Source organism: Populus alba, chromosome 13 (genome assembly GCF_005239225.2).
Source record: "Populus alba chromosome 13, ASM523922v2, whole genome shotgun sequence".
In the NCBI taxonomy this organism is placed as follows: domain Eukaryota; kingdom Viridiplantae; phylum Streptophyta; class Magnoliopsida; order Malpighiales; family Salicaceae; genus Populus; species Populus alba.
Genome location: NC_133296.1, coordinates 14,341,415 through 14,485,593, shown reverse-complemented (window position 1 = coordinate 14,485,593; position 144,179 = coordinate 14,341,415). Strand labels below are relative to the sequence as shown.

General features: G+C 33.9%; 10 protein-coding genes, 2 long non-coding RNA genes, 1 other non-coding gene and 1 pseudogene across 17 annotated transcripts; 4 read left to right on the top strand and 10 right to left on the bottom strand.

The window, feature by feature from the left end:
• Positions 1-9,483: 9,483 nt before the first annotated feature.
• On the top strand, positions 9,484-11,056 carry LOC118042965 (protein ACCELERATED CELL DEATH 6). 2 transcript variants are annotated; one of them, XR_012167648.1, is made up of 3 exons: positions 9,484-10,161; positions 10,266-10,819; positions 10,921-11,056. XR_012167648.1 is itself a non-coding variant. In XM_073403901.1 (2 exons), exons 1-2 carry the CDS (start codon positions 9,516-9,518, stop codon positions 10,727-10,729), a joined length of 1,110 nt encoding a protein of 369 aa, XP_073260002.1. In that variant the 5' UTR covers positions 9,484-9,515; the 3' UTR covers positions 10,730-10,983. The 2 variants fall into 2 exon arrangements, 1 of the variants encoding a protein (XP_073260002.1); XM_073403901.1 differs by having other exon boundaries at positions 10,266-10,983.
• Positions 11,057-11,219: 163 nt separating this feature from the next.
• On the top strand, positions 11,220-15,459 carry LOC118042963 (uncharacterized). Its single transcript, XM_035050737.2, has 6 exons — positions 11,220-11,896; positions 12,001-12,554; positions 12,656-12,715; positions 14,047-14,133; positions 14,329-14,379; positions 14,627-15,459. The coding sequence occupies exons 1-6, from the start codon at positions 11,251-11,253 to the stop codon at positions 15,341-15,343; spliced, it is 2,115 nt and encodes a 704-aa protein (XP_034906628.1). The 5' UTR covers positions 11,220-11,250; the 3' UTR covers positions 15,344-15,459.
• An 8,048-nt stretch (positions 15,460-23,507) lies between these two features.
• On the bottom strand, positions 23,508-26,345 carry LOC118042962 (expansin-B3). Its single transcript, XM_035050736.2, has 4 exons — positions 25,984-26,345; positions 25,097-25,403; positions 24,804-24,933; positions 23,508-24,090 (listed from the first exon to the last, which is right to left on the bottom strand). Exons 1-4 carry the CDS (start codon positions 26,135-26,137, stop codon positions 23,893-23,895), a joined length of 789 nt encoding a protein of 262 aa, XP_034906627.1. The 5' UTR covers positions 26,138-26,345; the 3' UTR covers positions 23,508-23,892.
• A 4,154-nt stretch (positions 26,346-30,499) lies between these two features.
• On the bottom strand, positions 30,500-34,341 carry LOC118042966 (tetraspanin-19). Its single transcript, XM_035050739.2, has 6 exons — positions 34,086-34,341; positions 32,899-32,998; positions 32,492-32,572; positions 32,262-32,366; positions 31,582-31,770; positions 30,500-30,696 (listed from the first exon to the last, which is right to left on the bottom strand). The coding sequence occupies exons 1-6, from the start codon at positions 34,253-34,255 to the stop codon at positions 30,676-30,678; spliced, it is 666 nt and encodes a 221-aa protein (XP_034906630.1). The 5' UTR covers positions 34,256-34,341; the 3' UTR covers positions 30,500-30,675.
• Positions 34,342-34,456: 115 nt separating this feature from the next.
• On the top strand, positions 34,457-34,529 carry TRNAV-UAC (transfer RNA valine (anticodon UAC)). Its single transcript has one exon. It is a non-coding gene; the product is annotated as a tRNA-Val (tRNA).
• Positions 34,530-35,568: 1,039 nt separating this feature from the next.
• On the bottom strand, positions 35,569-36,584 carry LOC118042968 (uncharacterized). Its single transcript, XM_035050742.2, has 2 exons — positions 36,190-36,584; positions 35,569-35,936 (listed from the first exon to the last, which is right to left on the bottom strand). Exons 1-2 carry the CDS (start codon positions 36,431-36,433, stop codon positions 35,707-35,709), a joined length of 474 nt encoding a protein of 157 aa, XP_034906633.1. The 5' UTR covers positions 36,434-36,584; the 3' UTR covers positions 35,569-35,706.
• Positions 36,585-52,503: 15,919 nt separating this feature from the next.
• On the bottom strand, positions 52,504-90,483 carry LOC118042955 (protein ACCELERATED CELL DEATH 6). 2 transcript variants are annotated; one of them, XM_073403887.1, is made up of 6 exons: positions 89,760-90,483; positions 89,102-89,655; positions 88,941-89,000; positions 88,523-88,609; positions 88,277-88,327; positions 52,504-52,716 (listed from the first exon to the last, which is right to left on the bottom strand). In XM_073403887.1, the coding sequence occupies exons 1-6, from the start codon at positions 90,397-90,399 to the stop codon at positions 52,669-52,671; spliced, it is 1,440 nt and encodes a 479-aa protein (XP_073259988.1). In that variant the 5' UTR covers positions 90,400-90,483; the 3' UTR covers positions 52,504-52,668. The 2 variants fall into 2 exon arrangements, with proteins under 2 accessions (XP_073259988.1, XP_034906621.1); XM_035050730.2 differs by lacking the exon at positions 52,504-52,716 and adding an exon at positions 87,167-88,035 and having other exon boundaries at positions 89,760-90,482.
• Positions 53,013-54,443, bottom strand: LOC140954424 (uncharacterized). Of its 2 annotated transcripts, XM_073403890.1 has the most exons (4): positions 54,209-54,443; positions 54,048-54,107; positions 53,658-53,737; positions 53,013-53,462 (listed from the first exon to the last, which is right to left on the bottom strand). In XM_073403890.1, exons 1-4 carry the CDS (start codon positions 54,395-54,397, stop codon positions 53,429-53,431), a joined length of 363 nt encoding a protein of 120 aa, XP_073259991.1. In that variant the 5' UTR covers positions 54,398-54,443; the 3' UTR covers positions 53,013-53,428. The 2 variants fall into 2 exon arrangements, with proteins under 2 accessions (XP_073259991.1, XP_073259990.1); XM_073403889.1 differs by having other exon boundaries at positions 53,013-53,737.
• Positions 74,041-78,565, top strand: LOC140954445 (uncharacterized). The gene is made up of 2 exons (XR_012167701.1): positions 74,041-75,027; positions 75,389-78,565. It is a non-coding gene; the product is annotated as an uncharacterized lncRNA (long non-coding RNA).
• Positions 75,470-76,335, bottom strand: LOC118042957 (uncharacterized; annotated as a pseudogene).
• Positions 78,605-83,027, bottom strand: LOC118042958 (protein ACCELERATED CELL DEATH 6). The gene is made up of 5 exons (XM_035050733.2): positions 82,367-83,027; positions 81,708-82,261; positions 81,572-81,625; positions 79,787-79,867; positions 78,605-79,413 (listed from the first exon to the last, which is right to left on the bottom strand). Exons 1-5 carry the CDS (start codon positions 83,007-83,009, stop codon positions 78,733-78,735), a joined length of 2,013 nt encoding a protein of 670 aa, XP_034906624.1. The 5' UTR covers positions 83,010-83,027; the 3' UTR covers positions 78,605-78,732.
• Positions 90,484-92,737: 2,254 nt separating the features above from the next.
• On the bottom strand, positions 92,738-95,644 carry LOC118042956 (protein ACCELERATED CELL DEATH 6). The gene is made up of 5 exons (XM_035050731.2): positions 94,885-95,644; positions 94,227-94,780; positions 94,067-94,126; positions 93,872-93,952; positions 92,738-93,631 (listed from the first exon to the last, which is right to left on the bottom strand). The coding sequence occupies exons 1-5, from the start codon at positions 95,507-95,509 to the stop codon at positions 92,930-92,932; spliced, it is 2,022 nt and encodes a 673-aa protein (XP_034906622.1). The 5' UTR covers positions 95,510-95,644; the 3' UTR covers positions 92,738-92,929.
• A 12,282-nt stretch (positions 95,645-107,926) lies between these two features.
• Positions 107,927-111,096, bottom strand: LOC118042967 (uncharacterized). Its single transcript, XM_035050740.2, has 5 exons — positions 110,367-111,096; positions 109,709-110,262; positions 109,543-109,602; positions 108,849-108,929; positions 107,927-108,604 (listed from the first exon to the last, which is right to left on the bottom strand). Exons 1-5 carry the CDS (start codon positions 111,013-111,015, stop codon positions 107,942-107,944), a joined length of 2,007 nt encoding a protein of 668 aa, XP_034906631.1. The 5' UTR covers positions 111,016-111,096; the 3' UTR covers positions 107,927-107,941.
• Positions 111,097-113,528: 2,432 nt separating this feature from the next.
• LOC118042969 (uncharacterized) lies at positions 113,529-117,109 on the bottom strand. 2 transcript variants are annotated; one of them, XR_004686550.2, is made up of 5 exons: positions 116,871-117,109; positions 116,318-116,538; positions 115,907-116,027; positions 114,530-114,585; positions 113,529-113,728 (listed from the first exon to the last, which is right to left on the bottom strand). It is a non-coding gene; the product is annotated as an uncharacterized lncRNA (long non-coding RNA). The 2 variants fall into 2 exon arrangements; XR_004686549.2 differs by having other exon boundaries at positions 115,907-116,015.
• Between the last annotated feature and the right edge of the window lie 27,070 nt (positions 117,110-144,179).

The window sequence follows — 144,179 nt, the reverse complement described above, 5'->3', positions numbered from 1 at the left end:
GGAGTCTTGTCCCCTACATGTGCTGGAGAATGCCTATAAAGGAGGCTTATATTTGAGAGCAAGATTGAGAGGGTGAGAACGTGAGGCTTGTAGAGAGTGGAAGAGAAAGAGAAGAGAAAGGGCTGCTGCCCATGGCAGCAGCCCTGCAGCTGCAAGAGCAGCAGAGATGTGAGTTGAGTGGATGATCCTCCTCCATGTATTTATTGTATTCTTTCTCTACTCTAATAAAATGGACTCTCTCCCGTGGATGTAGGCGGTTTTGCCGAACCACGTAAAATATTGTGTCTCAGTGTGCTTCCCTTCGTTGAGCAATTATCAGTTCATCACCGGTCACCGGATTCCGCGCAACTAGACTCCTGTTGTTGTTGTTGGATTGAGTAAAAAAATCAAATTAAGATATGAATGTTAATTAAAGATATCAACAGCTTGGTTGTGTTGGGTATGCAACCAAAGTCCCACATTGGCTAGAAATGGGGAGGATCAAGGGTATATAAAGATGGACAAATATCTCCATTGGTATGAGGCCTTTTGGGGTATAGCCCAAGAGCAAATCCATGAGGGCTTAGGCTCAAAGTGGACAATATCATACCAATGTGGAGATAAGTGGTGTCCGTAGTCCCTACAAGTTGTATCAGAGCCTTGCCCCGGAGTTAGCCATGATGGATGAATCCTCGGAATGCCGAACAAAAGGTGGTGGGGCCCCCCAAGCAAATCACGATGTAATCCGTGGATCAGCTCTATTGGATAGGCGGTGTGCTTCACGGACGTGTCCTGGCTCCAACACGGTGAAGAGGAGTTGACCTAGAAAGAGCAAACTCTCAAATCAGGTAGTGCTCTCCGGATGCTTCATGGATGTGTCCTGACCCCAACACGGTGAAGTGGAGAATGAAGAATCATGGTTGATAGAGAGTGGACGGATGAATGATTGTTTGAGGGGAGGCTCGGTGGTCCTTTATTTGAGGGGAGGATTGTTGGGTATGCAACCAAAATCCCACAAAATCCCACATTGTTGGGGAGGATCAAGGGTATATAAAGATGGACAAAATGTCAATTTGTGTTGGACTGTATATATTGAGAAAGCTTGGCCAATACAATAGTGACTGTTATTTCCTGACAGAAGTATAGATGAATTGTATGATTCGTTGTTATATCATTCATTGGCATAATGTGAAGGTGCATAATGATTTGAAGTAAGGAGGCGATAGAAAATGATATCACATTGATGGTGATTTGATTGTTTTTGGTTGAAAAATGAGCTTATATATTTTATATATCTTAAGATATTTAAGAAGGGTATAGTAATTATTTTTTAAAATATTTTTGTTTCAAATATTTTTTTTAAAAAACATTTATTTTTAATATTAACAATGTGGAGATAAGTGGACAATATCATACCAATATGGAGATAAGTGGTGTCCGTAGTCCCTACAAGTTGTATCAGAGCCTTGCCCCGGAGTTAGCCATGATGGATGAATCCTCGGAATGCCGAACAAAAGGTGGTGGGCCCCCCCAAGCAAATCACGATGTAATCCGTGGATCAGCTCTATTGGATAGGCGGTGTGCTTCACGGACGTGTCCTGGCTCCAACACGGTGAAGAGGAGTTGACCTAGAAAGAGCAAACTCTCAAATTAGGTAGTGCTCTCCGGATGCTTCATGGATGTGTCCTGACCCCAACACGGTGAAGTGGAGAATGAAGAATCATGGTTGATAGAGAGTGGACGGATGAATGATTGTTTGAGGGGAGGCTCGGTGGTCCTTTATTTGAGGGGAGGATTGTTGGGTATGCAACCAAAATCCCACAAAATCCCACATTGTTGGGGAGGATCAAGGGTATATAAAGATGGACAAAATGTCAATTTGTGTTGGACTGTATATATTGAGAAAGCTTGGCCAATACAATAGTGACTGTTAATTCCTGACAGAAGTATAGATGAATTGTATGATTCGTTGTTATATGATTCATTGGCATAATGTGAAGGTGCATAATGATTTGAAGTAAGGAGGCGATAGAAAATGATATCACATTGATGGTGATTTGATTGTTTTTGGTTGAAAAATGAGCTTATATATTTTATATATCTTAAGATATTTAAGAAGGGTATAGTAATTATTTTTTAAAATATTTTTGTTTCAAATATTTTTTTTAAAAACATTTATTTTTAATATTAACATATTAAAATCATATAAAAAACACATATTATTTTCATTCTTGGCATGGATTTTGTTACAAAATTTATGAGACACCAAATTCTTTGCCTAAACACCACGTTCATCAAACCCTTTTGATGCAATGTTTTTTTTTTTATGGAAGATCCAGCAAATCTCTTTGAAAACTAGAATGAAATGCTCACTTTTATATATATATATATATATATATATATATATATATATTCAAAAATATTCAAAATTCAAAATTATTTTTAGAGCACGAAAAGATAAACCTTCAAACTATAAAAGATCAAATTATTAGAAAAATAGCTAGATTAAAAGATTTGACAAGATGAGATGAAGGAAGAAAAAAAAAAGGTTATTGGTGCTTCAATTAATGACTTTCAATATTGTTATCCTCTAATTAGTATTAATAATACTTATTTTTATGGTAAGTGCTACGCTAAGATGTTGGTTGTAGTTGCTTATGATACGAATAATAGAATTTATCCATTATATTTTTTTGATATAGAATAAAAGACAAACAAACCTAGTTTCATTTTCCGAGATATTCATGTAACCGATGCAATATGCCTCTGATATCTGAGAAAGAATTGATTGGTATAACAATATGATTTTATATTTATTGAATACCAAAATAGTTTTATTGTGGATGATGACTACTAATTAGTTTTTAATATATGTATATAGATTAATTACTTGGTACGGCAAGCTTAGAAAGCAACAATAATTATCTGTAAAGATGTCGATAAGATGGGATATAATGTGGCCAACATCACCCTCAATTTATGTTGTGACGAACTTCAAGAAGTTAGGGAGGTTCAATGTCTTGAAGCAACATTAATGGAAGATGACATTGCTTATCGTTAAAGTGTTAAGGATGTTGGCTCGTCCATGATCATTCCAAGTCCATCAGTGTACTAGGATGATATTGGTTCTCCTCAAACCTACATGGATATTTCATACCCGGCCTTGAATTGAATGAGCTGGGAGATTATTAGATATAATTATATGTTGTAATAATTATGAATAGATGTATTGTTAGTTTAATTTTTAATAAAATGTTATATTATCTTAATCATTAGTGTATATTTATTATTTATGATTTAATATATTACATGCTGCTTCTATAAATTGCATTTTAATAAAAAAAAAAATTGGTTACTTTTTTATTGTACAAATTATTGTTTTTTTTTTTTTTTGAAAATTAAGAGCAAAATAGATTACTCCTAGATGTCTCTATTAAATGAGTCATAGATGACATATGGAAAAATGATCTTCCCAAGCAATGTTTTGAAACCCGGCCCGGCGGGTCGACCCGGGATCCGGCTAACCTGGGACTGGAACTGGGCCAAGTTGAAGAAAAAAAAGAAGAAAGGAAAAAACCTGATGTGACCCGGCGGGGTTGACCTAGCAAGATCCGGCCGCAAACCCATTGACTTTTGTTTTTTTTTTTTACCAACACGACGTCGTTTTAATTATTTTTTTTAAATGACCCAGCCGACCCAGTAACCCGATCAAAACTCAAAACCCGGGTCTTGAACCGGGCCGGGTCTTAAAACTATGTTCCCAAGCTAAGATATCTCAAGTTGCAACACCGCTTTTGTTGCCTCGTGCTCCTTCTGAGGACTACATCGTAGGTGGAGAGAAGATACCACGGGGCATGATTGTGATGGTCAGTGTATGTGCTTTATATAGGGTTCCAAAGTTGTGGGAAGAGGATGAGAGCTTCGAGCTACAAAGATCTAAAAATATACCAACTAGTGATGTTTGAATCTCTACTATTGATATCGAATATCCAATTTGCATTGATATTAATATTGATGCATATTGCGACTCGGTGAGCTAATTAAGATTACTAGGGATAAAATAAAATAAAATAAAAAAACAAAAGTTGTCATCTGATAATCAGTGGCCATAACTAATTTTTGAAGGTTCTAAATAATATATATATATAAAATTTTATTATTATATAAATAAATAAAAGTATCAACGAGATCAAATATCTACGTCCCATCCCTCCTCTAATTTGAATCAATAAGGTTCCAGGTTCAAGGCATTTGCTTTAGATTTGTGATAATGTAAAAAGTTTTTTTAAAAAATTATTCTAATATATTTTGTATAATGTTAAAAAATTAAAAAAATTATTTTAATATATTTTTAAATAAAAAATCACTTTAAAAAACAACAACTATTTTACTTTGAATTACCCCATTAATAATCTCTTTGACTATCAATCTTGGTAAAAAGGCAAAAGAGAATTTTGAGGTGTATAACTGAACTCATCAGGTCTTGATTTTGTTTTTTAAATTTCATCAGTTCGAGAATCACTAGAAATTTATATAATCGTTAACTTCAAAGTCTTAAAAAATTAGTCGAAACGCGCTTAAACTGACCCGAATATCTATTATTAAAAAAAAAAAAAAAAAAAGCAAAGGAGTAGACTATTCTCTTGATTACGAGTGTTCGGTTAAGTTAGTATATTTTTTAAAAAAATATCGCTTAAGTTGTGCACAAGTTCTACACTTAAAAAATTGGCAAGTTCTGCACAATCAATCAAAATAAGGTCTACACTTCCAAGATTAGCTCTTGGAAAGCGAAACTTGACAACTATTCTCTTGTCCCGACTTTGGAAATGAAAGATCGGAGTCTGGACGAAGTACCTTCCTAGCATCTAAGAGAACATCCATCTCCATCAATATGGACCGAATCAACACAGACCGAGTCCAGAAAAGACTTAAGACTAGCAAGTTGCATAGACTAATACTTTTTTTTCTGTTTTTTCTTTTTCTTTTTCCAAACGAAAGCGATTTCATCCAATAAGACTTCGCTGGCATTGTCTGAAAATTCAGCATCAGTGGCTTCGACCTGGTCAGACAATAGCTAAAACTATAAAAGACAAAAAAACAATTTTTACATACTCTATTAACTCTACAGAGAAAAAACAAAAAAAAGACGCCCTTACAAGTCATAAAATCAGTTTCTCACATATTGTTAGGAGTGCTCGACACGTTTGTTTAGATAATTTACAAGTTATAGTTTGTTATTAGGACACTATCGTTAAGTGTTATATATTTGTTTTTTTAAATTATTTTCTATTTAAAAATATATTAAAATAATTTATTTTAAATTACTTTAAACATAACACATTAAAATAATTTAAAAATATTAAATAAAAAATTAATTTAATGAAAAGAGGATGAGAGCTTCGAGCTAGAGAGATCTAAAAATATATCAACTAGTTAATTTCGAATCTTTGCTATTGATATCAAATATCCAATTTGCATTGATATTAATATTGATGTCTAGTGTGACACAGTGAGCTAATTAAGATTATTAAGGATAAAATTAAAAAAAAAAGTTGTCGTCTGATAATCAGTAACCATAACTAATTTTTGAAGGTTCTAAATAATATATATAACAATTTTTATTATTATATAATTAAATAAATAAATAAATAAAAGTATCTATGAGATCAAATATTTTCATCCCATCCCTCCTCTAATTTGAATAAATAAAATTCACAGGTTCAAGATCAAATATATTCACAATATTGTTGTTCTAATTTGAATCAATAAGGTTCACAGGTTCAAGGCATTTGTATTAGATTTGTGATAATGTCAAAAAAAAAAAAAAGGAAAAAAAAAGTAAGATTCACGTTACTTAAGATTCCATTGACATGCAGTTTGGTCTATTTAAATTAGAAGTCCAGCTGTCTGATATGTATAGCTGATTCAACAAACACTATATTTAATTTCTTTTGCCATGTCTAGCGTAGCAAATATGGATTCTTTGCATGGATTTTGTTAGAAACTTTATGAAGCACCAAATTCTTTGCCTAAACACCACGGTCATCAAACCCTTTTGATGCAATGTTTTTTTTATAAAATATTTTTTCAAGTTTATCTAATATATATAAAATATTTAATATAAAATATTTAATCACTTACAATTGTCATAACCCAATTTTTGACCTTTTTATTTTTATTATTTAAAAAAAAAGATGATGAAAAATAAAAATAAAATAAATGAAGGATTAATTAAAATTTGGGTTAAGGGCAACATGATTGGAAGTTTAAAGATTTAATTAAACTCTTGACTAGTTTAATTAATTAAATCAAGGGTTTAATTGGAGAAATTGATTTAATTAAAATTTAGATTATTTTAATTAATGAAATCAAGAGTTTAATTGAAGAATTAATGAATTTGAGGAATTAATTAAACTTTGATTTAATCAAAAACCCAAAGCAAATTATAATTCACTTGGTACAGTGGCAAACGAATTATAATTCACTTGACACAGTGGCAAGTGAATTATATCACTTGCTACAGTGCAAGCGAATTATAATTCACTTGCTACAGTGGCAAGTGAATTATAACACTGGCTACTGTGGCAAGTGAAGGCGTGCGCTACGCACGCCGAAAGGAAAGTGTTTTCCTTTTCTAACAGAAGGAAAACACTTTCCTTCGAGCACGTTATTAATTCTAGGTGGATGGAATTCAGTTTTCTTTCATTATTTTCCTTTATCGTTGTCAAACATAGGAAAAGCAGGAAAGTGAATTCCAGGAATTCACTTTCCTGCAATCAAACACGGCCTTTATGAAGCACCAAATTCTTTGCCTAAACACCACGGTCATCAAACCCTTTTGATGCAATGTTTTTTTTATGAAAGATCTAGCAAATCTCTTTTTAAAACTATATATATTCAAAAAAATATTCAAAATTATTTTTAGAACACGAGAAGATAAACCTTCAAGTTGTAAAAGATCAAAATATTAGAAAAATAACTAGATTGAAAGATTTGATAAAATGAGATGAAGGACAAAAGAAGAAGAAGAGGTTATTGGTGCTTCAATTGATGACTTTCAATACTGTTATCCTCTAATTAGTATTAATAATACTTATTTTTATGGTAAGTGCAAAGTTAAGAAGTTGGTTGCAGTTGTTTATGATATAAATAATGAAATTTATCCATTATATATATGTTTTTGATATAGAATAAGAGACAAACAAACCTAGTTGCATTTCTCGAGATATTCATGTAACTCGATGCAATATGTCTCTAATATCTAAGAAAGAATTGATTGGTATGCAATATGATTTTATATTTATTAAATACCAAAATAGTTTTATTGTGGATGATGACTAATAATTAGTTTTTAATATATGTATATAGATTAATTACTTGGTACGAAAAGCTTAGAAAGCAGTAATAATTATCTGTAAAGGTGTCATAAGATGAGATATAATGTGGCCAACATCCCCCTTAATTTATGTTGTGACGAACTTCAAGAGGTTGGGGAGGTTTAACGTCTTGAAACAACATTAGCGGAAGATGAAATTGCTTATCGTGAAAGTGTTAAGGATGTTGGCCTATCCATGATCATTCCAAAACACTTTAAAAAATAACAATTATTTTACTTTAAATTACCCCATTAATAATCTATTTGACCATCGATCTTGGTAAAAAGGCAAAAGAGAATTCTGAAGAGTGTAACTGAACCCATTAGGTCTTGATTTTGTTTTCTAGATGTCACTAGTTTGAGGATCATTAAAGGTTTATATGATTGTTAACTTTAAAGTCTTAAAAAATTAGTCGAGATGCGATTAAATTGACCCGAATATCTATTATTAAAAAAAAATAAAGGCAAAGGAGAAGACTATTCTCTTGATTACGAGTGTTCGGGTAAGTTAGTAAATTTTAAAAACATATCGCATATGTTCTGCACAATCAATCAAAATAAGTTGTACTTTAAAAATTGGCAAAAGCGAGAGGGGATTAGATTTTTCTGTTTTCTTTTTCCAAACGGAAGCGATTTCATCCAATAATAATTCGCTGAATTGTCTGAAAATTCAGCATCAGTGGCTTCTTCGACGACCTGGTCAGACAATAGCTAAAAATATAAAAGGCAGACTCGTATATAGGTAATTTAATTTACCCAAAACAGCTTTGGTAAAAGAAACACTAAACATTACCAGTAGATGTTTAATTGAGAAAAATTAGAGGTTACGGTTTATATTATCAATAACCCATTGAAATGCTTAAGAATAAATACTAATAATTAGCAATTTAATTACAGCTTCTCATCATCCTGATGGCATCCCAGTACAGATCCCTCTACTTCTCAAAATCCTTTTGTATGTTGTCACCTTTAAAAAGTTAATTTAATAAACACCTAGGTTATTTTCCTCTTTTCATTTTTATCTTCATTCACTGAGGTTACTATAAAAAATAAAAAAAATATATTATTTTAATATATTTTTAAATAAAAAATATTTAAAAAATAATTTTTACATAATATTAACACTACAGAGAAAAACAAAAAAGAAGACGCCCTTACATGTCACAAAATCAGTTTCTGACATATTGCTAGGAGTGCTCGACACGTTTGTTTAGATAGTTTACAAATTTATAGTTTGTCATTAGAAAACTATCGTTTGACTTGATTTTTAAATCTTATTTGAAAGTGTTATATATTTGTTTTTAAAATTATTTTCTATTTAAAAATATATTAAAATAATTTATTTTAGATTTCTTTAAACATAACACATTAAAAAAATTTTAAAATATTAAATAAAAAAATATTTTTTTAAAAAAATATTTTTAAAATATAAAAGCAAATATTTTTTTTTTTATAATCGTGGGTGTCCGGACCAGCTTACACAAACCTCGACTAATCCTTCAAAACCCTGAAGTTAACGATCATGCTAGCCGGAAACACTAATTAATCTTAATTTAATACCAATGAAATAGAAAATAATTGTCTTTTCTATATACTTTCTCTAGTTCTGTTAGTATCATGTGCCTTACATAATATATCGGATCATATAGATATCCTTACAACACAACTTAAGTTATTGAAAGGATCTCAGAGACCCATCAAAACATGAAAGTCAAGATCTTTCAAAAATTGAATTCTTATTTAAAGAGTACATAACCGCATGAATAAGCTTATACTAACATGTTGATTTGGGATTATTGATATAATTTACAATCCCAACCATAATGCATGGAAGCTTAGAAAGTATAAAGCTGGTGGTTATTGAGATTTATAACTCTTAAATTAATAATTTTTAAATAATAAATTTAGGATTTGACGTTAAATTTTTAAAATTAAATAATATAAGATTTAAAATAGTAAAATCAGTGGATTTACTTGTTGCCTATGACATGTACCAATCACAAATTGCCGTCAGATTTGACTCAAAGTAAGGTACTGAATTTCTGGATTTACTAGGTGCCTCGGGCATGTGCCAATCACAAATGGTATTTGGAGAAGTTTATATATATATATATATAATTTTTGTATAGCTGATTCAACAAACACAATATTTTCTTTTGCCATGTCTAGCGTAGGCTACGAAGCAATAAACATTGATGAAAACTCGATTCCGAGAGATCACATGGCAAATGCAATGATAGATAGTCAGTTGCATGAGTGTGTGAGGCAGGACAATACTGCGGCCTTTAAAAGCCGTGTCGAGCAACATTTAACAGAGAAGCTAGTCACACCCTGCGGTAATACACTGCTTCACGTAGCTGTAAGCTATGGAAGTGACAATATTACATCTTATCTGGCTGGAACGTTTCCTTCTCTAATCACCATTCAAAACAGCCAGAAGGACACAATCCTTCATCTTGCTGCCAGAGAAGGAAAGGCCAGTCATCCAATTAAATCTCTTGTGGAATCGAATCCGAGCTTGATGGGGAAGACAAATACAAAGGGAAACACTCCTTTGCATGATGCAGTGGTCAAGGGCAACAAAGACCTTGCCATTTTCCTAGTTTCCAGAGATCCAAAAGCGGCCTATTACAACAACAATAATGGCAAGTCTCCTTTACATCTGGCTGTTGAGAACGGCAATAAGAAAGAGATACTTGATGATCTCTTGAAAACGAAAGCTTCGTTCCCTATAAAAAGTGAAGATGGTGATGCCCTACCAAAAGGAAAGTCACCTGTTCATGCTGCCATCAAGCAACGTAACAGAGGTGATCACAATTTCATTACTCACTAGAAAATGAATTACATACAAACAATTGTTGCAAAGCTATCATCTTTATATTCGTTTGAAACATTTTCTTTTGATTTTCAGATATTTTGGAGAAAATTGAAAAGGAAAAGCCAGAGCTATTACGTCTCACCGAGGAAGGGTTGGGAAATTCACTGCATTATGCATCTTCCATAGGTTTTCTGGAAGGAGTTCGATTCCTATTAAAGAAGTTTCACGATGGTGCTTATGAAACAAACCGTCAAGGCGACTATCCTATCCATGTAGCATGCAAAAGTGACTCTGTTGATGTAGTGAAGGAATTTCTTGATATATTCCCATATCCTAAAGAATTCCTCAATGAAAAGGGGCAGAATATTCTTCATGTAGCGGCTGAAAATGGACAGGGCAATGTGGTAAGGTACATACTCGAAAACGATCAGAAGATCGTAGAACCACTGCTAAATGAGATGGATGAGGATGGGAATACACCTTTGCATTTGGCAGCACGACATGGTCAATCCACGGCTGCATTTGTTCTTGTGCGTGACAAACGCGTTGAAAATTGAATTGTTAACAACGAAAATTTTACACCATATGATGTTGCGAAACAACAATCTAAAATGGCTGTAGACCAATATAACAAAACAGATGAAATGGTATGCTATTTGATCATCATTTATCGAGGCTACAAAAGTACATATTTTAAGAGTATTATTTATTTAATATTTTGGTTTCTGGGCTTCCTCTTTGTTGCCAGCTTGCTAAGGAACGAGAGCAGTTTGATTCAAAGAACAGTATTCCTGCGGACGAGATCCAGGTATGAGAGTTCTGTTGAAAAACAATGTTGTTACACTTTAAACCGTTTGGTAACGTGGCTGCGGGTGAGGTTCACCCGCAGCCATACATAATTTTATTTGGTAACGTAAAAGATTCTGCTTTTTATTGGTAAGGCCCACGAAAAGTTGAAATAAAACCGAGGTTCAGGAGAAGCAACATTTTGCTGCTTCTCCTGATGGAAGAAAGTTGGAACAGTGGAGCATGGCTTCCTCTTTATCGAGGCTACAAAAGTACAATATTTTCTTTTGCCATGTCTAGCGTAGGCTACGAAGCAATAAACATTGATGAAAACTCGATTCCGAGAGATCACATGGCAAATGCAATGATAGATAGTCAGTTGCATGAGTGTGTGAGGCAGGACAATACTGCGGCCTTTAAAAGCCTTGTCGAGCAACATTTAACAGAGAAGCTAGTGACACCCTGCGGTAATACACTTCTTCACGTAGCTGTAAGCTGTGGAAGTGACAATATTACATCTTATCTGGCTCCAACGTTTCCTTCTCTAATCACCATTCAAAACAGCCAGAAGGACACAATCCTTCATCTTGCTGCCAGAGAAGGAAAGGCCAGTGATGCAATTAAATCTCTTGCGGAATCGAATCCGAGCTTGATGAGGAAGACAAATACAAAGGGAAACACTCCTTTGCATGATGCAGTGATCACCGATAACAAAGAAGTTGCCATTTTCCTAGCTTCCAGAGATCCAGAAGTGGCCTATTACAGCAACAAGAATGGCAGGTCCCCTTTATACCTGGCTGTTGAGAATGGCAATAAGAACGGGATACTTGATGATCTCTTGGATTTGGGAGCTTCGATTCCTATAACAAGAGAAGATGGTGATGCCCTACCAAAACGAAAATCCCCTGTTCATGCTGCCCTCGAGCAACGTAACATAGGTGATCACAATGTCTATACTCACTAGAAAATGATTTACATACAAACAATTGTTGCAAACCTATCATCTTTATATTCATTTGAAACATTTTCTTTTGATTTTCAGATCTATTGGAGAAAATTGCAAAAGCAAAGCCAGAGCTATTATGTCTCACTGACGAAGAGTTGGGAAATTCACTGCATTATGCATCATCCATATGTTTTCTGGAAGGAGTTCGATTCCTATTAAAGAAGTTTCTCAATGGTGCTTATAAAACAAACAGAGAAGGCAACTATCCAATCCATGTTGCATGCAAAAATGAATCTGTTGATATAGTGAAGGAATTTCTTGATATTTTCCCATATCCTAAAGAATTCCTCAATGAAAAAGGGCAGAATATTCTTCATGTAGCGGTTGAAAATGGACAGGGCAATGTGGTAAGGTACATACTCGAAAACGATCAGAAGATAGTAGAACCACTGCTAAATGAGATGGATGAGGATGGGAATACACCTTTGCATTTGGCAGCACGACATGGTCAATCCATGGCTGCATTTGTTCTTGTGCGTGACAAACGCGTTGAAAATTCAATTGTTAACAACGAAAATTGTACACCATATGATGTTGCGAAACAACAATCTCAAAAGGCTGTAGACCAATATGACAAAACAGATGAAATGGTATGCTATTTGATCATCATTTATCGAGGCTACAAAAGTACATATTTTAAGAGTATTATTTATTTAATATTTTGGTTTCTGGGCTTCCTCTTTGTTGCCAGCTTGCTAAGGAACGAGAGCAGTTTGATTCAAAGAACAGTATTCCTGCGGACGAGATCCAGGTATGAGAGTTCTGTTGAAAAACAATGTTGTTACACTTTAAACCGTTTGGTAACGTGGCTGCGGGTGAGGTTCACCCGCAGCCATACATAATTTTATTTGGTAACGTAAAAGATTCTGCTTTTTATTGGTAAGGCCCACGAAAAGTTGAAATAAAACCGAGGTTCAGGAGAAGCAACATTTTGCTGCTTCTCCTGATGGAAGAAAGTTGGAACAGTGGAGCATGGCTCCACTGTAATAGTTTTTTTTTTTAATTTTAAAAAACCAGAAAAAGTTGAGTTTAGGTTTTTTTTTTTTTCTGAAAAACCAGAAAAAATTAAATGATTTCACTCGTATTATTCATATGAACGTGAACAATATTTTTTTTTGTTTTTTTTTAAATCATGAAAACTGTAGTTTTTGTCGAATGAATTTTGTACATAATAAAATTGTAAATTTTTGTTTTTTAAAAAATGAGTTTTAGTTGAAAAACTAGTATTTAATATTATTTATAACACTACATAAATTAGAAGGATATAGCATGATGACGTAGCATTTGTGAAATTTGATCACAATTCCAATTATGTTCTTGCCGTGTCTGACCCAATTAAAAAAAATTCAATTTTTAATTGTGTTTTATTCAAAAAATTAGAAAGAGATCACTTGATGACGTAACAAAAAATTTAGTTTTTGTTGTTGCGTGTTTAAGAAACCATGAAAAATATAGTTATTGTTGGATAGATTTCGTATGTGATGACATTGCATGTAGTTTAATAAAATAATAAAAAAATATTTGATATCAATATTATTTATTTCATGTTGTAATAATAGTAGTTAAATCTACAATATTTAAATTAAAACTATTTTTTAAATTATTTTATAACCTCAATTTAAAAAGTATTTTTTTAACAAAACACATTAAACTACTTTTTGTTCAACCTCAATTTCAACCACAGTTTTAACCAAATATATATTTTTTCAAACCAACCTCACTAAAAATACTTTTTATAAAACAACTTTTTTAAAATCATAACCACAACAGCAACTGCAATACCAAACACACCCGACATGGATTCCATTTCACTAAAGGATATCATATTTTACATAATAAAGGATGATGTCATGAAAAAATGGAAACAGAGTATATAACTTAACACTCTTAAAAGCTGACTGAAATTCAGGACTAAAGATATAATATAAAATCGTATCCTTAAACCTCAATTAGCTGTTAAAGCTTTTGAGTTGAGTGGTTCTTTGATATACTCAATCATCCTTTGTCAGAAGAGCTCATGTCATGTAATTTGTACAATTATCTGCTCTGCGTTGCTTCATGATTTCTGTCTTCATTCCTCAGATCGAAGTTAATTCAGAAGATGTGAAGGATGGAAAGAAGAATTCTACAACAGAAAAGTCCACCGCTTCGACTGGTTCTCAAGGAAAGGTACAAGTTTACATTGACTACACAAAATCGAGGTTAATTATCTCTTCTAAGCTCAAAGAACTACTTTCCAAACATGGGCTGATCATCAGTTTCAGTGGCTTATATTGTTGGCTAGCCATAGCACAAAAGGAAAGAAGGAAAGAAAGAAAAAAGAGGTAGCTCTATTCATTAACTTAAAATTATGTTTTTTTACAGGACAAAGCAGTTGATTCAAAGCACTACAAGCTGCTTGATTATTATGGAACGGTAATATTACACATCTTCTTTCCTATATTTTTTCTAGTCATCCCTATTCTTTTGAACATCTACTTGAAGGCCGATTAATATATATTCTATACAATTATTTTCAAAATTCAGAAATTATTCCAGAATCGTGCTTGTTCTTAAAAAAAAAAAAAAAAAAAAAAAGGATTTCAAGGCCAACGCTTTTGCATGCGATTGAGGGAGTGCCAGAAACTCATTATTATGAAGTTTGTTTCCCCTTGCTATGCAGATGACAACATTATCTATCTTATACTTCCATGCCCGCCCTGAGAAATCCCTATATGAGCGTTTCACTAGGACTCAAGGCAAGCAGCCAAGGAAACAGGAAACAAGGATCAGGATACAGAATCTTCTTGTTGTAGCGGTGCTTGTTGCTGGTGTAACCTTTGCGGGTGCTATACAGATGCCACAACAAAAGGATAAAAATAACAGCACTGCATTTTACACCAGTACTACTGCCTCCCGGGACAGCACTGAATTTAACAGCATTACTAACAGCACTGCCTTTGACAGCACTGTTTCATCTCTTTTGGATGGTTATTTGTGTCTTGATGTGTGGGCTTTAAATACCTCTGTGGTGGCAGCTATAATCCTTCTTTGGACAAACTTGAATGATGTCAAGTTTGCACCATTAGCACTTTGGTTTTCATCGTTAATGGTGGGTGGGTCTATTTACATGATGTGCGTGTCATTCTTTTTTGCTGTAACCATAACTTTATGGGGTGGATCCACTTATGGGCCGTTCGCAATCATCCTTATAGTGGTGGGGATCGCGTTTTTCGTTGCCCAAACATTGCTTTATATTCAATGGATTCTTCCACCATCCGTCAACCAAATTATGGAAGGATTGGTCTCAATTTATGTCTACTACATCTCGTTTTTCGTGCTTGTCTACATTTGGAGGTGGCTGACTGATAAACTTCCTGATCTCTGTAGAAAGAGATAGTAACTATCCAGGTTGATCTTCATCAAGAGAAGTCAGGATTCTGAGGGATTGCCCTCTTTTAAAAGGTTATTTTTGGGATGAATAAACATCTTGGAATATTGTGTGTGCCTAGCTATTGAAATAATAATTTGAACTTGTAATAACTTCTGAGTTTCCGGTTGAAATAATGAATTGAATTTGTTCTATCAATATGTTCTCTCATAGATAAATATATTTTAGGAGAAAAAGGTCAAGTTGAGTTCATTTTCTTTGATCAATAAGTTTATATTCTAATGGAATGGACATGATGTAGTGCTCGATAAAAATAACAATAATTTAAATCTTAATTATTTTTTGTTCCTAAACTAATATAAATCATGGAATTCAGAATCAATATTGAGATTTAGTGTATGACTAGCCTATGAATCCAAATCACTTTCTTTTAATTAGATTCTTCAACTTGTATTGTATACTACCATTTATATAGTTCATCATTCTTTGACTTGCATTTAGGCCAGAATAGTAACATCAATGTTTCAAAAGAAACTAGCAACAGCTTCACTATATTGGTGAAGACGATCAAATACTATATCAATCAAAATTTTAAATCTATTTACATGATCTGCTTGTCATTCTTTTTTGCTGTAACCATAGCATTATGGGGTGGATCCCATTATGGGGTGTTCGCAATCATCATTGTAGTGGTGGGGATCGTGTTTTTCGTTGCTCAAACATTGCTTTATGTTCTATGGATTCTTCAACCATCCGTCAACCAAATTATTGAAGGAAAGCTCTCGCATTATTTCTACTACATCTCGCTTGTCTGCTATTGGAGGTGCCTGACTTATTGTCTTCATAAACTTCGTGATCTCTGGACAAAGCGCAAGTAACTATCCAGGTTGATCTTCATCAACAGATGTCATGATTTTGTGCCTGACTTTTTTTTAAAAGGTTTGGGATGAAAAAGCATCTTGGAATATTGTGTGTGTCTAGATGTTGTAATAATAATTTGAACTTGTAATATCTTTTGAGTTTCCAGTTGAAATAATGAATTGAATGTGTTCTATCAATATGTTATCATAAATGAATAAATTTTAAGAGAAAATTGTCAATAAGTTGAGTTAAAGCAAATTTAAAATGACTCCATTAAGCAAATTTAATTAATTTATTTATTAATGATATGCTATATAAGTTCTTATATTAAAAGAAAAAAAAATGAAAAACAAATAGTCAAAGTGTAATGCGAAGATTGCGTTCATGTTTTGAATGGAATTATATATTAACTTATTAGTTAGCCAACCTTATACAATAGTGATTAAGATTATTAATATTTCCTTGATATATACATCCTATAATATGCCCCCTCAAGATGAGGGTGAAGAATCAATTCAAAGATTGAACCGAAAAGCAGTAAAAGAAGCAGTAGGAAGTGACTTAGTAAAAACATTTATAAGTTAATCTTGAGAAGAGATAAAATGAATCTTAATTTTCTTCTTGGCAACCCTATCACATACAAAATGATAATCAACCTCAACATGTTTAGTATGAGCATGAAAGATAGGATTCGTTGGCAAATAAGTAGACCGAGATTATCACGCCAAAGTGTAGAAGCAGAACTAGGAGTAATCTTCAGATCTGACAATAAATACAAAAGCCATATAACCTCAACAATGCCATTTGTTAAGGCTTTATAATTGGCCTCGCTAGAAGAACAAGCAATCATGTGTTGCTTACTTGATTTCTATGAAATCAGTATATGACAAAAAAAAAAACAAGGTAACAACCCATAGACTTGCGATCATCAATACTACCACCCCGGTTTGCATTTGTAAAATCATGTAAAGCAACAGAGTAACTATGAGTGTTATGTAAGCCATAAGAAACCATACTCTGAAGATAACGCAGAATGTGTTTAACGACAAGCCAATGAGAATCTGTAGGAGCATCCATAAACTAACAGACGTTGTTAATAGTAAAACAAATGTTTGGTCTCGTAAAAGTGAGATATTGAAGAGCACCAATGATTTGACAAAACCATATAGGATCAGAAAATAAGCAATCGAGCACCACTATAACTTTGGAGGTAGAAATAGAAGTATCAACAGGTTTGAATGATGTCATACCAGCTCAAGTAATTATGTCAAGAATATTCTTATCCTATCATAGAATAGACCTATACTAGTGGATTGAACCTTAATTCCCAAACAATAATGAATAGCTCATAAATCTCGAAGCTTAAACTCAAAACTCAATAACTATATCAGTTTTTGAAGCAGAACAAAGTTGCTACATATAAGCAAGATATCATTGACATAAACTAGAAGGTAAAAGAGATCAACATCATCAAACAAGATAAATAATGAAGTGTCAAACTTTAAAGCATGGAAGCCAAAAGAGAACAAATAATCACTCAGATGAGTTTACCATACTAGTTTATGTCGTGATCACTTAGATGAGTGTTTGTTTCCGATCTTAACCATTCATAATTTAAACAACATCTGGATGAACAACATATCTAAAATCCAGACCAATCCAACGGTGAAAAGATGATATAACGACCGATAAATGAGGCTATCATGAAGGGTGATTTTCAAGAAATGTTCCTTCGACAATAGCGCTCAAACGAAGTCTATTATTGACAATCCCTCCAGACAGAATGTATGTGACATTGAGCATAATAACATAACCAAAACGCAACCTAATCCAATGGTGGAAAGCCAAGATATGGCTGCCAAAGTTCCTGCCATGTTGTCATCCTAAAACCCATAGTTTCAAATCAACTTATTCCTTCTATTGTTTTCTGCAAATCAAGCCATTATCATGCAATTAATCTCGAAATTCACAAGAACAATTATTCCCCAAAAATATTTACATGAAACCTAGAATTTTAAACTTGGAGGTTTTCTTCTTCTCGTGCAAGAACAAGAGAGAAAAAGGAAATTACTAAAGGGTATGTTGCTTACCTTTGCAACCTTAACTTATTTCAATGAATTCTTGCAAAAATCTACAAAACTCATGTCCTCCTCTTTCAAGTTCCAGCTCCTATGCTTTGTTTTTCCCAAGCTTTATAACTCTTTAAGTATGGCACTTGATTTGTTTTCTTGGATATAATCCTCCCAAGAACACTCTCTTTTGATTTAATTTGAAGAAATGGAGAGGAGATGAAGAAAATGGGAGAAAAATAGTTTCCCTCCTATTTTCTCCTTTTGAAGAGAACATGAGATGTCTTTAAAGGAGGAGAGGGGGTATTTTTATATAAAGAACCAAGAGAAGTTTCACAAAGAGGCAGATAAACATTACTGAAAAGCCATTGCAGAGATCATTCCTCGAGAGGTGCCAAGTATTGATAAAAGAAGGGGTAGAAAAGATGATGAAAAGATAATGGGACAGATGCCAGGGATGTGAAAGGTGAGAAAGATGGAAAGAGTGAAAATGAAGGGAAAGATGCCAGGAATGGAAAACCTCCTACACAAATTGTTGCTGCTGCTGCCGACGAAAACAAGCCTGCTTCACCTTCTAAAGACATTGCCATGAGCAGTTCACTTGACTCGTCAAAATTAGATGCTCTTGTTGCTGCAGTTGTTGAAGGTCAGCAATATGAAAGAATTATCTTAACTTAATAATTTAAATTATTAGATAAAATTTTAAAATATAATTTATATTATTCTTTTACTTGAAATTGAACCAGCCACTCCTTCGTAATGGCACCCCATAATTCTTTCTATCAATTCTTATTTGCCTTTTAAGCTCTCATTATGTTGAATGCGAACAAGCTCAGCTCTCTACAGATGTTATCGAGCTTGTGGCATGGACTGTGGAGAGTTTCTTCCTACCTGTAGGATGTATCAGGCTTCATATGCAAACTGAGGTCAAAATACTTCTTATCCTTAAAAATAAATAAATATAATTTCATCATTTTGATGCTGGAGGCGTAAGTAATTTTTAATATATTTTTTTTATATGAATGTCATTTTGAACTTTAAATTTTTAATCCCTCTAAACTTGATTTCTTATGGGCCAAGCGTGAAAGCCCATGGACCATTATCTGATTAAAACAGGCCTTGACTACAGCATACAAAGTTTCGTCTAAGAATGAAAAAGCCCATGGATATTCATTGTAAGATTAAGATGGTCCTTGAATAAAATCCCATGGATCATTGTAAGATTAAAATGGGCCAAGTGAGACAACAGCATGCAAAGGAGGCTTTAGATATTTTAATTGGTCCCGCTACTGGTAAGACATATTTAATTAGGTCCTTCTATTAATATACTGTTGCATTGTGTCCACCAAGCATTGAAATTCGTTGCAGAGCTAGTTTTAAATACCATCACCAACCCGTGTTTCCAAAAAAATTTAATTTTCTTTTTAAATTTTTTTTTTTTATGTTTTGGATCGTTTTAATGCGTTGATCTCAAAAATAATTTTTTAAAAATAAAAAAATATATATTATTTTGATGCATTTCTAAATTTTTTTTTAATGTTGTAGTTTCTATTTTTGTAAAAATATATTAAAATAATATATTTTTAAAAAAAAATTTTAAATTTTAAAAAAACTTAGTTTGGAATCGATACCATACAGCGCTTAGGGCTTAAGCATACTATTATTACTTTATTAATTATTAAATAAACTAAAATATGTGGTGAATACTGTGCAGGCACAGTTTTCACCCCTCATATATTATTCATGGACTATATTGTTCACTATTTTTTTCAATGGTTTGCTCTAAATTTAAAGAAAAAAAAACTGAACTTTATTAAGTTTATAGTTCAAGTTCACCCTGTATATTTTACCATGAATGGTATTATTCTTTTATTTTTTCTTAAGGTTTGCTATAAATTTTAAAAAATATATATTAAATTTGGTTGATTTCATGTTTCAGGTTATAAAATTTTTTTAAGAGTTGAATAAAAATTTATAGGAAAAAAAATATTAAACCTGATTGAATTGAAAGTCTAAAACACATGTTTAATAAGTTAAGTTACAGAAATCAGGCAAATATTTTTTTGTATATTTTTATTGATATCTTTTTTTTTAATAATTTTTAAATTTATATTTCATTTAATATCTTTCATTTGCTGATCTAATATTTTTTTTGGATGAAGATTGTTTTTTATGATGTTGTGTGTTTTTAATTTTTGATTTTTTTAAAAGGTTAAATATAAATTTAAAAGAAAACTTTATTCAATATATATCTGAGGCTCCACGCACACACCCTCCATTAATCTCATTCTCAAGTTAAACAAAGCCTTGTGAAAATGATGACATATTTTCTTCTTTTCTGTTTGCTCCTTTCCCACACAGAAGCAAAATCTATACCTCATCCTCCTCCAGCTCCTTCTCCCCATCATTTTCCGCTTGACTTGTGGCCTGAGGACTCCCTCTCACCTCGACGTCCTTGTCCTCCTCTACCTCCCCATCATTTCTGGCTTGTCCACACATGGCCTAAGGGCTTTTGCTCAAATTCCTCAGTACATTGTCCACAACCTAATAACCTCCAAGACGAGCTAACAATTCATGGCTGGTGGCCTGTCGACGGACAAGATAGTACTTTGAATAACGATCGGCAAGTAGGGCCAATTAATTATCTGGTAATTACTCATTCTCATGTACTTTGTTGTTTTTAACATATAGTTTTTGTCTTATGATTTGTGTGTTTTAGTGTTGTAATTAAAATTCCAACACATCTTTAATTTCATTTTGTGCAGTTCAAGGATAAAGCGCTTTACAGTGATATGATAAAACATTGGCGCAACCTGAAAGCCCGCAGTAAGGACAGACTTCAGCAAATAGCTTTCTGGGAAAAGGAGTGGGCTCGTCATGGCATTTGTTCCTGCTTCGAACCCCGACTGTACTTTGAAACAGCTCTGGCATTGAAGAGAACCATTAACGTATCTGAAGCTTTGAGAGCTAATGGGATAAAACCTGGGATTGAATACCCAAGATGGCGTTTCGTGAACGCCTTGAGAAGAAAAATACCCCATTTATCCTTTGCTATGAGATGCGGCGACAAGAGTGGAACCAAAATTCTCATCGAAATCAGGGTTTGCACCAACGAAACCCATGCAATTTCATGTTCTCGACAGTTGAATGACAACTGTGGGTCTTGTTACGTAAAACTTGTATCCGAAATTGAACCGTTTTAATATTTGTACTTGGACAGCAGCATTGTCAGCTAAAAAAAAGGTACGAATGGGTGCTCTGGTTTATATTATATTAGATTTTGTGTTCGATCATTAAGCAAGGATTGTATCGCATTACTATAAAGAGACTTTCATTACTATCAAACATCCCTTAAATAATTATCTCCATCCATCTCTAAATAATTATATATATTATTTATATTTATATTATTTTTAAAAATATTTTTTAAATAAAAGCTTTTTAAATTTATAATTTATACATATTCACATTATCTTATACTTAATTTTTATCAAATAAATAAGGATGATGAGATTCAAACTCGTAATCATTTGGTCATTAAGATTCTGATATCATATCGAAGAATCATTTCAACCTAATAATTTAATCTATTAAATAAAATCTCAAAATATAATTTATATTATTCTCTAATAATTATCAAATTTCTTATATTTTAATCTCTCTTCCATATATTAATTTACTATAGGTAAAGTAAAGAAATGAAAGCTCCTTAATTAAACTTATCGATCAGGGCACCTGTCCTAAATCAGATTGTTTTTGCTACTCCTAATTATCACTTCTTCTTCTTCTTACCAGCCCCATAATGAAAACATTAGGATGTTTTTGCAAAAAAGATGCCATCCACTTCTTTTTCTAGAGGAAAAAAAGAAAAAGAAAAAAAGAGCCCCCGCACGCTGACCTGGCCTTGTAAACCTAAATGAGTGGCTTTTTAAAAAAAAAATAAAAAAATAAAAAAAAGCCAATCATGGTTGGCGGCGGCCTAGGCATCTGATGCATATATTTTTTGAACTTTAATTTCAATGCTTTTCTTTAATTTACTTTAATTAAAATAAATTAATTAAATACATGTGTGGGTTGTCCTATATACCCAATATGCCGTCTAATCAATTTGAATTACAATAATTTTATATAAAAAAATTATGATAGTTTTTTTATATATAAAATATCATTTATTTTTACTTAGTTTAAGAATAAAATTATAACATTTTTTTTTATAATATTAGCAAATGTTATTTTTATGAAATTCTACATAATTTCTTCTTTAATTATTCTTTTTAATTGCTTTATTTTGAATATATATTTTTATTATCATTTAGTTAAATAGATATTTGATTGTAAAAAAACAAAGTTATTAAACTCATCATGATCCATATTCAAGATCAATTTTAATTTGTATTTATCACTCAAAATTTTTATTGTATATTATTTTTAATTTATTTTATTAAATATATACATCAATATTATTATTAACATTTAATGTTTTTGAATGTCAAAAAAACATGTTGGAACCTCTGTATATAAATAAACTGACATGGCCTCCATTCCCTGCTCTGATTACACCATAAGCCTGACATGGAACGACTAATCATTCTTTAAACCAGGAATGGGCATTGATCAGCAACGGCACCACGCTTCAACGGTGATAAAAAAAAATCTCCAAGGATTCAGACTGTAAAAGCTTTGATGATTTAGTAACCAATCTCTCTTGATTCGTTGCCAAGTCTATATAATCTAGCCAGTAGGTAATAAGCAATAATTGAACTACATACAAAACAATGAACAAGGTCCCATAAGAAAAAAATGATCCTCAAATTATTAACAAATACACTAAAAAAACTCGGATGAGTAATATTCATATAAAAAACCTAATTTAGAGATCCTACCTTAAACTAGAAGAAGAAGAGATGGAAGGAATAGCTGAATAGAAGCAAAAGCATTCAACATATTTAAAGTATGGAAGTTATTGAAGTTTGAAGGAGAGACTTGAAAGGAAAAGAATAAGTAGCTGCGGTGAGGAAAAAGAAAAATATAAAAACATTTTAGAATTACTTATATTTAGCAAGTTATACTGGTTATGTTGGGTTAAATGGATTTTAAATATTTAAATTGATCTATGATATGTATTTATTAAATTATTTGATATACTATTATTTATAGTATCTATGATATATAATTAACTTTAATGAGTTGGTAGAGTTGAATAATTTAAATTTTACAGATACCCATTATTTTTTGACAGCCTTAGTATTTCTAGTACAAATTCATTAATAATCCAAAGGGCCTGAAAAATTACACAAAAGCATAGCAAACATATTACACGCTCTCTCCTTTGGAAAGGGCTATATTGATGATCTAAATTTAAAACACTTTCACACTACAAAAGTAGGAAAAAATATATTAAAAGACACAAATAAAAGTTGAAAGAAAGAAAGAAAGAAAGAGCACTGGTGGATGCCATTAATTGTGCAATCCAACGGCTGCTCTCTTCTAAAATAAAAATAAAAAAGGCCAGTCAACGACTACTTTTGCGTCAACTGAACAAGAGGAACTTCAGAAAAATGGGCTTGTTTCTCTCACGTGGATTCACACCAAGAAAAGCTTGAAGCTCGAAGCTCGAAGCTTTGCATTTTAATGGAAGAAATTGAGCCTAGAGGTGTAAGTAGCTTTTGGGACCCAATTTCTTGGAATCACATCTCTTGCAGACAGTGTTCTTCCTGTTGATAGTGTTGTTAACTTCACAGATAAGGGTCCTTTCAAGGGTCCCCTAATAACACACCAATTGGCACCCCACAGGTGATTCATCTCCAGCCACTCAGTGCCACCTGCCTGCCAATATATACAAATGTAAAAACAGTGAGAAAATCGTCGAATTTCTATTTCGCATATTGAGATCTATAGCTTTATTCCTTCACCATTTAGATCACTTTTTTGTCCATAGATTCTTTTTCAGATGCTTGAATTTTAAGAGTGGCCCATTTGTCACATGCAACGAGTCAAGAAAATAGTTGGATAGAAAGGATAAAAACAAAGCAGGAAACAAAGTGTGCTTTTGGGTCATTGAGCACAATGGCACCATTGGCAAGCATAAAATAAAGCAAATGTGTGTACATTTCCATCTTTCATTAACTACTTAAGAAAGTGCAAAGTTTATTATTTAATAAAGATGTGTTGATGTTGGACAAAGCCATTTGATTATTGGAAATCTCTTCTCTAGAAAATTAAAGGTCTAAGATCATGAAAAGGGCACTACTTTGATGTTCTAAAGTAGCACGTTTAGGCAGTTCTTTTTCGCTAAATGTGAGAGTGCACACTTTAGAAGATGTAAAGATGAGAGATTCTTTGCAGTTTGTGAGTCAAGGTGTAAATGTAATCTCACTTTGCATCACAAAGTTGGAGGGCATAACCAAGTTTTCCGGAGCCTAAGAGCATGGTGCTTTTTTTTTTTTTATTCTGCTTTGCAGCTTTACATCTGTATCTGGGGGTGTTAGAAGTCCAAAAAGTAATGCACAAAAATTGAAATTAAGGAAGGAGAAGGTTACTTCTCTGATATGCATGGATCCAACATCACCATCGCCGTCTTCAAATTCCACTAGAAGGGATAGCCAGTAATCTGTTGAACCTTCATTGACATGGAAGGCAATGTTCTTCCCAGGGTACTTGCATGGGGTCCTACAAAAATGGGTGATTTAGGTCATTTCGAGATTATTAAGGGCAGTGTCAAAATAAACAAGACAAAAACACAGACAGTTAAACAGTTCAACTTAAACTAGAAAGAGGGAACAGAAAGACCTTCTGTAAATAGCACACAGATAAAAACACGAGCCCTCCATACCTGCGATATATGACTGGGATTTCACCTCGGTTCCTGAGCTGACCATTCTCACCAGAAATAGCCATATGACCAAAGGCTGCACCGCTGAGGTCAAAGTGGGTGTGACCATTTGAACAATACCCACCTGGACACTCATCTGTAACAATTATGGTCACTGCCCTTTCTGAGCATATGCTCTTGTCTAGGCACCTAACTTTGTAGCATGCCCCGCATCCTTCTCCATTCTTGAAGAGTATTGGGCTCACTGCACCAACTCTGGCCCTCAATGGCTTCACATCCACTAATGACCCGTACCCACACGCCCCTCCTGCACATTGATATAACCTGCTGTCACATACCTTGGTGATGCAGATATTGGGCTCTGGGAATATCAGGGTGTGTTTTGTTTTTTACGTGAATGTACTGTTTTTTTAAAAAAAAATTGATTTTTTTTTTGTTTTAAATTAATCACCGCATTTAAGAATTTTAAAAACATAATGTCAAATTTGCTAAGCTTAGAATATGCCATATAGGTCCTGATTTTTTTTACTATAAATTGGGTAATGGGAACCAAACTAAACTCAAGATATCAACTTGGTTCTATGCGATTAATTGCAAGGAAAATAGTAGAAATTGAGCTTAGAAGAAGAGCATTTCTTCCAGAAAGCCAATTTATGGCTTAATTGTGAACAAAGGGAAGACGCCAAAAATAATGAACTTTTAGACCAATGTGCTCTTCGTTATAAAAGAAAACGTGTACGGTTAACAGGACTTCTTCCATTAACTACCTTATGAGTTTGACCGAGAAAACCGAGAAAAAGAGATCTAAAATTCTGACACTACAAAAAATATAGCGCGAAAGAAAATTAGAAGTGGTAAAACTCATAGTGGGTATAGTAAGCTCTTACCGTCACTACCATCACCGTCAGGACTGCCGTACCAGGTGGCAGTGGCCGGTTTCCAGTGTAAGTCAGCCACATTATGGTGAGTATGATATTGCTGTCCAAGAACTACTAAAAAACACTTCAAGAACACCACAACCAATAACCCCAAGAGCTGCATTGTGGGCCAAAAGGGTCTCTCTAAGAAATACACGGCGCCACCAATCACCACCGCAACACCACCCGCACACACCACCACCACCTCTACTTGACAATGTCACATTCACGGCGCAGAACGCAAGCAAAATAGTCAAAGAACAGTCTTCTTACAACCTTTGACGACAGTTTTCTGGAAACAAAAACACTAAACTTGCTTACGATGTAGTGAAGTGTTGTTGCTCAATGGAGTTATCTGTGTCAGGTTCTTATATAGAACAAATCTGAGGCTTCTTGTATTTTTTTTATAAACTTTTTTATGACAATGTGGTTTATAGGTTTTCGTGTTATTCACAGGTCTGCCCCTTGGATTTTGGGTCCCATCGGCGGTTAAGGTGTTAAATTCAGATTTCAGCCTAACCGAATGTGTCGGCTGGAGAGAGATTGAGAAGTTTGATAGGGGTGTTTTGGTCAATTAAGAAAATGAATAACAGTTGCTTTTTCTACTGTTAATTTTTTTTTATTGAGTTATTTCAAAAGGGTGCATTTTTTTAATTAAAAAAATGAAAGAAAGATTAAAGTTGAAAATATCCTAATTATTAACAAATATATATAAAAATATTAATTAAAACATGTTAAAAAATTAATGTTTATTGAGAAGAATACTTTGTCTAATTTTACGAGACATTGTTTCACAAAATTTTAAATTTAGAATGGATAATCTATTTTTAAACAAATTAATTCAAGAAACGTATCTAATAAAAAAATTAATATCTCATTATAATTCCAAAAAGAAAAGGACATTATAACCCCTTTTACTTACAGGAGGGATTTAAATAAACTCGAAATTCTTTGAAGGAGGGGGAGGAAGAGAGGAACCGGGCAGTTGACCACGTTATCATTTAATAAATTTTTGAAGGCTTGTTTAAAGAATTCTTTGAAGAATTGTTCAAATAATCTGAGCTCATATTTAGCTCACAATTAACTCGGAATATAATATAAGAGGAGGGTGAAGTATATTTGCTGTGCAATAAAACCCCGAAGCATGCAAGAATTAAAAGGAAAAAGGAAAGAATTTGTAAATATATAATTGTATTCCATTTGACTAGAATTTCCAAAGTTATTTCAAGCCAATAGAGTTAAATTTGTAAATGTATATACCCGAGTAAATAATATATATAAATATATATACATACATATAAAGACTATTTTAAATTTTCGTTAGTGATTAGTTTTTAAAATAGAAATTTTATTAAATAGTAAACAACATTAAGAAACATAAAAAAAAAAAAAAACCCTATAAAAGGAAGAACTAGAGCATGCATGACAGTTTTTTTAAATAATTTAAAATTTTATACTAGTGAAAAAAAAAAAGAAAAGAAGATGAGATTTAAATAGTAGCTAAAGGAAAGAGATTTTGTATGCTAGATTCAAGCTTAATTCAAATATATAACATTACTAGTATATATATATAAGATCAAAACGTGAAGGATTTGGCCTAGGTGCCAAATGCGTCTTCCGATCACTCTTTATTCTTCACAAATTACCTTGTAAACTAAGAGCATTTATGCAAATTAAGGTGACAAAATCACATGCAAAAAGCATACCATTAATTTCTCTATATTATAAATTTTTGTGTATGTTTAATATTGTGGTTTGCATTTAAAAATATATTAAAATAAATAATTTTAAATTTTTAATATTACATATTAAAACTATTAGAAAATATTAAAAAAATTATTTAATATTTTTTTTCAAATCAAATATATTTTTAAATGCAATAATTAAACTTTTCGTACGTAACCCATGTGGAGGCAAGATTTTGTCTAGCATTTGTACCTTATCTAATCAATAAATTGACCACCCAATTGGATTTTAGGATAGACCCAATAAAAGAGCTTTAATTATTTTTGTAATACTTCATGATGTAAGACATGACTCGAATTCGGGCAACTAAATTAAATTCTAATTTATATAGTTACAAACACGACCTGCAAAATCAAATTATTTATGTTTTTTCATATCAACTGAGATCAGTAATGATATTATCTCCACCAATATAATATTGTTGATAATTAATTCTAAGGGTTATAACTCAACTAGTTAGTTTTTAGATTTATTTTTCAAAAATTATTAGTTCAAGTCTCACGAATCTCAAAATTACTAAAAACTTATATAGATTAATTAATTTATAAAAAATTGAGATTTGCATAAATTAACCTGCATAATCATGTTAATTTTAAAAAGATATTGTTGCTAACTAGTGGATTGTGCAACAATAGTTAAGAAAATCAATAGAAATAAAGGGCTTGGCCTTGTGGGTGACGAGAGAGGCAGCTTCCATCAAAATTAAAAAATAAAAATAAAAATTGTTTCTCTTTTGTTCGTTCTTTTGAGTAATGGCATGGGAATCTGTGACATGATCCAATGCCCAAAAATTCTGGAAGATGAAGCTGGCTATGAGGGAAACTCCAAATTTTATAAAAAAAGAAAAAATGAAAAAAAGTTGGAAGAGTTTCTTCTCCACAGATTTCAAAGAGGGATTTATATAAAAAAATGTTGTTTGTCCACAAGCCTGAACACCACATGTGACAACTTGTTAGCAGGCTGATTAATTTATAATCTATTTTAACAACATTGCATAGAGTTTGATAATATTATGTAAGCAGTTTTAATTGAAGGAGACTAAAAGTATATACTACGTTAATTAGCAGATATTTTAATGTAGAATTTGGCAAAGAGTCTTAATTTGAAGAGAAAAAAACCCTAATAATTTCTCATCAGCGAGGATATGGTTGACAATAATTTAATTTATACAGCCACAATTCCTTCATCATTTTAATTATCTCTAAAAAACCCATGATTGTCATTAATTAGGGATTTATAAAACCATCATGCATATGATTAATTTATTTTATAGTTAATGAATGATGCATATGACTTAATCACTATAATTAAACAAAATGGGATGAAGGTGGAATGGCAAAGTATTTTAATTATGCATATTTTATAATTATTAGATAAATAATTTATCCTCCTATATTTGCATACAGGATATAGATGATGGCACATGCTTAAATTCTCATGATAATATATTTAAACAAAGATGATCCTGTCAAGAAGTTGGAAGTGGGCATCCAAACTCATGCATTAATATAAGGCCTTAAAAAAGTGCATCGAACAAATCAAGGGTTTCGTGCTCTTCGAAGACGATTTGATGAATAATCTTTTACTATAAAAACCTTTCTTTCACCCATTTTATCACTCTCTCTTGAAGATCCTACATACACAAAGCACATGGATTCCCTTATATAAAAAGGAGAAGGAAAAAAAATAATAATTCTGCACACCCCTTCTTTCTTTGTTGAATCCATATATATATATATATATATATATATATATATATATATATATATATACATGGATGAGGGAAAAAAAGAAGAAAAAACGTTCATGAATACAAGCTTAGCATTTGAAAAATTGTTCTTATAAGAGGTAACATGACAAATATATTTTTTTAATAGGTAATTAAGTTTTAAAAAATGATTGAATATTTAATTTATAGCGTGACCACATAATTGTGGCTCCCGAGCCATGTTACAAAGTTTTAAAAGAAAAATAAACAATGAATCCTATTTTATTTTGCATGATTTGTTGGAGCCGAGTATACAGTTTGTTCAAATAAAATATTACTTTTAATAATAATAATAAAATTTTGTTTTGCAATTCATTACTTCTAATAAAAACCTGAGGAACCCATTGACCTTGTTATATGCAAAAATTGTATCATAAATTGTCTAGAAAATAGTATACAGTAAAACACACTAACATCCTCGACAGCATGTTAAGATTATCTTGGCGGTTGAGAAAAATCTCTTGTGAATCCTTTCAGCTCATAGCACAAACGGTCACTGATTAATATATTGTGACCAATTAGCACATTGAATATTGATATAGCAGCGGTGTCCATGATACAAGTATCCAGGGAGGGCAAAAGGCTTGGGAAAGAAAAGCTTATTCCTACTTTCTTTATTTTGTTTTCTGCTTTTCACTCGTGTTTTGGTGAAGTTGTAAAGGCTTTTTATGGGTTGTATAAGCTCCATGCTTGGGTGTTCTTAGGTTAAAGTTGAAGTTTTTTTGATGAGTTGGTCGGCACATGACACTCTGACATGAACGCTCCATTATTAGTCTGTTCTTGGTCTTCATTTACAATTAATGTAAAGATTTGTGATCAAACAAGAACATGGCTCTCGGATGACTAAGATGTGATTAAAAATATCTTTGATGCCCTGTCACACCTGCAAGTTCGTAAGCAGTAGTGGGAAATAGTTTCCAACTGTTCCGGGAATTGTTTGACACCACCAGCAACATCATGCGGTGAATGCTATTAAACAAGAAGGAATTCATCAATTGAAAGTGAGTTTTTGTTACATTCAATGGTGTTAATGCTACAAGGTTGGGTACAAAAGTAGCCAAAATCCCATATGTACTGAACTGCTAAGAAGCCCTTTTCCATCTTGAAACCTTCAGCACTTGTACAAGCTCTGGCCTTGTGGAAAGCTATCACCTGTTTGCCTGATTCATCTGATCTCGGAGGGGGAAAGAACACAAACCATTAATAAAAAAAAAGGTAATACAGAGATTGCTGATAAAATTTCAGGCCATTCATTTTTTAGAACTTCTTCTTCATGCATGTGTCTAAACATTTAATAACAGAAAAAAAATGACTTGACACCAAAGGATAAGACATTAGAAAATAAAAAATATATATACAATACTGAATGGCGTTTCCAAGGAAGGAATTGTGTGTGTTTGTGTATTATTTCAAGATAATTATGCAGCCACCTGATCAATAATGAGCAGCCAGCAGCTGTGTTATGTTTAACTAACTGATGATTATCAAATTGTAAGCAGAAGTTTCACGGTCAGGAATCCACATGATTTTGAGGAGAAAATTAATATCTAGAAGTTGACCCAAAAAATAAGGGAAACAAGGAAAATAGTAGCTTAAATATTCTTCTTAACTAATATATATATTTTTTTATTATCAGGAAACAATTTGTGATTAAACTCATCAACTGGACCCAAAAAAAGAGAGGTAGAGATGAAAAGGGTCAGTAAGCAAATTTGAAGGAAACTTGATGGAGCAGATGAAGTTTATATATATAACAGAGGTCAGCCAGTACGCACGATCGGGGTTTTGTTTAACCACAAACACTGCTTGAATTACTAGTCACGAGACAGTAGAGTTTTGGCAGGATAACTATGACTTTATAGCCAATATATGCTAAAAATTAAATGAACTTTGCTGAGATGAGTTTCTTATTTCCAATGCAGACTAATGACCATCCTAGTTTCTTATTTGCAATTAAGTTGGAGGAACAAAAGGACCGTGAATGGGGAGAATGGTAAATAAAGGAGGTTGACAATAGTGAGAATATGAATGCTGGAATAATAAGTTATCCCTACCTTCTCAGAAACCCTTATACTCCATGCCTTATTTCTGGATCCCATGACAGGGTTACCAACAACATAGGAAGGTGGATGAACAACATCCTTCAGAAGTGGAGCCCTATCTGAAGCATAATCATCATCACTGTCATAAGATGGATGGGGCCCAATAGCCTTGAGTATCATTGCTACTGGAAAAGACAGTCCCTGCAAATTTGAAGGCATTGGTGATTCACAAATTGATTACGACAAAAAGACTTCCAAACAAAACTTCCATCTTAAGTCCTATGTGAATACAAGGAAAATTAATAAACCAAGACTTACAAACCCTAAAGTGTATCCACATGTTAAATTTTCATTTTTGACATGGAAAACAATATTGCTGCTTAATTTAAAAACTTGAGTCATCCATGGAATTGTTAAAACAGAGTACAGTGAGATACCAATCAAACACATGAACCAAGAGGAAACACATCACCATGCAATTTGATCAAGCCAATGGACTCTTGGAACAGCTAACAGTGGTTTTGTACACAGGGGACTTGATGGTTTATAATTAATTTATCTGCAACCTTACATGTAAATGGAATCATTTATAATACTCAAATGAGTTAATTATCACACCTCACTCCACCTTGTCAATGAGATGCAGGGAAAATGAGAGAGAGTGAGAGGGAGAGGGAGAGGGAGAGGGATACCTGAACAGACACAATTGATAAGCCTGTCCATTTGCAGAGCTCAAAGTTTGATCTAACGAAACCTTTGAACTGATCAAAACTCCCACTTGGGTCTTTTGGGAAGTCCTGGTGCCAAGTTAGATAAAATAGAATGGTAACCATATAAATTGTCAGTAAGGATTTGTAGTAACTTGTAATCTTAAAACCATAAGATGAGAATCAAATAATGAGTTTTTGGTCAAAGAACATGCCTCTTCCCAGTCACGGTTTAAAAATACATCAGCAGTAACTCCAGCTTCCAGCATGAGGAGTAAGAATATAAATAACATATACTGAATCCTGGTTAAGGTCAAAATTGGCCAAAAAAGTCATGCATTCTAAGAAACTAAAGCTCCATGGAACTAAAACTCATGTTTCTCTAGTAATGAAAAATCATAAAAACAGAACTGGTTTTTCTGAGTTCATAATATTATTCACCACAGGTAAAATTAAATCTAAGAGGGAGTTCAATTAATGTCAAACTGAAATTAAGATGCTGATCAAATGCTAAAATGTAATTTATGGGACTATAAACCAATATTTATTAGCATAATCAAATTAGGAGAATAATAAACCAGGGAATATAGATACTCATTTAATTGATTCGATAAGAGGATACTAGATAAAGGCAGCAACCATTTGCAGTTTCAGCAGCAATATGACCAAAGCATGTGATCACGGACAAAGTGACACCTAGGCCAAGAAATGTGTAAATGAACCTGCAATTTATGGATATATTGCTTTAAGGACATCAACAACCACACACCATTCATATACTGAGTATGAGTTAATAAGCTCTAATTAGCTGACCACGGACTATTACTTTAAAATCAAAAGCGAAAACAGCCCTTGTATCTCTCATTTTAACTATCATCACAAATTAATAATCCATTGCCAACCAAAATCAATTATTATATTCCATTCACAGAAACAGCTCCATCGAAAACACAATTTTGTCATTTTTAATAGTCATATAATACAAATCAGAGCATGTATTTAACTTTAGAATTACAAAATTTGTAAGAACTCTATAAAGCCATGAAAAGAAAGCTCTTCTTGATTGTCCATAACATAGTGGGAAAAGGAGTAGTGAAAAAAAAAATTGCAGTACCAATTTGGCAATTAAGAATTAAGAACCTCCACTATAATGAGTACTTAACTAAAGAGATGCAAGTTTACTGCTATAACAAGCAAAATAGGAAGACCAAAATCTTCCAAATTTCAATACCATCCTTTTCATTGGTTGTCCAGCAACTTAATGAAAATGTAAAAAGCAAATAGAAAAAGTACATGAATGACAATCCAAAAGGTTGTAAAGATATTTGACCCACTTGAAAAAGATCAGCACCCATCCTCCATTAACTAGAAGCAAACTTCCTTTTCAAATTTAATACACATATGCACTTCAAAACTCGGGAGAGAAAAGAAGCTGCAAATATTAACAGAATTCTGCCTTGATGATGTTCCACTCACAACTTACAAGCAAAACCGATGAGCGTCCCCCACCCCCCAGGCTCCTCTCTTTCCAAACAACAGAAATTCAGTCCTCAACTTTCTAAAGCTCCCCTTTTTGCAGCCTTCCCTCCACCCAAACAGTATCCAATTAACACAAAATCCACCAATCAAACATACAAGTAAGGCTAAAACATACAACAACAACACCCATCAAAACATCAAACAAAGCTATCCTAAAATTCAAATCCTTTTTTCCAATTCTAACACTGACCCATGAACCAAAAAAACAATAATAAAAAAAAACCCACACACCAATTTTTTTAAAAAAAGAAACATGAAAGAAAAACTTACCATGGAGTAACGTCATCATCATCTTCAAAAAATGGAAAACCACCCATTTCTCTTTCCCACACTCTAATAAGCCAAATTGAATACAACACCATTGCTATACCAACCATTCCTATCAAACAATTCACTAACTTCAATATTGACTGAATGCAACTCCTCATTACACTCACCATTTTTTAAATCTTGGGGGCTTCAAATACTTGTGAAATCAAATGATTTTCGTGTTTTTTTTTACTATTATTTGTGTGTGTCTTTAAGGTTTTAATTTCGATCGTTGTTGCTAAGGTTTCATTCCGTTTTTTAAGGAGTCGTTTGCTAAAAATCTCACAATGTATTAGGAATATATTATCACATCTTACTGTTGTGATCGCAAAGTTGCTGTGGTGTAGTGGTTATCACGTTAGTCTTACACACTAAAGGTCCCCAGTTCGATCCTGGGCAGCAGCATTTTATAAAGTTTTCCTCCTTTGTCTTAACATAATCTTATTTTTTGGGGCGGAGGCTTGAAACATTTAGGTAAAAAATACAAGTGGCAAGGTTAAATTAAGAAGCCATGACTTTTATTATTTTTGTCAAAATGAGGGGTTCTTAAGAGTTTGATTTGTATTGCAGAATTTAATCCGCAATTTCTTTCTTTCTTTCGTTCTTTCTTTTTCTTGTGTCTTTCACTTAATTTTGTTAAAATTAGAGGTTTGTAAGTGTTTGATTTGTGTTGCTGAATGTTATCCTCAATTTCTTATTACTTATTTTTTAAAAAAAAAATTATGCTTAACTTGTTTAAAACTAATCAGTATATGCTATCTTGATATGATATAGTTGATATTGACAGGTTCAAAGATAACATGTAAAAAACATAGTTTGACTTTAATTTTTTTTTAAAAAGATATTTGTTTTAATAACGAGACAATAATATATTGAATTAACTTAGATTTTATGATTTAACCTATTAAATCTACAACCTAAATTATGGATTCCATTGGGTTTAACAACTTTATTTTTTCTTTCATTTTATTTTTTACATAATGATATAATAAAACAAAATAAACATTCATAAAGTTAAATACCAACTAAATATCAAGATATTTATTTGAAATTATAATAATTTTATAAAAAAAATTAAAACAAATTATTAAGTTCTATTTAAAATTAATATAATATTAATGGATAAAATTGAATAAAAAAAGCTAAAAAAAATTTAATCAAAAGATATATATATATATCCCCTTCACTATTGATATTTACATGAAGAATATTTATATTTACATAAAGAAAGTTCTTTTGGTAGAGTTAGTAGAGTAGATAGTGAATACATTAATTCAAAAAATTAAAATGACACATTAAAATAAGCATAAACAGTAAAAAAATGGTTTCGGGGTTTAATCACAGAAAATTTCATTATTGAAAGGAGGGAGAAACCATTTGGGAAGCAGGTGCTCAGCCCATAGAATCACACAAAGAAGCACCCGAGACATCTAAGCATTCAAGCTAAAGCTAAATAAAAGAGCAGGAAAACTGAAACCCTATTATTCATTGGGCTACAACATGCTCGATTTCTCCTACTTTTACTGGAAGGAGAAATTACTGATATAGTGATATTGGTGTCAATTTCAAGCTGTATTACAAACTAGTCAGATTCAGAATCCAAGTACATTCTATAAGCATTTCTGTCTGAAGAGTAATAACCTTCTACCAAACTATCAACTTGAAAACCAAGTTTCTTGTATAGAGTCATAGCTGCAGTCCTCAGGGGATCAACGTGTAGTGATATACGTTGAACCTTTCTCTTTTTGCATTTCTCAATTGCTGCTTTAAGCAATGCCTCTCCATGGCCTTGCCTTCTATAATTCTCCTTCACTGTTTTATACTTGCCATTAACAACCATGTAAGAAATCAAGTCCTAGCCAATCAGATAACAAGAAAAAGAAATTATACTAAATGGATTTTAGTGGGTTTTGCCTAATCAATCACTCTATTCAGAGAAAAGAAAACCATGCCTCTTTGAGTACTTTCATCAAACAGGTTATGGGTTTGTTAAACAGCAAAAAGAGAAGTATACAATCAGAAAATAATGAAGAGAGAGGAAGAAATAAGTAATGGGTATTGAAACCTGCAAGTTTTGTGATAGAAGCACACAAAGAAGAGGGCCAGGAATACATGGCATAGCCAGCAACTTCTCCATTTAGTTCTGTATATAGAAGCCCTGAATTCTTCTTTCTAAGCTCTTCATCAAATGATCTAGCAAGTGATTCATGTTTCGGGAAGATCTTTCTTTCTATCTTCACAATCTCCCCCACGACGTTGGCGCAGTTGGTTGAGTTTCTTTGGAGCTCCACTATGACCTCACTCCCCATGCTTCAGGTGATATTTTGCTCTTGGGTTCCGCCGGGACAAATTGTTGTCTCGGTTTTAACTTAAAATACTCGTTTAATTTAAAACCTAGCAAAAATCAGATCTCTGATTAACATGCTCGATATTGCCAAATTTAATAACAATGCTTTAAATAAAAATGTGGATATGATAGCACGTCGTATGCATTGGATAGGTGGCTTGCTATGTGACATGACATGGACTTGGTTAAATTTTTTCAAACATAAAAAAAAAAAAAAAAAAGCTCAAGCAATGATAATATTTTTAAAAAAAGTAAGAGAAATTTAGGATTTGAATAGATTTAATAAACTTGTTTGATTTAATAATATGATTATAAAACAAAGCTAGTGATAATTAAAAAAAAAAAAGAAAACAAAAAATAATGACTAATAAAAAAAATTAACTCTTGCCAATATTTAAAAAATACTATTTAAATATTCTTAAAAAGTCTCAATAATCTTATTTAATAACAAAATAAAAATTAAAAGAGAATGAAACAGCCTCATAAAATATATATAAAAAAAAGCTCAATTACTAGCAAATCAGATATTGAAGGATAAATTGAAAAAAAAAAAAACAGGATAAAAATCTTGACTCTAGTTAGCATAACAAACTCATGGCCTGCTTGTGAGGTCAAAATAACCACATATAAATTTTTTTGAATAAAACAAGTTAACTCTCAAGCAAACTAATTAATAAAAGACGAAACTGAACATTAATTAATAAAAAATGTCAAGAAAAACCCAAATAAACTTGGATTAACTCGACTAACTTATGGCTCGAGATATGAGATTTGGATAATCCATAGAAAAAAAAAAATGACAAAAATCACGAAGCTAAAGGCCTAATAACTTAATGTCGAATGATGAAATTGAAAAAAATATTATTTTTTAAAAAAAAGAACCTAAAAAACATCAAAGTCAAATTAAGCTAATTTTCAAAACCCGTGACCCGGGTCACGAGACTAGGTTACCCCGATAATACAAACCTAAAAAAATCATAAATTTTTTTTTACAATCATCCAAAATTAAAAAATAAAAACAAATAAAAATCAAAAGAATGAGGACCATATCTGGTATAAATATTAAATGAAATAAAACAATGAATTTGAGTGCATTAATTTCTTCGTTTAAAGCAATAGGATCAACTTATTTTCAGTGCATTAATTTCTTATTTTTCAATGGATGTACTGCATCTTGTTGTCGATTGTTAGTCCTCTTATTGTGTTTGGCGTACTATTGAGCAAGCTCTTGCTTCCCCATCTAATTCTTGCATTATACAACTTCTTGGTCCTTTCAAAATCTTTGGCAAGGTGATGCTTTGGTTGTTATATATATGCAGAAGGAAATATCATTATTTGATGAGTTAGCTGCTACTAGTCGACCAATCTCTCTTGAAGATTTCAATTTATATATGGTTCGTGGTCTTTGTTGCTACCTAATTTTTTTATCAATGTTTTTGATAAATTTTCAGAAAAAACCAAAAATAGCAAAAAAAAAAAAAACAATGAGAACCCAAAAAAAATACATTTTTGATATATTTGCATTATTTTTAGCATTTTCAACGTCATCTTAGAAAAATTTTAACGCGTTAATTTTACAATCACTGATTTTCCTTGTTGAGTCAACATTGATATTGCTTGCTTTCCAAAATACAAAAAAATAAGAAAAAAATCAAAATTGACAAAAAAATAAAGAAGTTGAGGGACCAATGTGTTTTGGAGACCAAGCCATTTTGCCTATAAATAGAGGTCACAACACACATAAAAAGTGGAAAAAATTGTCAAGGGGGCAATTTTGCATATTTGAAAGGCAAAAAAAAAAAAAAAAAAAAACCCTAATCCTAAACCCATTTAATCTTTCGCCCACCCCCCCTCTCTAAAAAAAATCTAGAGAAACCATTCTCCCCACGGATCAGAGTTGTCGCCTCCCTCCTTTGAAGCCAAAGACAAACCAGAAGATCAAGGCAGCCACCCTTGATCTCCCTCATTCCTTTCTCAGCTAGCCAAACATATCTTCACCCCCTTTTGCTCTCCCTTCACTCTCTCGGCTACACACAAACCAGCCTTTCCCCCTACAGCCAGACAACGACAGCAAAAGTCAACCATTGCTGTCACCAACAGGAGTGAAGACCATCCAGCAGCGACGACCTGCTCCCCGAGCAGCAGCGTCTCCTTCCCCGCCAGCAGCATCACAGACACGACCAGACTTGTTGCCACCCACTGACACATGAGACCAGCCCCACATCGACTTCTTTTTTCCTCAGGCCAAACACAACGGCAGCCCACGCTATCTTCGCTCAATCCCATCACGACAACAACACTATAGTAACACCCTAGTGCCACCGTCAGCTCCAGTATCGCCGAGGCCATCACTAGCAATCCAAGCATGACATAACCGAGCCCGCCGACTAGATCACCACTTCCATCTTCGCTGGTCAGACCTGGCAAAATTCTAGCACTCGGCGATCCCCTTGGTCTTGCTGCCACCTAAAACAAAGAAGAATGGGAAAGAGAAAGAAAAGAGCAGATATGTAGATATAAGCAGATCCAAAACAGAGAAGAAGAGAAAGAAAAACAAATTCGTGAACAAGAAACAAAAACTAAAATCAACTGCTTGTTGTGTTTTGGGTGTTTTACAGGTCACCACCGGTGAGGAAGGGAAGAGGGGAGGAAGTCGTTCTAGATCCACCCCTCCCCTGGTTTTTTTCTTGCGGTGGCGCGTGAACCCACCGCTGCTAGTGGCGGTGGTGTGTGGAGAAGACGTGCCGCCACTGTTCCTGTGTTCCCAGAAGTCCTTCTCAACAATTCCTGAAGTTTTTGGGACTTATTGTGTAATTTTTGAATTGTATTTGGTACATTTAAATTTTTTGTTATTTTGGAACATGTAAAATTGATGTATGTAAGTGTGAGTGTGTGAGTAAACATACTAAAAGGTGATGAATGTGTGTTTGTATTTTTTTATGTATGTTTTCTTTTAATGTTAAATTTTTTTAAAAAGGACAAAAATAAAAAGAAGAAAAAAGAATTAAGTGTTTTAATTTGTATATAGTCAAGTATTTTAAGGACAAATAAAATCATGTTATACTTCCCGTGAAAATGTAAGAACACGTTTATACATACATTTTTGGATTTAATAATTGATTTATTAAAGCCTTAAGAATTTGATTAATATTTAAAATTTTCAAATCACATCAAACCGCAAAGCATCTTACCTAAGGTAGGGTGAGCTAGGGGTGTTAATTAATACCTTCCCTAGCCATAATCAATCCCTTACCTATGAATCTCTGACAAAGATAAGTACATCCAGGTTTCCTAATAACTCTCAATCAAATACTAGGCGGCGACTCCCAAATCAAGCAAATGAGATGAAAATCGCCAACAGACACTGAGCGGATGACATGCGACAGTCTTCGTGGTGAGTTCAAAGATTTGGTAACCAGCCTTATGAACAAGACAAAACCTCTTTCGTATGCAGATCTCCATAGCCATCTTCTTACTCATGAGTTCCTTCATAAGACCTCCCTTCAATCCATGGCTGTCAATCCTTCTTTGCTGCCCACGCCACCTCTACCACCCTTAGTGAATGTTGCCCAATATCAATCATCTACCACCTATAACAACAATCCTAATTTCAGCCATAAGAGAGGACATTTTCACAATAACCACCAACACAAGTCTGATTTTCATGGCTTTCAGGGGTCTACTAACAATGACTAGAAGCAGGGCAACTGACAACAAAACAAAAGGAATATTGGTCCTTCACAGTTGTCCCCTAACTAATCCTTTGAGAATCATGTCAAGTGCCAGCTCTACTTCTCCTTTGGCCACACAACCCCTTAATGCTCTTAGCTTCGTAGCCATGGACAACAATCGACTGCCAATCTTGTTCTTGGTAATGGCTCTTCTCCTAACATTGTGGATTGGTTCCCGAACACTAGAGTGAATCAACACGTTACATCTGATCTTGCAACTTTGATTGGGTTTGAACCCTATCTTAGTAATGATCATTTACATATTAGTGATGATTGTTGTAACCCAATTTTGGATTCACCAAGTTTTTCTTGAATGTTATTTTATTTCTATTATTATTTATAAAAATCCAAAAAAAAAAAAAAGTTTAAATTTCAAAAGAATATTTTTTTCTCGAGTCAACCGCATCTTTCCATCAAAACCGAGTTCACCGGGTCAAACCATGTCGATCAGGATGAAAAATGAGTTTCAGGTTATTTTGGGTCAAAACTGTTATTTTGTGGTCAAAACCCGGTTCATCGGGTTGATACCCACTGAAAGTTTTTTATGTTTCGACATAATTTTCGGTAATTAAAATTGATTTTTAGCGGTTGAGTCGGGCTTTTTCTAATACTGATTTGAGTTTTTAATTTTACCTATATAAATATTTATTATTATATATATAATAAAACAAAATTTTTTTGTCATATTAGGCATGTTAGGCAATGTTAGGCAGGGACGTTTTTTCTTACAATTAGGCAACAATTTAGGCAGAAATCAACTCTTATGTTACTGTTCACTGGCTATAAATAGCCGGTGACAATCGCTCAAAAAGAAAAGGGAGGAGACCCGAGAGAGGGGGAAGAGAAGAGAAGGGAGAGCAAAGAAAGAAGAAGAGAAGAGAGGGAGAGACAGAGAGAAGAAAGCAGAAGAGAAGGGAGAGAGAGTGAAGAAGAAGAATGTTTTTGTGCATACGGCCAAGTGTCTCAAAGCTAAAAATTCATATTGTATTTTTTCATACACAAAAAAAATGTTTTAGCATGCATTTTGGCTTTAATAACCAATTTATTAAAGTCAAGAGAATATTGGCCAATATTTCAAAAACAACAAAAATTTTATTTTGTTTGGCTCTTAGTATCCGGGGTATGACTTTACACGTAATGCATATTCTGGATATTTAATTCTTTTTTTTTGGACAATAGAACCTAGGGTATGACATTACATGTAATGCGTATTCCGAACAATAAAAAACCACAACACGACCTTAGATTTTATCAGACATTAAAACAATGCAGCTTACCTTAGGTAGGGCGTAGTTGGGGTTCTAATACCTTCCCTTTACGCAACCAGTCTCCGTACCCGATCTCTAAAGACTAGTTAAGGTTCCTAGTAACCAGAATACTAGGTGGCGACTCCCTGTCCATTTTTTACCTTAGAGACAAAGAACTCCTTGTCTCACCATATTTTCCATGCCAAATAGACAACATACCACACCCTCATGAAGGGTTGGGGGTGGACGATCGCCGCGCCGTCGCACACGTGCGACAGAATGGCGACTCCACTGGGGACTTTGTGGACTAAGCTTTGTTTTTGTCTGATGATTGTGTTTTATTGTTGTGGTTTGCGTGTTTATTTTAAAAAATGCATTTTCTTTATATATTTGTTCATATTTAGTTGTGCGCTTTAATTTTTGTACATATTTATCTCACGCATCACATAGTCAATTTTTTTTTTAAAGCACACACAAGCTTCAGGTTAGGGGGGAACTAGCAGCTTACCTTATGACTTTTAGTCAAGGTTTAAGTTTGTGTAAACCCCAACTCTTCGTTGAGTGCTTAGACTGGTAATAGTTGGACACGTGCCATCTCACTGCCTACAAGCCCCTATATTGCCTCCACGAGGGCGATCACTGGGACAATGAGAGTCCTTTTTTAGAGACCAAATAGTAAACCTACCTTTTGTCTCACTTAAAAAGATTAGAACCTGCCTTTAGGATGTATGCTCCGTACACATTGTTTTGCATCCGAGCAAGCCCTTCTTGAAGCATCTTGAACTCCAGACTTATGGGTGACACAATGACTGTCGCTCAGAAAATTTTCATTGTAGAGTTTGTGCAAGAATCAAGATTCTTGTTTCATCATACAAGAGTTGCGACCATATGTCACCCCTCGAAGGGCGAGTTCGTCATATAGATTACATGTTCATACATTTAACATGCATACATGTCAGATTGAAATATAGGTCCCCAAAAAGTCTACAACACCCGACTTCGAGCAAGAAACATGGAAGATGAAGAGCGTGCTCATCGTGATGCCTATTTGCACGAGGAGTTGGAGTCTCTGAAAATAAGTGTGGCTCACCTCACTAGCTTACTAAGGCAAACACTAAGAAATACCTCTGATGAAGGTCCTTCTAATCAACCGATCACCTTTGATCCGGCTCCTACTTCAGTTCAGCCTGAGGAAAGAATGAGCGAACATGGTCAAGAACCTCAGCAAAATCCAACATTTGTGCAGTCAACGACACCTGCACCATCCCCAACAGTTGTGAAGGCATCTGCTAATGAGTCCCACAAGGCTAAGTCATCTGATAACATTGATCAAGCTAAGATAAAGGCGCTGGAAGCCAGACTCAAAGCCATTGAAGGGGTAGACTTATATGACCCGGTACGGGCAGCAGAGATGTGTTTGGTCCCAAACGTGGTTATCCCAAAGAAATTTCGTGTTCCTGAATTCATCAAATACAGTGGAACACAATGCCCCATGACTCATCTCAGGTCCTACTGCAATAAAATGGCTGAGGTAGTACATGATGAAAAACTACTAATGCACTTTTTCCAAGACAGTTTAAGTGGGGCAACTTTGAGTTGGTACATGAGTTTAAATTCGCAACTGGAAAAATCTTGTGGATGCTTTCGTCAAGCAATACAAATACAACATGGACATTGCGTCCGATAGAACCAGTTTGTCCAATATAGAGAAAAAGGATAAAGAAAGCATAAGGGAATATGCTCAAAGATGGCGAGAATTAGCTGCTCAAGTACATCCCCCACTTCTGGACAAAGAGATGGTCTCTTTATTTGCCAACACACTCAAAGCACCATATTACGAACATATGATGGGTAGTTCAGCCCAACAATTCACTGATGCCGTGATAGTGTGTGAACGTATAGAGCAAGGTGTCAAGAGTGGTAGAATTTTTGCACCAACCGAGAAAAGAGGCTTTGAAAGAAAAGAGGTTCACCATGTTGAAGATGACTACATGGGTAAAAATAATACATCCCAAAATTACCATACTCCATCCCAAATTGCCAACATCCAAAAACCTAAACCCCAAAACTTTCAAGCCAAAAGCCAATTTGGAAATTTCCAAAGGGTTCAAGAACAACTGCCTCCACTACCATTACCCCTGAATGAGATGTATCAAAAGCTATTGAGCATTGGGCAAATAGCTCCAGAACCTCTAACACCTCTGCAACCACCTTATCCTAATTGGTACAAGCCAGAACTCAAATGTGAATACCATGCCGGTATTACTGGGCATAACATCTATACCTGCAACGCCTTCAAGAGAAAGCTTCTGCAATTAATCAAGGCTGGTTGGATAGAGTTGGAAGACACCCCCAATGTGAATACGAACCCGCTGCCTAATCATGCTTGAAGCATATTAGGATGGAATGTTTGGGGAATTGGAAAGCATCAATGGTCCAGCATGATAGCTTGAATTTTTGACCGGGGTGTTGTTCCGCATTGTCTTTGAGTCCTCTATGCAAAGCTTTTAAGAAGAGTTTAGCCTATGAATAGATTCGCCAAAATAGAGGAATGAAGCCTGCCTTGTTATTTCCTTTTGTTAATGCTTTTGAATAAGACTTTCTCTGTTAATGAGCTTCTCTTGTGAAATAAGATCATGTGTTTTCTTGTGTTCACATCACACTCTTCTTTGTTGTTATTACATGTAAATAACATTTTGAGCGCAACTTTGCTCACAACACTACAACATGAAGAATCCTTTAGTGTTCCTTTCTTCCAAACCCATACATTAATCTCATATGTTTTCAAGGATATTTTGGGACCTCCAAAGTGAGTACAAAAAAAATCGTGTTGATATTTGTCCAAAACAAATGCATTTTGAAAATTCAAGTGATTCCTTAAATAGGTACACATATACCTAGAAAACTTGAAAGAAAAAAAGACAATAAAGACAAACAACACTATGAAGTGACTCAAAAGCTGAGTTTTATTTGACTGAATAAATCACTTTGCATACGCGCATGAAAGCAAGACCTATCGATCCTCACTGCAGTGCATTTGAGATGAGGAAAGGCCATCTTTGGTAATCCTTTCACAAGACTGAAATATATCCTTTGCAGTCCCATGTTGAGCTTAGTAGCGTTTTTTGGAAATAACCTTGACTAGGATCACACCCCACACTGGGGGCAAAATAAGAGAGTTTGTTGTTTTTACCATCCAGACAAAGCAGTGAAGATGGGTGTTGGAATTGATCATGTAATGTTTATTCTTTCATTATCATCCAAATGAAACAGTGAAGATAAATACTGCGATTGGTTAAAAGATTTGAGCTTCTCATAAAAACAACTGATATGATTGTTCTCAACCAAACAAAAACGGAGAAAACAAAGAGAAAAGCCCAAACCCCACACTAGGGGGCATGAAGACTATTTTGGAAAAAAAACAAATCCAAAAGACAAAAGGTCAGGAAACAAGCACAAGTGATCCCTAGTCTTGAAATCCCTTAAACACTTTTTGAGCCTGCAACATATCCATTTTCTTCGTAACCAATAGCCAAAGCCTACATTACATACCTAATAAAGCCCTTTCTGATCAAAGGCAAGCAATCTAGATTGGTATGCAGTGCTTTCTCGTGCGAGTCAAATCATTATTCATGCAAATAAAATAAATGCTTTGAATCAATTCGGTTCTTAATAACCCTCAAATTGACATTTAAACCTTTTGTGATCAACTAGATGTCACCTTCATCTTTAAACAAAAGCAAAAAGCTTTCATCACTTCAAGAAACCTGTCCATAGGAATCACTTGAATTTTTTAGAACAAGTTTGTTTTGAACCAATATCAAAATCATTTTTGTGATTGGAATAACTTGGAAGTTCCAAAAATTTTGCATGAAAACATTCATTGTACAAAAAAACTCAAACTTACTTTCACATATCCTCACCCCAAACTAAATCCAAGTTGAACACTTAGGGGGCATGATCAAGCTGGGAGGCAATCAAACACACATGGTAGGGCTGGCTCCATGATTCTTTTTCTAAGGAAAATGTCGGGCAAAATTGGCAACTCTTGAGATAAAGGGTGAAGGACAAAGATGTATAATGACATCAAACCCTTCCCAGAGGTCAAGATCACAATATGCAACCCGAGTAAGTAGAAGTGGAAAAGCCATCGAAGTTTACTACCAATACTACAACTTTTAAGAGAAAAGAAAGACACCATGAAGAAATGGGGGCCTATATTTCTCAGGTAAGTATACATGCATATCAATCATAATGCATTTGCTTTTCAACATTGACAATCATTGTTTCAACATCATCCCTTTGGTAGTGCGTTTTCTAACCCTACCTCCTTTTGAGTACGCCTTTGAGCTCTCACCTCCTTTTAAGTGCGCCTTTGAGCCCTCATCCCTTTGGTAGTGCGTTTTCTAACCCTACCTCCTTTTGAGTGCGCCTTTGAGCCCTCACCTCCATTTTGAGTGCGCCTTTGAGCCCTCATCCCTTTGGTAGTGCGTTTTCTAACCCTACCTCTTTTTGAGTGCGCCTTTGAGCCCTCACCTCCATTTTGAGTGCGCCTTTGAGCCCCCATCCCTTTGGTAGTGCATTTTCTAACCCTACCTCCTTTTGAGTGCGCCTTTGAGCCCTTACCTCCATTATTGAGTGCGCCTTTGAGCCCTCATCCCTTAGGTAGTGCGTTTTCTAACCCTACCTCCTTTTAAGTGTGCCTTTGAGCCCTCAACTCATTCCAAGTGTGCCTTTGAGCCACCACCAGTCAGGTAGAGCGTTTTGTAACCCTACCTCCTTTTGAGTGCGCCTTTGAGCCCTCACCAACATTTTTCTGGGTAGGTCACCCATTACAATGCGACCAATTCTCCATGTTTTATATCTGGGTAGGTCACCCATTACAATGAGACCACACTTCACATTCTTTCCTTTTTTTTCTGGTTAAAGGGGATTGGCGAAAGGAATCTCAGTTTAGCCCAACCATACACAGGACTTTGGGTCCGGTTGAAGTTTTAGGTCAATCAAATTTTGAGACGACCAGTTTCGGAAGACCAATGTTATTTTTTCTTTACAACACTTACTATGCACAAATCTTTGCTCCGTAAGCATTGTAAAGAGGGGGGCAACTGTTGTAACCCAATTTTGGATTCACCAAGTTTTTCTTGAATGTTATTTTATTTCTATTATTATTTATAAAAAATCCAAAAAATAATAAAAAAAAAGTTTAAATTTCAAAAGAATAATTTTTTTCTCGAGTCAACCGCATCTTTCCATCAAAACAGAGTTCACCGGGTCAAACCATGTCGACCAGGATGAAAAATGAGTTTCAGGTCATTTTGGGTAAAAACTGTTATTTTGTGGTCAAAACCCGGTTCATCGGGTTGATACCCACTGAAAGTTTTTTATGTTTCGACATAATTTTCGGTAATTAAAATTGATTTTTAGCGGTTGAGTCGGGCTTTTTCTAATACTGATTTGAGTTTTTAATTTTACCTATATAAATATTTATTATTATATATAATAAAACAAAATTTTTTTGTCATATTAGGCATGTTAGGCAATGTTAGGCAGGGGACGTTTTTTCTTATAATTAGGCAACAATTTAGGCAGAAATCAACTCTTATGTTACTGTTCACTGGCTATAAATAGCCGGTGACAATCGCTCAAAAAGAAAAGGGAGGAGACCCGAGAGAGGGGGAAGATAAGAGAAGGGAGAGCAAAGAAAGAAGAAGAGAAGAGAGGGAGAGACATAGAGAAGAAAGCAGAAGAGAAGGGAGAGAGAGTGAAGAAGAAGAATGTTTTTGTGCATACGGCCAAGTGTCTGAAAGCTAAAAATTCATATTGTATTTTTTCATACACAAAAAAAATGTTTTAGCATGCATTTTGGCTTTAATAACCAGTTTATTAAAATCAAGAGAATATTGGCCAATATTTCAAAAACAACAAAAATTTTATTTTGTTTGGCTCTTAGTATCCGGGGTATGACTTTACACGTAATGCATATTCTGGATATTTAATTCTTTTTTTTTGGACAATAGAACCTGGGGTATGACATTACATGTAATGCGTATTCCGAACAATAAAAAACCACAACACGACCTTAGATTTTATCAGACATTAAAACAATGCAGCTTACCTTAGGTAGGGCGTAGTTGGGGTGCTAATACCTTCCCTTTACGCAACCAGTTTCCGTACCCGATCTCTAAAGACTAGTTAAGGTTCCTAGTAACCAGAATACTATGTGGCGACTCCCTGTCCATTTTTTACCTTAGAGACAAAGAACTCCTTGTCTCACCATATTTTCCATGCCAAATAGACAACATACCACACCCTCATGAAGGGTTGGGGGTGGACGATCGCCGCGCCGTCGCACACGTGCGACAATGATAAAAGGCATTTCCATATCCAATATTAGACATACCATGTTACATACCCCAAAACACACTTTTGCCTTATCTATTGTTTTTCATGTGCCTCATATTATAAAACCTTTATTTTATGTTCATAAACTTTATCGTGATTATAATGTCTATTTTGAATTTCATGCTTCTATGTTTTATATAAAAGATCTCACCACCAAGGCAATACTTCTTTTGGGTCAAAGTAACAATGGTTTCTATGTTCTATTTGAGTCTTCTACCATGCAATCCCTCAGGCTTACTGGTCTTCTTGCATCTCTACATTTGCTGATATCTCGCATCGTCAATTGGGTCATCTTACTTCCATGTTTTTAATTTTTTAGTTTCCAAAAATAAAATAGCTTGTACCTCTAGATGTTCTCTTGTTCAATGTCAAGCTTATCCGTTAGGCAAGTTTCTTTCATGAAAAATTAAATATGTTCAAACTGATTGAGGTGATGAATATCACAAGTTAAAAAGTTTCTTTCAAACTATCAGTATTCATCACCATTTAATTTGTCCTCATTCTCATGAGCAAAATGACACTATTGAACGTTACCACTGACATATTGTCAAAACTGGCCTTACCCTCTTAGGATAATGTAATGTCCTATTATGGTTTTGGAATTATATGTTTGAATCATTGGTGTATCTTATCAATCGTATGCCTATTCTTGTTCTTCAAAATCAATCCCCATTTAAGTGTCTATTTAATCGTACTCCTGATTATGATTTCTTGAGTACCTTTAGGTGTCTTTGCTTTGACGAAAACCGAGTATTTTAATACCGGGTTTGTATCTTTATGGTATAAAAATACAAATTAATATTAAGCAAAATTTAGTAGAAAAAAAACAGGTAGGTGTTCTATACCTATACTTTTTAAATTACAATAATTTTGGTAATCTGTTCAATTCTTGGATTTTATATCTATGGGTGAAGCCATGAAGAGAAAAAATAAGGTGAAATAAGTGAAAAATGAAATTAGACTTGATTAATTGATTTGATAAAAAACATGAGCTATATAAATGGACTTTATTGATGATCGCTTCTTGAATTTGATTAGCCGGTCTAGAGCATGAGAGGCTAATGATGTTAGTAAAGTTTACTAACATTGGCATGATCATTCCATAAAATAAGAGATACTGAACTTGATTAACTATTTAGGTTAAGAATAGTTAATGATATTAATAGGTGACGTTGATATCAACAATCATATGAAACTTGATTAGCTGATGTGGAAGCTAATGATGTCAAGAATCTTTGACATCAACATTCCAATAAATAATCCAAGGTGTTATGGAAAATTGATTAACTATTTTAGGTTGGAAATAGTTAATGATATTAATTGGTCGCGTTGATGTCGGCATTTACAATGAACTTGATTATTTGGTCCTGGTAAGGGCGACTAATGACACTAATGAGATTCATTTGTGTCGGTATTACCTTCCAAGTTTTGGGAATTAATGTTATGATGATATTATGAATGAAGAATGATTGAGGGTGTTAATGAAATGGGGATTGACATTTTGAAAGAATTAGTTCTCCGGCCTTAAAAATAAGGATGTTGTTGAAATTTATGGAATGAAAAAAGAGAGGAAGGAAATGTTTAGTGATTCCCGGAACAATAAATTCAGAAATATTAGATGGAAATTATGTAAACCCTCGTAATTAAAAAAAAACATAGGATCGAAGTAATGACTCTTGATGAGTAATGGAGATTTGGTATGAAATAAATGAATAAATAGTAGGAATTATAATAAATGTGTTATGTGAGAGATAATAATCTCCATAAACAAATTTAAAGGGATCGTTGAATTCAAAATGAGAGTCATGATTTTCAGTTTAAAACTCGTAACGTTGGTGAAACCAGTGACGAGTTTCATTGGATAAAAGAATAAGAAAAAACGAGAAGATATGTAAACCCTGATAAAAAAAAAAAACTTATTTCAACAAATTAGTGATAAATGTTGTAATATTGAATTTATTGAGCATAATTAAGGGAAATGTCATGATAAATCTAAGTAAATAAAGTAATGCATGAAATTCAGAGTTTAGCGTAAAAGAAACTGATTGTCTAGTTTTATGGTATCAATAATATATCTCAATCCAATCGTTGGATCGGGCTGAAATTGTATAAGGAATCTTTAGAATTATTGGTTTATCTTAGGTTAAAATTTTATGTCAATTGGAGTTTAGGAAGGCTCTATGAGAGTACTTAAAATCGGGTAAATTGAAGAAGATGACACGAGGGACATTAATAAGGGCATTTTGGTAATTTTATATAAAACAATACCCCCCTCTCCTTTTTTAAACACATCTCATGTTCTCTGCAAAAGGAGAAAATAGGAGGGAGACCATTTTTCTCCCATTTTCTTCATCTCCTCTCCATTTCTTCAAGTTAAATAAAAAGGGAGCGTTCTTCAGAGGATTATATCCAAGAAAACAAATCAAGTGACCATACTTAAAGAGTTATAAAGCTTGGGAAAAACAAAGAGTAGGAGCTGAAACTTGAAAGAGGAAGACATGAGTTTTGTAGATTTTTGCAAGAATTCATTGAAATAAATTAAGGTAGCAAAGGTAAGCAACATACCCTTTAGTAATTTTGTTTTTCTCTCTTGTTCTTGCATGAGAAGAAGAAAACCTCCAAGTTTAAAATTATAGGGTTCATGTAAATATTTTGGGGGAATAATTGTTCTTGTGAATTTCGAGATTAATTGCATGATAATGGCTTGAATTGCAGAAAAATATAGAAGGAATAAGTTGATTTGAAACTATGGGTTTTGGGATGGCAACAAGGCAGGAACTTCGGCAGCCATATCTTGGCTTTCCACTGTTGGCTTAGGTTGTGTTTTGGTTATATATTTTTATGCTCAATGTCACCTACATTCTAATCGGAGGAATTGTCAATAATAGACTTTGTTTGAGGGTTGCCGGAGGAACATTTCTGGAAAATCACCCTTCAAGACAACCTCGTTTGTTGGCTGTTATATCATCTTTTCACCATTGGATTGGTCTGGCTTTTTGATATGTTGTTCGTCTAGATGTTGTATAAATTTTGAACGGTTAAGATCGGAAACAAACACTCATCTGAGTGATCACGACATAAACTAGTATAGTACTCTCATCTGAGTGATTATATGTTCTCTTTTGGCTTCCATGGTTCAAAGTTTGGCACATTATTATTTATCTTGTCCGATGATGTTGATCTCTTTTACCTTCTAGTTTATGTCGATAATATCTTGCTTATAGGCAGCAACTTCGTTCTGCTTCAAAAACTGATATAGTTACTGAGTTTAGAGTTTAAGCTTTGAGATTTAGGAGCTATTCATTATTTTTTGGGAATTAAGGTTTAATCCACTAGTATGAGTCTATTCTACGATAGGATAAGTATATTCTTGATATACTTACTCAAGCTGGTATGACATCATTTAAACCTGTTGATACTCCTATTTCTACCTCTAAAGTTACAATGATGCTCGATTGCTTATTTTGTGATCCTACATGGTTTTGTCAAATCATTGGTGCTCTTCAATATCTCATTTTTACGAGACCAAACATTTGTTTTACTGTTAACAAAGTCTGTTAGTTTATGGATGCTCCTACAGATTCCCATTGGGTTGTTGTTAAACACATTCTGCATTATCTTCGGGGTATGGTTTCTCATGACTTACATATCACTCATAGTTACTCCGTTGCTTTACATGATTTTACGGATGCAAACTGGGTTGGTAGTATTGATAATTACAAGTCTATGGATGGTTACCTTGTTTTTTTGGTCATATACTGATTTCATAGAAATCAAGTAAGCAACACACGATTGCTTGTTCTTCTACCGAGGCCAAGTATAAAGCCTTAATAGATGGCGTTGTTGAGGTTATATGACTTTTGTATTTATTATTAGATCTGCAGATTACTCCTAGTTCTGCTTAGACACTTTGATGTGATAATCTCGATGCTACTTATTTGCCTATTAATCCTATCTTTCATGCTCGTACTAAACATGTTGAGGTTGATTATTATTTTGTATGTGATAGGGTTGCCAAGAAGGAAATTCAGATTCATTTTATCTTTTCTTAGGATCAACTTGTAAATGTTTTTACTAAGTCACTTCCTACTGCTTCTTTTACTGCTTTTCGATTCAATCTTTGAGTCGATTCTTTACCCTCATCTTGAGGGGGCATATTATAGGATATATATATCAAGGAAATATTAATAGGCTTAATCACTATTGTATAAGGTTGGCTAACTAATAAGTTAATACATAATTCCATTCAAAACATGAACGTGATCTTCACATTACACTTTGGCTATTTGTTTTTCTTTTTTTTTTCTTTTAATATAAGAACTTAAATAGCATATCAATTAAAAAAAAATTAAATTAGATTTGCTTTAATGGAGTCATTTTAAATTTGCTTTAACTCAACTTATTGACAATTTTCTCTTAAAATTTATTCATTTATGATAACATATTGATAGAACACATTCAATTCATTAATTCAACTGGAAACTCAAAAGATATTACAAGTTCAAATTATTATTACAACATCTAGACACACAATATTCGAAGATGCCTTTTCATCCCAAACCTTTTTTTTTTTTTAAAAGGCCATCCCACAAAATCATGACATCTGTTGATGAAGATCAACCTGGATGGTTACTTGGGCTTTGTCCAGAGATCACGAAGACTATCAGTCAGGCACCTCCAATTGTAGACAAACATGAACGAGATGTAGTAGACATAATGCGAGAGATTTCCTTCAATAATTTGATTGACGGATGGTTGAAGAATCCATAGAATATATAGCAATGTTTGAGAAAGGAAAAACACGATCCCCACCACTATAAGGATGGTATCGAACAACCCATAAGTGGATCCACCCCATAATGCTATGGTCACAGCAAAAAAGAATGACAAGCACATCATGTAAATAGACCCACCCACCATTAACGATGAAAACCTCACTGCAAATGGTGCAAACTTGACATCATTCAAGTGTGTCCAAAGAAGGATTATAGCTGCCACCACAGAGGAATTTAAAGCCCACACATCAAGACATAAATAACCATCCAAAAGAGATGGAACAGTAGAACTGTCCAAGGCAGTGCTGTTAAATTCAGTGCTGTTATTTTTATCCTTTTGTTGTGGCATCTGTATAGCACCCGCAAAGGTTACACCAGCAACAAGCACCGCTACAACAAGAAGATTCTGTATCCTGATCCTTGTTTCCTGTTTCCTTGGCGGCTTGCCTTGAGTACTAGTGAAACGCTCATCATATCGGGATTTCTTAGGGCGGGCATGGAAGTATAAGATAGATAATGTTGTCATCTGCATAGCAAGGGGAAACAAACTTCATAATAATGAGTTTCTGGCACTTCCTCAATCGCATGCAAAAGCGTTGGCCTTGAAATCCTTTTTTTTTTTTTTTTTTTTTTTTTTTTTTTTAAGAACAAGCACGATTCTGGAATAATTTCTGAATTTTGAAAATAATTGTATAGAATATATATTAATCGGCCTTCAAGTAGATGTTCAAAAGAATAGGGATGACTAGAAAAAATATAGGAAAGAAGATGTGTAATATTACCGTTCCATAATAATCAATTAGCTTGTAGTCCTTTGAATCAACTGCTTTATCCTGTAAAAAAACATAATTTTAAGTTAATGAATAGAGCTACCTCTTTTTTCTTTCTTTCCTTCTTTCCTTTTGTGCTATGGCTAGCCAACAATATAAGCCACTGAAACTGATGATCAGCCCATGTTTGGAAAGTAGTTCTTTGAGCTTAGAAGAGATAATTAACCTCGATTTTGTGTAGTCAATGTAAACTTGTACCTTTCCTTGAGAACCAGTCGCCTTTTCTGTTGTAGAGAATTCTTCTTTCCATCCTTCACATCTTCTGCATTAACTTCGATCTGAGGAATGAAGACAGAAATCATGAAGCAACGCGGAGCAGATAATTGTACAAATTACATGACATGAGCTCTTCTGACAAAGGATGATTGAGTATATCAGAGAACCACTCAACCCAACAGCTAATTGAGGTTTAAGGATACGATTTTAGTCCTGAATTTCAGTCAGCTTTTAAGAGTGTTAAGTTATATACTCTGTTTCCATTTTTTCATGACATCATCCTTTATTATGTAAATATGATATCCTTTAGTGAAATGGAATCCTTGTCTACTTAAAATGTAACAACATTGTTTTTCAACAGAACTCTCATACCTGGATCTCATCCGCAGGAATACTGTTCTTTGAATCAAACTGCTCTCGTTCCTTAGCAAGCTGGCAACAAAGAGGAAGCCCAGAAACCAAAATATTAAATAAATAATACTCTTAAAATATGTACTTTTGTAGCCTCGATAAATGATGATCAAATAGCATACCATTTCATCTGTTTTTTCATATTGGTCTACAGCCATTTTAGATTGTTGTTTCGCAACATCATATGGTGTAAAATTTTCATTGTTAACAATAAAATTTTCAACGCGTTTGTCACGCACAAGAGCAAATGCAGCTATGGATTGACCATGTTGTGCTGCCAAATGCAAAGGTGTATTCCCATCCTCATCCATCTCATTTAGCAGTGGTTCTACGATATTCTTCTGATCGTTTCCGACTATGTACCTTACCACATTTGCCCTGTCCATTTTCAGCCGCTACATGAAGAATATTCTGCCCTTTTTTATTGAGGAATTCTTTAGGATATGGAAAATATCAAGAAATTCCTTCACTAAATCAACAGATTCATTTTTGCATGCAACATGGATAGGATAGTTGCCTTCACTATTTGTTTCATAAGCACCATCGAGAAACTTCTTAAATAGGAATCGAACTCCTTCCAGAAAACATATGGATGATGCATAATGCAGTGAATTCCCCAACTCTTCGTCAGTGAGACATAATAGCTCTGGCTTTGCTTTTGCAATTTTTCTCCAATAGATCTCAAAATCAAAAACAAAATCTTTCAAATGAATATAAAGATGATAGGTTAGCAACAATTGTTTGCATGGAAATCATTTTCTAGTGAGTATAGACATTGTGATCACCTATGCTACGTTGCTCGATGGCAGCATGAACAGGGGACTTTCGTTTTGGTAGGGCATCACCATCTACTCTTGTTATAGGAATCGAAGCTCCCAAATACAAGAGATCATCAAGTATCCCGTTCTTTATTGTCATTCTCAACTGCCAGATATAAAGGAGACCTGCCAATCTTGTTGTTGTAATAGGCCACTTCTGGATCTTTGGAAACTAGGAAAATGGCAAGTTCTTTGTTGCCCTTGATCACTGCATCATGCAAAGGAGTGTTTCCCTTTGTATTTTTTCTTCCTCATCAAGCTCGGATTCGATTCCGCAAGACATTTAATTGGACGACTTGCCTTCCCTTCTCTGGCAGCAAGATGAAGGATTGTGTCCTTCTGGCTGTTTGCCATGGTGATTAGAGAAGGAAACTCTTTAACCAGATAAGATGTAATATTGTCACTTCCATTGCTTACAGCTACGTGGAGCAGTGTATTCCGCAGGGTGTCACTAGCTTCTCCGCTGAACGTTGCTGGACACGTCTTTTCAAGGCCTCAGGATTGTCCTGCTTCACACAATCATGTAACTGACTATCTATCATTTCATTTTCCATGTGATCTCTCGGAATCGAGATTACATCTATGTTTATCTCAACGGCGCTAGACATAGCAAAAGAAAATATTAGGTTACTTGAATCAGCGATACCTATCACTTATCAGACAGCACGACTTCTAGTTCAAATCGGCTAGACTGCATGTCAATGGAATCTGAAGTACCGTGAATGGAAATTTAGCTTTATAATTGTTTTGATTTGTTTTTTATGAGGTTATTTTAATCTCTTAATTAAAGTTATGAGTATAGCAAATTAATCTAGTTTTAATCATGTTATTTTTTTTTTTTTTTTTTTCATGAGATTATGATGGTTTGAAGACTTGGGTCATGGATTTGATAAATTGACTTGGTTTGTTTGTTTTTTTTTTTTTTTTTTTAATTTGACTTCTTTTTCTAATTATGTCCTTCAACTTGGGTTTACTGGGGATTGAAATTTATAATTTATTTTTATTTACTTTATACTAGATTATCTTAGTTTTATGACTGAGTGAGTTTGACTGGTTAATTAGGATTACTTTTTTAGGTCTTTTTTTAATTAATTTTTTTTCAATATCATCCTTTAACATTAGGTTAATTGAAAAAGTAGACTTCATAATTTATTTTGATTTACTTTCTATTAGGTTATCATAATCTCAGAATATAAGTTGCAAATTTAACATGTTAACTCAAGTTAACTCAAGTCAATCTAATATGTTGTTATCTTAATATTAAAAAAAAAAATTATCATCTTGAATTGTTTTAGTCATACTATGTTCTTACATGTTTTATAAGTTGTTTTTAAATCCATAAAGTCATTCAAGTATATCAGGTCAACACTTACATGGTTTTAATTTTTTATTTTTAAAAATAACATTATTTTGGTCAAACCTTTTTTAAACAAATCAATGGGTTTTCAAACGGGTTTTTAAAAAAATTTAAAAAGAATTTAACAAAAAAATTAGGCCGAACAAATTTTAAATAAAAAATAAATATCATGGTTAATTAAGAACATTGAATAATTTTTAATAAATAACCTTTTATGAAATATCCCTAAAAGTCTAATATGTTTGGCATTGCTTTTTAAAACGGGGTTGGATAAATTTTAATTTTTTTATTTAAAATTAATTTTTTTATGTTTTTAGATCGTTTTTAATGTATTAATATAAAAAAATAATTTTTTAAATAAAAAAATTAATTAATTTTAATATAATTTCAAATAAAAAATACATTTTTTTTTTATTCTAACCACAATTTAAAACGCTACATAGCTAAATTGAAAACTTATTACAACCTGGGATATGAAAAGGACATCTGAAATAAAATAAATACAGAAAGCTGTAATCTGATGGCATTAATTCCCATAATTTATTACACCTGACCAGTTGTCCTTTCTCATAACTTTCTAATTCACTCGTTAAGCTGAGACAGAAAAAATGCACTGATCAGAGTGATTCTCTAGAGGATGAAAGGGAAACTAAACACCCTTTAATTTAATTTCTTGCAGGCATTTCACATGCATCTCATTCAACAACTTCACAGGCACGGCTGTCTATATCCACATCCCATGAGCGGAATCGAAAAGGCATCAACCAAACCTAACCATAACTAGGCATGTGAAGAAGATCGTTTCACTGCATGGGTGCTTTGGGAGGTTTAGTTTGACAGATTCTGTGAAATGCAAGAGGTGTGTCTTCTTTAAGAAGAAACCATGTGTTTGAAATTAATACTTTTTGGAACAGATTTGGGAATTGATACAGAAAAAACCTGGATTACTCGATTAGTTTAAATTAATTATTAAATTTTTTTTTTAGAATTGACCTAATCAACTAGATTACGAGTAAATTATATTTCACTAAGTCAATTTCTTTTTTGTTTTAATTTAAAACCTCGGCCAAGCCACACTTCGGTGAATGTTTAATAAGCCACACTTCCGGCGTTAACGTTCCAAGTCAACCCATTATACTAGGCTAGGTTTAACAAGAATGTTTAAGACATTTTATTTAACAATAAAATAAGTAATCCAATATTTCTAACATCCGATTCAACAGACTCAATGTCTTTCCAATATGTTTGAAGGCTTAAACACCGATGTCAAGGCAGTTTTTCCTATCTACCAGCCTTCGGACCCCTGACCTAGTTGTGACAAGGCATAAGAGCTGTGCAAAGAGCTTGCCATGCTCTCTGCTTAAACCTCTTGAGATATTAGTTTGGAAATTTCTTGATTCCCTCATAAACAAGAAGGAAAATCCCATGAGTTTTCATCTTCCTGCCATTTCATGACCATACTTTGTATTCGTAGAAGTTAAACACTTTTACATTTTCTTAATTAAAAGATTCAAAGAAAGTAAGTTTAATATATATATAAAAAAAAATCAGTGGTAGAAGACTGGAGCATGCAGCTAGCCTAGACAGAAAATTAATTGATGTACAATCATAGTCTTAATTAATACCCAGACCCACCTGTACAGATTCGGTTGACGAAAAAATATATAGTTGACCTAGTTAAAATCCGAATATCAAATATTTTTTTAAATAAAATAATACTGTTCTAATTTTTATTTTTCTAAATCTTCTTTAGTAGCCTCGTTATTTAAATATTTCCTAAAGTTTGACACCGGGTTGATTTTTTAAAACATGTGTAACAATTGCTACCCCACTATCAGGTCATTAAAGGGTTCACCTAGAGTACTACAGTTATTTCACTTATTTCTGAAAAAGACTCCATCCATGCATGCATTCATATATTTACAACTTTAATTGTACAAGTTAGACCGTACGTATTCAGTTATTGGCATCACCTACTGCTCTCCACCTTCCATGTCCTCTCCACTTGATGATGAGGCCTTGCTGTCCATCCTCCTAATAAAAGTTGCCCATCCGTAAATTTATTACATACCCTGCACAATTCCCTTTTTTTATCTGTTTACTGTGTTAGAAAATAGTATGAAATCATTCTTGTGATTTTACCTAATAATCATGATTTTAAAACTCACCTCACCACCTCCAATTTAACTAAAATAAAATTAAATATAAAGTAATGTTGAGTTTCTGCAGATTTTGTTATATGAAACTATGACAGAATGGATTAATTGAAGAAGTCGGTGTTGACGCTGAAGATGCAAGAAAAGCACTATTATGAGGCTTAATCTGCAGTGGACAAGGACTCTCCTTTGTAACCGGCTTGATGGCCCCCTGTATTCCATCTCTTCTTTGTGAACGCAGGTTTGGAATCCAGGAAAGTCATCACCAGAATCCCCCGTTTTCCGTCAGTGCCTCACTTTTTTTTTTTTTTTTTGTTAATAGTCAAAATTTTATTAAAAAAAAAAGCTACAAAGATAATAGCCTAACTTACATCATATTAACAAAAACTGTTGAATGAAACAGGGAATAACAACAAAAGGAAAACAAACAAATCAAAAGAAACCAACTCCTCCCGACTAAACATTCTTTATATTAAGCTCTAAAGGGTTGGAGTCAAGCCTCAACCATAAAGCAATACTTTGAAGCACAATGGAAAAACTGGTCAGGTGTAATAAATAGTTCACTATTTTCTAACACAGTAAACTGCAGAATTCCAAACCAAAAACCATTAACTTATTCCCTTTTTTTATATGGTGCATACAAGAAAGAACATTGAACATCCATGTCCCTTTGAGGACTCTGGCTCTCTACAATTTCCTTCTTCCTTTTCCTCGATGAACAACACTGCTCTCTACAATTTCCCACTCCAGATTTCTCATAAAAAAGGTTAAAAAACAGAATAAGCAACGTGTAAAATTAGAGGTTAAAGCATGTTGTTGTAAGTAGCTTCAACGCATCCAAAACTTATTTAATTAACACCATATAAACTTAGAGCAAAGGGGAAAAAAAAAACTCCTAGAAAACACTGCTATTTCCACTAGAAAACAGTTCTCTCACTTGAAAACTTGAAATTATTGGTTGTACTGTGGAAGCATTACTGACCCCGAAAAACATGCATGAAGGCAATTAGATGTAAAACTCCTGGGACCCGAAATAGTATAAATGACTATTGACGAGGACAATAAGATAAAAAATAAAGAAAGTTTGAGATAAATAGAAAAGTTAGGTGGACAATCAAATAAAAGCTTTGAAATTTCAAAAAAGAAATAAAGTGTTTTTGAAGGTGACACATTAGTATCATTTAGTTGGAAATCCAAGAAAAACTTATTTTTTAGAAAAAATATATAGTTTAACTAATCAAGTTCTAAATTTATTTTATAGAAATTATTAGTTTGAATTTTACAAACTTTAAATTTATCACCACCAGAAATTCGCTAAATACCAATGGACATACCGACGAAATTTTTTCTGTCAGTATTTTTCGGCCGAAATCACCGACGGACAATATTCGTCGGTAATTCGGTCGGTAATTAGTCTGTCGGTAATTACCGACCGAATTACCGACCGAAAATTCAGAATTAATGAAAAAAAGGCGGGTAGGTGGCGCGGAGGTTTTGGCGGGTGATTTTTCCGACGGAATCACCGACGGAATTAAAACCTGGGGCCTGTTCACTGTCAAAAATACCGACGGATTTGAAATGCCAGATCCGTACCGGTGACGTGACCGGTGCACCGTTAAAAATACCGACGGAATCACCGAGGGATTTGAATAGCAGGTCCATGCGGTGACGTGTCGATTGCCCGTCAGATTTACCGACGGTTTCGCCGACGGAATCAAAACCGTCGGTAAGTCCGTCGGTAAAAGTGAATATATGGCCACTCTGCCGACACTCTCCTCCCCCATTTCTCCTTCTTCTTCCTAATCCTAACCCTCCCCATCTGCAAAATAACTAGCCCCCCCTCGCCCCAAAACAGTTGAGAATAATTAGGAGGCTTAACCTAATAGGTTAGCCAACCCTTTCTATATATATGAGTAGGGCAATATACAATAGTAAAGGTGGAGATTACCACATAAGAATATGACTACAATATTTCCTATATAATTACATTCTATAATACGCCCCCTCAAGCTGAGGGTGGAGGATCAACCCGAAGCTTGAATCTAAAAGCAGTAAATGAAGCAGCAGGAAGTGGCTTAGTGAAGACATCGGCAAGTTGATCCTGAGAGGAAATAAAACGAATCTGAATCTCCTTCTTCGCAACTCTATCTCGGACAAAATGATAATCAATCTCAATATGTTTTGTGCGAGCATGAAATATAGGGTTTGCGGACAAATACGTGGCACCAAGGTTGTCACACCAGATAATAGGGGCAGAAGGAGTCGGAATCTGAAGATCCGTTAACAAGTACTGAAGCCAGATAACTTCAGCCGTGCCATCGGCTAAGGCTTTGTACTCAGCTTCTGTCGAAGAACGAGCAACAGTGCGTTGCTTACTCGATTTCCATGAAATTGGCGTCTGACCAAAGAACACAAGATAACCACCTGTAGACTTTCTATCCTCAATACTACCTGCCCAATCTGCATCTGTAAAACCGTGTAAAGCAAAGGAAGAGCTGCGAGTAATATGTAAACCATGTGATGCCGTACCACAGAGATAACGCAAGATGCGTTTCACGGCAGCCCAATGGGATTCTGTAGGAGCATGCATAAATTGACAGACCCGGTTAACAGCAAAGCAAATATCCGGGCGTGTGAAAGTGAGATATTGGAGAGCACCAACAAGTTGCCGAAAACGAGTAGTATCAGAAAACAATGGATCCGGCATAATGGTGGCTTTGGATGCCGAAATAGGAGTATCAACTGGTTTACAGGATAACATACCAGCTCGTGTGAGGATATCAAGTGTATATTTATGTTGACAAAGCATAAGTCCCAGACCAGTACACTGCACTTCAATACCCAAGAAAATAATGAACATCACCCAAATCCCGAAGTTTAAATTCTGAGCTCAGTAGCTGAATGAGTCATTGTAAGCAGAGTTCCATTATTACCCGTAAGCAGAATATCATCAACATAAACCAAAAGATAACAAATATCACTACCAACCGAGAAGATAAACAATGAGGTATCCACTTTAGAAGCACGGAAACCAATGGATAATAGAAAATCATTCAGACGAGTGTACCAAGCCCGCGGAGCCTGTTTTAACCCATATAGAGATTTATGCAATCGACATACATGACCTGGGAGTGCAGAATCAACAAAACCTGGAGGTTGTTTCATGTAAACCTCTTCATCAAGGACTCCATTTAGAAATGCATTATGAATGTCAAGCTGATGAATTTTCCAACCACTCGAAACTGCAATGGAGAACACTAAGCGGACTGTTGCCTGTTTGATAACAGGACTAAAAGTTTCTGAGTAATCAATACCTTCTTGCTGAGTGAAGCCCCTAGCAACCAGGCGCGCCTTATACCTCTCAATGCTACCATTAGATTTGCGTTTAATTTTGTAGACCCAACGGCTACCAACAACATTCATGGACGGATGAAATGGCACTAAAGTCCATGTTCTGTTTGCGCGTAAGGCCTGAATTTCCTCTCGCATAGCATTATGCCACGCCTCATATCTGTTAGCATCAGGAAAAATAAGTGGCTCATGTGAGGGAGGAGAAGTTACCCGACTGAAGGAAGCAGCAGAGGTGGCTGCCGTGGTGGTGATCAGCGCTGTCTTAGGTTGTCTCGGACGAAGAACCATGGGGTGTTTAGGAGCAGCGGGACATGGAGTAGCAACACCTGTACCTGGAATGTGCTGAAGAGGATAAGAGGAGAGATCAACACAAAGTTGCAGACCAGGAGGTGAAGCCGGGGAGGTGCGGGGTTGTGCCGCAACTGAATCCTGCAAGTCAGAACCTGTTCCTGCACAATAATCATTGGAAAGACAAGCATGTGGTGATAGTATGGCTGTGTGGGGTGGTGAGGCAGGGTCGGCTAAATCAACGGGCAGGGGAGCAAGCTGGGGGGTTGCGGCAAGGGGCAAAGGTGAGTTGTGTGTTTTGCCGAGTTGGGAAGGAAGAGGCTGAAAACAGGAAGGGGGTTGCAGTGATGGAAGATAGGTAGGTGGAGTGGGGGGAACCGGGGGTGTTGTTACCTGTTCATACTTTTGAAAAGGAAAGACACATTCATGAAAACGAACATGACGGGAGACATAGACACGACCAGACTCTAAATCAAGACACCGATAACCAAGATGAGACGAGCTATAGCCTAAAAACACACAAGGAGAAGACCGAAAATCTAATTTATGAGCATGATATGGACGTAAAAATGGAAAACAAAGACACCCAAAAGTGCGTAGAAAATTATAATCAGGAGTGCGATGAAACTGACACGCAAAAGGAGATTTATTTTGAAGAACAGGAGTAGGCATGCGATTAATAAGATAGACCGATGATTCCATAGCATAGTTCCAAAAACGCAATGGGGCATTACACTGTCCTAAGAGGGTTAGGCCAGTTTCGACAATATGTCTATGACGACGTTCAACTGTGCCATTTTGTTCATGAGTATGAGGACAAATTAATCGATGATGAATACCAATTGTTTGAAAAAAAATGTATTTAATTTACGATATTCACCACCCCAATCAGTTTGAACAGATTTTAATTTTAAGAGAAAACTGACGCTCAAAACAAGTGTCTGAAAACGTTGAAACGTGGAAAATACATCAGATTTCGCAACAAGCGGATAATACCAGATATATTTAGTGTGCGCATCAACAAAGATAACAAAATAATGAAAACCATCAGAAGAAAACATTGGAGCAGGGCCCCAAACATCACTAAAAATTAATTCAAGTGGGGTAGAAGTTTTGTGACCCGTCGGTCGTAATGACAAACGGGATGACTTGCCTAATGGACATGCTTGACATTGAGTAAAAGATCGTTTAGACGTACAAATAATTTTATTATCAGAAACTAACAAATTTAGAATGCGAGGAGTTGGATGACCTAAACGACGATGCCACAAGTCGGCAGTCGCGGAAATGCAAGGAGACCAAAAAGCTTGAGGAACTGACGTAGCCGAGGACTCGGAGAGAACATAAAGACCATCATGACTCCGACCGGAAAGAAGAACTTCCTTGGTGACGAGATCCTTCACATAAAACACAGAATCGTGAAATTCAAAATAAACATGATTATCACGACAGAATTTCTGAACAGATAACAACGGTTTGGTAATGTGAGGCACTCGAAGAACATTAGTTAATGTAAACAAGCGTTTGGGGGAATATAAAGTAGTATGTCCAACATGGGATATGTCAAGGGCCTTGCCATCACCAACATGCAAGAAATCATTACCAAGATAAGGAGCAGAATCAGTTAGAGTTGCAAGATCAGGCGTCACATGTTGATTCGCGCCGGTGTCGGGAAACCAAGTCGTTGCAGCAGAATCATTCGCAACAGCAAGGTGAGCAGAGGGCTGTTGTGTGCTGCTGCGAAACTGATAGCATTGAAGAGCTGAATGGCCAGGAGTGGAACATAATTGGCAGCGGACATGTCCAGACCACTGCCCCTGATTTGGCCGAAAATCTGCAGCAGAGGTGCGCCTGTTCTGCCACTGATTTTGCCTCCAATCTGCAGCGGAGTGACCTCTGTTTGGGGCCTGAAATCGGTTGGTGTTTGAGCGCCAATTACCTCTAGAACGTCCCCTGTTTCGGCTGTAATTAGTCATGGCATAATAAGCAGAATTCGGAGGTGTTGGCAGTAATGGTGGCTGCTGCGGCAGAGAAGAAGAAGACAACAGTGATGAAGAGGATGGACCGACAACCATGGAGTGAAAAGAGTTCTTGTGCAGAAACTCATGGGTAAGGAGATGGCTATGAAGATCAGCATACGATAGCGGTTCAGCCTTGGTTATGAGACTAGTTACCAAGTCTTTGAACTCACCGCGAAGTCCACGAAACACATAGAGATTGAAATCTTCAAGGGACATTGGGCGACCAGCAGCAGCCAATTCGTCAAATAACGATTTGGCTTGCTGCATATACATACTAACCGATGCATCACCTTGCCGAAGGTCTTGAAAGGAGCCATGTAGTTGCATGATCCGAGAATTAGATGGAGAGGCAAGTGCCTTCTTAAGCGTGCGCCAAACACAATGCGAAGTAGAACAATCGACTACAAGATGCAGCACATCCACGGAAAGAGAGGAGAGTAGAGCACTCAAAATAAGTTGATCTTGTTGCTTCCAACGAAGAAAAGAGGGGCTGATGGCAGAAGAAGAATCAGCCGAAGCATCAATCATATAAGATGGAGGACACGGCAAGGAGCCGTCAACAAACTGAAAAACACCTTGACCAAGGAGATATGGCTTCATCTGCATTCTCCAATAAAGATAGTTTATGTTCGTAAGTTTCAACGACACAACATGGTGGGTGTTTGATAGAGGAACCATTGAAGATTGTGTTCCCATAAGAGGCAGAGAAACGGCAGAGCCAGCAGCAGGAAGAGGGCTGGCCGGTGATGATGCATCACCGGTGGAGGGAGAGATTGGAGCAACGGCAGTAGGAGGAGAGTCCGTGGGGGAGAAAATTAGGGCCGGCTGCAAAGAGAGAAAATATTAGGAGGCTCTGATACCAAGTTGAGAATAATTAGGAGGCTTAACCTAATAGGTTAGCCAACCCTTTCTATATATATGAGTAGGGCAATATACAATAGTAAAGGTGGAGATTACCACATAAGAATATGACTACAATATTTCCTATATAATTACATTCTATAATAAAAACAAAAATCTTCCTCATCTCAGCACAACAAGTTGTATTTCTTGAAGTTTTGTGGTCACAGCATCCGTGTTCTGATTTACCGACGGATTTTATCATTTTTGTAAGTAATTCTATCTTTTAAAATTTTAACATTTAAATGTCAATTTTGATTGTTTTTTTTAGTATATGTATTTTTTTTTTGTAGATGTACATGTTTTATTGTTATTTCTCAAACAAACTTGTAGTATATGAATGTATAATTTTATACTTGTTATGGTTTGTTTTAGATTTTGTAAGATTGTATTTGTTTGAAAATTGTTAAAACTTAATTTGTAGAATTACCGAATTACATGTTATGTTTTGAAATAATTAAGAGCTTGCTTAATGGGTCCTTTTTATAGAGGTTCGATAGAAGTCATGGATGATCGTTCATGGATGTATCTAGATTCACCCCCAAGGATTGCGGAGGATGGATTATTGTAACGGGGTTCAGGGTTTTATTAATTCGCAACATCTATTCCCAGAAATTTTATTGGAGGCGGTATTAGGTGTCCATGCAGGAAGTGTCAAAATAAAAAGTATCTACATCCAGATGTTGTAATGATGCATCTTCTACACAAAGGGTTTGTGGAGGATTACGAGTGTTGGTATGCACATGGAGAGGTATTGTTAGTAATAGGAGAATGGAGAAACGGTGGTTGGGTCAACTTCTAGTGCAGCAACTGCATGAAGCGGCAAATGACAACACTAATCCTTACAGAAACATGGTTATGGATGCAATGAGAATGAATCAAGATAATGTCAATCAATGTCCAATCGTAGAAGAAGAACCTAATGCAGAGGCAGCTAGGTTTTTTGATTTATTGAAAGATTCTGACGAACCATTATGGGATGGCTGCACAAACCACAATAAATTATCGGATGTGGCACAGGTGTTCACCATCAAGTCAGATCACGGGTTGAGTGAGGCCGGGTATGACAAAATTATTGATTGGGCAAGAAGCATTTTACCAGAAGGGAACAGGCTCAAAGAGAACTTCTATGCTGCGAAGTCCATGATGAAACCCCTCGGTTTAGGATACCAGAAAATTGACATGTGCCATAGCTTCTGCATGTTATACTACCTTGAAAATGTTGTGATGACCGAGTGCATGACATGCGGGCATTCCCGTTACAAACCCAGAACTGGTAGGGGGAAGACTCTAGTGGCATATAAAAACTTAGAAATATTTCCCAGATCACACCTAGACTGCAGAGGTTATTTATGTCACCAAGGACTGTTCAGCACATGACATGGCACCAAACACACGATGTCGTTGATGGTGTGATGGTGCATCCTTCTGACGGCGAAGCGTGGAAACGCTTTAACAGTGTTCATCCTGACTTTTCTGCTGAATCAAGGAATGTTCGACTTGGGTTGTGTACAGATGGGTTCAACCCATTTGGGTCATTTGCTGCTCCCTATTCTTGTTGGCCGGTCATTCTCACAGTTTATAACTTGCCACCGGGAATGTGTATGAGGCCGGAGTTCATGTTTCTATCTACTGTCATACCCGGTCCAAGCAGCCCGGGGTGGAATATAGATGTTTGTCGTCGACCATTGATAGATGAGCTGGCGCAGTTGTGGTCCTCCGGATCTCTGACTTATGATATATCGAGGAAACAAAATTTCCTAATGAGGGCGGCTTTGATGTGGACTATCAGTGATTTTCCAGCTTATGGAATGCTTTCTGGTTGGAGCACGCATGGGAAACTCGCATGTCCATACTGCATGGAAAACAACAAAGCATTCACGCTAGCAAACGGAGGTAAAGCTTTTTTTTTTACTGTCACCGTCGCTTCTTGCCACTTAATCACAGGTTCAGAAAGAACAGAAAATATTTCTTTGTTGGTAGAGTTGAAAAAGATGTTGCATCCCCGCGTCTTTCTGGTGAAGAATTGCATCATGTTGTATCAGAGTACGGTGACATTGTGTTTGGCCTTCAATCAGGTAAGCAAAAGTTTCTTGGTTTTGGTTTGACCCATAATTGGGTAAAGCGAAGTATCTTTTAGGAGCTTCCGTATTGGAAGACTAATCTTCTCCGCCATAACCTTGACGTCATGCACATCGAAAAGAACGTGTTTGAGAATATTTTCAACACCGTCATGGATGTGAAGGGGAAGACAAAGAACAACATGAAGGCTAGATTGGATATAGCTTTATACTGTAACCGTAAAAATATGGAGTTGGTTTATGACGAGTCACGGGTGGCAAAACCAAGGGCAAGCTTCGTGTTAGAGAAAAACGCACAACTGCTAGTCTACAAATGGCTTAAGAGTCTGCGTTTCCCGGATGGACATGCATCGAACATATCAAGGCTTATTAACATAGAGGACTGTAGATTGTATGGAATGAAGAGCCATGACTGCCACGTGTTTATACAAACACTCATCCCATTAGCTTTTCGTGATTTGTTGCCAAAGGGAATATGGGATGCACTAACGGAGATCAATCATTTCTTCAGAGATATATGCTCCAGCAAGATGAATGTTGAGCACATTGAGATGCTTCAAACGAATATCATCGAGACACTATGCAAACTTGAGATGATATTCCCTCCTTCATTTTTTGACTCAATGGAGCATCTCCCTATACATCTACCGTTCGAGGCAAAAGCTGGAGGACCGGTCCAGTATAGATGGATGTACCCATTCGAACGGTGAGATATTACAGTTGCAATGGGATTCATATCTTAAAGTATTTTCTATGTTTTTCTTATTTGAAAATACTTGAATTGTACTTCAATGCAGGTACTTGTTTAATCTAAAAAAAAGGTTAAGAACAAGGCGCATGTTGAGGCTTCGATATCTGAGGCCTATATTGTTGAAGAGATATCAACATTTATCTCGTACTATTTCGAACCTCATCTGAGAACAAAAATCAATCGCGTTCCACGGCATGACGATGGCGGTGAAGTGCCTTCCAGTGGGAACTTGTCAATATTCTCCAATACTGGACGACCCACACCTAAAAATGCCGTAAGAGGAAGATATTTGTCGGAAATAGAATTCAAACAAGCACACAACTATGTTCTATTTAATTGTGATGAGCTGAGACCATTTATTCAGTAAGTCTATATATGTGTAATAGTAATTAAACTTTGTCAGTAATATACTGTTAATTATATATTGTAATATCAGACACTCATTATCACTTGCAGGCAACATCGACAATATTTGCTCTCCAATAACTCGCAGCTGACCGAATCCCAGATCTTTCAATTACAAGATGAACAATTTGCCACATGGTTCAGAACACATGTAAGCACTATCACAAACTCATTCTAACGTATGCATGTCATTACGAGATTCTCGTTCATTTACCGTGTATTGATGTACATTTAATTACATATATTTACAAGGTTTATCAAATGGGAAGGAGTGCGCCCAAGTCATTGTCTTCACTAAGCCTCGGCCCTAAAAGAAAAGTTAAGTGCTACAATGGGTATTTTGTCAATGGATATGTTTTCCATACTGAAGAATACGGGCAAGGAAGAAAGACATACAACTGCGGTGTTTGTGTTAAGGGATCCACAAGTAGCCAGTTAGAAGTTGACTACTATGGTAGATTAGAAGAGGTCGTCGAATTGCAATATCATAGCGAGTAGAATAAAGTGTTTTTATTCAAATGTTATTGGTATGACACGACGGACAGAGGAATCAGAGTTGATCCGCACCATGATCTGGTCGAAATCAACTCAAAAGCTAGACTCCGCAACATAAACGATGTCTTTGTTTTCGCAAAGCAATGTCAACAAGTTTATTACACATACACCCCTTCATTTAGAAAGGATCGTTCAAGAGTTGATTGGTTGTCCGTTTTAAAAACAAAACCACGGGGTCGTGTCGAGGTTGTTCAGGATGAGAACGAAGACACAAGTGTGCGAGATGAAGTCTTTCAAGTTCGTGAGTTGGTTGAACCATATCGAGTTGCTCCTTCAATTGAATTGGAAGAAAATTCAAATTTTCGAGTTCTCGATGATAGTCTTGTTGATATTGACGAAGAGGAGTTGAATGTTGTTCTCAGCTCTAGAGGACAAGCAAATGTCGATGAAGAAGATGATATCCATATTGAAGATTGCGATGAAGATAATGACAATTCAATTGATGAGGAAGAAGAAGAAAATTCCGACTAATTATGAAAATGAAGCCCTATGTAAAAACATTTGTCTCATGTAATTTAGATTATTGATGATGTATTTTGTAAAACAAAATATTTATTGTTTAAGCAATGAGGTTATTGTTTTATGTGATAGACAGTTTATCATTAAGTTATTACAGGAAGGTAAACAGGCAATACAAAGACAACCTTTCCTGCATAATGAAAACTTACCGACGTCCATACCGACAGAGAGTTCGAAAATATTTACGCGAAATGCCACCAACACCGATGAAATTACCGACGGCTTCACCGACAACAATACCGACGGAATAAAATCCGTCGGCATATCACAGTGAGCTCGAAAAACATGCCACCATCATCGACAGGATTACCGACGGATTATAGTCCGTCGGCATCTCACAGTAAGCTCGAAAAACATACCACCACCATCGACGGGATTACCGACGGATTATAGCCCGTCGGCATCTCACAATAAGCTCGAAAATATTTAGAACAAAATGCCACAATCACCGACGGGTTCACCGACGGAATAGGTCCGTCAGTAATTTGTCGGTCACACATATTACCAATAGAAATACCGACGGACCGCGCGATTTCCAAAGTGTGTGAATTAATGCGCCTCTAAACTTGTCAAATTACCGACAGAATCACCGACAGACTGCGAAAAATTTGGAGGGCTTTTAAAAATTCGGGGTGAAATTCAAAAAATACCGACGGATTTTTGACCTGTTACCGACGGAATTTTTTACCTTTTACCGACGGATGTTAATTCCGTCGGTGATTCCATCGATAAAATTGCCCTATAAGTTCCAGCCCCCGCCGCTTCGCCTCATTTTTTCTTCTTCTCCCCGCCGCTTCGCTTCTCCTCCGTTTTTCACCTCAGATTTTTCATTTTTTTCCCCTCAATCCTTAAACACTTTCACCTTTAATCTCTAGCAAGATTTGGTGTTGTAAATCTTCATTATATTAAAAGGTATGTGTTTTTTTTCTAAATTTATTTATATTTAGTTGTTTTTTATTTTTGTTGTTTTGGTGTTTTTTGTTGCAATGTAGATAAAGTTTTGAATTTGACACATTATTAAGGTATGTATATTTGTTCCTTTTTTGTTTTTTGAATTTTTTGAATATTTTTTGTTTGTTGTGTTGTTAGAATTGTTATTAGTTAATTTAACTTAGAATTAGTTAAAGTTGAATATTTGAATATTTTTGAATTTTTTGAAATTTGTTGAATATTTGTTAATTTAATTGTTAGTCTATATTTTTTTTTAATTTATTGAATATTTTTTGTTGTTGTTTTGTTAGAATTGTTATTAGTTTAATTTAACTTAGAATTAGTTAAAGTTGAATATTTTGAATTTTTTTGAATTTTTTTGAATTTGTTGAATATTTGTTAATTTAATTGTTAGTCTATTTTTTTTTTAATTTATTGAATATTTTTTGTTGTTGTGTTGTTAGAATTGTTATTAGTTAATTTAACTTAGAATTAGTTAAAGTTGAATATTTGAATTTTTTGAATTTTTTGAATTTGTTGAATATTTGTTAATTTAATTGTTAGTCTATATTTTTTTTAATTTATTGTTGTATTGCCTATATAATTATTGATTAATTTATTGAATTAATATTGTTAATGTTGAATTTACCTTAGAATTAATAATTGCATTTGTTGGAATAATTATCGATTTCCAATTTAATTTATTTACTTTTAATTTATTTTTAGTTGTTTTAGTTTTGTTATTTTGTTGTTTTGGTGTTTTTTTTTGGTAATGTAGATAAAAGTTTTTGAATTTGTCACATTATTAAGGTATGTATATTTCATTCCTTTTATTGATGTAGGTTTTTTTTTTTTGAATTTTTTGAATATTTTTTATTGTTTTTGTTTGTCATAATTATAATGATTAATTTGTTGAATTATAATTGTTAATGTTGGAATTATAATGATTAATTTGTTGAAGTATAATTTGTTGAATTTATTGAATTTATTTTTTGTCATATTTTTTATTGTTTTGAATATAATTATTGATTAATTTGTGAATTGTAATTGTTAACGTTGAATTTATCTTAGGATTAATAGTTGAATATATTGGAATAATTAGTATAGATTGGTTCGATTGGTTGTGGCTAATTGTTAATATTTGCAGGTTTGTGGATTTGGGTAGTATCCAGTATAGGGGGGAGGTGCTGCCGATTTTTTTTTTAACTTTTGAATTTTATTATACAATTATTAATATAAAATTGTTTAGATGCGCAAAATGAAAACCAGAGCTGGTCGTCCAGTCGAATCAAGTTCGTCTAGCAGTGATGATGATGTTTCCTTAGGTGCCTCTCAAGAAGAGGCACCTACACCACCTGCGCCGTCAACCGATGCTGCCTCTTCCAACGATGTTTCACATCGCAGACGTGGCGTGCCTTCGAAGCGGAATCAATTTACCCGCCAGTACGAGGCACAATGGAAGGACGATCTTTCAATGTAAGTTTGTTAAGGTTTTAGCTTTTTTTATATATAAAAAAACAAATTTAAAACATAAATTATAAAGTAATCACAAATTAATTTCATTTCTTTTCAGGTTCACAAACATTGAGGCCGCCCGAGTAATATCATCGGCGTTTAAAGCGTCGATGGAGATTCCATTGTTTCAATGGAGTCAGATATCCAGACATCCTGAATGGATTCCTCAAATCAATGCATGGTTTCGTAGATTTGAGGTTCGTGTTAATATATAATTTTCATCTTATTTCTAATAAATTCAAGTTATAATTGTAAATAAATTATTAACATTTTAAAAAATTATTTTTTTATATACAGCATCGATTCTGCTGGGACGATGAACATGACACTGTTGTGAGGAGGGTGTGGGAAAATCATGCGGCAATTAGGTAACATCGAAAACAATACGACTTGTTTTTACATAATTATTTATGTTTCGAAATGTAATTTTTTCGTGCGTGAATTAGGTTGCGTGATTTTTGGTATGACACCTAGAAAAAAGCAAGAAAAACAGCGAGGGATAAGGGGTTCCAAGGCTGGAACGATGTTGTGGTTTGGAGGGATTTCAAACCAATATACATCCCGGAAGATATATGGCCGCACTATCTTCAGCACGTGATGTCTGAGCGGTTCACTCGACGCTCACAATCTGGTGCTGGCAACCGAAATTGGCCAATTCATGGCTCGGTGACAACGCACACCGGCGGCTCCGTTCCGTTTTCTGCACATGCAAAACGGATGGTAAGATTAACTTAAATGAAATATATCGTTCAATTAATTTGTTGTTAATACATTTTTTTCATTATAGGCTATGTCTCTTGGACGTGAGCCGAGCCCTATGGAGCTGTTTGTAGAGACGCACGTGCGAAGTCATGACCGCCAAAAGGGGACGCAACAGTTCGTTGACAACCGTGCTCAACATTTTGTGGTATGTTTGTTCAACCATTTTATTTTGTAAGTTATTATTATGTTTATTGAATTGAATATGATGATTTTTTTTTCAGGAGACCTATAATAATCGGTTGAGGGAGAGATACGGGAACGATCCATCGACCCATCCGGAATTCGATCCGGATTTGTGGATGGAGGCTGGATCGTCAGGTGGACCCGATAAAAATCGGGTTTACGGGCTCTCCAACACTACCGCGACCAACTTGCGGTCGACCAATACTGCTTCAACCGCTGAGAGCTCCCAATCTGTATCGAGCTCCCAATCTAAGGAGTTTGTGGCCTTGCAGCAAAGGTGCGACCACCTATCAGAGGCATACACACAACTCAAAGAAGAGCAAAGATTGGCGAACGAACAACACAGAGCAGAGTTTGAACAACAAAGAGCGGCCTATGAAGAGCTTCGGCAAATGGTCATGAACATGACACAAGGTGGAACATGTGCGCCTAATCCTTTTTGGCCGCCTAACCCCCATCCTCCTCCTCCTCCTCCTCCTCCTCCTCCTCCTCCTCCACCTTTATATTAATTTTTAATTAACATTATTTACATTTAAAAATTTTTTTAATGTTTTTTTGAAACACATTCATTTTGTAATGAATATTATTTCACTTTGAGTTTTTGTTGCTTAATATAAATTTTATTTGCATAATTGGTTGTATTACCATTAATTATATCAGTTTTTTCAAATAATTAAAAAAACAATTAAAAAAAACAATTACACAGGGATTTACCGACCTCAATCTACGAAACCATGCATTGATTTACAAACTTATCAAAATAATTAAAAATCTTTTAAATTTCAAACAAGAAATAAAGTGTTTTTTTATGAAGGTGTCACATTAAAAGGGTACCATTCAGTTTGGAATGAAAGAAAAACGTGATACAATGATCCTTTTGAAATTATAAAAAGTATATGGCTAGTTGCTTATTGATTGGAGCTACATATATATTTTGATAAGATTCACAATATATTTCATCTGTCCTTATTGTAAAAAGTTAAGATGAATTTTTCACAAGTGTTATTACCGGTTGATGTTACCTATTTTTGGATTCCTCGCAAAAAAAAATCGAAAGGAATAAAAATAAAAAAAGAGTGAGAAAAAGATGTTGGAACGCTCATAAAATAGCTAGGAATTGGTTGAGGAGGTTTCAGAAATGTAAGAATTGAAATTTGACATTATATTTTTTTTACTGATAAGAGCCTTATTGACAAAGAAAATTCAAGTTGAGAAAGAAAAATCCAAAATAAGATGTTTATAGACTCAATTAAATTTTATCCAAGGTTTAATTGAATTTATGGAAGGTATGATTGCAAGAAAATTGATTTTTTTAAGTCAATTATGGCTTATATTAGAAGTAATTAAAGTTATGAGGTCCAATTATAATTTTGAAGAGTTGATTTGGTCAAATCAGGGGCTTAATTGCATAATTATTGAAGTTTGGTGGTCAATTAGGGATTTGATTGAAGCAATCTGAAACGAAGGACCAAACCGAAAAAGGTACTAAAATCAAGGGATCCAATTATAATTTATCTGGAGGGCTTGATTACAAAATCGTAAGAACATCCAAGGACCAAATCAGAAATATCCATTTTGATAGGAAGACGGCGCCGTTTCAGAGCACTATTTCATCACCTTTCTTCACAGCCGTTTCAGCAGACAGTGGAGTCATTTCAGCAACAAAAACAACAGATTGCTTCAATTATAGAGAATGTTTCATGGCTACCATTCCTCTACATGCCGTTACCAAGCCGAACGTTGCACAACAGGGCATTCTTTGGCTTATAAAAGCCAGAGAAAGACGATGAAAGAGGGGAGGGAGGACAACGGACAGAAAAGAAAGGAAAGGGGGGGGGGAGAAAAGGAACGAGAGAGGAGAAGAAGAGAAAACAGAGGGTGGGAAATATTTTGAAGAGAACGAAAGAAACAGAGAGACGGGGAAAGAAAGTTACAGAGGAAGAAAGAAGGAAAAAGGAGAACCACCGTTGGTCTTCCTCTCCACCGCTGCCACAACGCCGCCACTGAGAAGGGAGTATCGATCAACAGAAAAAAAGAAAACAGAGGCTCATGCCTCTGTACAGAGAGGAGAAGAGCCACCATCGCCCCCCACAGCAACTCCACCGGCCAGCAACCTCCACCACACCGTCTGAAAGCCACTAGCAGCTCCACCCCCACCAGTGACCAAAAGGAGAAGAACCAAACAGAAGTAGACGAGGAAGGCAAAAAAAAAAAAAAAAGAGGCTGGTGTCTCTGCACGGGGAAGAAGAAGAAAAGCTGCAACAAACACTGCCCGCCATTGTCATAACCACCGTGAACCATCGTCGGCTTCCTCTCCACTGCCACCAACATCACTGTGAGCGTCAGCAGGTCAGCCTTCCTCCCCTTCCCCATTTCCTTCTTCTTCTTCACTGCACCGTCTCCACTGCTCTGCGTAAATAGTGGAGAGTGAATTAATTCAAAATTAATATAATATTAAAGGATAAATTTGAATAAAAAAAATCTAAAAAAAAAAATTAATCAAAAGATAGAAAAAAAAAATATCTCCTTCACTATTGATATTTACATGAACAATATTTATATTTACATAAAGAAAGTTCTTTTAGTAGAGTTGCTAGAGTAGATAGTGAAATACAATAATTCAAAAAATTAAAATAACACATTAAAAATAAGCATAAACAGTAAAAAAATTGTTTCGGGTTTAATCACAAAAAATTTCATTATTTGAAAGGAGGGAGAAATCGTTTGGGAAGCAGGTACTCAGCCCATAGAATCACACAAACAAGCACCCAAGACATCTAAGCATTCAAGCTAAAGCTAAATAAAAGAGCAGGAAAACTGAAACCCTATTATTCATTGGGCTACAACATGCTCGACCTCTCCTACTTGTACTGGAAGGAGAAATTACTGATATTGTGATATTGGTGTCAATTTCAAGCTGTAATACAAACTAGTGAGATTCAGAATCCAAGTACATTCTATAAGCATTTCTATCTGAAGAGTAATAACCTTCTACCAAACTATCAACTTGAAAACCAAGTTTCTTGTATAGAGTCATAGCTGCAGTCCTCAGGGGATCAACGTGTATATACGTTGAACCTTTCTCTTTTTGCATTTCTCAATTACTGCTTTAAGCAATGCCTCTCCATGGCCTTGCCTTCTATAGTTCTCCTTCACTGTTTTATACTTGCCATTTACAAAGAAAAACACCCATGTAAGAAATCAAGTCCTGGCCAATCAGATAACAAGAAAAAGAAATTATACTAAATGCATTTTAGTGGGTTTTGCCTAATCAATCCCTCTATTCAGAGAAAACCATGCCTCTTTGAGTACTTTCATCAAACAGGTTATGGGTTTGTTAAACAGCAAAAAGAGAAAAATACAACCCGAAAATAATGAGGAGAGAGGAAGAAATAAGTAATGGGTATTGAAACCTGCAAGTTTTGTGATAGAAGCACACAAAGAAGAGGGCCAGGAATACATGACATAGCCAGCAACTTCTCCATTTACTTCTGTATATAGAAGCCCTGAATTCTTCTTTCTAAGCTCTTCATCAAATGATCTAGCAAGTGATTCATGTTTCGGGAAGATCTTTCTTTCTATCTTCACAATCTCTCCCACAACGTTGGCCCAGTTGGTTGAGTTTCTTTGAAACTCCACTATGACCTCACTCCCCATGCTTCAGGTGATATTTTGCTCTTGGGTTCCGCTGGGACAAATTGTTGTCTCGGTTTTAACTTGAAATACTCGTTTAATTTAAAACCTAGCACAAATCAGATCTCTTACCAACAGGCCACTGGATTAACATTCTCGATGAGGCCAAATTTAATAACAATGCTTTAAATAAAAATATGGATATTATAGCAGGTAGCATGTATCGGATAGGTGGCCTGCTCCATTTCATGTATCTGTCAAATTTTTTCTAACATTAAAAAAAAAATAAAGTTTAAGTGATGAAAATATTTTAAAAAGGATTTTAAAAATCTAACATCAGAGTCATTGATTTAAATAAATTGAATAAATTATGTTAATTTAATGATATCATTATAAATAAAGCTCATAATAATAAGAAAAATAAAAAAATGATTAATAAAAAAAATTAACACTTGTCAATATTATGAAAAATACTTTCTAAATATTCTTAAAAAATTTTAACAATCTTATTTGATAATAAAAACAAAAATTAAATGAAAATGAAATAATCTTATAAAAAATTAAAAAATTAAATAAAATTTAATTACTAATGAATCAAATGTTGAAGGATGAATGGAGAAAAATTAATTTTTTTAAAAAAATAAGAATACTGATTCTAGTTAGCATGACAAATTGAGGTTGAAATTAATTTACCAACATAATTGTTGTTGTTAATATTTTTATTTGTATTTATTAACTTTCGTGGGTGTATGTATATATATCAAATTATCAATGCAAGTGATATACATAGATTCAAGCAGTTACCATCCCTCTTATTTCAAATAGGCTCGTATCATGATTGAACACTTCAATTCGAAATCCTTAATCATAATTAATTATTTGATGCAGCAGGATTTTTAAGGTGTTTTTAGTTATTTTTATTTTTATATATTAAGTTAGAAAAATATTTTTTAATGGTATTTTTCTTTTAAAAAATCAAATAATGTGTTCACTAATTTTATCTTTTCTATTTAATTTATAAATTTCTAAAATAATTTATTATGATTTTTTTTCTTCTTCTTCAAGATAGATTTAAAACTTTTATAAATATGATTGTTTTGCCTGTATTTCATCATATTATAAAAAAATATGGATAAAAATATTCAATTGTCCTTATAATGGGAGGCAGTAATTGTCTGCTACATAATTTTGACTGAAATAATGTGTATACCGAGAGATATTGTAAGGAGATATTTTATAGGTAAATTATGGAATAATTTACCAATGTGATTATCGCCATCAGTATTTCTTTTTATATTCTCTAATTTTGTAGTAGTGTGTATATATCAAATTATGAATGCAAGTGATATATAGATTTAAGTGATATCTCTTATTTCAAATAGGCCTGTATCATGATTGAACACTTCGAAATCCTTAATCACAATTAATTATTTGATGCAGCAGGAGTTTTAGGGTGTTTTTTAGTTATTTTTTATTTTTATATCTTAAATTTAATTTTTCTTCTTTATGGTATTTTTCTTTAACAAATCAAATAATATGTTCGGTAATTTTATTTTTTCTATTAAATTTAAAAACCCTTAAAATAATTTATTATGATTTGTTTCTCATTTCTTCTTTAAGATAGATTTATGACTATTTTAAGTAATATGATTGTTTGGTTTGTATCTCATCATATTATTTGAAAAGAATATTTACTAATAAAATTTTTGAATTAATTAAGATTTTTTATATTGACAGAATTTTTGTATTTTAGCTTTTAAATATATCTTTTATACCAGAATAAGTTGCCACCTATATTAATTTAGATTGATAAATTTAAAAGAATTATAGCCTCAAGGTTTGTATAAAAAAACATATTTTGTCAATTAATATTTGATAATGAAACTATCTGGACTAATCGTAATCTTATGTGTACACGCAAAACAAAAATTCAAAGTTTTTATTATTATTATTAATGTAGATATCCGGGTCAGTTTGCGTGCATCTTAACTAATCATATGGGCCTTAAAGTTAACAATCATGTAAGTCTTCAGTGATCCCGAGATTTGTGGGATGCAAACTAGTGACAAGTTAGGCTACACCTCTTAAAATTTATTATTAATTTTAAATATTGGTCTAGGTTGTCTTATTATCTAATTACTATCTTTTTTTCAAGAAAAATAAGTGCTATAAAGCATAATTTGTATTTTTAATATTTTTACAGCAAAAGGAGTCTAATAAATGCATGCTTCAAAAAAAAAAGAAAAAAAGAAAACTTCAGAAATGCGCACACATTCAATTGGAAACTCGAAAGTTATTTCAAATTCAAATAATTATTACAATCGACAGACACAAGCGATCCAAGGCTTTATTGATCCCAAAACCTTTTAAAGGTGGGAAATTAATCCCAACAAATCCTGTCCTCTGTTGGCGAAGATCATCCTAGATAGTTTTTTGTGCTCTCTTGGGAGTGTAGAAAACAAACAAAAAATATATGTAGTAGAAACGATGCAAGAGCATTTCTTGAAAATTTGGCGGGATGACTCCCAACGGAAGAATCACAATGAAAAACAGAGCATAGAAACCCGTAAAGGCCAGCCCTGAAATGGTGGTTTTTAACCACGCATCATGGGATCCTAGTAATGCTATAGTCACAGCATAAATGAATGCCACGAACATCATGAGAATAGCCAAACCAACCATGATGACTGAAAATCCAACCGCAATGATTTCAAAATTGGCATCAGTAAAGTTTGCCCTAAGAAGGATTAGAGATGCCACCAGAGAGAGAGATAAAGCCCAAACATCGCAAAATAAATAAGCATACAGAGCCCCCTCATAACCAGTAGGACTGTAAAGGTCAGTGATCTTATGGGAGGCAGTAAATTCATGATGATGTTCACTTGAGTTAAAGTTACCCCTTAATTGTGGCAATTGAATAGCACCCGCAAAGGTCACACCAGCAACAAGCACTGCTACCACAAGAAGATTCTCTATCCTTGTTTTTGTTTCCTCTTTCGTTTGTTGCATGGGTCCCATCACATCAGTACCAGCAGTGAAATGGTCACGGAAGGATTTTTTCCAAGGGAAAGCATGGAAGTATAGGATCGATAATGTCATCATCTGCACATCAAGGGAAAAAGACTTGATGGTTTTAATGTGTTTTTGGAATTTTCCCTATTGCCTTTGAAGATCATTAAAAAGCGTTGCATCCCTTGAAATTCCTTTTTCGTAACAAGATAGCAAGATTCTGGAATGGTTTCGGAATTTTGAATATTATAATATACAAGTTAAACTAATCGGCGTAGAACTAGTTCAAAAACATGCATCTAGTTGATCAACACCGCTTTTAGCGAAGGTATTGTCTTTGCATTTTAATGTGTTTTTTCTTTCTTATATTCTATCTTGTCTTAAGCTCTTCTAGAAACCAAAAAACCAAAACTAAAATGATAAAAGATAAAAAGAACAAAAGAAGAAAGAAGAAAAGAAGTAATACCGCTCCACGAATATCTGGCAGTTTGTCATCTTTTAGTGATGCCTTTTTCGTGTCTTGCTTGTTTTGATCAGCCGGTTTGTCCTGTCTCAAGAAAAACGTTAACATGTGTTACTCTTTATTTATTTATTTATTATGGCAATAATATAAGCCACTCAAACTTGTGAACAGCTAAAATATTCTTAAAGCTATATTAAATAATAAAGCTGGCGAACTTTTTTAGGCTCGCCAATTTTCTTATGTCAAGACCTGTAGGCTTTTTCTACAGTAGAACATTTTAATACGATAACCTCGCTTATCCGGTCGAGCCACCCCTCAACATATTCTCCCTTTCTCTCAATTGATATTATAAGCAGGTTCAATCGGTTGAAAGGTTTTTTTAGAGTGTGTGGCTTATATTGAGTGGAGCAAGTATATAGATAAAGCATGCAGCTGGTAGAGCGTAGCTGAGCGAATCCTACTGATTGGATAGTGATTTTTTAAATGTGATGACAAATTAATAATAAATATTTAATATTATATGCTATATAGAAATTTGATATATAGAAAAATTAATTTAAGATACATGTACCAATTCAAGTCAAGCAAAATTAATTTAAAAATAATTCTAAAATTAAAAAAACTTATATTATAATTGTTCTCTTCGAGGTTTTATATTTTAAAACTACTTTATAATGATTTTATTTTTAATTTTATTAAAAATATCTTTCTCAATATATACAATAAACTTTTATTTATCTATTTCTAAATCTTTCAAGGATTATGGAAGTTCTTGACAACAATTCTATGCTAATATATGGTACATAGTATCTAAAATTATAGCTTAAAAGGATTGTCACAAATTGATGTTGCTCTTGCTAATTTGTTATTTTGTACAAGTGGATTAAACTTAATTATTAAATGTTTTTCTTTTAATTTATCTATTATATCCCTAATTTTTTGAGCTGTTATGTATTTCATTTTTAATCACTAGTAAATTCATCACCATCATTTTTCATATGAAATTTATAGTAAAATACTTATCAATTCATCAAAACTCATTTCAATTCATATTTATTAGCATATAATATTACCTATACACATATTAAATGAACAAACCCATAAATTATATAAATCCTAATATTTTCAATAACTAATTATAAAGAAATAAAACTAAAATTAGATGATGAAAATAAATAGAAAAGATAAAGGAAACTTTCCTAAAACATAAAGTATAAGAGGTTACTTGGTTAACTAATTAATAGCTTAAGAGCGGAAGATAAATTTTATAGAAAAAAGAGAAACAAAGACAATAATGAAAAAAGAAGAAGAAGAACTTGGATCAATTAGTAGCTAATAAAGAAAATTAACCCTGTATAGTTATTATATTAATATTTTAATATAAAAAAAATATTTTGATAAAAAAAAAAAAAAGATTAAGGGCCAAGTGACCTCTTTTGCTCCTATGTGGCTTTGCCACCTAATAGTGAAATATAACTCTTTTATAGGTAGGGTTTATCATAAATATATATTATATAACTTTAATTTGATAAATAATGCAAATATAACTTCTAATTTTTAGAGATGTAGATAAATTACGAAGCATGTTTTTTCTTGTTTTTATTTTTTTGCATTATTCATCTTTACTGCTGCAGGTTTCACAGGGCCACATATATCTTGATTCCCATAACATCATAGCATATTCCATTATTTTCAAATCTTTTCATATCGTTTCTGTATATGGAATGTATATCTTTAATCAAAATATTTAAAATGCAAGCACAGCAAGTATCAACAGATCTCTTATACCTCGGTCCCTTCCACCCTGTTATTTGAATCAGAGTGCTGTCGCTCCTTGGCAAACTGGAAACAAAGAGGAAGCATAGTTACCAAATTATTAACGCAATTATAATACTAAAAATTGTTCTCTTGTAGCTCTTCATACCGTTTCATCTGTTCCTTCATATCGCTCTACCGCTATTTTGGATTGTTTTCTACCAAGTCCATACGGTGTCAAATCGTCATTGTTAGCAGGATGACGATAAACGCGTTTGTCACGCACAAGAAGAAATACAGATGTGGGTCGGCCGTGCTGTGTTGCCAAATGCAAAGGTGTATTTCCATCCTCATCCATCGCATTTAGCAGTGTTTCTACTATCTTCTGATCCTGTTCGAGTATGTACATAATCAAAGAGCCATGTCCATTCTGGGCCGCTACATGAAGAATGTTCTGCTCTTTTTTATTTATGAATTCCTCTGGATAGGGAATAACTTTCAGGAATTCCTTTAACAAAGCAACCGAGCCTCCCTTGCATGCAAGATGAATAGGATAGTTTCCCTCTTGGTCAGTTTCATCTGCACCGGCACGATACTTTTGTAATAGGAATTGAACTCCTTCCACATAGCCTGTAGATGATGCATAATGGAGAGGATTTCCTAACTCTTTTTCATGGAGACGTAATAACTCTGGCTTTGCTGCTTCGATTTTCTGCAATATACCTGAAAATAAAAATAAATTGTTTTGAATGAATTTAAAGATGATAGGTTTGCAGGATTGGTTTGTATGTATATCACTTTTGTGATGAGAGGAGACATTGTGATCACCTATGATACGGTTCTCGACGGCAGCGTGAACAGGGGACTTTCCTTGTGGTAGCATGCCAAGTGAATCTCCATCTTCTCTTTCTGTAGGGATCGAAGCTTCCGTATTCAAGAGATCATCAAGAATGTTCATATTGCGATTTTCAACAGCCAGATATAAAGGAGACCTGCCAGTCTCGTTTCTGTAATAGGCCACTTCTGGATCTCTGGAAATGAGAAACTCGGCAAATTCTTTCTTACCATTGATCACTGCAACATGCAAAGGAGTGTTTCCTTTTCTATTTGTCATCCTCAGCAAGAAAGCATTCGAATTGACAAGGTTTCGAATTGTATGACTAACACTTCCCTCTTTGGCAGCAACATGAAGGATTGTGTCTTGCTGGTCGTTTCGGCTGGTGATTAGAGAAGGGATCTCTTTAGCCAGGTAAGCAGTAATATTTTTACTTTTATACCTTATGGCTACATGAAGTAGCGAATTCCCACAGGGAGTCACTAGCTTCTCCGCTAAATGTTGCTGGACACGGCTTTTAAATTCCTCAATATTGTCCTGCTTCACACACTCATATAACTTACTATCTATCTTTTTATTTGCCATGTGATCTCTCGGAATCGAGTTTCCAACTATGTCTATTGCTACGCAAGACATAGCGAAAGAAAATATTATTTGACCTGAATCAGCTATACATATCAGACGGCAGGACTTCTAATTTAAATAGACCAGACTGCATGTCAATGGAATCTGAAATAATGTGAATCTTACTCTTTTTTTTATTTGCAAGGATATATATATATACTTTGATTACTCAAATACTTCACGCATTTGTTCTGGAATCCAGGACATAGCAAGAGAGAGAGAGCAGTCTTGGCTATGGTTAAAGCAGCATCTTGAAAAGGAAAAGGGGAAAATATGTCCCCTAACTCAAAAAAGATTAGTGTTCCTAGGGAAATTCTTAGCTTAAATTTGTAACTCAAAAAAGATGATTGTTGTTAGGAAAATTCTTAACTTGAATATATAACGCAAAGGAAATTCTTAACTTGAATATATAACTCATTTAGGAATATTTGAACTCCTTTCACATAGCCTGTAGATGATGCACAATGGCATGAGATTCCACATCTTATACCTTCCGGTGATTTAATTAACCAATTAATTCAAAAGTTTCAAACTCTCATGTTAAAATCCAAGAATACAGTAATTTTTATTATTTTAATGGGAGATCTTGTGTGCGTTGGACTGCATTATATATGTATATATAAACGAATTTTCAACTATTTATTTGGAGAGTCGATTTAAAGTATTGTAATAGCTTAAGATGTTTATTGAATAAGATGAATCTACAAGTCTTGGCTTTACCCAGCATGAACATTTTCTTTTTAGTTACATACCAAATATGAATTTAATTTTGTAGTAAAAGTATGGAACTGATGATAAAAAAAAAAAAAAAAACTAATTTAATATTGTCACTTCCATAGCTTACAGCTACATGAAGTAATGAATTCCCACAGGGAGTCACTAGCTTCTCCGCTAAATGTTGCTGGACACGGCTTTTAAATTCCTCAATATTGTCCTGCTTCACGTACTCATATAACTTACTATCTATCTTTTTATTTGCCATGTCATCTCTCGGAATCGAGTTTTCAACTATGTTTATTGCTACGCTAGACATAGCGAAAGAAAATGTTATTTTACCTGAATCAGCTATACATATCAGACAGCTGGACTTCTAATTTAAATAGACCAGACAGCATTATAATGGAATCTGAAATACTGTGAATCTTACTTCTTTTTTTATTTGCAAGGATATATACTTTGAATACTCAAATACTTCACACATTTGTTCTGGAATCCAGGACATAGCAAGATAGAGAGAGCAGTCTTGGCTATGGTTAAAGCAGCATCTTGAAAAGTAAAAGGGGAAAATATGTCCCCTAACTCAAAAAAGATGAGTGTCCCTAGGAAAATTCTTAGCTTAAATTTATAACTCAAAAAAGATGATTGTTGTTAGGGAAATTCTTAACTTGAATATATAACTCATATACACTGTGCAGGTGGGAGAATCCATGGTTTAATGAACATGATGATGCACGATGGCATGAGAGTCCACATCTTATATCTTCCGGTGATTTAACCAATTGATTCAAAAGTTTCAAACTCTCATGTTAAAATCCAAGAATACAGTTTAATAATTTTTATTATTTTAATGGGAGATCTCGTGTGCGTTGGACTGCATTATATATGTATATATAAACGAATTTTCAACTATTGATTTGGAGTGTCGATTTAAAGTATTGTAATAGCTTAAGATGTTTATTGAATAAGATGAATCTAGCTAAGTCTTGGCTTTACACAGCATGAACATTTTCTTTTTAGTTAATTACATACCTAGTATGAATTTAATTTAGTAGTAAAAGTATGGAACTGATGGTAAAAAAAAATAATAAACTAATTTTTTTTTTTAAAAAAAAAAAAGCTTTGGAATGTTCTACGCCTTGCCCAGACAACCTTGTTGGTCGCCCATTGGATAGCAAGGCCGATTGGTTGGCCAACTCGCCTAGCAACCAGCCAAGTTATCTCTCTCTCTCTCTCTCTCTCTCTCTCTCTCTCTCTCTCTTATTTTTTCTCTTTTTAATTTTCTCTCCTTTTTTTTCAACAAATAAAACTACATGCCACACACTCTATATACTACTAGCTTTGATACCCGCGCGATGCCGCGGGTCATTTTTTTTTTTAATATTAAAAAAAATAAAAATTTAAAAATCTTGGGTTTTTCTGCAAAGTTATACCCAAGAATCTTGGGTTTGGCTGCAACGTCTGACGTAAGAGTAATATTTATAACATTAATAATAAAATTAAACTTGCATGACCCAAGTTTAAGTGAGCCTGACTGTAACATCGGACCCAAGAATATTGGATGTGGGTCTGGCTATAAGGTCGTGTCATAAAAATGTGATAATTAAAAAATAAAGAAAAAAATCAACAGAAGGAAAAAACTAATGAAGAAAAAGAAAAAGAAATTAAATTAATTAAATTAATTGGGTTAATCCTTTAAACCAGGTTATCCCGTAAAACCTGGGATTAACGTCATGAAAGTTTGATAACTAAATAGAAAAAAAAATGACGGGTTTACCTAGAATTAACCGGATTAACCCATCAAACCAAGTTAACCCGTCAAACCCAAGATACGTGTCATGAAATTCTGATAATTAAATAGAAAGAAAATTAACTTTAACAAACTAAACTAAATAAAAAAAAATAACTCGTCAAATCAGGTTAACCCATCAAACTCGGGATTTGTTAACAAACTAAATCAAACAAAAAACAATTCATTGAAAAAAAATTAAAAAGAAAAAAACAAAAGAAAAAAACAATCATATAATATAATACAATATAATAATAATTATAATGAAAAAACATGGGGAAAGCTAAAGCTAAAGCTCAATTCTCAACTAATTAAATATTAAAAAAATAAATTTAACAAAGATAATTTAAAAAATAAACATGTGGGGGAAACACTGGAGCCAACAAAAATCATGTAAGGAAAACACTGTAGTAATCCATAGTGTTTTTTTTTTCTTTTTTAAAAAAGCTACAAACTTAAGTTCTCAACCAACTTAATATATAAAAAAAAACCGAGATCCATGTAATGAAAGTATGATAACTAAATTAATTTTTTTTTCACATTAACAAACTAAATTAAACAAAAAAAATTCATTAAAAGAAAAAAAAACACAAAGAAAAAAGCAAAAAAAAAAAAAAACAATGGGCAAAATGAAAAAGAAAAAAGAAAAAAAAAAAGTTAAGTGTTTCACTGTGTGCACAGTGATATATTATATGTAAAAAATAGAAGAAACAAAAGCGAGGAAAAAAAAAAAAACAAAGCTGCTACAATGAAAAACTCACGCATTAAAAAAAAACATGTAAAAAAATAACAAAAAAAAAGCTGCTATAGTGAAAAAAAAAATTTAAAAAAAAAAGCAAAAGCAAAAGAAAAAAAAATTGTTACAGAAAAAAAACCAAAAAAAAAAATACCACAAAAAAAATTACAAAATAAAAATTAAAAAATAAAACAGCTTAAATAAGTGAAAGGCATGGGGAAGCGAAGTAGTTTCCCAGGCCTTTTAGTATATTACTTAATTTTACTTGCAGCACATACTTTTTTAATCTACGCACACACAAGATCATTGCAGGACAAGCGTTGTATTATCAGCCACTTGAAGGTCAATCAAAATAATTAAACCTGGTGGCTTCATTTTGTGTTATGCCTATCATTTCAAAGTCATCTTCAAAATTTTATTGTATATAATTTTATATAATTAACTCTTTCTGGTTCAATTATTTCCGGTTTTGTTAGCTTATTTATTACTTCGACAATACTGCATTCAAAATAAAATATTAATTTTTTAATTATATTAGAAATTTAGATTCTTTTTATCTCTTTTCATGATTAACTTGTAGATGTTTTTACTAAGTTATTTTCTATTATTTTTTCGATTCAAGTTTTGGGTTGATTCTTCACCCTTATTTTGAGATATATATATAAAGAAAATATTAATATGTTTAATTATTATTAAGGTTGGTTAACTAATAAGTTAATATATAATTCCATTAAAAACATTACATTTTGACTATTTGTTTTTTATTTTTTTTCTTTTAATATAAGAACTTATATAGCCTATCATTGATAAATAAATTAATTAAATTTGCTTTGATGGAGTCATTTTAAATTTGCTTTAGCTCAACTTATTGACAATTTTCTCTTAAAATTTATTCATTTCTGATAATATATTGATAGAACACACCTTCAATTCATTATTTCAACTGGAAACTACTTAAAAGATACTACAAGTTCAAATTATTATTACAACATCTAGACACACAATATTCCAAGATGCTTTTTCACCCCTAACCTTCTAAAAAAAGGCGATCACACAAAATCATGACATCTGTTGATGAAGATCAACCTGGATAGTTACTTGGGCTTTGTCCAGAGATCACGAAGTTTATGAACACGAGGAAGACTATACGACGTCAGGCACCTCCAATTGTAGACAAGCATGAAAAACGAGATGTAGTAGACATAATGCGAGAGCTTTCCTTCAATAATTTGGTTGACGGATGGTGGAAGAATCCATTGAATATAAAGCAATGTTTGAGCAACGAAAAACGCGATCCCCACCACGATAAGGATGATTGCGAACACCCCATAATTGGATCCACCTAATGCTATGCTCACGGCAAAAAAGAATGACAAGCACATCATGTAAATAGACCCACCCACCATTAATGATGAAAACCAAACTGCAAATGGTGCGAACTTGACATCGTTCAAGTTTGTCCAAAGAAGGATTATAGCTGCCACCACAGAGGTATTTAAAGCCCACACATCAAGACATAAATAACCGTCCAAAAGAGATGAACCAGTAGGACTGTCCAAGGCAGTGTTGTTCCGGGAGGCAGTAGTAGTGCTCGAGTTATTTTTATCCCTTAGTTGTGGCATCTGTATAGCACCCGCGAAGGTTACACCAGCAACAAGCACTGCTACAACAAGAAGATTCTCTATCCTGCTCTTTGTTTCCTGTTTCCTTGGCGGCTTGCCTTGAGTACTAGTGAAACGCTCATATAGGGATTTCTTAGGGCGGGCATGGAAGTATAAGATTGATAATGTTGTCATCTGCATAGCAAGGGGAAACAAACTTCGTAATAATGAGTTTATGGAACTTCCTCAATCGCATGCAAAAGCTTTTGCCTTGAAATCCCTTTTTTTTTTTTTTTGAAGAACAAGCACGATTCTGGAATGATTTCTGAATTTTGAAAATAACTGTGTAGAATCTAAATTAATCGGCCTTCAAGTAGATGTTCAAAAGAATAGGGATGACTAGAAAAAATATAGGAAAGAAGATGTGTAATATTACCGTTCCATAATAATCAAGCAGCTTGTAGTCCTTTGAATCAACTGCTTTGTCCTGTAAAAAAACATATTTTGAAGTTAATGAATAGAGCTACCTCTTTTTTCTTTCTTCCCTTCTTTCCTTTTGTGCTATGGCTAGCCAACAATATAAGCCACTGAAACTGATGATCAGCCCATGTTTGGAAAGTAGTTCTGTGAGCTTAGAAGAGATAATTAACCTCGATTTTGTGTAGTCAATGTAAACTTGTACCTTTCCTTGAGAACCAGTCGAAGCGGTGGACTTTTCTGTTGTAGAATTCTTCTTTCCATCCTTCACATCTTCTGAATTAACTTCGATCTGAGGAATGAAGACAGAAATCATGAAGCAACGCAGAGCAGATAATTGTACAAATTACATGACATGAGCTCTTCTGACAAAGGATGATTGAGTCTATCAAAGAACCACTCACCTCAATAGCTTGAACAGCTAATTGAGGTTTAAGGATACGATTTTATATTATATCTTTAGTCCTGAATTTCAGTCAGCTTTTAAGAGTGTTAAGTTATATACTGTTTCCATTTTTTCATGACATCATCCTTTATTATGTAAAATATGATATCCTTTAGTGAAATGGAATCCTTGTCTACTTAAAATGTAAGAACATTGTTTTTCAACAGAATTCTCATACCTGGATCTCGTCCGCAGGAATACTGTTCTTTGAATCCACCTGCTGTCGTTCCTTTGCAAGCTGGCAACAAAGAGGAAGCCCAGAAACCAAAATATTAAATAAATAATACTCTTAGAATATGTACTTTTGTAGCCTCGATAAATGATGATCAAATAGCATACCATTTCATCTGTTTTTTCATATTGGTCTACAGCCATTTTAGATTGCTGTTTCGCAACATCATATGGTGTACAATTTTCGTTGTTAACAATTGAATTTTCAACGCGTTTATCATGCACAAGAACAAATGCAGCCATGGATTGACCATGTCGTGCTGCCAAATGCAAAGGTGTATTCCCATCCTCATCCATCTCATTTAGCAGTGGTTCTACGGTCTTCTGATCGTTTCCGAGTATGTACCTTACCACATTGCCCTGTCCATTTTCAGCCGCTACATGAAGAATATTCTGCCCCTTTTTATTGAGGAATTCTTTAGGATATGGGGTAATCTTCAGAAATTCCTTTACTACATCAACAGAGTCATTTTTGCATGCAACATGGATAGGATAGTTGCCATCACTGTTTGTTTCATAAGCACCATTGAGAAACTTCTTCAATAGGAATCGAACTCCTTCCAGAAAACATATGGATGATGCATAATGCAGTGAATTTCCCCACTTTTCGGCAGTGAGACATAATAGCTCTGGCTTTGCTATTGCAATTTTCTCCAATAGATCTGAAAATCAAAAGAAAATGTTTCAAATGAATATAAAGATGATAGGTTAGCAACAATTGTTTGTATGTAAATCATTTTCTAGTGAGTATAGACATTGTGATCACCTATGCTACGTTGCTCGATGGCAGCATGAACAGGGGACTTTCGTTTTGGTAGGGCATCACCATCTTCTCTTGTTATAGGAATCGAAGCTCCCAAATCCAAGAGATCATCAAGTATCCCGTTCTTATTGCCATTCTCAACAGCCAGATATAAAGGAGAACTGCCATTCTTGTTGCTGTAAAAGGCCACTTCAGGATCTCTGGAAACTAGGAATTTGGCAACTTCTTTGTTACACTTGATGACTGCGTCGTGCAAAGGAGTGTTTCGCTTTCTATTTGCCATCCTCATCAAGCTCGGATTCAATTCCACGAGAGATTTAATTGTATGAATAGCCGTTCTTTCTCTGGCAGCAAGATGAAGGACTGTGTCGTTCTGGCTGTTTCGCATGGTGATTAGAGAAGGAAACTCTTTAACCAGATAAGCTATAATATTGTCACTTCCATAGCTTACAGCTACGTGAAGCAGTGTATTCCCGCAGGGAGTCGCTAGCTTCTCTGTTAAATGTTGCTGAAAACGTCTTTTCAAGGCCTCAGGATTGTCCTGCTTCACACACTCATGTAACTGACTATCTATCATAGCATTTTCCAAGTGATCTCTCGGAATCGAGTTTTCATCTATGTTTATCTCAACGGCACTAGACATAGCAAAAGAAAATATTAGGTTACTTGAATCAGCTATACCAATCACTTATCAGACAGCAGGACTTCTAATTCAAATAGGCTAGCTACACTGCATGTCAATGGAATCTGAAGTAACGTGAATCTTAATTACTCTTTTTTTTATTTGCAAGGATACTTTGATTGTCAAATACTTCGCCCATTTCGTTCTGGAATCTTGGCTATGGTTAAAGCAGCATCTAAAAAAGGAAAAGGAAAAGGAAAAGGAAAAGAGGAAAATTCTTAACGTGAATTTATAACTCATATACAGCGTGCAGTTGGGAGAATCCATGGTTAAATGAACATGATACACGATGGCATGAGATTCTTCATCTTCTCGCGGTGATTTAACTATTCAATTCAAAAGTTTTAAACTCTAACGTTAAGCTCGAGTGGTTAGCGCCTGAAGCAAGCCGAAGTCGCGGGTTTGATTCCCCCTGGACGCACAATTTTTAGTTTTTTTTTAAAATAAAACACATACAAGTTTTTTTTCCCCCTCCAAAAATAGGTTTTTATTGATGTTTTTTTATTTAGTATTGATTTCAAATTAAATTAATTTTTTATTATATAATTAAAAAAATAACTCAATCTAATGGAATTCTAAATAGTAAATTTAGCAGATTAACTATGATGATTCTTTATTTTTTCTATTTTTTTTTCTTTTATATTTATATAGTCGATAAGATTATATCAGGGATAATTTTTATAAAATTTAATTTAAAACTAGAGTTGAGTAAAATATCCCGTCAAGTGTTTTGACATTTTAATTATTATACCAAATTTAATATAAAGCTGAAAAATTGATACAGTTTAGTTATTATTTTTAACGTTTAAAAAAATTTAGGTTTAACTCGCAATGAAAACACGTACAATCAATTAGTGATGAACTATATATGGTAATATACAATACAAGTTGCTTGTTCTGAAGGAAAAAAAAGAAGCACTAAATCATCTCCGAATTTGAATTCAATGATTTAAACTTAACGAACAAAAAGATGATAGAAGAAAACATGCGATGATCTCAATCCAAAAATAAAGAAATAAAGGTTCAAATTTATAAGTTCTCCTAGAAAAAAGTTAAATAATTAAAGGTTTTGAGCAGTTTCATATTTAAAAGGGTGTTTTTGAAAGTATAGAATATAAACTTATTGATCAAAGAAAATTTTGATTGAAATCATTGGTCTTTAGTTCCTAAAACTCAACCTATTGATAATTTCCTCGTAAAATTTATTCATTTCTGAGAGCATATTGATAGAACACATTCAATTTGTTATTTCAACTGGAAATTGAAAAGTTATAAAAAAATCAATTTATTATTACAATAGCTAGACACAAACACAATATCCCAAGATGTTTATTCATCCCGAAACGTTTTAAAAGAGGCCAATTCCACAAAATCCTGACATCTCTAATGAACATCAACCTGGATAGTTACTTCGGTTTCTCTTGAGATCAGGAAGTTTAGGAAGCTTAAAGACCTACCTCCAACTGTAGAAAAGCAAGAAAAACGAGATGAGGTAGACATAATGCGAGAGCATGACTTCAAGAATTTGGTTGAGTACAGAGGGTGGAAGAATCCATTGAATATAAAGCAATGTTTGAATATTATATGTGTGTATATTTAATTCTACTATATTGTACAAGTTTGGAACCTTATTCTTACTTACAAAATTATCTCAATTTAAAAATTTATGGAACTTTAAATTCAAGAATGATTTTTTTTATTCCAATATATTTTTTATAAAGTTTTTTGTGCCGAAATCTTCTTGTCCAAGCATTTAAAAGTTCAATATCACTCTTATTCTTTTAAATATAGTTATATAAATTTGAGTAATGGATTTGTGGAATTTTCAAACTTGAAAAACTTTCATTTAGTATACTGTGGCATAGAGTTAGCACAAAATCATTTTTATGGCTACCTAAAATTTAAAATTTTGATTGATATAGTATTTGATCGTCTTCACCAATATAGTGAAGCTGTTGCTAGTTTCTTTTGAAACATTGATGTTACTATTCTGGCCTAAATGCAAGTCAAAGAATGATGAACAATATAAATGGTAGTATACAATACAAGTTGAAGAATCTAATTAAAAGAAAGTGATTTGGATCCATAGACTAGTCATACACTAAATCTCAATATATATTGATTCTGAATTCAATGATTTATATTAGTTTAGGAACAAAAAATAATTAAGATTTGAATTATTGTTATTTTTATCAAGCACTACATCATGTCCATTCCATTAGAATATAAACTTATTGATCAAAGAAAATGAACTTAACTTGACGTTTTTCTCTTAAAATATATTTATCGATGAGAGAACATGTTGATAGAACACATTCAATTCATTATTTCAACCGGAAACTCAGAAGTTATTACAAGTTCGAATTATTATTTCGATAGCTAGGCACACACAATATTCCAAGATGTTTATTCATCCCAAAAATAACCTTTTAAAAGAGGGCAATCCCTCAGAATCCTGACTTCTCTTGACGAAGATCAACCTGGATAGTTACTAGTTCTTTCTACGGAGATCAGGAAGTTTATCAGTCAGCCACCTCCAACTGTAGACAAGCACGAAAAACGAGATGTAGTAGACATAAATTGAGACCAATCCTTCAATAATTTGGTTGACGGATGGTGGAAGAATCCATTGAATATAAAGCAATGTTTGGGCAACGAAAAACGCGATCCCCACCACTATAATGGTGATCGCGAGCACCCCATAATTGGATCCACCTAATGCGATGCTCACGGCAAAAAAGAATGACAAGCACATCATGTAAATAGACCCACCCACCATTAACGATGAAAACCAAACTGCAAATGGTGCAAACTTGACATCGTTCAAGTTTGTCCAGAGAAGGATTATAGCTGCCACCACAGAGGTATTTAAAGCCCACACATCAAGACATAAATAACCATCCAAAAGAGATGAACCAGTAGGACTGTCAAAGGCAGTGCTGTTCCGGGAGGCAGTAGCAGTGCTGTTAAGTTCATGAAGATGCTCACTCTTGTTATTTTTATCCCTTAGTTGTGGCATCTGTATGGCACCCGCGAAGGTTACACCAGCAACAAGCACCGCTACAACAAGAAGATTCTCTATCCTGCTCTTTGTTTCCTGTTTCCTTGGCGGCTTGCCTTGAGTACTTGTGAAACGCTCATATAGGGATTTCTTAGGGCGGGCATGAAAGTATAAGATAGATAATGTTATCATCTGCATAGCAAGGGGAAATCAACTTCATTATAATGAGTTTCTGGCACATCCTCAATCGCATGCAAAAGCATTGGCCTTGAAATCCCCTTTTTTTTTTCTTTTCAGAACAAGCAAGATTCTGGAATGATTTCAGAATTTTGAATATAATTGTATGGAATCTAAATTAATCGGTCTTGAACTAGATGTTTAAAAGATTAGGGATGGCAAGAAAAAAATAGGAAGGAAGAAAAGAAATAATACCGCTCCATAATAATCAAGCAGTTTGAAGTCCTTTGGTGGTGACTTTTTTGTGTCATGCTCCTTTGAATCAACTGCATTGTCCTGTAAAACAGAAACAATTTTATGTTAATGAATATAAGCCACTGAAACTGGTGATCAGCAAATTTTTGGAAAATAGTCCTTTGGGCAAAGAAAATTTCAACACAACACTTATACCTGGTTCTTGTCCGCAGGGGTACTGTTCTTTGAATCAAACTGCTTTCGATACTCAGCAAGCTAGCAACAAATAGGAATCCCACATACCAAAATATTAAATCAATAATACTCCTTAAAAATATGCTTTTTTAGCTCAATAAATGATGATCAAATAGCGTACCATTTCATCTGTTTTTTCATATTGCTCTACAGCTATTTTGGATTGTTTTTCAGCAATATCATATGGTGTCAAATTTTCATTGTTAACAATCGAACTATCAACGCGTTTGTCACGCACAAGAACAAATGCAGCCACGGAATGACCATGATTTGTTGCCAAATGCAAAGGTGTATTTCCATCCTCATCCATCTCATTTAGCAGCGGTTCTACGAGCGTCTTCTCTTGTCTGAGTATGTACCTAACCACATTGCCATTTCCATTTTCCGCCGCTGCATGAAGAATGTTCTGCCCTTTTTTATTGAGGAATTCTTTTGGAAATGGGGTAATCTTCAGAAATTCCTTGACTACATCAACAGAGTCATTTTTGCATGCAACATGGATAGGATAGTTGCCTTCATGGTTTCTTTTATAAGCACCATTGAGAAACTTTTGTAAAAGGAATTGAACTCCCTCCTGAAAACCTCTGGATGATGCATAATGCAGTGAATTTCCCAACTCTTTGTCAGTGAGACATAATAGATCTGGCTTTGCTTTTTCAATTTTCTCCAACATATCTGAAAAACAAAAGAAATTGTTTCAAATGAATATGAAGATGATAGGTTTGCAACAACTGTCTGTATGTAAATCATTTTCTACCGAGTATAGACATTGTAATCACCTCTGTTACGTTGCTCGATGGCAGCATGAACTGGTGACTTTCCTTTTGGTAGGGCATCACCATCTTCACTTTCTATAGGGAACGAAGCTTCTGTTTTCAAGAGATCATCAAGTATCTCTTTCTTATTGCCGTTCTCAACTGCCAGATATAAAGGAGACCTGCCATTCTTGTTGTTGTAATAGGCCACTTCTGGATCTTTGGAAACTAGGAAAATGGCAAGTTCTTTGTTGCCCTTGATCACAGCATCATGCAAAGGAGTGTTTCCCTTTGTATTTTTCTTCCTCATCAAGCTCGGATTCGATTCCGCAAGAGATTTAATTGTATCACTGGCCTTTCCTTCTCTGGCAGCAAGATGAAGGATTGTGTCCTTCTGGCTGTTTTGGATGGTGATTAGAGAAGGAAACGTTTCAGCCAGATAAGATGTAATATTGTCACTTCCATAGCTTACAGCTACGTGAAGCAGTGAATTCCCAGCGGGAGTCTGTAGCTCCTTTGCTGAACGTTTTCGAACACAGCTCTTAAATGGAACAACGCTGTCAAGCTTCACAAATTCATATAATGAAGGATCCATCATTTCATTTGGCTCATGATGCTCATCGTCTATTTTTATGAGTAGAGTACCCATAGCAGAAGAAAAATAATTATGTTAGCACTTGAATCAGCTACAAATCGGAGCTGAACATTTATTTGAAGAGAACAGAATGCATTTCAATAGAATCTGAAGTGATATAGATGTTACTTTGATTTCACTTGCATGAATATACTTGGAGTACTCAAATCCTTCTCCAATTTGTTGTGCGCAGCCAGGACTCAGCAACATGATCATGATTAAATAAATTTTTAAATTTAGATAATTCCTTTACATAGTATTATAACTTTAATAATTAAAGAATCTCAAGTTTAAATCTCACTACTTTTATTCTTGATTTTTACTTAAAAAAATATATTAGATAATAATATAATTTATATCTTAAAATTTTATTTAATAATTTAAAATTTAAAATTAAAATGATTCTTTCTTGTAATAGCAATCAAACCCATAAAAGAAAAGGATAAAAATGGTCCATAGACGACTGATTGTCCTTATTCTTAACTTGAGAATATAACTCACTGTGCGAACACTCAAAGATTAAAGGAACAGGATCCACAATGGCATCAGATTGTAACTTAGGTTTAGGTAAAAAGATCCAAAATTTTTAACTGTTTATCAAGAAGCCCAAGGGATATTTTATGTTATTTTCTTATAAACTTAAAACTTACATAAATTACTATGTTGCACGAAAATACCTTAAATGGACTTTTTTTAGTTAAGTTCTCAAAGAAAAAAGTTGTGTCCCTGGAAAGGTTTAAGCACTGGTTGGAAACGTATGTTCTTAAAAAAATTAATTTTTTTTTTAATTTTTTTAGATTATTTTAATACGCTGATTTTAAAAATAATTTTTATAAAATAAAAAAAAATATATTTTAATATATTTCAACATAAAAAAATATTTTAAAAACATAGCAATTCACATTATCAAACAACCAAAACCTACTTAATTTAAAATCATGACTTGTGGAATGGTGATCAAGTAGAACGTTGATTGAATATATAAGACCAATATTTAAGTATTTGCTTTTACACAGTACGAGTTTAATTGCCTTTGTGTCACACGTTTGGAACCTCATTCTTTCCAAAGTGAAGATGTAGGTGGTTCTTTTTTTTTTTTTTTTTTTTAATGTTCTATGTGCTTGTCCCCAGTTTATAGAAAACATAATGACATGGGAAACAATAGAATGTGTGAAATTCTTCTTACATAATCATCAAAATCCATAGGTTATAAATCTATGCATTCGTAGTACAGTCATAACGTCTGTATCCAATAAACTGCAATTAATCATTAGGGACTAAACTTCAAATCTAATTCAACTCTTAGGGACCCAATTTAAATCTGATTATCAAAATTAAGGACCAAATCATAACAATTCAAACTCCAAGGACCAGGCTATAATGATTATAAATTTCCATGGATTATATTGTATCTTTACCTTCTCCTTCTCGAGAGTTTCTGCCGATTCTCCTTTACCGACAGTGGCTTAATCCTTTCTGAATCATCTTCTTATTTCCTTGGGACATACTAATCTTGTGCGGTAAACGTAAATGCACATGCAATTATTTAACCATTACTATCTTTTTTTATTTTTTATTTTATCTTAAAATTTAATTTTAGTTGCTAAGAAATGATTATTAATCTATAAATATGTCATATAAATTCAATTTATTTATATAAAATATATTAAAAAAATTAAAGATAAATTACAATAATCTCTTGGAAGCATTATAAAATAAATAAATAAAAGACTAATTAATTTTAAAAAAATAAACTAAACGATTAAAAAAACAAAAAAAATATATTAATTAAAATTTAAATAAAAATTAATAAAATGTTTTTTTTAAAAAAAAAAATATTAAGCAATGCTGGGAATAGCATACCAAGTCCACGCGCTTGGCCAAGGATCAAAAACATAAGTGTGCTTGATACTAGAAGCCCAAGCCAACATAAGTTTTTAAGTTTTGTTTTAACTAAACATAAAATTCTATTTTGCAAAATTAATTTTTAATTTATTGTTGTAAAATTTGTTGACATTTTGTATATGTAAGACAATGAAAATTAAAAAAACAGATCTTAACATATAAAACTGTTTTAATATAATTTTGAAAGATTAAATTGAAAATATTATAGTTTTATGATCAAAATTAAAAAAAATAATAACATTCTGCATGAATAGTAAAATGAATAATGAATCTCGATCGAGAGGAAGAGTAACAATACACAATATAATATTAATATTAATATTAATTCCATAAAGTAATAACTCATAACAATACATACAATCCCTTTGAGAGTGCTTTTATTTATTTGCGAAATTGCAAATAAGTGAATAACTACGAAATGAGCATTGTACCTCTAAATCAATGCAAGCCATTAGGGGTGAGCAAAATAATTAAAAAATCCAGAAAAAAAAAAAAAAAAAAAAACTAAACCGTGAAAAAAAACCGATTAAAATTTTGAAAAAAATCGGCAGATTCGGTTCGGTTTTGATTTTATAAGCATAAAACTAAAAAAAACCAAATCAAACCGAACCCAAACCGAAAAAAAAACCGAGCCAAACCGGTTTTGGTTCTAAAAAACTGAACCGAAACTGGTCGGTTTGACCCGGTTTCAGTTTTTTTAAACAAAAAAAAATGATTTTATTATATTTTTTTTATAAAAATCAAATTGAACTACAAATGATCACTCCTACCAGCCATTAATTTTCAAATAAGGACAATATCGTCTATTCACTCTAATTATTATTTTTTAATTCCATCTAAGTCCACAATTCCTAGAGTTTTGTTGGGCCTTGGCGTTTTTTTCAGTAGGTTTCTACAGTTTTGTTCACATTACAGCCTACCATTTTCACGATGTCTCCCTATGGATAATCATATCTCACTTAATTATATTTTGAAAGCCTTTTGAGGTAAAGATGATGAGGTTTTTTTTAATTTTTGTGGAAGGTCCATCTTTAATTTTTTTAATATAAAAAATTTTTTTCTTATTTCTTATTTGTTTCTTTATATTCAAAACGTAAAGGTATATTAATAAAAAGATAAATCTTAATTTTGCCTTTCTATATATTCTTAAATATAATAATGTTCAAAATTGTATTATTTGAACCTTTTAATTAGAGTGGAAGTTTAATTTCATCACTTTTTTACGAGGTTTTTTTTTCAGTGGATAATCTGGAAAAAATCTAAGTAAGAGAAACTTAGATTCGTTTCAGAGGGTAAATTTATGCATGGATATACAAAGGAGACCAACTTCTTTCAATGCATAAGAAATAAAGGTATTGAAAAAGTAAAGTGAGGCTCACTTTCCTTCACCAGTATACCATGCGTTTACCTTTAACCAATAATTAGTAAAAGAAAGCAACTTGTATGGAGAGAGCTTTCTAAATTTCTTATATTGAAATTCTATAGGTGTCTTTACATTTTTGATTACAGTTTTTTTTATGCTTGCTTCAATTTTTAATTAAAAGAATTTTAAATTTTAAAGTTAGAAATATTAAATTTTTGATGCTAAAATCTTAAACTTCAGATTCTATAATTAATTGATTAATTTTACTTAGATATTAAATTTGATGCTTCAGACTTCCATATATTCTAAACTTGTATAGGCTTAAAATAATGTTTCTCAAATTATAAATTTAAAAGTTGAGCTATCAACCACTAAAGGTTCAAAAATTACATACCAAAAGGATTCTAAGGCAACATGTGGCTCACTTTATAGAGGCTTGTAACAATATTATAATTGATGGTGATCTCATGGTAAAACAATTCATTCATTCTTTAAAATGCAATGCATGACTTGGAGTCTTTTTTAACTTATAGTTGGGAGAAATTGGAGCCTATGTTTCTTCAACACTCATCATATGTTTAACATGATTAAACTTATCAATGAACATTGATAAATAGAGAAGCATGTCATTGACTACATTCATCAATGGAAAAATCTGCAACACTTATCATATGGTTAACATGATTGAACTTATCAATGCATATTAATAAATAGAGGAGCATGTCATTGACTACATTCATTAATTGTAAAGATCAACTCATCAAAAGTTTTACTCTAGATATATGCATTGAAGGGATGCATTAGGGGCTATGCTGCATTCTATAAAGAATTAAAAACCCAAATATTTTAAAGAATTAATTACTAGAACACACAACATAGGACTTAATATTGTTACAACAGAACCTTATCATTACCTATGTAAGAGCCTAAAAAAATAAGTATGAAAGTCATAGATTTGAAAAGAGCACTTCAAAGGTTCAAGGAAAACAATCTTTGGTAATTAACTTCATTGTCATAAATGTACCTACTAGAGGTAAAAGGAATAATTGTGCAACCCTAAATGCTTTTCAAAAGGGTGAAAAGAAAAGGTCATCCTTTAAAGAGTGACAATAAAAAAACTATCAATTCCCCAACTTGGATATATCAAGTACACTATATGATTTGCAAAGTAAATTTCATTAAGCTATCAAAGTTGAAACATCATAAAAAAAAAACAAATCAACATCACTGAGTTCACCTACGCACTAAACCCAAATATATATAGGTATGACAAGTTGTTAGATCAAACACATTGGATTCACCTACATGTTGAGCCCAAATAAACATGGATTTATCAAGTTGTCAAACACAATATCCTAGGGTTCAATTACATATTGAACCCAGTACATATAGATCTAGCAAACTCAATGATATTAGGTTCAGCTATGCACTAAGCAAAAAAAAAAAAACGTGAGTTTAGCAAGTTGTTAGACCTAAAATCCTTGGGTTTAACTATGCACTGAGCTCAAGTATATATGAGTCTAGCAAGCTACCAAATCCAACATCCTTGTTACTAAGCCAAAAAAAAAAAAAAAAATTGTGTGGCAAGCTTTCAAACACAACATCATTGGGATCAGCTATGTGCTAAAACCAAGTACATATAGGTCTGTCAAACTACCAAACCTAATAACCTTGGGTTCAACCACGTGTTGAGCTTAAACAAACATAGGTTTAGCGAGCTATTAAACCCAATATCCATGAGTTTAACTATATGCTAAGCTTAAGTACATATAAGTTTGATAAATTATCATATCTAACATCTTTGGGTTTAATTACATGTTAAGCCTAAACAGGTGTGGGTTTGGCAAGCTGCAAGACCCATTGCTAATGGACTTGGCATCATGTCAAGCCTAAGTGGGTATGGGTCTAAAGATCATTATAAGCCTCATATTGGGCTATAAGTTTTTCTTTGTTTATTCTTTTGATTTTTAATATGAAATGTTAATATTAAAAATACTCATCTCTCTACACTTATAAATATATAAAAGTCTTCTAAGGACCTTCCATATTTTCATTAGTATTAAATATTGTATAAGAGATATTTATCCTTAATTAATGTGTGTAAGAGATATGTATCCATTGTCCAAACATTTAAAAACCTCTTTCTTAAACATATTGAATTTTTGAAATATCATAAACTGATGAACAAGAAATAGATATTGTTGATAAGAGAAGAGCAAAGAGGAAGGAAATGATTAAAAAACAACAAAATAATCAGCTGCAAAACATGAACCGTATGACAAAAGTTGATGCTTTGCCAAGCCATATTCACCTAGCAGCCGCATCCTTGCATATAACAGAAACCCTATCCACTCAATTAATTAAGGAAATAGAAGAGGTTTAGCAAACATGCATAGAGTAAATTTTATAATTTACACTTTGGTCCCTAAAATCAATAATTGCTTTAAATTAGGCATCAAAAGTTGATTCTATCATTTGATTTGATAAAATTTAATTGAAATTGATCTCTAAATTTCTGATTTTGACAATTATATTTTATTTTTACAATAAAAATATCTATATTAATTTACTTTGAAAATTTAATACGATCAAATCAAGTTTTAGTTGAAAAAAAGATATTCAAAGTTCAAAAATCCTCTTAACCATATTTTTCAAGACATGTCTACTTATTTTAAGGCTAAGTGAACTTGTATCAAAGGAGCAACATCTGTATAAACAAAAATATTGTACAAATTCAATTTTCATTTCTCTTTTTATTTTTATTTTGACCTAAAAAATTAAAATAATTGATATGGAAAATAAATAGGCCTTTATGTATTTCTTGGCCAATAAAAAGTTGAAAAATAGGATGAGATATTTAATTTATTTTATCATCAATGCAAGATTTTATAATTGAAAATCAACCAATAATTGATAATAAACTTTAAGTAGAATCGAACATTATTATTTTTCTAATGATATGGTGAATTTAAATATCCAATACAAATTTATCTATAAAATGTGTTCATATATTTACCCATTTAAACATACTTATTCAACATTATTAATTTTTAATTAAAATTATTATGAGATTTATTTAAAAATAAAATAAAAAGTCTTAATGTATATTTGATTTAAATTCTGAATTATACTCAATTTTTGAAAATAATAATGCAAATTATGTCATTATTTTTTGCTTCTGTCGATGTATCCAATTATCAAATAAAACTTTATTCATGAATGTGTTTGACACGACCAAAAGATTGATGTCTTCTTCCAAGTGCAGGAGTGTCGAAGTAATAAATAACCCGGCAAGACCGGGGTCAAACCACAGAGAGGTTAATTGTATAAATTATAAATAACAAGACAACAACAACAACAACAACAACAATAATAATAATACTCAGTACGTGGCATTGTTATACCTGAGAATGATCTAAAAGATCGGGTCATAGGTTTCCAGCCTATATACTTAGTTTATGAAAAGATCAAAGATATATATTATATAATATAAACAGAATGTAAATAATATTAATAATAATACTAATAATAGTAATAATATTAATATATAATAGTAATAGTAATAATAATAATAATAATAATAATAATAATAGTAATAGTAATAATAATAATAATAAAAGAAGATGAAGAAATTAATGAGAACTTTGAGATGAAAGATTAATGTAAGGATTAAACAATGATAAAAACAAATGTCAAGGTTAGAGGATCCACTCATGGTATTTCAAACAAGTATAGTATAAACTCTTATTATTCAATTGGAAACCACAAACAAAGGAGGTTCCAATCGGATGATTTCTCATTAATACCTCATTATAAATTATTAACATGATCATATTAATTATCTTATTTACATAACACCAAACTTTTAAATATTGTCAGGAATTCATGATGTTAACTGATGTTAACAACAAATCAAGTTCCTTTCATAGCCCAGGTGTAGGTAATACCATACGGTTGGGCTATGAGAGTGCCAAGCATTTGTTGTACCAAGTGTTATACAACACAAATCTAGATTAACCATTTAACAAGCAAGATATTAAGAATTAGTAAGATGAAAAGATAAGACATGTTAATATTAAACATTAAGGTCCATGTTGAGTTTACACCATACTTATTCTTACACCATTAGTGTAACCTTTTCACCTTGACATAATAAACTTAGCTAAACATAATGAAGAAGAGAAAGATAAATAAATAAAACAAGAACATAAAGAAAATACAAGTTAACTAAGTAAAGGAAAGGAAATGAAAAGCATAAACAAGATATTAATGAAAGCAAAACTTAAAAATTACAAAAAAAATATAAGGAGAGAAATAAAGAGCATGAACTTGATCTGAACAACCAAGTTCCCAAATGCATGGCAAATGCCTCCTTTTATAGGCCAAAATTCAGAATTATTGATTTGATGACTAATTGTTAAGTGAGTGGCCAACTTTTGACTTGGTGAAAATCCTTATCTTATTGTCTGAATAAAACAAAACAGCTACCATCCGAACTGGGTCCACTGGAAAATATGAAAGTTGTAGGAAATTGACTCGGCTTTCCAGAAAAAAAAAAATGGAGGTCATTTGGACTTCTAGAACTCCAAATATGGGTCAAACACTGAACAGTGTTCGGGCTGTAGGACAAATTCGAACTTCTACGTTGTTGCTATAATTTGGACTTGAAACCGGTTCTTAGATCTTGATGAAAACATGAAAGTTGTAGGCCTATGTCTTACTGATTCTGTGTAAAAATTTGAAGTCATTTGGACATCTAGAACTCAAGATATGACCCAATTACCGAACAGTATTCCAGTTTGGACTGCACCAACATCTCTTTTCTAAGTTTCACCCTCTTTTTATCTTCACAAATTTCAGTAGTTGAATTCATCAATCAATCCTTTGATTTATGTGATAGGCCTGCATTTAAGATGAACATTTACCACATATTAGGACATTTTATAGTATTAGACTTGTTATTATAAAACATGCTTTAGTTAAGAAGTTGTTGATACTTTAAGTGCAAAATGAAATATAAAACCTTGATAAATATGCACTTTTAAGTACTAAGTCAGTGTTTCGCACATGTACCTATATATATATATATATATATATATATATATATATATATATATTATGAATATGTTCAGTACTAATGTGTACCTACCAAAGCATATCTATTCAACATAGTTAATTTTTTATAGAAGAATTTATTGATTAGTTTAAGAAATCACATCCTATAATAAAATTAAAACTCTAGATGCATATTCAATTTAAATTTATAATTATGCTAAATTTTTTTAAAGTACTAATTTAAACTATATCACTTGATTTCGTTAGTTTGTTCCCAAAAAAAGAGTTCAACTACTGAAATTTAATAGAATAAGATGTAATTTAAATCTTTTATTATAATAAAATTTAAAGCAGCTTAAATGATATGATCATTATTTATATCATTTTCATCTTTTTCTTTATCTTTTTCTTTTTATTAAATTATGAATTATTTAATATAAATAAGGGAGGAAATGATTAGGTTAAAAGAGTTACATTGAGTTGATTAGAATGTAACAAGAAAATCCGCAAAATTAATTTTTAGAAATTTTGATAATTAGGTCTGGTAAACTGTCAGACCCAACATCTTTTGGTTCAAGTACATGTCAAGTCTAAACGGATGTAGATTTGACAAGTTGTAAGATTCATTGCCAGTGAACTTAACATCGTGTCAAACCTAAGTGGGTATTGATCTAATGATCATAATAAGCCTCATGTTAGGCTATAAGGCTTTCTTTGTTTATTTTTATGATTTTTTATCATGAAATGTTAATGCTAAGAATTTTAATCTCTCCACACCTGTAAGTATATAAAAGTCTTATAAAGACCTACTATATTTTTATCATTATTAAATATTGTGTAAAAAATATTTATCCCTTATTAATGACGTGTAAGATATATTTATCCATTCTCTAAACACTCAAAAACTTTATTTGTAAGCATATTAAATTTTAAAACATCATCGACTACTGAACAAGAAATCAATCTTTTTGCCAAGAGCAGAGTAGAGAAGAAGGAAATGGTTAAAACATTAAAAAAAAAAAAATAGTTGCAAAACATGAACCCCATAACAAAAGCTTATGCTTTGCCTTAACTATTTTAATTATCGAAAATTGTATTGAAACACAAAAAAAAAAAAAAAAAAAAATATTTGATGGGTATCAACCCGGTGAATCGGGTTTTGACCGAAAAATAATGATTTTGACCCGAAACAGAATGAAAACTCAGTTTTTACCCTGGTCGACATGGTTTGACCCGTATTGACCCGGTGGACTCAGTTTTGATAAAAAATAACGGTTTTGACTGAAAATAACAGTTTTGACCCGAAACGTCATGAAAACTCATTTTTTAACCTGGTCAACATGGTTTGACCCGTATTGATCCGGTGGACTCTGTTTTGATAAAAAATGACGGTTTTGACCCGAAACGTCATGAAAACTCATGTTTTACCCTGGTCAACATAGTTTGACCCGTATGGACCCGGTGGACTCAGTTTTGATAAAAAATGATGGTTTTGACCGAAAATGACGATTTTGACCCGAAACGTCATGAAAACTCATTTTTTACCCTAGTCGACATGGTTTGACCCGTATTGATCTGGTGGACTCGATTTTTGATAAAAAAATGACGGTTTTGACGGAAACGTCATGAAAACTCATTTTTTACCCTGGTCGACATGGTTTGACCTGTATTGACCCAGTGAAATCGGTTTTTATTAAAAGATGCGGTTGACTCGAGAAAAATATATTTTGAATTTTAAACTTTTTTTCTTAATTTTTTTGGATTTTTATGAATAATAATAGAAATAAAATAACATTCAAGAAAATCTTAGTGAATCAAAAATTGGGTTACAATAGTTTCCCCCTCTTTACAATGCTTACTGTGCAAAGACATTGGAAAATTCATTTTCTTTTGACTTTGCATAGTAAGTTTTGTAAACAAAAACGATGGAGGTGTTGAAAAATACACAAATTGTTCAGTTGGTCTATTCTTATGGGCGACCTGGCTAAGTGAAAAACATGAAAGTGTTTCAATATTGATTTTTGTGAAATACATGAAAGTGATTTCAGCATTGGTCTTATTTTCCAGGTGACCAACCTGTTTGTGAAATACATGAAAGTGATTTCAACATTGATTTTTTGTGAAATACATGAAAGTGATTTCAATATTGATTTTTGTGAAATACATGAAAGTGATTTCAGCAATGGTTTTGTGAAATACATGAAAGTGATTTTAGCATTGGTCTTATTTTCCAGGTGGCCAACCTGTTTGTGAAATACATGAAAGTGATTTCAACATTGATTTTTTTTGTGAAATACATGAAAGTGATTTCAACATTGATCTTATTTTCCACGTGACCAGCCTGTTTGTGAAATACATGAAAGTGATTTCAACATTGATTTTTTTGTGAAATACATGAAAGTGGTTTCAGCATTGGTCTTGTTTTATGTCCTTTTTTATTATTATTTTTTACCTAAAAAAATTGAAATAATTGAGATGAAAAATAAGTGGAACATTATGTATTTTTGAAGACATGTCCACTTATTTTAAATCTTTTATTCTTATAATATTTAAAGCAAGCTTAAATGATACGATCATTATTTATATCTTTTTATCTCTCTCTTTTTTTTTTAACTTTTTATTTGATTAAATTATGGATTATTTAATATAAATAAGGGAGGAAATGGTTAGATTAAAAGAATTACACTGAGTTGTGATTAGAATATAACAAGAAAATCTGCAAAATTAATAATTAGAAATCTTGATAATGAACAACGGTTTTGGGACAAACAAGATCAGAAAGGTGGACAATATGGTTGAAATGATCCCAAGGAGCCTGGTTTGATAAGCACCGAAGACAAATCCAGAGTTGTGTTTTATTCTCAAGTAGCAGGATCGAGTAGATAAGTTGATTGAGAATGTTTAGAGCGAGCCACAAATGATATCCTAGCTTTAATATTGTTGTCCTTGGTCCATAAATGAAACAATTCAGGACAACAATGTCTTTAATTTGGATAATTAAAGATATCAACTTGGTTGGTCTTAACAGTATTAAAATGGCCGTCCTTAAAACAAGAAAAAAGGACATGGCCAGGCATTGACACGTTGCAAATACGATAAAGTCAACCAACATCGTCCCACCCTTGCTCAATTTGATGATAATGTTTAAGGGGGCGTTTATTTCTGAAAAGTAAATTTTAAAAATTATTTTTTAAAATTTTTTATATATTTATTTGTTATTAAAAAAGTTGGTAAATAAAAAAAAATTTAGTCAACAGGAAAATATTTCCTGTTAAAGAAAAATTTAACTTAATTTTCAAAAAAAATATTTACCTTTTATCTTGGATGAAAAATAATTTTTAAAAGTAGACAATTACTGTATCAATAGGAGGTTTTTTTTTTTTTTTTAATAGAGAGTTGTTTAAGTGTATGGTAATTTTTTTGTTAAAATATATTAAAATAATATATATTTTTTTATTTTTTAAAATTTATTTTTAACATCAATATATTAAAATAATTTAAAAATATAAAAAAATTAATTTTAATAAAAAATTTTAATTTTTTATAACATACTGTTTATATCGCAATTCTAAAATGGAATACCTATAGACAACAAAAAAAACTTATCATCAAATGACAACGTGGGACACAATCTATTGTGTTCTCTTCCGTTGATGGAGGGGTGGTGCTGGCTGTATTTGTTAGAACAAAACATTTTTTTTAATTGCTCGTCTTTTTACCTTGAAAAAAATCCTGCAGCAGGGACGGGATGGATGTTTGTTGATTATCGTTATCCACCGTGTCAATGATTTTGGGACGGCCATTTTAATACTGTTCAGACCAACCAAGCTGTTGATATCTTTAATTAACATTCATATCTTAATTTGATTATTTGATTTTATTTTTTTTAACTCAATCCAACAACAACAACAGGAGTCTAGTAAATGCATGCTTAAAATATATATAAAAGTAGAAGTGCGCATACATTCAATTGGAAACTCAAGAGTTATTACATAGTTCAAAATTACCACAATTATCGATCCCAAAATCCCGACCTCTGATCCTACAATCGCTAGCCAGACACAATCCAAGATGTTATCGATCCCAAAATCCCGACCTCTGATCCTACAATCGCTAGCCAGACACTAAAGATTGTGCTTTTTCTTGAGATCAGAGAGTTTATGAGGCAGCCACCAGCTACTGTAGATAAACAAGAAAAATAAGTAGTAGTAGATATAATGCAAGAGCACTTTCAGATGAACTGGGCTGACAGATAGCGGAATAATCGAAGGAAAAACAACGGCCACCCCTGTAATACTGATTGTTAACAACGAACGATGGGATCCTATTAATGCTATTCTCGCAGAAAAAAGCATTGCCCCGAACATCATGTAAATAGCCAAACGAACCATGATAACTGAAAACCAAACTGTAGCGATTTGAAATCTGGGATACGTAACGCTTGGCAAAAGGAGGAGTAGAGCTGCCAGCAGAGAGGAAGATAAAGCCCCCACATCGAGAAACAAATAACCATACAGAAGATTCTCGTAAGTGCTGTAATGGGAGGAAGTATAAGTAGTGCTGTTAAATTCACGATCACTTGAGTTATTGTTATCCCTTAATTGTGGCGGTTGTATAACACCCGCAAAGGTTACAACAGCAACAAGCACTGCTACCACTAGAAGATTCCCAATCCTTGTTGTTGCTTCCTTTCTTAGTTTTGACATGGGTAGTCCAGTAGCAGGGAAAATCTCCTTTAGGGATTTCTTAGGGCGGGCATTGACGAATAAGATCGATAATGTCATCACCTGCATATATAGCACGGGGGAAATTAAAAACTTAACTGTTTAATGAGTTCTTGGCACTTGCTCAATTGCATCCAAAAGCATTGACCTTCAAATGCCTTTCCCAGAACAAGTAATTTTCTGGAATGGTTTAGAATTTTTTAATATAATGGTATACAAGTTCAATCAATTGGGCTTGAACTAGAAGTTTAAAAGATTAGGGATGGCAAGGGGAAAAAAAAAAAGGAAAGAAGAAAAGCAATAATACCAAGTCAAAATACCAAACCACTATTTCGTCCTTTGATGAAGCCTCTTTTGTATCCATCTTATTTGAATCAACTTCTTTGCCCTGTAAAAAAATAATAATATTATTATATGTTAAAATGCAGTGCTCTCTCTGTGTGCAATGGATATATATTGAAGATATTTGATTTCCTGCTGCGAAATACTTTTAATCTTTTTATTTAATTATATAATAATAAAATTAATTTTTATAAATAATTTAAATTCCATAGGATAAAAAAATAATTTAAATTGATTTGAAATAAAAATAAAAAAGGTATCTATATTTTTTAAAAAACAAAACCATTTTCCTTATTAATACGTTCCATTTTTTTTTACTAATGTTTTTATAAAATTGTTTTGTTTTTTTTTTAACAACAACCTATCATAATCTATAAATAAGTTTTAATTAAAAAATAAAATAATAATAGATTGATGATTTTCTTGAAAAAAAATATTTTTAGCAATGTTTTTATTGCATAAAAACTAAAAAGCAATTAAAATAAATATGGACAAAAAATTTCATGATTTTATTGCAATAAAGATAAAAAAAAGATATCTATTTGATAAAAAAAGCTTTTTTTTTTATTAATCCATCCTCTCTTTCTTTTTTGGGGTAGTATTTTATAAAAAATATTGTTTCTTAAATAAAAAACTTATCATAATCTTAATGTAAATACCTTGATCTCGTGCGCAGGGGTACTGTTCTTTGAATCAATCGGCTTTCGTTCCTTGGCAGGCTGGCAACAAAGTGGAAGCCCAGATACCAAAATATTAAATCAGTAATACTCCTAAAATATATAGACTTTTGTAGCTCGATAAATGATGATCAAATGAATAGCATACCATTTCATCTGTTTTGATGTATGTCTCTTCAACTCTTTTGGAAAAATCTTCAGCCAACTCATATGGTGTCCAATTTCTATTGTTAACAATGAAATGTTCAACGCGATTGTCACGCACAAGAAGAAATGTAGCCGTGCATCGGCCATAACCTGCTGCCAAGTGCAAAGGTGTATTTCCATCCTCATCTATCGCATTTAGCAGCGGTGCGACGAGCTTCTGGTCCTGCTCGAGTATGTACCTAACCACACTGCTATTTCCATATTTGGCCGCTACATGAAGAATGTTCTTCCCTTTCTTATTGAGGAATTCTTTTGGATATGGGAATATATCAAGAAATTCCTTCACTACATCAACAGAGTGGCTTTTGCATGCTACATGGATAGGATAGTTGCCTTCAAGGTTTGTTTCATAAGCACCATCGTGAAACTTCGTTAATAGGAATCGAACTCCTTCCAGAAAACCTATGGATGATGCATAATGCAGTGAATTTCCAAACTCTTCCTCGGTGAGACGTAATAGCTCTGGCTTTTCCTTTCCAATTTTCTCCAAAATATCTGAAAATCAAAAGAAAATGTTGCAAATGAATATAAAGATGATAGCTTTGCAACAATTGTTTGTATGTAATTCATTTTCTAGGGAGTAATGAAATTGTGATCACCTCTGTTACGTTGCTTGATGGCAGCATGAACAGGGGACTTTCCTTCTGGTAGGGCATCACCATCTTCACTTCTTATAGCGAACGAAGCTCCCAAATTCAAGAGATCATCAAGTATCCCGTTCTTTTTGCCTTTCTCAACGGCCAGATATAAAGGAGACTTGCCATTATTGTTGTTGTAATAGGCCACTTCTGGATCTCTGGAAACTAGGAGTTTGGCCACTTCTTTGTTATCGGTGATCACTGCATCATGCAAAGGAGTGTTTCCCTTTGTATTTGTCTTCCTCATCAAGCTCGGATTCGATTCCGCAAGAGATTTAATTGTATCACTGGCCTTTCCTTCTCTGGCAGCAAGATGAAGGATTGTGTCCTTCTGGCTGTTTTGGATGGTGATTAGAGAAGGAAACGTTGGAGCCAGATAAGATGTAATATTGTCACTTCCACAGCTTACAGCTACGTGAAGTAGTGTATTCCCGCAGGGTGTCACTAGCTTCTCCGCTGAACGTTGCTGGACAAGCCTTCTAAATTCCTCTGTATTAATGTTCTGCCTCACACACTCATGCAACTGACTATCTATCATAGCATTTGCCATGTGATCTCTCGGAATCGAGTTTTCATCAATGTTTATTGCTTCGTAGCCTACGCTAGACATGGCAAAAGAAAATATTGTGTTTGTTGAATCAGCTATACATATCAGACAGCTGGACTTGTAATTTAAATAGACCAGACTGCATGTCAATGGAATCTGAAATAATGTGAATCTTACTTTTTTTTATATTTGCAAGGATATATACTTTGATTACTCAATTAATTACTTCACCCATTCGTTCGGGAATCCAGGACATAGCAAGAACAAGAGAGCAGTCTTGCCTATGGTTAAAGCAGCATCTAGAAAAGGAAAAGGAAAAGGAAAAGAGGAAAATATGACCGCTAACTCAAAAAAAGATTGTCCCTGGGGAAATTCTTGACTTGAAGTTATAACTCATATACACTGTGGTGCAGAGGGGAGAATTCATATTTTAATAACAATTTTTATTAGTTTTCTAGGACATCTAGAAATTATTTTGCAACCTGAAACATCTACGTATCACACAACAAGACCTCTAATTCAAATAGAACTTACTCTGGTTTTATATGCATGGATACTTTGATTGCTCAAATACTTCACCCATTTGCTATGAAATCCAGGACATAGCAAGACATAGGGAGACCAGTCTTGGCTATGGTTAAAGCAGCATCTAGAAAAGGAAAAGGAAAAGGAAAAGAGGAAAATATCTCCCCTAGCTTAAAAAAAGGAAAATTCTTAACTTGAATTTATAACTCATATACAGAGTGCAGTTGGGAGAATCCATGGTTGCATGAACATGATACACGATGGCATGAGATTCTATGTGAAATAAACATTCAATTCAAAAGGAAAATTCTGAACTTGAATTTATAACTCATATACAGAGTGCAGTTGGGAAAATCCATGGTTTAATGAACATGATACACGATGTCGGGCAACGGCTTCACTTTTTGTTTATTTAACAAATAGTTTTTTTTTATTGGGGGAAATGAAGATTTTATTGGAGTCGTCATCTAGTAATATGAGGGAACTAGAAATCCTAAATTATACATTGGTCCCAGAGATTCAGGTATTGGGTTAGTTATGATTAAGGGAAGGTAGACATCACCCCTAAATCATTCTTTCAAAAGAAAGGTTACCCTTGTGTGTTTTTATATTTGATTTAAATGTTATTACCTTTTGAGCTTATTTGCAATTTGTTTCTTTTAAAGATGGTTAAAGTCGGTCCCTAAAAATAGAAGACACTTTAAAAATGATATCAATCCCTAAAAATAGAAGACTCGTCTAAAATATCGATGTTTAACCCTAAAAAGAAGATTTACGTATGAGTTACCAAAAGGAAATAATGGACATAATCCATATTTGGTATAAAAACCCTTGACATCGGTCCTTTTCTGTAAAAGGAGACGTGTCGAAAAACAACATTCATAGGAGATGCGTCAAAAAAATGGATGACATCAGTTCCTAAAAATAAGTGACTCGTCTAAAATATTGATATTTAACCCTAAAAATCTAAAATATTGACATTTAACCCTAAAAAGAAAAAGTACGTCTGAGTTACCAAAAAAATTATGGAAATAATCCATATTTGGTATTTAAACTTTTGACATCGGTTACTTTCTGTAAAAAGAGACCTGTCGACAAACAATATTCGTTTATAAAACAAAAATTATTCTGATATCGTTGAGAAATAGGTATAACCATATTCGAGAATTGGGCTTTGGACCCACGAACGATAACATTATAAGATGGGTGTTGGACCCGCGTCATTATTCCTTTTATACTTGTTTTTTTTTTTTTTTTGTTTTACAACATGCAAGAAAATTTACAAATACTTGTATATAAAAATAAAATAAAAACTGTTAGGAATCTCAAAAACTTACTTGAGTGCCACTGTATATGTAAAAGACTGAAATACCCTTGAATTTCTCAAAAAATTACAAAAATACCCCTGGTGGTGCATGTGGCTCACGCGCAGTTACTGATGGAGGCGACGAAATTTTCCGACAAGATTTTCAACCAACTAATGGTTGATTCTGGTGGATCTGAGGGAGAGGATTATGATGAAGGAGGTTTCGACAGCCGTTAATGGCTGACGAGGTAGAATCGTCATTTTGAAGCTTCGGGTGGCCGACGAAATCGTGGTCGTTTTCCGGCTAGATGAGGCGGCGAAAACGTTGAAAACAACTGGGGTTTTTCTTTTTAGCAAGGTAGAAACCTTTCTGTGGTGGTTTGGTAGCTTCACATGGCCGGAAATGGGAGATCGGATGAGAGAGATAGAGAGAATCACCATCGTGTAACACCCTGTAATTTAGTACATTCATAAAAGAACTTTGAGCCTTAACTTTTAAAAAAATGGGTATTTTTTTTTTCATCCACTGAACTTATCTGAGACTTGTCGAAATTTCAGTGGAAATTTCGGCAAAGTTTCCTTTATACCTGGAGGTCCCAAGTTATCGACAATCATCATATACAGTTATACTCATTTCTCAATCATATCATAATCATGTAGAACCTCAACAACACATCATTCATGGTACATGCCTCACATTTCGCATGCTCATTTCTTTCCCATTAACACACATAATTCATAATAATTGCAAGTAAACAAACTAAGATTACAAATACAGAATAATACATTTTTATGTCCCGACACTTAATGTAAAAAGAGTACTATTACATATTAAGTCATTTAGTTCCTTAAAGACAAAATACATTAATGTTCATCTTCTTATTCAATCATACAAAATGAGACTAGAGGACCTAAAACGCTACTCTTGACGTGAATCTGAAGGACCTACAATTTCATAATGTATATAATAAATATAGCATAAAAGGAAAATCACACAATACATGCACAGGTAATTAAACTTATATTCAATGATATGCAATCATAGTTTCTTGGAATTCTCATTTATCCTTCCATTATTACATCTCTATCCATCATTCCTAGAATCATTCAACATTTTCATTTTGTCTTGTTTCACCTCATGAGTGCATTTAATTCATTATAATATCTACCATGTGATTTCTCTCCCTCTTACTCTATCTCTTTATATCAATTTCAATCCCAACATCTATTATACCCATTATGGCTTTTCCATATAAGTTGTCAAACTCGTCATGATTTCAGTCCAATTTTAGTTTATAAATATATTCAACTTACATATTTCTTGTGTCCATTTCGACACATTCCAATGTTTCTTTAGATTTTCAGTAAAATCTCTCATTATCATAGAACCTGCCATCATTTTCACAATATTCACATCCAATCCATCTTCAAATAATGTGAATACCATACATACATCATTCTATTTAATTCATCAACCTAATCTCATTTGACCACTATAGTTAAGGCCAAATTTCATTATCTATCACAATTATTAGCATCTTATTACACTATTATAATTATCACCAAATTCTTATCATGCCAGCAACAACAAGAAACCTTAATACAAATAATTTCTTTGACATCCTCCATGTGCGCAGGACATGATTCTCAAATTATATCAATTACAATTCATTAATTGATTCAAAATACATCACACACACACACACACACATATAGCATTGCATTCCTTAAGTGTATAACACCTACCATGGTTAATGAACTTCTGTTCTCACGTCCCAAGCGATACGATATTTGCCTCCATCCTTCACAAGAATTAAATCTTCATTAGTTTCTCTTTCTTCTTCTTCAATAATCCATAACATAAACACAAATTACCATTTTTGTTTAACAATTAGGTATCATCCAACATTCCATTTATAATCTGACAAGTCAGGCATCCTGACAATATTAACACCACACAAGTAAGTTTAACTCAAGTTGTATATTCTAGTCATTAGAAAACAAAACTAATGTCACTAGCCCATCACCGGGTAACTAGTTCCTCTGCCCATCTTATTCCATAATTTCCAATCAATATCCGCCTCTTCAAGGCCGAATGAATAATCCTATCAAGATGTCAATCCCCATTTCATTAATATTTTTAATTATTCCCTATAGGAAAATATCATTATAATACCTCTCCCCTAAAACTTGGAAGGGAATGCTGACACTAATAAATTTTCATTAGTGTTATTAGTCTCCCCTATCAGGATCGACTAATCAAGTCTATTGTAAACATCAAAATTAATACCACTGATTGATGTTATCGACTATTTTTAACATGAAATAGCCAATCAGATTTTTCTTTCCATAATATCTTGGAATATTTTCGGAAATGTTGATGTCAAGATTCTTGACATCATTAGCTTTCACTTCAGGAATAGCTAGTCAAGTTTCATATGATTGCCAATATCGACAACACTGGTCGATATCATTAACTATTCTCACCCGAACAATTAATCGAATTCAGTATCCCTCATTTTCAGAGATGATTATGCCGATGTTAGTAAACCTTACTAACATCATTAGCCTCTGCATTCGGGACCGGCTAATCAAGTTTAGTGTGATTGCCGATATTGACAGCACCGGTCAATATCATTAACTATTCTCACCCGAATAGTTAATCAAGTTCAGTATCCCTCGTTTTTAGGGATGATTATGCCAATGTTAGTAAACCTTACTAACATCATTAGCCTCCGCATTCGAGACCGGCTAATCAAGTTTCGTGTGATTGCTGATATTGACAGCATCGGTCAATATCATTAACAATTCTCACCCAAATAGTTAATCAAGTTCAGTATCCCTCGTTTTCAGGGATGATTATGCCGATGTTAGTAAACCTTACTAACATCATTAGCCTCCGCATTCGGGACCGGCTAATCAAGTTCAAGGAATGGTCATCAACGAAGTCTATTAGTGTAATTCATATTCCTAACCCAGTCAAGTACTCAAATCCATTTTTAATTTCTCGTTTATTCCACTTTATCCTCTCTCTTTGTGGTTTCACCCATAGACGCAAAGACCAAGAATTTAATAAGTTAGTAAATTAACACTACGTAAAAAGTGTAGGTATAGAACACCTACCAGCTGTAGAAGCTCAACTTGCTCTTCCTTGTTGTTGTTGTGCCCCTCTTGCAGTTCTTCCTTAAACTCCTACTATATGAGCTCCTAAGAAGTCGAGTGAATGCTTCTCCTACATTTTTAACTATACCATCACTTATCAACACATCAAACATGACTCAAACATAACACAAACACAACCATCATCATTAAACCCATTGCTATTATCCTTAGTCCCAAAACATACTTTTTATGCTAAACCTCATATTTTCATTCAATATTTCTCAAACCAAACTTAAAACATCATTCTGTAAATTTAGAATTCAATAAATCCAAACGGTGGAATTATACATCACCATCATTAGAATAACATATCCAAAACTAACATACATCCAACGGTTAAAACTCCTGATATCAGAACAATACCGGACTGACCTGAAATTTGGAGACCTGCTGTTCGGGAAGCACAATTTCTGCTAGGAGTGTTCTTTTCCGATCTAAACCGTTCAGAATTTATATAACATCGAGATGAACAACATATCCAAAATCCAGATCAATCCAACGGTGCAAATGATGATATAACGGCTGACGAACAAGGCTGTCTTGAAGGGTGATTTTCCAGAAATGTTGCTCCGGTGACAGCCCTCAAACCAAATCTGATATTTACAATCCCTCCGGTCAGAATGTAGGTGACATTAAGTATAATAACATATCCCAAAATCAATCTAATCCAACGGTGGAAAGTCAAACTATGGCTGTGGAAGTGCCTGCCCTGTTGAAATCCCAAAACCCATAGTTTCAAATCAATTTATTCCTTCTATTTTTCAGCAAATGAAGCCATTATCATGCAATTAATCTCGAAATTCACATGAACAATTGCTCCCCCAAAATATTTACATGAACCCTAGAATTTTAAACTTGGAGGTTTTCTTCTCCTCATGCAAGAACAAGAGAGAAAAACGAAATTACTAAAGGGTATGTTGCTTACCTTTGCTACTTTAACTTATTTCAATGAATTCTTGCAAAAATTTACAAAAATCATGTCCTCCTCTTCCAATTTCCAGCTTCTTCTCTTTGTTTCTCTCAAGCTCTATAACTTTCTAAGTTGCCATTTAATTTGTTTTCTTGGATATAATCCTCCTAAGAACACTCTTTTTTTATTTAGCTTGAAGAAATGAAGAGGAAATGAAGAGAAAATGAAGAAAATGGGACAAAACAAATGGTCTCCCTCATGTTTTTCCATTTGCAGAGGACGTGCTCTGTTTTTAAAGAGAGGAGAGGAGAGTATTTGTTTTGATAAAATTACAAAAATGCCCTTATTAATGCTCCTTGTGTCGTCTTCTTCAATTTACCCGATTTTCAATGCTCTGGTAAATCCTTTCCAAACTCCGATTGACACGAAATTTGAACCTAATATAAAAAAATATGTCTAGAGATTCCTTATAAAATTTCAGCCCGATCCAACGGTCGGATTAAGATATATCATTGATATCGTTAAACTAGACAATCGGTGTCTTTTACGCTAAAATCTGAATTTCATGCATTAATTTATTTATTTAGATCCTCATGACATTTCCCCTTAATTTATACTAAAAAATTCAATATTACCACATTTATCATTAATTTTTCAAAATACATGTTTTGACTGGGGTTTACATATCTTCTGGGTTTTTGTTTTTATTCTTTTATCCATTGAAACTCGCCACTGATTTCGCCAATGTTATAAGTTTTAAACTAAAAATCATGAATCTCTTTTCGACTTCAACAATACCTTTAAATTTGTTTATGGAGATCATTCTCTCTTTCACATGACATATTTATTGTCATTCCTACTATTTATTCATTTCTTTCATACCGAATATCCATTACTTATCGAAACGTCATTACTTCGATCCTATGTGTTGTTTTTTTTTTCTTTTTCTTTTTATTATTATTATTTATTTTTATTTACGGGGGTTTACACAGCGAGAGGAGAGAGAGGCTCTGAGATTGTGCTACGGTGTGAACACGAGCACAGTGTACCTATACAGCTAAAGGTTGTGAGTCGTTCGATCGCGGATGTACCGATCCTTCGGCTGTGATTGGCTTGATCTGCAAGTTGATCGGACGATCCGGATGAGCTGATCTTTGATCTGGTGTGGCGCGGTGCACCGAAAGCTCGGTACACAGGGTGACGTGGCACAACAGGATCAAAGGGCAGATTATTTCAAAGGCTAAGATGGATTTGGGTTTTAATCTAGTGTGGTAAGCCCTATTGTATCCTATTAATTCAAAGGTCCAGAACTAACACTATTAGATCTAACGGTTATGATATTTTTAGTATCTTTCAAATTGTTTTAAAAAAAAACAATATCTTACTCGCATGAAGAAAAACTAAAAAAAATTCAAATAATAATACTCTACTTTTCTTTCTTTCTTTTCTCCTTTACCTTTCTCCTTAAGTGTTGTGGCTATTTATAGCCAATAAGCAGGGACAACATATTTATTTCAAAGGAAAAAAATGCATCCCCGCAACTAACCCACCTACTATAATAAATTACTGTATTATTAATTTTGTTTTATTATATATAATAATAAATATTTATATGGGTAAAACTAAAAAACTTATATCAGTATTATAAAAAAGCTCGTTTCAACCGCTAAAAAAATATTTTAATTACCGAAAATTGTATTGGAACACAAAAAAAAAAAAGCATTTGATGGGTATCAACCCGGTGAATCGGGTTTTGATCGAAAAATAATGATTTTGACCCGAAACCTCATTTTTTACCTTGGTCGACATGGTTTGACCCGTATTGATCCGGTGGACTTAGTTTTGATAAAAAATGATGGTTTTGACCGAAAATAACGGTTTTTTACCTTGGTCGACATGCTTTGACCCGTATTGACCCCAATGGACTATGTTTTGATAAAAAATAACGGTTTTGACCCCAAACCAAGGTTGTCAATTCCGTTTCGGTAGGCGTTTTGTTTTTTCAATTGGAATGGAATGTTTCAGTTTCGGAGTGTTTCGGCGTGCCGTTTCGGGGTTGTACTGTTCATATATATATATATATATATATATATATATTCAACAAACATAATTCAAATTCAAGATAAATTAATTATAAACTATGCAATACAAACACAATACCAAACAAATATAATTTCAAAATTTAAAATATTTCTAAATAGTCAAAAATTAAATAGATCTTTATCTTAAAGTAATTCAACTTAAACAAAATATCAAAATATTATGAAAGTAAAATATTTTAAAAAAAATATTTAAATATAAAGTTAGGTCAATGTTATCAAGTGGCTAATAGAATCTAAAGCATCCCTTGTTTTGTTCAAATTCCTACAAAGTATAAACATGAAAAAAAACAACATAAATATAAACCATTTATATTAGTGATAAATGTAATTTTAAAAAATTAATATCATTGTTAATGAAAATAGTAATAATAATTTTCAATATTATTATTAATATCATTGCTATTAAAAATAGTAATGAAAATGAGTTTTTTATAATCGGGTGGTTTAATTAATGAAATGGAGCAAGGTTCAATTTGATTCATTGGCTTTTCAAGAGTGGAACGGAACATGTGGAATGAAACCGGAACGTTTTGGGTGGAATTTAACCGAAAAATCCAGAACGGACCGAGATTTAAAATGAGATGAAATTTGTTCCGTTTTGTTCCGTTTTTTGAACTGGTATGGAATGTTTCGGCCATTTCAGGCGGAACGGAACGGAACGGAATTGACAACCCTGCCCGAAACGTCATGAAAACTCATGTTTTACCCTGGTCGACATAGTTTGACCCGTATTGACCTAGTGGACTCGGTTTTGATTGAAAATGACGGTTTTGATTGAAAATGACGGTTTTGACCCGAAACGTCATGAAAACTCATTTTTTACCCTGGTCGACATGGTTTGACCCGTATTGATCCGGTGGACTCGGTTCTGATAAAAAATGACGGTTTTGATCGAAAATGACAGTTTTGACCCAAAACATCATGAAAACTCATTTTTTACCCTGGTCGATATGGTTTGATCCGTATTGACCCGATGGACTCGGTTTTGATAAAAAATGATGATTTTGACTTGAAACGTCATGAAAACTCATTTTTTACTCTGGTCGACATGGTTTGACCCGTATTGACCTAGTGAAATCGATTTTAATGGAAAGATGTGGTTAACTCGAGAAAATATATTTTGAATTTTAAACTTTTTTTCTTAATTTTTTTGGATTTTTATAAATAATAGAAATAAAATAACATTCAACAAAATCTTAGTGAATAAAAAATTGGGTTATAATAGTTGTCCCCTCTTTACAATGCTTATAGTGCAAAGACATTGGAAAATTCATTTTCTTTTGACTTTGCATAGTAAGTTTTGTAAACAAAAACGATGGAGGTGTTGAAAAATACACAAATTGTTCAGTTGATCAATTCTTGTGGGCGACCTGGCCAAGTGAAAAACATGAAAGTGTTTTCAATATTGATTTTTGTGAAATACATGAAAGTGATTTAAGCATTGGTCTTATTTTCCAGGTGACCAACCTGTTTGTGAAATACATGAAAGTGATTTCAACATTGATTTTTTGTGAAATACATGAAAGTGATTTCAATATTGATTTTTGTGAAATACATGAAAGTGATTTCAGCAATGGTTTTGTGAAATACATGAAAGTGATTTCAGTATTGGTCTTATTTTCCAGGTGGCCAACCTGTTTGTGAAATACATGAAAGTGATTTCAACATTGATTTTTTTGTGAAATACATGAAAGTGATTTCAACATTGATTTTTTTGTGAAATACATTAAAGTGATTTCAACATTGGTCTTATTTTCCAGGTGACCAGCCTATTTGTGAAATACATGAAAGTGATTTCAACATTGATTTTTGTGAAATTCATGAAAGTGATACTTGCATGGTTGAGATCTGATTTGTAAATTGATCTCAAAGATGATGTAAGCTTCTCAAGAAAGTCTTATATGTACGGCTAAAATCTGATTTACAAATCGATCTCAAAGATGATGAAAGCTTCTCAAGAAAGTCTTATATGTACGGCTGAGATGTGATTTGCAAATCGATCTCAAAGATGATGAAAGCTTCTCAAGAAAGTCTTATATGTACAACTAAGATTTGAGCTTCTATTCAAAATGATGGCAGGAGCAAATTCCCTATAAATCACGTAGTATTTGGCAAAAGACATCATCAACTTCTCGCATTTTCAATACTTTCAAAGTTCTTAACTTTTGAAGTTTTAACCATGTCTTCTTTTTCTTTCAATGCTAATCCAAACCTTGTTCCTGCGGTAGAGCCTGTAGTTTGGCATACTACCTTTAAAGTGACTGGTCGCCCAGTTACAATAGAGGATACTGTAATGGACAAAGAAGATCTTGATGTAGCCGTGGTTAGAGATATGACCCTTCGTCGTGATGAAATAATGCTGGCAACCAAGACCGATATTGAAGCAGTGAATTAGTCACTTGCTCTTAGTATCAGAGCTACTTCGTCTTTGGTGAACCTTGCAGAGCGTCTTCATGCCAGAAGACTTAAGTTGAATACTTAAATTCTTGATCTCCATCATCAGATTGAGAATTTAAGGAATAGACTCCGTGATGAGAGACGTCACAGAAACGACTTGGAGAGGAGAAACCAAGAGCTCAACGCGCGTGTTGACTTTTGGAGGGACTATGTTAACACACAACACCTCGAGTTCGAAGAAGAGATGGAGCGCATACATAAGCAATTTGAGGAATTTTGAGTAATGATTGATCATTAAGATGAAAATATCCCTAATCATCCTCGTAGTGTTTAACGTTTGTACTTGTAAACCCTTTTTCATGAATAAAAATTCATCTTTCTTGTCTACATTCATGAATTTTGCTTTTGTGGAATTGCCATAGTTGATGTGATTTAGAAGAACTTCATTTCATCTGAATCTCGTTGGATCCTGTTAGGAATTTTGTTTCTTGAAATATCTGCAAAACAAATATGCAATGCTCGTGAAGTTACATGATATGCAATGCATCTTACCTGTTTTTGAAATATAGATCCCCGTTCATCTTGTTTGAGGATCTTGACTTTTAGTGAGCTCTTTTGATTCACGCGTCCTTCAAATCTACTAAAGCCGACCTATGTTGTTCATTTTTCTAAGATAAGCTTTGTTTGAGTTTCCCAACAGTCACTGCACTTTTCTCTATTAGTAACTTCACTGAGAGAATTAGCTTCTCCCTGGCCCGACATTGTTCTATAGGACACATTCCCATTATTGAAGATTCTTTAACCAATTCATATAGTCAATATATGAGGATTATCTCGCTTCACTTGGGATTTCATATACATTTCTCTTACTGAAGATGTATCAGTTATCTTGTTGTCTAACTGATCATATTGTGAGAGTCAACAATCTCCTTTCATAGATACTGCAAATCATACTATTTCAGTCCTCATGCTGGAAGAAGTCCACAGTTTTATCATGTTTATTTTCCACAAGGGAAGCAAATTTCTTTGTGCCATTAAGGATCTAGTAATTGCTTCTCTACCCCCTGGGAGAATTGACTGCCTCATTTCATTTTCTCCTTTGCTCTTATTGTCATTAGAATCTCTGATTTTCTAACGGTGCCTTGTAGTGTGTCATATATTCATTTTTCTTACAAAGAAAACCTTTTTTTCAAAAAGATCTGTTTTGTTCTCGAAAATTGAAACCCTCAATGTCTGTTTATAACAATGTTCAGGCAACTCTGGGGCTTTATGTCAAATCTCTTAGTAAAAGTAATCTAAGATGAAGGTAAGTGATGAGATGACCTTTTGCTTTGGTTTTCAAAGTGTTCAAGCGATTGCTTGAATGTATTTTGAGAGAAAAGAAACAATTTGCCTTTTATTTTTAGAAACACTCTTTTTAACAGCATGAATAATAATGAGTAATTATTTGCTACGTCATGACTATTTATGGAAAAGTCTCTTATATTTTAAGAACGTTGTTTATTGATCCAGGTTGCTTACTTGATTAGAAAGGACTTCAAAGACATGTAATATATTTTATGGCTCAAGGTTATAAAAGAAAGAGTATTCCATAAGCTCAAAAAAATGTTTAAGGGCTTATAAACTATAGATCACTATTATCTTGTCTTGGCATTTTCTTTTGCTACCTTAACAACAAAAATGATGCTAAATATTCCAAATGAGGAACTTCTATTTTTTTTTTTTTGTTATTCCCATATTTGTTAGGAATTCTCTCAATTGTTTGGAATTTTATTGAATTATTTGTTGTCAGACTTTCTTTATTTGGTTGTTGAGGAACAAAATTGTTTTTAAGGAGAGAACTATAAGCTTGTTTGATTATTTTTCCACCATCCCTCATCGGGTTGCTATTTGTTTGCATACTCTGGATTCAAACTTCACTTATACAAGAAATGACCTCTTAAGATCTTCTGATGGCATCAAATTGTGGTGTAATAAGAAATCTTAGGTAGTCTCTTTGTTGTTTGCTATAGTAGTTTAATTTTTTTCCTTTTTTTTTTCTAAGTTTGTTTTTTTTTTTTTTCATATCCTTATATTTCACTTTGGCTATTAGCTTTATGGACTTTTCAATATACTCTTGATGATTATCCAAAAATAAATAAATTAGTTGGTAATGGTTGCGGGCTTGGCAATTCTTGTCTTACTGTACAGTTTCCAAGATTATATATATTACCTTTCGGAAGACAAAACCTCTTCAATTGCTAATATGGGTGTGTGGGATCGATGGCTTGTCTTGGATTTGGAATTTCTATGCTTGGTATGTTGTCCAAATTAACGTTGTCCAGCAAGGTTTTGGACAAATTGAGTTAGAAGTCAGCCTAGTTCATGCATTTCCTTCAATAGTGTATGAAAAGGATTGGTCCCTCCTAAAGTTGAATTTTTTTTGTTCGATGGCTATCCTTAATAAAATCAACACCAGAGGTGTTTTGGCTAGAAGAGGTATTATATATTGAGTATGATGAAGCAACATGTTTTGTCTGTTTGTTGGCTGAGGAGATTGTTGATCGCCTTCTCCTACGTACATCAACACCGGAGGTGTTTTGGCTTAAAATGTTAAGAAAAACTAGGTAGGGCAGTGCAGCATATCCCATTCATTCAGCATAAAAATGTATAAGCACTGAATTGAGAATTTTAATTTGAATTAGTAATGATAAAAACGTATAGTCTCGTGCTTAACATTCAATCAAAATGCCCATCCAAATAATTTGTCCAACCACTTACATAAACATTAACATATCAAACCCTAAACGATATAACTCAACTAATCAGATTTATATTTGTAGAGATCATCAGTTTGAGTTCCACAAACCTTAAAATCATTAAACATTTATATGATTATTAACTTCAAAATTCGTGTAATTAATTGAGATATGCATAAATTAACTTAAACATCCATTTTAATAAATAAAAAAAAAACAAATCATTTAAATTTTATCTACTGCACGTTATCCTTCATTAATTATAATTATAAGAAAAAGATGATTCTCTATTACTTCTCTTTTAGCAGCATATTTATTGGCACCGTGTGAATTTGAACAGTGTCAAAAACATTTATTTTTCTTTTTTCGTAGAATTTTTTTTTAATTTAATCCTTTTAATTCAAGGGAAAGAAAGAAAAAAAAACAAAAAAAAGGGAAAATTGGTTGTCACCTTGGGAAATAGCCGCCACACGCCGCCTATATTGAATGGCCTTGCTTTAAGCACTTCCAGAAACACCAAGAAAGATTATTTTTTAAAGCAAAGGGGATTTTGAACGCGCCATCATAATGTGGCAGGTCCTCCACATGCTGGTGTGTTCCCAATATTTGTCATTTTCGTTAACTTTGGTCCCTAATTGTATAAATATTTTTCAGTTTAGTTTCAAATTTCTTCCCACCTAAATCCAAGTTTTTTTTTTTCAATTTAATCTCTAATTCTTTTTTTATATATATAAAAAACCCTAATCAATCTAATATACAGAAAAATGAACAAAACCCCCCACCAAGATTCCTAAATTGACAACTCAAATTTCCAAGTTAGCAAAATTCAAAAAGAAATATTTATGGAAATGACAGTTACAAAGAAAAAGCTGAAAACACCTAATAATTCCAATAAAACAAAGTTATTTACAGGTGGAAAAAAAAAAGCAATAAAAATGCTAACTTTCAACTTAAAAAGTCAAACTTTAATAACCAAAGGCAGTTAGATTAAAGAGATGCAATAAATAAAAAGTTGGGTTGTGCTCTAAGCAGTTGCAGATCTAATTAATAATCACCACAAAAGTTGATAGAAAGAGATAAACATAGAAATAAAAAGGAAATGCTTAGAGTGTAAGTTTTTAGAAACTTTAAACACAAGAGAACTACAGAAAGCTGGAGGAAATAAAAGAAGAAAAACTTGCTAGTTCGAAAACTAATTTGCAAAGAACACCTACACTTATATACAGTGATGCGAGGAGCTTGAAAACATAAGCACCAAAAACTTTAGCGAGGCAAGGCCGGCATGCTTTCACCTACATTACTTACTCGTGTCCAAAACCATTATATGTAATTGGAATATATATTATACATAGAGAAGATCCGTAAGGTTGTAGTATTAGCAAATTTTATTCTTTACATATAATTTATTAAATAATAATATAAATCATATATTAAAACTTCACCTAACAACTTAATCTAAATGAATATTGATGAACCATGGTAGTATACAATACAAATTAAAGAATCTAATTAAAAGAAAGTGATTTGGATCCATAGACTAGTCATACTCTAAATCTCAATATTGATTCTGAATTCAATGATTTATATTAGTTTAGGAACAAAAAATAATTAAGATTTGAATTATTGTTATTTTTATCAAGCACTACATCATTTCCATTCCATTAGAATATAAATTTATTGATCAAAGAAAATGAACTAAACTTGACATTTTTCTCTTAAAATATATTTATCTATGAGAGAACATATTGATAGAACACATTCAATTCATTATTTCAACCGGAAACTCAGAAGTTATTACAAGTTCAAATTATTATTTCAATAGCTAGGCACACACAATATTCCAAGATGTTTATTCATCCCAAAAATAACCTTTTAAAAGAGGGCAATCCCTCAGAATCCTGACTTCTCTTGATGAAGGTCAACCTGGATAGTTACTATTTCTTTCTACGAAGATCGGGAAGTTTATCAGTCAGCCACCTCCAACTGTAGACAAGCACGAAAAACGAGATGTAGTAGACATAATGCGAGACCAATCCTTCCATAATTTGGTTGACGGATGGTGGAAGAATCCATTGAATATAAAGCAATGTTTGGGCAACGAAAAACGCGATCCCCACCACTATAATGAAGATCGCCAACACCCCATAATTGGATCCACCTAATGCTATTCTCACGGCAAAAAAGAATGACAAGCACATCATGTAAATAGACCCACCCACCATTAACGATGAAAACCAAAGTGCAAATGGTGCAAACTTGACATCATTCAAGTTTGTCCAAAGAAGGATTATAGCTGCCACCACAGAGGTATTTAAAGCCCACACATCAAGACATAAATAACCATCCAAAAGAGATGAACCAGTAGGACTGTCAAAGGCAGTGCTGTTCCGGGAGGCAGTGGCAGTGCTGTTAAGTTCATGAAGATGCTCACTCTTGTTATTTTTATCCCTTAGTTGTGGCATCTGTATGGCACCCGCGAAGGTTACACCAGCAACAAGCACCGCCACAACAAGAAGATTCTCTATCCTGCTCTTTGTTTCCTGTTTCCTCGGCGGCTTGCCTTGAGTACTAGTGAAACGCTCATATAGGAATTTTTTAGGGCGGGCATGGAAGTATAAGATAGATAGTGTTATCATCTGCATAGCAAGGGGAAAACAACTTCATTATAATTAGTTTCCGGCACATCCTCAATCGCATGCAAAAGCATTGGCCTTGAAATCCCCCCCTTTTTTTTTTTCAGAGCAAGCAATATTCTGGAATGATTTCAGAATCTAAATTAACCGGCCTTGAACTAGATGTTTAAAAGATTAGGGATGGCAAGAAAAAAATAGGAAGGAAGAAAATAAATAATACCGCTCCATAATAATCAAGCAGTTTGTAGTGCTTTGGTGATGCCTTTCTTGTGTCTTGCTTCGTTGAATCAACTGCTTTGTCCTGGAAAACAAAAACAATTTTATGTTAATGAATGTAAGCAATGCATAACACATAATTGTTCAAATTACATGACATCAATATACTGATCGAGAAGCCTTCTGATAAAGAATGATGATGGAGTATAAAAAATAAAAATAAAAACCCACAAACTTAAACTGTTAATTAAAATTTTAAAATATGATTTTATATTACTCGTATTTTTAGTTTTTAGCCCTGAATTTCAGTCAGCTTATGCTAGAGCAGATAATTACTCCAGTGTCATAAGCTCTCTTACCATTTTTTTTCATTACATATTTCTTTATTATGTAAAATATGATATCCTTTTGTGAAATGGAATCTATGTCTACTTAAAATTTCAGGAAAGAAAATTTCAACACAACTCTTATACCTTGGTCTTGTCCGCAGGGGTACTGTTCTTTGAATCAAACTGCTTTCGATCCTCAGCAAGCTGGCAACAAATAGGAATCCCGCATACCAAAATATTAAATCAATAATACTCCTAAAATGTATGCTTTTGTAGCTCAATCAATGATGATCAAATAGCGTACCATTTCATCTGTTTTTTCATATTGCTCTACAGCTTTTTTGGATTGTTTTTCAGCAATATCATATGGTGTCAAATTTTCATTGTTTACAATCGAACTATCAACGCGTTTGTCACGCACAAGAACAAATGCAGCCACGGAATGACCATTGTCGCACCCGACATCTCAGCGGCCCTAAAAATAATTCTCTTGAATTATTTAGAAAAAGAACAGATTTCTGACATCCGGTTCTTTTTAGGAAAAATGTGTTGTTTGAGGAGTCACCACCTAGTATTATGGTCACTAGGAACCCTAACTGGTCAACAGAGATTCTATGACTCGGGATTGGTTACGTAAAAGGGAAGATATTATCACCCCTTAAACGTTCTGCCTAAGACAGACTGCATTGTTGGTTGTCTTAAATTGCTTAAATATTTATTAATTTATGCTGTGATGATTTGTTTATAATATTCCTGACTCTGGCGCCAGTGAATATTCGAGCTCGAATAATTCCAACTCTGGCGTTGGTAAAAATTCGTAGCTACGACAAAAATTAGATCAATATATTTTTTATTCCCTACTCTAGCACCAGTGAATAAATAAATAAAAATAAATTTATTTTTACGCATGCACACATTTTTTATTTTTCTAGCTAAACAAAATAAAAATACAACGAATAAAAATAATATAAATTTAAACTGATATTTTTATTCCTGACTCTGGCGTCAGTGAATAAACCAATAAATTTACATTATTTTTATTCATGCATACACATTTTTTATTTTTTATTTTTCTGCTTTTTTAGCTCCCTCTGGTTTTTCTTTGTTTTTTTGTTTAGTTTCTCCCCTCTATCCTCGGTTATGTCTTTTTTTCTCCCCTGCCGTGCATGGCTTTCTTTCTTTCTCTCCGTTTTTGCTCTCCTGCGCTCTCTCATCTTCTCTGGCTTTATAGCCAGAGAATACCAACCATTTGAAACATCTTCAACGCCGTTACTGCCAGAAACGGCTCCTAAAGAAGAAGGCGATGAACAGTGCTGTGTTTAATGGCCATTTGCATTTTGGTCCTTGAAGTTCTGAAATCATGCAATCAAGCCCCTGGATAAAATGCAATTGGATCCTTGTATTTCCGCGCCATTTTCAAGCTGGTCCTTGGATTTTAAGTTTTGCAATTTGGACCCCAATTAAACTCTAAACTTTGATATTCTTCAATTAAGTCCCTAATTTCATTAATTTAATTAAATCCAAAGTCCAATTAAGTCTCAAAACTTATCGATTCTCCAATTAAACCCTTAATTGGATTAATTAAATTAATTCCAAGCTTAATTAAGTCTCAAAACTTATCAATTCTCCAATTAAACCCTTAATTGGATAAATTAAATTAATTCCAAGCTCAATTAAGTCTCAAAACTTATCGATTCTCCAATAAAACCCTTAATTGGATTAATTAAATTAATTTCAAGATTAATTAGATTAATTCCAAAGTTTAATTAAACCCCAAAACTTCCAATCATTTTGCCATTAACCTAAATTTTAATTCATTCTTCCTTTATTTCATTTTACTTATTTTTTTATCATCATTATTTTTTCATCATCATTTTTTTTTATCATTTTCAGTAAATAAAATAATAATAATAATTAAAATAAAATGGTCAAAAATTGGGTTATGACAGTTGCCCCCTCTTTATAATATTTACTATGCAAAGATATTGGAAAATTTCATTTTTCTTTAGCTTTGTGTAGTAAATTTATAAAGAAAAGTAGATATAGAAAGAATCCTTTTTTTTTTAGTCTTGAAAACTTTGAAAACAGTAGATTGACACACGACCTTTACATAGAGATGTAGAAATCAAGAAACAAGTCATTTGGAAGACGACCAACATTTTTTGTTTTGTTTTTGTTTTGTTTTTTTTTTTTGGATCAAATTGTTTTGGGCAACTTGCCCGATGATAAAAGAAACGCGAAGGATTTCGCGAATGGTCTAATTTTTCCAGGCGACCTGCCTGATGTTTGAAAAAAAAAATACGAGGATGATTTTTTTTTTAGGATGGTCACATTGTAATGGGTTACCTGCCCAGTTGGTATATTGTAATGGGTTACCAACCCAGTTGGTCGCATTGTAATGGGTTACCTGCCCAGTTGGTCACATTGTAATGGGTTACCTGCCCAGTTGGTATATTGTAATGGGTTACCAGCCCAGATGGTCACATTGTAATGGGTTACCTGCCCAATTGGTATATTGTAATGGGTTACCAACCCAGTTGGTCACATTGTAATGGGTTACCTGCCCAGTTGGTATATTGTGATGGGTTACCAGCCCAGATGGTCACATTGTAATGGGTTACTTGCCCAATAAGAAAAAAATACGAGGGTTTTTTTTTTTCAAAAGTGGTCACATTGTAATGGGTTACCAGCCCAATAAGAAAAAATACGAGGATTTTTAAAAAATGGTCTAATTCACATAGATTTGAAGGAGGTGGAAAAAATGACATGATAGGGCTCGAAGGCGCACTATTCCAAAAGATGGAAGCTCGAAGGAAATGAGGGCTCGGAGGTGCGCTCGAAAGGGAATGAGGGCTCAAAAACGCACTCACAAGGAGGTAGGATAGGAAATGCACTACCTTTGATAGTCGAGGGCTTGAAGGCGCGCTCGAAAAGAAATGAGGTGAGGGCTCGAAGGCGCACTCAAAAGGAGGTAGGATAGGAAATGCACTACCTTTGATGGTCAAGGGCTCGAAGGCCTGCTCGAAAAGAATTGAGGTGAGGGCTTGAAGGCGCACTCGAAAGGAGGTAGGATAGGAAATGCACTACCTCAGGAATGAAAAATGAAATGTGGTTGAAAAATACAAAGATTTTTCTGGGGGCCTAATTCTCATTGGTAGGCTGCTTAGGTTGAAAATTCTTAAAAGTAAAAATTTTTCAACAGCAATTTTGATCTTTGGCCATTTCAAGTTGGCCTTCCACTTGATGGATTTCGTTGGAATTTTCTCATATGAAATTTGCAAAACTCATTATCCAATGTCTCAAAGTTGAGAAATAGGCCCCCCATTTCTTCTTAGTCTTCTCATTGCTTGGTTGGTGAGATCTTGCTATCTGATTTGAGTCATCTTTGGCTTTCTAGTCCACTCGAGTTAGCCCATGTAATTCTATTTCCATATTTGTTTGCACAACTCAGCCTTTGTGGTGCCCATCGTGACCCACTTGCTTGCTAAAGATTTTCTGATTCGTCAAATAATTTGAGAGGACCAATCATTACTCCTCGTTTCACTACTAGAAACATTCGGTGTCACTTGCTGAAAGGATCAAACTGTATTTCATAAACCAAAATGCCCCCTTGTCTTGTTGTAGGAAATGTTCCATCTCCTTTTTCTAGAATTTTTCCTTCTAAGCATAATGTTGCCCCCTTGTATTGGTCATTGCCCCTAAGTGTGCTCTGTCAGCGACTTAGACAAATTATGGTTTTAAGAGGCCATTCTTTCTTTTCTCTCCTTTTCAGTTTGGTGAAGGAATATGGGTCTAGAATGAATCTTGAAATCTTGATCTTGCATTTTGAAAACAAAAATTATTTTGATGTGAGTCTAAAACAATTTGCTTTTGAAATCTTGCAACTCCTTGGATATTTTCTTTCTTGGAAAAGAGATTATTTGCTCTTGTGTTTGGCAATGATATCTTCGGTGAAAATACATCATGAGATGACCTTTTTTCAAAGTGAAGGACTCGAGAAAAAGCTCGAGGTTTTGTTTGAGAAAAATTTGTTTCTTTTTGAACACTCATTTTTATCAGCATGAATAATAATGAATAGCTTGTTCTTGATGTCATGAATCTTATGAAAAAATATTCTTTGCATTTTGAGAGCATTGTTTATTGTTCTAGGTTACTTGCTTGCTTGATTAGAAAGGACTTTTACAGGGACGTAACGTAGGCTGTGGTTCTTGGTTGTGAAAGAAAAGGATTCATAAGGCTCAAAGAGTGTTTCAGGGTTTCAAAGACTGAAGATCACTATCAATAGTTTGACTCTTGATGTCATTCATACTTTCTTTTGCCGCTCTTCTTTGATTTGCCTTTTTTCTTTTTTCTTTTTCATTGTTTTGCTAGAGCATACTCACTTTATCTTGGTTATCACTTTTTTTTGTAGTGATTTGGGCATGCCCCCTAGCATTTGAGTTCCTTGGGCTCTTTTGCCCTTTGATTTTCTCACGGCTTTATCATCTTTCTTGACCATTGAAATTTCACTTGCCCCCAGTGTGGGGTGTGATCCTAGTCGGGATTTTTTTGAAAGAAAAATTATTTAGGCTCAAAAAGGGATCGCAAGGGATGTATTTATTTCAGAATGTGAAAGGAATAACAAAGATGGCCTTTCCTCATTTCAAGCGCAAGCAGTTAAGATCAATAAACTTTGACCTCATCTAGTATGATAGTCTGGTCTTTGTAAAGATGCATTTCATGAGTTATGAGCAACGAGTTCACTATGTATCATTATTCATACATTTAAAAACACATGATTCAAGAGTTATGGGATAAGGGTGTTTATTCATTTCTTTTTTTTTCTTTTTCTTTTTTTTACATTTTTTTTTTGGTCACCTCTATGAAGGAGTTGCTTGATTCACTTGTCATTCTACAAGTAGAATGTCAAAAATATTAGTTTTGAATAAACATCAAATTATCTTTGAAATCAAAATGCTAGATCAATTTTTTCAAAACTCCAATAGGAAACTGATTTTGGTAAAAGAGATGAATTGCGTTTATGAGATCACGCGAGGTTTCCAAAGTGTATTCGTGAGTTCTTATAAGAAAACTCTCTCAAGAAAATGAATAATGCTTGGTCGTAAACAGGATTGAATGACAAACTCATTATTTCATTGAAACTTTGGAAAAGAAGTTTAACAACAAAGAACTTATGCCAACATCTTGGGCTATGAACACTGGCACGATAACACATAAAGGGGCTAAACATTTAGTGATCATTGATTGGAATTTCTGGAATCAATCATTCATTCTCCTTGACGAGGGCATCTTTTCAACAGTCAATTGAAGTCATTTGTAGATCATTCTTGACCTAATATCACTATAGCTTTATCTTCAAGATAGTTGATTTCTGGGAGTTGGTGTGAAGCAATTAGCTATAGGAATGATAAGTGCCTTGGCAACCACCTCCAATGAAACCGTTCTTCTCAGTCGAGTTAGCAATCTTATCTAACCCAATGGCCTGTTCAATCCTCTCAGTTATAATAACCAGTTCAGTAAAATGTTGTGCAGAGCTTCTAACCAAGTATTCAAAGTATGAAGCTTTAAAGGTGTTGGAAAATAAACTAATCATCTCTTTTTCCAACATGGGGGGATTAACTTGTGCAGCTAACTCACTCCATCTCTGGGCGTATTCTCTTATGGACTCCTTGTTGTTCTTCTCCATAGCTTGCAAGCTTAAACGATCAGGGCTCACGTCTATATTGAACTTATATTGCCTCATGAAGGCATCAACTAAGTCCTTCCATTTTTTAACCTTGGTATTGTCCAACCGCATATACTAGGTGAGGGCAGCGTCACTCAAGCTTTCTTGGAAGAAATGAACAACCTCGGCCATTTTGTTGCAGTATGCCATGAGATGAGTTATAGGGCATTGAGTTCCCGTATATTTAATGAATTCTGGCACCCTAAACTTCTTAGGAATGACTACATTAGGTACCAAACACATATTAACAGCTTTCACTAGATCACACAAATGGTTTCCCTCAACTGCCCTTATCCTCTCTTCTAGGGTAGTCCATTTTTCCAAACCCTCTTCTCTCACCATCTTGCCCTTTTGAGATTCTTTCTCGGTAGAATCAATGGTAAACGGAATTCTTGAGGGGTATGCTGGTTGGAAATGCATAGCTTGTTGAAATTCAGATGACACTTTATTTACCCCCAGATTCTGTGGATCAAAATGAGTTACATGCATATCCTCAGGTTGAGCTATTTGTATTGCTTTTCCGGATTTATCTCTCAAGGCCTGCTCGAGTAGACTAGTAAGCCTTGCAACTTCTTCCTTAAGATTGTCCACCTCTTTTTGATGTTGGGCTTCCAACTGGGCTCTTTCTTCGTTTTCCATTTGTCTTTTTCTCGAACGAGTGTTATAGATGGGTTTGAATAGGGAACCTATATTTCAACATGTTTCTGGCGATTGAAGAAGGCTGCAACGCTGGTGTGGCTACTTTGATTCGGTTGCTTTCTGTTTCTGGCGATGCCAAGGAAGGTTGCAACGCCGGTGTTGGTTCGACTGCTTTCTGATCAAGTAGAACGTTGATTGAATATACAAGACCAATATTTAAGTATTTGCTTTTACACAGTACGAGTTTGATTGCCTTTGTATCACACGTTTGGAACCTCATTCTTTCCAAAGTGAAGATGGAGGTGGTTCTTTTTCTTTTTCTTTTTTTAATGTTCTATGTGCTTGTCCCCGTTTATAGAAAACATAATGACATGGGAAACAATAGAATGTGTGAAATTCATCTTACATAATCATCAAAATCCATAGGTTATAAATCTATCCATTCGTAGTACAGTCATAACGTCTGTATCCAATAAACTGCAATTAATCATTAGGGACTAAACTTCAAATCTGATTCAACTCTTAGGGACCCAATTTAAATCTGATTATCAAAATTGTTGTAACCCAATTTTGGATTCCCCAAGATTTTCTTGAATGTTATTACTTATAAAAATCCAAAAAAATTAAGAAAAATTTTAAAATTCAAAAATATATTTTTCTCGAGTCAACCGCACCTTTCCATCAAAACCGAGTTCACCGGGTCAATACAGGTCAAACCATGTCGACCAGGGTAAAAAATGAGTTTCAAGCTATTTCGGGTCAAAACCGTCATTTCCAACCCAAACCTAGTTCATCGGTTTGATACCCATAAAATGTTTTTTTGGTATTCCATTTCTTCTTCTTTTTTTGCGATTGAAACTGGCTTTTTCTAATATTGATTTGAATTTTTAATTTTACATATACAAATATTTATTATTATATATAATAAAACAAAATCAATAAGACAAAAATAAAATTTGTCAGCGAAAATAGCCACATGAGCACAGGGAAGGGTGGGGGGGAAGAAAAAAGAAAAGAAGAGAATTGATTAGATACTGTTGATATTTTTTTTAGTTTTTCTTCACTAGGGTATTGTTTTAAAAAAAAAACAATTTAAAAATACCAAAATATCCCAACACATCTCAGCCCTTGAAATAATTTAAGATTTGATCCCGTTGCGCCACGTCACCCGGTGCACCAAGCTTTCGGTGTATCGCGTCACACCGGATCATAACCCAGACAATCTGGACCGTCCGATCAACCTGCAGATCTAGCCAATCACAGCCATACGATCGTTTCATCCAAGATCCAACAGCGTACAGTGTTCCGAGGTACCGGTGTACTATGTACGCGTTCACACCATAGCGTAATCTCGGACTCTCTCTCTCCTCTCGCCGGCGACGCCCTCTCTCTCAACCGATCTCCACTTTCCAGCCGTCTCCAGCCTCCGTACCACCACATAAAGGTTTCTCCTTTGCGGTAAAGAAAAAACCCAGTGGTTTTCATCGTTTTCTCCGCCTCATCTTGCCGGAAAAAGACCGCGATTGCCACCGGCCACCGAAGCTTCAAGTCGTCGATTCTCCCTCATCAGCCATCAACGGCCGTCAATACCACCACCAACAGAATCTGCGACCTCATATCTACCAGGATCGACCATCAGTTGGCCTGAAATCTCGCTGGAAAATTTCACCGCCGTCAACAGTAACCACGCGTGAGCCACACGCACCGCCAGTGGCATGTTCGTAATTTTTCAAGAAATCCGAGGGTATTTCAGTTTTTTATCTATACTGTGGCACTCAGGTAATTTTTTTTAGATTTCTAACATTTTTTTTATTTTGTATATAAATTTTCTTGCATGTTGTAAAACCAAAAAATAAAACAAAAAAAAGGGATAACAACGCAGGTCCAACACCCATCCTATTATGTTATCGTTCGTGGGTCCAAAGCCCAACTTTCAAATATAGTTATACCCATTTCTCAACGATATCAAAATATTTTTTTTTATAAACAAATATTGTTTGTCGACACGTCTCTTTTTATAGAAAATGACTGATGTCAAAAAAAAAAGTTTAAATACTAAACAAATATGGATTATGTCCATAATTTTGTTTTTTTGGTAACTCAGACGTAAATCTCCTTTTTAGGGTTAAACGTCGATATTTTAGACAAGTCTCCTATTTTTAGGGACCGACGTTAACTATTTAAAAAAAAAATTGCAAATAAGCTCAAAATATAATAGCATTTGAATCAAATATAAAAACACACAAGTAAGGGTAACCTTTCTCTTCAAATGATGTTTTAAGGGTGTTGTCTACCTTCCCTTAATCATAACTAACCCAGTACCTGAATCTCTGGAACCAGTGTCTAATTTGGGATTTCTAGTTCCCTCATATTACTAGATGGCGTCTCCAATAAAATCTTCATTTCCCCCAATATTAAAAACAAAATCTTTTTGTTGAATATAGCAAAAAGAGGAGTCGTCGCCCGACGTCGTGTATCGACAGAATGGGGACTAGGGTTGACCCAACTGCTTGTGTGTGCTTTTCATTTGTTTTCTTTATTGCTATTTTTTTTAGCATTTATTTTATTTTCTCTATTTATTTTATGCAATATTTGTTGTAAATCATTTTAATATCTTAGATTGCACATGCATGCATGTTATTTATTTGTGTATTCACACACTTCACGGTGAACCCATAAAAGCTCTGGACCCGAGCTCGTCCTTTTTAAGATTAGAAAAGAAAGATTCAGGTGGCAAGTGTGACTTATGTCCACTGATGCTCATTTGGACTTTCGCTTGGATTGTAACTCACCCTATGTAACGGGTATTGTGGAATTTTCTTCCCATACTCATGTTGTATAAGGTTAAGAGGCCGACTACCCCATGAGTAATTCGAGCAATCTAAGAACCAAAGAAAATCTTTAAGATTAGAATAAACTGAGCCAAATCTTATGAGCTAGATCCTATCAATTAGGATATACCTTTTAGGACACAAAAAAATATCAATGCATTAACATACATGTTCATATACATTTCATATTCTCATTAAATCTCCACTGATCCTTACAGGAAGTGTGAGATGGAAAAATCCATTACTACTGAGGAATTTTTGACCAGATCAGAATTGAACCAACACGATGAAGGGGATTGTTTGCCATCAAAGTTTGAGTCTCAATTGCCAAAGCATGTTAAATTAGATGACAGGCCACTTGGTACAGGACAGTTGCTAGATTGTTGGGAAAAGTTATCCTCTCATGATCAAATTGATTTTCAGAAACAATATGGGGATTTATCACATTTACTGAAAATTAAGGTCCAGCATGCTTGTTTTCAAGCCATGATAGGGTTTTGGGATCCAAAATATTGGTGCTTCACTTTTGATATCGTGGATATAACTCCTACTATTGAGGAGTATGATTCCCTGTTAGATTGTCCCAAGTCAGAAAAGGTGTACTTTTACACACATACAGAGCATGCACCTTCTAATTTCGCTTGGATTGCTCAAATAAACTGTCAACAAGCAAAATCACAGGCGACTAAACGAGGAAATAACCAGGGGTGGTTTTGGAATATACTAGAAGCCATATTCAACAGGAGACTACACGATGAAAGCAACGAAATTCGACTGAGAATTTTGGCCTTAGGCATATATGGTTTGGTTCTTTTCCCATCTGCCGAGGGAATGATCGATTTTGAGGCTGTTAATGTTTTTAAAAGTGTGGTGACCCTTAAAATCAACCCTACTGCATCAATATTGGCAGAAACCTTCTCATCCTTGAATTATTGTAAAAAAGCTGGAAGGGGTCGTTTAAGATGTTGTTTGCAGTTGTTATTTGTCTGGACTGTGAGTCATATGATTGAGGGGAAGATTTCAGGTTTGATTGGTACCCCATGGCATCTTTATTTGAAGCTGGAGAATTTTGCTAAAAAACATTTGCATGAAGTAGGAAGATCCACATGGGAATCAATGTTTCGAAGTTTAAGTAAATCTTAGTTTCATTGGAGGAGTCGATACTCTTACTTCAAATCTTATCTGGCATACTGTGGTGAGTACCCATCGGTTCCGTTGATAGGAGCCCGCTGCTGTATTAGTTATTGTCCCAACATGGTTTTGTGACAGTTTGGATTTGAGCAGTTTATTCCAAGGACTACCGAACTGGCAACATTTCATGAAGATTTCAAGACCTCGAAGAAATTATTAGAGTCAGTGAAGAAGGCATGGAAACATCCTAGTAGGGTTACTTCTGCTAAGAGAGTAGAAGGAAAAACAACTAAAGGGTATCCGATATGGCAAAAGACGAGAGGAAAAGGGTACAAAGTTCCTCCTTTTGAAGGGCCACCCAGGTCTTGGATTCAGTCTGGTGAAGACATATACGAAGAAGTCCGCGCCCAACAAGAATCTTATAACCTTAGTTTGAATGCTGAAGTGGAAGAGTTAGGGGCTAAAAGAATAAGGTTAGAATCTAATCTAATCACTAAAGAAAAAGCTTTGGCTATCACAAAACAAGAAAAGGATGATTTGTCAGCTCAACTACAACATCAGCAACTACAAGAAAAATATGTACTTTTGACAAAGGAGAAGGAAAGGCAAGATGTTAGCATGAAGAGATAGGTTGGAAGAGCATCAAAAGCTGAGAAAATGGTATTGAAGTTGGAAGAGACAAATGAATCACTCCAGGAGCAATGCCGAAGTCAAGATATAATAATTGCCAATTTAGATGAGCGGGTGGATCATTTGCTTTCTACTGAGCAAACCTTATCATCAGAAAAAGAAAATGCAGAAAGAAAAGCAGAATGTTGGGCTTCTGAAGCTATGCACTATCATGTACAAGCAGATGATGCCAAGAATTATGCTTTAGGATTAAAAGGCATAGCCCAACAAATAGCAGATGGTGAGCCAATGACTAGAAATGAATTCCATCGGTTTTTTGGGTTGATTAGAGATGGAATTAATGAGATCTCAGCATATGATGGTCCAAGGCTTTGGAAAGATTGAGTTTGTTGTGATTGTAATATTGTAAAATAATGAAAGAGAATTTCATGAGAAATGCTTATTTTGATTCTGATTTATGGCATCGAATTTCTCCCCTAAATCAGTTCAAGTCCCTGTAGGTTTGGAGTCCTCAGTGAGAACTGTTTTTAAGAGAATCTGATCTGGTTTGTTCCTCGTCATAAGTTGAAAGGAAAATTTGAAACAAATAACAATCATGCATACACCATATGACATTTTGCATCCATTTGTGCATTTCATTTAGTTTACTTGCATTCATTCAGGTTGAAATATAGGACTCCCAAGAGGCCATAAAATTCATTACACTCGACTACGAAGGAAGATAATGGAGAACAAAGAAAGGGCCCACCTAGAGACTCATTATCAAAGAGAGTTGGAGAACATGAAAAATGATATAGCACGACTTACAAGTCTACTCGAGCAAGCCCTAGTATCCATGTCTGGGGAAGATACCTCTACTCAACCGGCAGTTGCAACTCCATCTGTATCTATGCCAGCAGCTCCTTTTGTATTCACATCTCAAAATTTAGGGGTTAATCCCTCTTCATTTGAACAACAGTTCACTACTAATGTTCCACCAGCACAAGTGCCAGTTACTGTAGACCTGGCAACTGATGACCCACAAAGGATGAAATTCTCTAAAAATATCAATTATGATAAGTTGACCGCTCTAGAAGAAAGATTGAAGGCAGTCGAAGGGGCAGACTTATATCATCCTGTTTATGCTGCAGAAATGTGTTTAGTTCCAAATGTAGTTGTACCCAAAAAATTTAGGGTACCAGAATTCATCAAGTATACTGGAACTGAATGCCCAGTCACTCATCTTAAATCTTACTGCAATAAGATGGCAGAAGTAGTGAATGATGAGAAACTTCTCATCCATTTCTTTCAAGACAATCTTTCTAGAATGACATTAAGCTGGTATACAAGGTTGGCTAATACTAAGATCAGAAAGTGGAAAGATTTGGTAAAAGCCTTTGTGGAGCAGTATAAATTCAACATGGAGGTAGCCCCAGATAGGTCAAGCTTGTTAGTCATAGAGAAGGGCAGCAAAGAGACTATAAAAGAATACGCTTTGAGATGGCGTGAAAAAGCATCTCATGTGCAACCCTCTTTGTTAGAAAAAGAAATGGTCACTCTGTTTTCTAACATTTTTAAATCTCCCTACTTTGAACACCTGGTGGGTAGTTCAGCTCAACATTTCTATGATGCTGTAACTATCGCTGAGAGAATAGAACAAGCAATAAGAATGGGGAGAATGTCAGAGCCTACTGAGAACAAAGGCTTTACTAGGAAAAAGAAGGATTCCGATGTGAAAAACGTGGAAGGAGTGTATAAGGGTAAGAAAACAAACTACCACCATTATAACTTCCAAATACCTACCCAACAAGTTGCAAGTGTAAACTTCACTAAACCTTTCCCTACCAACCAACAAAACCAACCATATGACCAACAAAGTAACCAGATCGATAATCCTCTAAGAAGGAATTTTTAAAGAATCCAAGAACAATTGCCACCATTACCACTTCCTTTGGGAGAAATGTACTCAAAGTTGTTAAGTATTGGGAAAGTAGCCCATGTTCCCTTAACCCCACTGCAACCTCCATACCCAAATTGGTATAAGCCAGATCTGAAATGTGAGTATCATGCTGGCGTTGCTTGGCATAACATTGAAAGCTGTAATGCATTTAAAAACAAGCTTCTGCAATTGATAAAAGCTAGATGGATAACTTTTGATGATGCACCGAATGTGAAGTCCAACCCTTTGCCCAATCATGCTGCAAGCAGTGGAGGAGTGAATGCTGTAGGAGTGGAGGTTAAGAAGGAAAGGGTTTTAAAGGTTTCCATGGAAAGACTGTATGGTATGTTGGTACAGTCTGGATATTTATCTGAGTTTGAACCATTGATGGATGGAAATAACTACTGTAAGTTTCATAGCAAGGTGGGACATCACATTGATGATTGTGAAGAATTTCACCAATAAGTGAAAAGGATGCTGACTTTCAGCATATTAAGGATAGGGAGTGAAGAAGAGAGGAGTGAAGTTGGGATGATAGGCCGCTAAGAGACAAAAATTGAAGTTTGTAGACTCCAACCAACTGTGGGTGGTCCACCAAAACTAATCCTGACCAAGCCTATATGCACAAACAATGAAAGTTATGGCTCAATGCCTTACAATTATGGGTATTCTTTCAACATTAAAAACCCTACTCCTATCTTTCACCCTGAAAATTAGTGGTTTAACTCGAAAGTGGTCGGTGTTTTAACACCAGAAGAATTAGAGAGGCAGAGGAAAGCTAAAGGAAAAGAGATAGTTGATGCTTTTAAAGGTATGGAAGTGAAAAAACCTATAAGTGAAGACGAGTCTAATGAATTTCTGAAGTTGATGAAGCATAGTGAGTATAGCGTGGTAGATCAGTTGAAGAAAACTCCTGCTAGAATCTCTTTAATGTCACTTATTTTGAGTTCTAAGTTACACCGTAAAAGCATTGAAAAAGGTGTGTTGAATGAAGCATATGTGCCACAGGGATATTACTTAAGATACAATGGAACATTTGGTGGAAGAAATTCAAGCCTCCAATTACTTATACTTCACAGAAGATGAGCTAGGCCTGGAAGGGACTGGGCATAACAAGCCTTTGTACATCACCATGAAATGTAAGGACTGTTTGATCGGCAAAGTGCTTATGGATAATGGTTCAGCGTTGAATGTGCTGCTAAGGCATATATTAGATAAGATGCCAATTGATGCTACTTACATGAGACCAAGCATGATGACAGCTAGAGCGTATGATGGTTCCCCTAGATAGGTGATAGGGACCATTGACATTGAATTGTTTATAGGGCCTCAGATGTTTTTGATAACCTTACAAGTGATGGATATCCATCCTTCGTATAGCATGTTATTGGGAAGGCCATGGATACACGCCGCTGGGGCTGTGGCTATGGCATCATCTCTACACCAATGTTTGAAGTACATTATCAATGGTACTCTAGTGAAAGTTAAGGCAGAAGAAACCTTGTCCATGATAAGGAATGTGTCGGTCCCTTATATTAAAGCAGAAGATTGCAAATATGGAAATCTCCATGCCTTCGAGGTTGTGAACACTGAATGGGTACCAGAGAATACGGTGTTAAGAAGACCAATGATTTCTGATACTGCTAGAATGATAGCTAAATGCTTTTTGAAACATGGGCAACCATTCCAGAATGATCTAGTTGCTGGAAATCTTAAGAGAGTCAATATAATAAAAATTAAGGTTACTGATCAGAGGTTCGGGCTTGGCTTTAAGCCTAAGAAAGATGATTACCAGAGAGCTGCTAGGATTAAACGAGAAAGAAGGTTGGCCAGAATGGAAGGAAGAAAGCCAGAAGAAGAAGACATTATAATCCCACCCATCCATGTTTCTTTCCTAAAGTTAGCATATGTGATGAAACCTGAAAACATGATGGAAGTCTTGGGACAGAAACTTGCTTTCATGGATATCAACAATGTAGAGGAAGGTGAAGGTAAAGGCTGGAATTTTGATGACGAGCCAAAAATAGCAAAAGAAGATGAATTGTTACCTCAGTTAACTGTCCACTCCCTAGAAGAGGCTCCAACCAACGCCTTTGTGCGAAAGCTTTTGGTTGATGAAGTGTTCCATAATTGGGAGATTGAAGAAGCCCCACTTGTTTTCAAGAAGTAATGAATAAGCGTCTGCTTATATTTGCTTTTATGTGCTTTGCTTTGTAGTTTGCTTTGTGTTTTTGTACCTAGTTGGCCATCTTGGATCAAGATGTCAACATAAGGTCTTTTCATAATTATTGAGTCAACTTTTAAAATATTATTGAGATCCTGCATTTTCTTCAACAATTGTTATCTTCTTTTGTTTTGTTTGGCTACAAGATACGCATTTATACTAAAAACACCTTCCGCTTTCAGGAATTCTGAAAGCGAATCCTCCATAAATCCACAAACATATTGCATTGAAAATGAATGGCCAAACTTTGATAAGGATGTGATTGCAAATGGATGAAGAGGAATGGAATGAAGATTAAATATGAAAGAGTTTACTAGACAGGAATTAGAACAGTCTGAGTATGCTTGGAAAACCTGCAAAAGAAGAATTAGAGGTGATAAATGTAGGCATCGAGCAAGATAAAAGAGAGCTAAAGATTGGAACTTTGATTACTACAGAAGAAAGATACAGTTTAACCTCACTACTACAAGAGTATATGGATGTGTTTGCCTGGTCTTATGCAGCTATGCCTGGTTTAGACATTGATATTGTAGTACATAGGGTACCTTTGATAGAAGGATGTAAACCTGTTAAGCAGAAATTAAGAAGAACTCACCCGGATATTCTACTCAAGGTTAAGGCAGAGATAAAGAAGCAGTGGGATGCTGGTTTTCTAGAAGTCATTAAATACCCTCAATGGGTATCCAACATAGTGGTGGTACCAAAGAAGGATGACAAAATCAGAGTATGTGTGGACTTCAGGGATCTAAACAAAGCTAGTCCAAAGGATAATTTCCCTTTGCCTCACATAAACATCTTGGTAGACAATGCTGCTAGAAGCTCAACTTATTCCTTCATGGACGGATTCTCTGGGTATAACCAGATTAAAATGGCTGAAGAAGATAAAGAGAAGACCATTTTTTTCTCACCATGGGGAATATTTTGCTACAAAGTGATGCTATTCGGGTTAAAGAATGCTGGAGCCACATATCAAAGGGAAATGGTGACACTTTTTCATGATATGATACACAAAGAGATTGAAGTGTATGTGGATGACATGATTGCCAAGTCTACGAATGAAGAAGATCACATTCAAATTCTAAGAAAATTATTTGATAGACTAAGGAAGTATCAGTTGAAATTGAATCCGACAAAATGCTCATTTGGTGTGAAGTCTGGAAAGTTGCTAGGGTTTGTGATAAGCAATAAAGGAATAGAGGTCGATCCTGATAAAGTAAAGGCCATTCAGGCTATGACAGCTCCTAAAACCGAAAAAGAAGTAAAAGGTTTCTTGGGACGTTTGAATTACATCACCAGATTCATATCTCAGTTAACAGCGACATGTGAGCCAATCTTCCGATTACTTCAAAAAAAGAATCCTGGTACTTGGGACAAAGATTGTCAAGAAGCTTTTGATAAAATAAAGCAATACTTATAGAATCCACCTTTGTTAGTGCCACCTGTGCCTGGAAGACCTTTGATCTTGAATTTGACAGTAATTGAGGAAGTAATGGGTTGTGTGTTGGGACAACATGATGAGTCTAGAAGGAAGGAGCAAGCTATCTATTATCTGAGTAAGAAGTTTATCGATTGTGAATCCAGATATACTATGATTGAGAAGCTATGTTGTGCTCTTGTATGGAGCACAAAACGTCTTCGACAATATATGTTGTATTATACCACCTGGTTGATCTAAATAATGGATCCTCTTAAATACATCTTTGAGAAACCTTACTTGTCAAGCCAAATAGCAAGATGGCAAGTGATGTTGGCCAAGTATGACATTGTATACAAGACAAGAAAATCCGTAAAAGTGTAATTGATGATCATTT

Excerpts from the sequence above, each read along its gene's own strand:
- LOC118042965 (XM_073403901.1), top strand. The coding sequence starts at position 9,516 with ATGTCTAGCGTAGGCTACGAAGCAATAAACATTGATGAAAACTCGATT. Across the intron at positions 10,162-10,265 it reads CATCAAGCAACGTAACAGAG|ATATTTTGGAGAAAATTGAA; the intron begins GTGATCACAATT and ends TTTGATTTTCAG.
- LOC118042963 (XM_035050737.2), top strand. The coding sequence starts at position 11,251 with ATGTCTAGCGTAGGCTACGAAGCAATAAACATTGATGAAAACTCGATT. Across the intron at positions 12,555-12,655 it reads ATGACAAAACAGATGAAATG|CTTGCTAAGGAACGAGAGCA; the intron begins GTATGCTATTTG and ends CTTTGTTGCCAG. Across the intron at positions 12,716-14,046 it reads TTCCTGCGGACGAGATCCAG|ATCGAAGTTAATTCAGAAGA; the intron begins GTATGAGAGTTC and ends TTCATTCCTCAG.
- LOC118042962 (XM_035050736.2), bottom strand. The coding sequence starts at position 26,137 with ATGCAGCTCTTGGGGTTATTGGTTGTGGTGTTCTTGAAGTGTTTTTTA. Across the intron at positions 25,404-25,983 it reads TGACGGTGATGGTAGTGACG|GAGGGGCGTGTGGGTACGGG; the intron begins GTAAGAGCTTAC and ends ATCAATGTGCAG. Across the intron at positions 24,091-24,803 it reads GATCCATGCATATCAGAGAA|GCAGGTGGCACTGAGTGGCT; the intron begins GTAACCTTCTCC and ends ATATATTGGCAG.
- LOC118042966 (XM_035050739.2), bottom strand. The coding sequence starts at position 34,255 with ATGGTGAGTGTAATGAGGAGTTGCATTCAGTCAATATTGAAGTTAGTG. Across the intron at positions 32,999-34,085 it reads GATGATGACGTTACTCCATG|GTTCATTTACACATTTCTTG; the intron begins GTAAGTTTTTCT and ends CATAAATTGCAG. Across the intron at positions 31,771-32,261 it reads TATCAATTGTGTCTGTTCAG|GGACTGTCTTTTCCAGTAGC; the intron begins GTATCCCTCTCC and ends TCAAATTTGCAG.
- LOC118042968 (XM_035050742.2), bottom strand. The coding sequence starts at position 36,433 with ATGGGGAGTGAGGTCATAGTGGAGCTCCAAAGAAACTCAACCAACTGC. Across the intron at positions 35,937-36,189 it reads TTCTATCACAAAACTTGCAG|TGAAGGAGAATTATAGAAGG; the intron begins GTTTCAATACCC and ends AGTATAAAACAG.
- LOC140954424 (XM_073403889.1), bottom strand. The coding sequence starts at position 54,397 with ATGGATGAGGATGGGAATACACCTTTGCATTTGGCAGCACAACATGGT. Across the intron at positions 54,108-54,208 it reads ATGAAAAAACAGATGAAATG|CTTGCTAAGGAACGAGAGCA; the intron begins GTATGCTATTTG and ends CTTTGTTGCCAG. Across the intron at positions 53,738-54,047 it reads TTCCTGCGGATGAGATCCAG|ATCGAAGTTAATGCAGAAGA; the intron begins GTATGAGAGTTC and ends TTCATTCCTCAG.
- LOC118042958 (XM_035050733.2), bottom strand. The coding sequence starts at position 83,009 with ATGTCTTGCGTAGCAATAGACATAGTTGGAAACTCGATTCCGAGAGAT. Across the intron at positions 82,262-82,366 it reads CGTCGAGAACCGTATCATAG|GTATATTGCAGAAAATCGAA; the intron begins GTGATCACAATG and ends TTTTATTTTCAG. Across the intron at positions 79,414-79,786 it reads TGCCAGATATTCGTGGAGCG|ATGATGACATTATCGATCCT; the intron begins GTATTACTTCTT and ends CTTGATGTGCAG.
- LOC118042955 (XM_035050730.2), bottom strand. The coding sequence starts at position 90,399 with ATGTCTAGTGCCGTTGAGATAAACATAGATGAAAACTCGATTCCGAGA. Across the intron at positions 89,001-89,101 it reads ATGAAAAAACAGATGAAATG|CTTGCAAAGGAACGACAGCA; the intron begins GTATGCTATTTG and ends CTTTGTTGCCAG. Across the intron at positions 88,610-88,940 it reads TTCCTGCGGACGAGATCCAG|ATCGAAGTTAATTCAGAAGA; the intron begins GTATGAGAATTC and ends TTCATTCCTCAG.
- LOC118042956 (XM_035050731.2), bottom strand. The coding sequence starts at position 95,509 with ATGGGTACTCTACTCATAAAAATAGACGATGAGCATCATGAGCCAAAT. Across the intron at positions 93,953-94,066 it reads CCCCTGCGGACAAGAACCAG|GACAATGCAGTTGATTCAAA; the intron begins GTATAAGTGTTG and ends TCTGTTTTACAG. Across the intron at positions 93,632-93,871 it reads TGCTTGATTATTATGGAGCG|ATGATAACATTATCTATCTT; the intron begins GTATTATTTCTT and ends CTTGCTATGCAG.
- LOC118042967 (XM_035050740.2), bottom strand. The coding sequence starts at position 111,015 with ATGTCTAGCGTAGGCTACGAAGCAATAAACATTGATGAAAACTCGATT. Across the intron at positions 110,263-110,366 it reads CATCAAGCAACGTAACAGAG|ATATTTTGGAGAAAATTGGA; the intron begins GTGATCACAATT and ends TTTGATTTTCAG. Across the intron at positions 108,605-108,848 it reads TGGTTTGGTATTTTGACTTG|GTGATGACATTATCGATCTT; the intron begins GTATTATTGCTT and ends CTATATATGCAG.